This window comes from Perognathus longimembris, chromosome 1, assembly GCF_023159225.1.
Source record: "Perognathus longimembris pacificus isolate PPM17 chromosome 1, ASM2315922v1, whole genome shotgun sequence".
Lineage (NCBI taxonomy): Eukaryota > Metazoa > Chordata > Mammalia > Rodentia > Heteromyidae > Perognathus > Perognathus longimembris.
In genome coordinates, this window is record NC_063161.1 from 142,904,517 (window position 1) to 143,048,695 (window position 144,179).

The 144,179-nt window shown below is 38.7% G+C and overlaps 3 protein-coding genes and 1 non-coding gene across 6 annotated transcripts; 3 read left to right on the forward strand and 1 right to left on the reverse strand.

Moving 5' to 3' along the window:
* The first annotated feature begins 5,862 nt into the window (after positions 1–5,862).
* Dnajc25 (DnaJ heat shock protein family (Hsp40) member C25) lies at positions 5,863–24,387 on the forward strand. Of its 2 annotated transcripts, XR_007209939.1 has the most exons (5): positions 5,863–6,273; positions 18,632–18,784; positions 19,924–20,394; positions 23,128–23,381; positions 23,460–24,387. XR_007209939.1 is itself a non-coding variant. In XM_048339083.1 (4 exons), the coding sequence occupies exons 1-4, from the start codon at positions 5,944–5,946 to the stop codon at positions 23,248–23,250; spliced, it is 1,077 nt and encodes a 358-aa protein (XP_048195040.1). In that variant the 5' UTR covers positions 5,863–5,943; the 3' UTR covers positions 23,251–24,387. The 2 variants fall into 2 exon arrangements, 1 of the variants encoding a protein (XP_048195040.1); XM_048339083.1 differs by having other exon boundaries at positions 23,128–24,387.
* A 4,994-nt stretch (positions 24,388–29,381) lies between these two features.
* Positions 29,382–35,530, forward strand: Gng10 (G protein subunit gamma 10). Of its 2 annotated transcripts, none has more exons than XM_048339098.1 (3): positions 29,382–29,539; positions 33,545–33,671; positions 35,134–35,530. In XM_048339098.1, the coding sequence occupies exons 1-2, from the start codon at positions 29,459–29,461 to the stop codon at positions 33,668–33,670; spliced, it is 207 nt and encodes a 68-aa protein (XP_048195055.1). In that variant the 5' UTR covers positions 29,382–29,458; the 3' UTR covers position 33,671; positions 35,134–35,530. The 2 variants fall into 2 exon arrangements, with proteins under 2 accessions (XP_048195055.1, XP_048195062.1); XM_048339105.1 differs by having other exon boundaries at positions 35,137–35,530.
* A 5,325-nt stretch (positions 35,531–40,855) lies between these two features.
* Positions 40,856–115,118, reverse strand: Shoc1 (shortage in chiasmata 1). Its single transcript, XM_048348405.1, has 28 exons — positions 114,933–115,118; positions 108,478–108,586; positions 105,581–105,668; positions 97,201–97,382; positions 94,447–94,612; positions 94,180–94,282; positions 91,338–91,497; positions 88,691–88,792; positions 86,389–86,497; positions 84,848–84,942; positions 80,840–81,082; positions 77,523–77,783; positions 76,266–76,424; positions 71,988–72,113; positions 70,682–70,858; positions 65,097–65,201; positions 61,706–61,884; positions 59,128–59,200; positions 57,066–57,135; positions 55,631–55,806; positions 54,909–55,026; positions 54,164–54,275; positions 52,257–52,378; positions 47,549–47,642; positions 45,244–45,375; positions 44,583–44,732; positions 42,932–43,877; positions 40,856–40,999 (listed from the first exon to the last, which is right to left on the reverse strand). Exons 1-28 carry the CDS (start codon positions 115,116–115,118, stop codon positions 40,899–40,901), a joined length of 4,644 nt encoding a protein of 1,547 aa, XP_048204362.1. The 3' UTR covers positions 40,856–40,898.
* LOC125341089 lies at positions 84,184–84,290 on the forward strand. Its single transcript, XR_007208874.1, has one exon. It is a non-coding gene; the product is annotated as a U6 spliceosomal RNA (small nuclear RNA).
* Positions 115,119–144,179: the final 29,061 nt, after the last annotated feature.

Here is a 144,179-nt window from a genome sequence, read left to right on the forward strand (position 1 = left end):
AACACATCCAGGAAATCCTCCAAAAGGGGAAAAATCTGTTCTTTATAAGAGTGTGGTGACTGGCCCTAGCTCCCAGGAGAAAACCCTAATGGAGGATTTTCACATCATGTTCCACATATGACCAACGTGGATCTGGATGAAATCTGGGCCTATATATATATTCTTTTTAAACCCAGTAAATTAAATATATGCTATGTAAAAACTGAACTACAGAACTTGAGGGTGGGGATGGGATGGGGAAAGATGAGGGAGAAGGATGGAAGGAGTAAGCATTGATCAAGAAGCATTGTATTTATAACCTGACTTCTGGAATTGAAACTCCTTTGGGTGACTTCTTTTTTTTTATTAATTAAATTTTATTGACAAGGTGTTGTGCAAAGGGGGTACAGTTACATAATAGGGTAGTGAGTACATTTCTTGTGATATCTGTTACACCCTCATTTTCCCTCACCTACCCTCCTCCTCCTCCTCCTTCTCCCCCTCCCCCTCCCCCTCCCCTCCGCCTCCCCCTCCCCCCCCCCCCTCCTCCTCCTCTTCTTTTTTGCCAGTCCTGGGGCCTGAGCTCAGAGCCTGAGCACTGTCCTTGGCTTCTTTTTGCTCAAGGCTAGCACTCTGCCACGTAAGCCACAGTGCCACTTCCTGCTCTTTCTATATATGTGGTGCTGAGGAATCGAACCCAGGGCTTCATGTATACAAGGCAAGCACTCTACCACTAGGCCATATTCCCAGCCCCTACACACACAACTTTCTAGAATGATCACATACTTTGGTCATTCTGGGTGAAATGACAGTTTATCACCATGATCAGAGTTTGTATGACTGGTAGTCCAATTTAGTTCAGACTTAATTACTCCCTGGCAAATGCCTTCATCTTCCTCCATTACTCACCCCTTGACCTGACCATAACCCTGAATAAAACCAGCTGCCATAATCTTCCCCATGAGCAGCTGGGAAAAACTCATGTAATTAGACTCTACTCCAAAGGACATAGGGGCACAAGTCAATATTGCTCAGCAGTCCCAAAGATTCTCCTACATATTTGCTGAGTCTTAACAATTTATACATCCACTGTTGGTCTCAAGCCTCCTTCATTTTAGAAAGAAAAAGGAAGAATGGAGAATGTAACTGTGTTATACAGTAAAGCCTCTTCCACAATCCCTTACTAGAAAAATTATTCTTAAAAGATTTCTAAATGTTGAACGAATCAATGTGTTTGGATATCCCATCAAAGTTAATTTTGGATAAAACAGAGCCTCAGAAATAGAAATGGCTAAAAGAATGTAGGAGTTGACAAGTCCAGGTAGGTCATAGGTATTGCAAGTGGACTTTGAAAACTAATGGAACCTGGAAGTAGGAGTTGAGCTAGTTTTAATCAGGTCACTGAAGGGCAGAAGAGCTACTGTAAGACACAATCTCAAACCCTGATTTAGAACTCTAGATTGGCATGGTTTAGCTAACATATAGGGTCAGAATGAACCACTTTGTTTTTGGTCTTCTTTTGAATCATTACCATTAAGGTACAAGAGAATTCAGTGGAAGTGAGTGTTTACTTCCTGAGTACTTAAACAGTGCTGATCTATTATAGGCATCGACCATCAGACTTTGTAAAAATGTATCTCAATTTCATTTTCTTTTTTTTTCTTTTTTTTTTTTTTTTGCCAGTCCTGGGCTTTTGGACTCAGGGCCTGATCACTATCCCTGGCTTCTTTTTTGCTCAAGGATAGCACTCTGCCACTTGAGCCACAGCGCCACTTCTGGCCGTTTTCTATATATGTGGTTCTGGGGAACCGAACCCAGGGCTTCATGTATATGAGGCAAGCACTCTTGCCACCAGGCCATGTTCCCAGCCCCTTTAAATACTTTTTTTTTTTTTCCTTTTTTTTTGGCCAGTCCTGGGGCTTGGACTCAGGGCCTGAGCACTGTCCCTGGCTTCTCTTTGCTCAAGGCTAGCACTCTGCCACTTGAGCCACAGCGCCACTTCTGGCCATTTTCTGTATATGTGGTGCTGGGGAATTGAACCCAGGGCCTCATGTATATGAGGCAAGCACTCTTGCCACTAGGCCATATCCCCAGCCCCCCTTTAAATACTTTTAATATAGTATCTTTTATATTTAAATTTTATATGTATTGCTTGGGGGGTGTACTGGGACTTGAATTCAAAGCCTCATGCTTGTTTGAATCTTTTGGTCAAGACTGGTGCTGTTACCACATGTCCACTCCTGACATTTTGCTAGTTAGAGGTAAGAGTTTCACAAACATTTCTGATCAGGCTGGCTTCAAACCAACCAAGATCTTCAGATCTCAGCTTCCAGAGCAGCTAAGATTACAAGCATGAGCCTACAGTGCCCAGCAGTTTATATAATCCTTTATATTAAAAACACTAATATTTGGACATGTTTTTCTATACCCCCAATTTTTCTTCAATTAGTGTGACTTTTAATATACACTTTTAAATTTCATATAATTAGTTTCTAAAGATTCTGGCATTTTTCAACTTAAAAAGCCTCTCTAGTATTAAAATTTTCGTTAAGGAGTCACATCTTTTTAAGGTTTAGGTTTTGTTTTGTTTTGGCGGGATTCAGAGCAGGGGCAAAGACAGACTTATGTGGTCAGCACTCCTGGCTCAGTTAAGCTTAGGAGGTTTTTGTCTACAAACATCTCTCCATCCTTTAAAACTATCAAGTTGACATAGTATGTTCAAGTTCCAAGTTGAAATATTATGTTCAGCCAGAAATTCCTCTCCACCCTCACTCTGACAGGGGTGGGCATTAAAGCTTTTTTTTTTCTTTTCCTTTTTATTGGTGCAACTAATCATATGGATTATTTCATCATAGGAAAGCTATAACCATTCTGAACTGTAGAAGGGCCAGAAGACATCTGCCACATAGTATGCAAAGGTGGGTGGCACCCTCTGGTGGGCCATTTGCAAACCAGCATGCTCTCTGACAGCAGCATTGGGACCTGTTTAGATCCATGTAAACAGGAGATTCAGGACCTAGGATATCAATCCATTAGAAGCAGCTAATGTGACCTGGGCAGTATTTCTGCTATGGAAATAAAAGAAGAGTAGGAGAGTAAGGAGGTGGGTTTCTTCTCAGAAGTGACTGATTGGGCTAAGAAGGAAAAGGCAGTGGATGTGAGAAAAACTGGAGCTAATACAGGAAGTAGGATGGAGTTTAGGAGATGTAAAGGAGTGTGATATTAATGTGTTTTGTTTGTTCTTGACAGTTGTGGGGTTTGAACCCAGGGCCTGGGCACTGTCCCTGAGCTTTTGTGCTCAAGGCTAGCACTCTACTATTTTGGGCCACAGAGCCAGTTCTGGTTTTCTGGTTGTTAATTTGAGATGAGTCTCATGGATTTTCCTGCCAGGCTGGCTTCAAACTGTGATTCCTAGAACTCAGTGTCCTGAGTAGCTAGGATTACAGTCATGAGCCACTAACACCTGGATATTAATTTTTTTTTCTAGGTCACTTCTGGCCTTGAACTTGCAGTTCTTTTGCTTTTAGCTTTCCCAGTGTTGAGATTACAGGAATGACACACAACACCTAGTTCTTAACTCCTAGATATTAACTCCTTGAACTGGGAACATAGCTCATAGTAGCGTTTTTGCTTCAAAAACAGAAGGCCCAGGGTTCCATACCAAGTAATGCATATTAATTCCTTTGTTTTGAAATAGGTTCTTATCCTGTAGCCCAGTCTGGTCTCAAACTCATCATCCTCTTACTGTGGCTTTACAAGTCTTGGAATTGCAGGTATATACCACTATACCTGGCTCAAGATATTAACTCTTAATAAAAGCAGGCCTATATTGAGAAGGGAGAGACATATCCATATGAGGTTAGTCATGAAATTGGTGTTATTACAACACCATAAATCACCTTCTTTATATTAGTAGACCACTGGAATAGGAATCTACCTGCAGCAAGATAGGAAAATTCATATATGTAATAAAAAAGTTTAAGGGCAAGGGCAATGTTGACTTTTGACTTAGACTTAGCTTTTTTTTTTTGGTAATGAGGTGGGCATGTTGGCTCATGCCTGTAGTATTAGCTACTGAAGAGAATGAGATATGAGGATCAAGGTTCAAAGCTAGTAGAAGCAGGCAAGTCCTTGAGACTTTTATCTTCCATTAACCAGCAAAGAGCTGGAAAGTGGAGCTAAGACTCAAGTGATAGAGCGCCAGCCAAGCACCCAGACCAAGTTCAAGACCCTGTGTTAGTACAAAACAAGTAAACACAAAATCCATGTAATGTTACTTTAAAATATATGTGCATTGAAACATTTATTTTTTGGGCTGGGAATATGGCCTAGTGGTAAAGTGCTCTCCTTGTATACATGAAGTCCTGGGTTCAATTCCGCAGCACCACATACATAGAAAAAAGCCAGAAGTGGCGCTGTGGCTCATGAGGTAGAATGCTAGCCTTGAGCAAAAAAAAGAAGCCAAGGACAGTGCTCAGGCCCTGAGTCCAAGGTCCAGGACTGGCAACAAAAACAAAAGGAAACATATATTTTTCTACTTAGAAATGAAGGGTTTTATTTCTGTGACTACCTGAAATACACAAGTTATTGTAAATCTGCAAATGTAACTATTAGTAAGTTGACTGTTCCATTTTGGAATAACTATGTTTGGCTAATTTTGAATTAACATCTAATGAAATAAAGCTTATAGAAGTCTCACGTCAGTGTTGATGCTAGAAATGTTAATTGCAACATATGAGATTCCAACAGTTTATCAAAACTTAGAAATGCTGTTCAGACTAACCCCTGTATACTAGAATGCTAAATACAATTGTGATTAAATTGCTAATCACACGTTATTTCCATATAGTCACATGCAATTCCTACAGTGTACATGCCCTGAATATTTGTTGTTTATCTAAAATTCAAGAGTGTTCTTTCTCTCTCTCTCTCTCTCTCTCTCTCTCTCTCTCTCTCTCTCTCTCTCTCTCTCTCTCTCTCTCTTCCTTCCTTCCTCCCTCCTTCCCTCCCTCCCCCTGTTTTCTAGTATTCTCCTCCCAGGAGACATTGGTCAGATCTAGAGTAATTTTTGTCAGGATTGGGGTGGTGCTGCTGCTGATAATCTAACACGATGAGGGTAGGAATGCTGCTAAACATAAGGAACAGGGCAGCTCCTTGAGTAGAGTTACTTGCTTCAAAATGTTGATGTGTGGGAAGGCTGAGAAATCCTCAATAATGTGAAGGCGGAGCCTTTCAAGGTTTCTGGTAAAAATCGCATACAATTTCGGAAGCTCGCGTTGTGTTCTGGGTCAATAAAGAAGGCGTCCGGCGCTGGAGACTTGGCTTTAAAATCCGTATCCACTAGCTACTCAGGAGGCTGAGATCTGAGGACCACGAATCAAAGCCAGACCGGACAGGAAGGTCCACGAGACTCATCTCCGATGAACTTCCAAAAAGCCGGAAGTGGAGCTGTGGCTCCAGTGGTAGAACCCTAGCTTTGGGCACAAAAGCCCAAGGGACAGTGCCCGGCCTTGAGTGCAAGTCCCAGGACTGGTATACACACACACACACACACACACACACACACACACACACACCCTATGCATTTCTTCTTGATGCTAATGGGGTGCAACAAAGTGTGAGACAACCAGAGTACCTTCTGCAGCGGTGGCCATGATGTACAAAAGCCTGCGCGTGACCTTGCTGTGGGACGAGAAGGCGCTCGGTTCCCGTGGAGCTGCTCAAGGAAGAAAGCCTAACACAGCCTTCCACAACCCAACCGGAAGTGGTTCTGCGGCCACGGCGTCCTTGTCCCCTAGCAACGCGTCGCGGAGGAAGTGGTTGCTGCAGCGGCGCCGAGTGCGCCTGCGCGGAGGCGGCGCCGCCTGCTGACGTGGAGCGAAAGCCCGGGTGGCAAGAGACCGGCGCGCTGTGTGGAGTGCGGGAACCGCTGGGGTGTCGTGACCGCGAGCGAGCCAGGCCGGGATGGCAGCGCCGCTCGCTCGGCACCGGGGAGCCGGGGCTGCGGGCCAGCACCGGCTGGTGCTGCTTTGGATGCTGTTGCTGGTGCCGCTGCTGGCGCGGCCCGCGGCGGCCCTGGTGGAGGGGCTGTACTGCGGCGCGCGGGACTGCTACGAGGTGCTGGGCGTGAGCCGCTCGGCCACCAAGGCCGAGATCGCGCGGGCCTACCGCCAGCTGGCCCGGCGCTACCACCCCGACCGCTACCGGCCCGAGCCCGGCGACGAGGGCCCCGGGCGGGCGCCGCCCAGCGCCGAGGCTTTCCTGCTGGTAGCGACCGCCTACGAGACTCTCAAGGTGAGGCTTGCTGGCTGCGGGGAGAGCGGGGTCGAGGCGCTTCCGGTCCCCGGCCCACTAGGCCAGGGCCTCGGCGACCTGGGTAGCTGTCACCTCGACCTTTTAGGAAGCTCGCGTTTTATCCCCACCTGGCCCGGTGAAAGAGCCGTCGGCTTCAAGTCTAGCTAGGATGGGAAGTGAGAACCGCCCTAGGCCTTGGGGTTACTGGCAGTCCCCTCCTCGTTTTTGACAGCCATGGTTAATGTGTATAGTTTGAGCATTTTCTGGATTCGTGCAAACATGCTCTTTGACTGAGAAAGCAAGAATAGACCTTCAAAACCTGAGCGACACAGTGGTTATGCCAGTTTGATTTAACAGACATGTGACTTCTAAGCATGGTATTAATGGTGACATTTTCATTGGGTTTAAAGAACTAGAAAAACATTCGACAGGAGCAGTAAACAAACCAGTCAGACAGCAGGATGTTTGACTCTTGGCTCCGAATCCCCCTGAGTGACCTTGGGTAGCAGTTTCTTCACATAGGCACAATGAAGGCCATGGTAATCTCACAGGGTTGTGGGGCTTTAATGGTAAGTGTGAGCCCCCTATGTAGGACATAGACACAGATCCTTAATGTCGTGGGGGTAAAACACTGAGAGTTTCTGATAGGAAATATTATGTCAGATATTTGTTTAGTTATTTGACAAAGAATGGGGACGGGAATTTAGCTTGCTTCTAGCACAGCAAAAACCATATAAGAAATCATCAAGTGGAAGCCATATTTGATGGATGTATTACTGCTTCAAAAGCCCTGTCATGCTATTACAACAACTATTATAGTAGTAGTTACATATATATTTTTAGTCTCTCACCCCTCTAGGCAATGTTTTCCATGTTGCTGTATAGTCTGCTTTCAATAACTACTTTGAGTGAATCTAATATATACATTATATGTTATGTTTCACCTAGACGCTATAATTTGACTATGAATTGTTTACATTAGTTTTACAGAACTGGAAATACTGTTCACATGCTGTCCAGAGCAGCTTGGGTAATTCAGAGTCATAAAATGGATGTGCTTAAATTCTCAATGTTGTTAGAGAGATGTAATTTTTATTGGCAGTTCACTGAGGTATAGGTAGGAAGCTGGGAAAGTCTTGATGCTGGAGATTACTTGCCCACTATTTAGGATAAAGTGTGATGACAGATTAAGAAAGAAGGAGAAACAGCTCACTCTTCAGGGCAGCCCAACATGGGAAAGCCAGTTGGCTTTTTTTTTTTTTTTTTGCAGAAGAGCTTGTGGTGCTCACAGCCAACTTGATAATGTGCCAAAGTTCTGTTGGTATATAAAGGAGCGAGCTAGCTAGCTCTGCCCAGATGGAGAATTTCCAGAGGAAAGAGCCGTAGAATTGCCTTCTGCTGGGTTTGGTGAGGCTAGAGGTGGATAGCTTTTGGTGAATGGGAAGCATTTTGGCAAGCTCTTTCAAAATAACTGTCAGAGTTAGGATACAGAAATAGTGACATGACAGATAAATTCTTACTGGGTGAGGCCCCAGAACTATTTTCTTGAAGAGATGATTTGGGGGGACGAATCTGGTGGCTCTATATTGGCTCCCTCTAAAAGTTTCAACCCTGAAAAGTTTGGGACTAAGTTGTCAGCTAATAAAAAGCTAAAAGTAATCTTTCTACACAAGAACAAGGATTTTTTGGGGGGAGGGGTGCTGGTATTGGGGTTTGAACTGGGAGAGACTTGTGCTCTTGGAGCTGGTGCTCTACCATTGAGCCACGCCTCCAGTCCAGCTTAAATTTTTTTTGATAGTTAATTGGAGCTAGAGTCTCTTGGACTTTGCTGAGGCTGGTTTTTTTTTTTTTTTTTTTTTTTTTTGGGCCAGTCCTGGGCCTTGGACTCAGGGCCTGAGCACTGTCCCTGGCTTCTTCCCGCTCAAGGCTAGCACTCTGCCACTTGAGCCACAGCGCCGCTTCTGGCCGTTTTCTGTATATGTGGTGCTGGGGAATCGAACCTAGGGCCTCGTGTATCCGAGGCAGGCACTCTTGCCACTAGGCTATATCCCCAGCCCTGCTGAGGCTGGTTTTGAATTACTGTCCTCAGATCTCAGCCTCCTCTAGCTCAGATCATGGGCATGAGCCACCAGCATCCAGAAGGAACTCTTAGCCAGTAAAACTAGTATGTCCAGTAAAGGTAATACTTTCACTTGACTTTGACAGGATGTTTGTGGTGGCCACAGATACCTTTAAACGGAACTAGAAACAGTCATACTGATGGAGTATTCTACAGTTATGCAATACAAAAGAGGATGGAAGTTTTCTGTGAGAGAAAGGGTGTGTGGAAGTAGTCTGGTCCTTTGAGAATCAGAACCAACAGAATTCTGAAAACTATTTAAGAATTTACAGAGATGAACATAGATTCAGCTTTCAAATGGAGCACCTCCAGGATCTATTTCCTCATTTTCTTGCCTTTACCTGGAATAAAGACAAGGACTTTGCTGTGTGGGGGATTAAAAAGGTATTGAAGACAAACAAGCAGCCTGATTATAATTTTGCAGTAACGGAGAATGTCACATCTGTGAAGACTGAATGAATGGGGCCATTCCATTTGGAGGGCCTTCTGTCTTCCATAGTATCCCATTGAGGCAAAGGGATGATGACATCTGCTTTGCTTATATTGAACCCTCAGGCTGGAAGAAGGCTGTGAGGGGTAAGAAATCGAGGTGGACTTTGCTAAAAACTAGCCAGGTAGAATAGTGAGAGAAGGCTCCAGTGGCTCCACAATAAAAATGGCAGGCAGAAGTCTAGCTCTGGATGTTGATAAAGCACAACCAAAATGGAAACTATGTGTGAGACAAAACATACTGAGGTTGTTTTGGGTCAAATAAGGATCCCTTTGAGCAGGAGGATTTGGGGGTTGTTTTGATGGAGATTATTAAGAAAGTATACTAACAAGAATTAAGTGTAGTTGACAAGACAAAAAGACACACTAGGTAGTTGCTGATTTAGCAACAAAAGATTCAGCCTGTGTCTGGAGAGTAAGAAAAAGTAGGATGAATAATACGGAAGTTGAAAATACTGGTCAAGTGCTCCCACCAAGTCATGCCTAGTTCACAGTCCCAAGTAATTTGCAATTCCAGATCTCAGCAAGGCAACATTAATTATGATTTATACTGCTGTGTAAGTTAGGACCATGCAGTAATATTTCACTTATTTGACTACTGGAAACTGAGGGAAATCATGGACTTTGGAGGTAAATAGACTATCTTGCTATGTCAAAATTGGGTTTGCTGAAGTGGAACACTCTAGTCCCACTCTTAATGTGGCTATAGCACTTATCACTGTACTGTAAATGTTGAGAAGCCCCTCCCCAGTAAACCATGTTTCTCATTGTGGGGTGAATATCCATAGCGCCCAACACAGTGTCTGGCACATCACATAGTAAATATCATTTAATTGAACTCACATATGAAGACAGACTCAGAATGGAATTTCTATTCAGAAATTAAGTATCTGGCATTTTGACATTATGTGCAGCCTACTTTTCAAGAGTGGCATAGATATATAAATTGCATAGTTATGAATGATAAATTCCTATGTAAGAGAAAATTATACTTCTGCTTTTAATGTTCTCGGGAGGTTTTTTTTTTAGTTGAGAACAATTGCCATTTCCTAATGTAGATAATAAAAGAAATGTCAGAAAAACAAGCAGATGTAGAAATGGAGAAGATGCACTTTGGAAAAACTGACTGGTAGAAAATAGGAAAGTAGTAGAAATTGACGGCATTTTGCAAGGTCACAGGTGAACATCAAACAGATTTTAGGAATATTGATGGCATGAGAGTGGATATGGTGGGAGGATGCAGAAGGAGAGCCTACTCCAGCCTTGCCTTTAAGGGAAGTATCACAAAAACACCGCCCTTTCTTTTTATTAGTCTGATTGCAGTGGGTGGTAGGGCTTAACATAAAGGGAATATTGAGCCTCTTGCCTTTTTGCTGTTGTGAATTCCCCTAGCCAGCCCTGACATAGGTGCTGCAGAAGAAACCATGGCAGTGGAATAGGCACAGCTCCTGGCTAAGCTTTTAATATAACAAGGGAGACAAATACTTATTGTTTGGTTATTTATTTAGATTATAACAATATGTGTGGATTATACTGCAACACAGAGAGGAGACAATTATTTCTCCTTGGTCGATTAGAGAATATTTGAGCTGGATTTGGAAAAATTGACAATGTTGAGGTTTTTGGTGTGTTTTTTTTTGCAGGGTGGGGGCGGGTTGTGACACTAGGGTTTGAATTTAGGGCCTTTGGCTTGCTAGGCAGATGCTTTATCACTGAAACCACAGCTCCTCCAGGAAAGGGACGTTTCTAAGGGAAGGAAAACCTAGTCAGCAGAAACAAGAGTGTTTAAGTTTGTTTCAGAAAAGAGATATAATTTGGGAGGTGTGGTGATGAATGAGTATTTTATTCACCTCCACCAAAGATACTTTTACATTTATTCCAAGAACTCTCTATTTTGGGAAAAAATTCACTATACTTATTAGTGTTTTTATTCTAGTCACCCAAATTTTAATCAGGCATTCATAATAATTGGGAAGAGTTGGCCCTCTGTGTTCATAGGTCCTCCATTCACAGATGTAACAGCTACAGATGGAAAATACTTATTACACTCTCAGATAGTATTAAGTAATCTGCCAGTGAGTTAGGGTTACCTAGGGTAATATAGGCATAGGTTATATCCAAATAGATTGAGAGTGTGTGTGTGTGTGTGTGTGTGTGTGTGTGTGTGTGTGTGTGTATGTATTAGTATTGGAGCTTGAACTCAGGGCCTAGGTGCTATCCCTTAGCTTTTTCACTCAAGGCTGCTGTTCTACCACTTGAGAGCCACTGTTTCACTTCCAGCTTTTTGATGGTTAATTGGAGATAAGAGTCTTGGATTTATCTGACTTGGCTGGCTTCAAACCATGATCCTCAGGTCTCAGCCTCCTTGAGTAGCTAGGATTATAGGCATAGGAACTAGTGCCCTGCCTGAAATACAGCTTTTATGTAAGAAACTTAAGCATTTTAGGATTTTGGTATCTGCAGTGTCCTAGAACTAATCCCCATGAATACTGGACAACCACATTCATGAAAATATTATGTAAATTTCTATTACAGTTATGGTGCTGAAAAACAGCCATATTAAGTACATGGATAGATTATTGTCTACAAATAAAGCCGTTGTTTCAAATGCCTATTCTGGATATGACTCTCTGGGTTTAGTTGGAAGGAATGTCGAGTTTGATAATGATTTTTCCCAAGGGTCCAAAAGGTGTAGTAGTACCTGGATTTTCTGTTTGGAACCCTTAGTTTCACCCATTATTCCCTACTATATCTTAATTGTGGTGCTGTGATTCTGACCTTATGATGTTACCAGCAACCAATTAGTGTTCTTGATCAACCTGAAAACTATTATGTTGATACAATTTTAGCAAGGAACTGAACAGTTGACAGATACCGCCATCTCACCTTACTCCATACTGGAGAATAAACCAGGGCCTCACACATACTAGACAAGTGCTGTGCTGCCACTGAGCTACATCTCTAGCATCTAATATTTTAATTTACCTCATGCAGATTTGTTATGGGTAAATGGAACATTCTGAGGCATAACAAGAGTTCAGACCTTTTTTTTTTACACTTGGTTTTTTTTTTGGTTTTTGTGTTGTTGGCCAGTCCTGGGGCTTGAACTCAGGGCCTGAGCACTGTCCCTGGCTTCTTTTTGCTTAAGGCTAGCACTCTGCCACTTGAGCCACAGCGCCACTTCTGGCGGTTTTCTATATATGTGGTGCTGGGGAATCAGAACCCAGGGCTTTATGTATGTGAGGCAAGCACTCTTGCCACTAGGCCATATTCCCAGCCAGACATTTTTTTTTTTTAATGCCAGTACTGGGACTTGAATTTAGGGCCTGGGTGCTGTCCCTATGCCTTTTGACTCAGGCTACTTCTATTTGAGCCTCAGCTCCATTTCTACCTTTTTGGTAGTTAATTGGGATTTTCTATCCAGGCCAGCTTTGAACCTCTATCCTAAGATCCCAGCTTCCTAAGTAGGTTGGATTAAAAGTGTGAGCCACTGGTGCCTGGCTATAAAGATCTTTATTTGCCATGTTTTCACAGATATGCCACTTCTAGATTGAAAGCCTGTGGGATTTGTGAGAGGGAAACTATTTTAGCAAAACATAGTTTCAGATTAGATGATCAATGACTTATTAAGCTCTGTTTTGGAGTTTGAACTTTATGTTTTGAATAGTTAAGACTAGTCTTAAAGTGGAAAAGTGATAGACTTGTTTCTTCCAGAATCTCAGAGCAATTAAAAGTTAGGAAGGATAAAATGGTATGTTCTTGACAGCTCATTTCCCTGGTTTTGAGAATCTCATCGCTTCTCACTTGTAACTTGAGTATCTCTTGGTTGTTTCTGTTTCTAATTCCTCACTTCATTTTGTTTGTTTAAAAGCTATACTTAGGATTTCTTCTTCACTATTCACTATATAACTTCCTCATCTCCATTTCATTCCAACTATCATGAGACTAATATGTATACTAGTCTAGGTACTGAAACCATTCTTGTGAACAGATGAACAGTAGCACTTTGATCTCAGGATTTGTCAGTTGCTTCTTATTTCTTCTTCCTCCTGTCAGTTGCTTATTTCTTCTTCCTCCTGGAACATTTTTTTTTTTTTTTGCTAGTCCTGGTGCTTGAACTCAGGGGCCTGAGCACTGTTATTGCCTTCTTTTTGCTCAAGGCTAGCACTCTACCACTTGAGCCACAGCGCTACTTCCAGCTTTTTCTATATATGTGGTGCTGAGGAATTGAACCCAGGGCTTCATGTATATGAGGTGAAGATTTTACCACTAGGCCATATTCCCAGCCCCCTGGAACATTTTTTATATTAATGTCTTCAAGGCCTCCTGCTTTAATTTCCTTAATGTAGTTTTCTATTTTTCTATCCATAGCTATTCCTTTCCCTTTTCCTTTCTCTTTTTCCTTTCCCTTTCCCTTTCCCTTCTCTTCCCCTTTTTCTTTCTCTTTCTCTTCCTTTTTCCTTTTGTCATCCCTTCCCCCTCTTCTCTTTTTTGTTTTCTTCCTTCCCTTTCCTTCCTTCCCCTTCCCCCTTTCCTTTCCTTTTTCTGTGTCATTATTTCCTGATTAAAAAATGCCAATGTTTTTTGTTTTGTTTTGTTTTGTTTTGGCCAGTCCTGGGCCTTGGACTCAGGGCCTGAGCATCATCCCTGGCTTCTTCCCGTTCAAGGCTAGCACTCTGCCACCTGAGCCACAGCGCCCCTTCTGGCCGTTTTCCATATATGTGGCACTGGGGAATAGAACCGAGAGCTTCATGTGTAGGAGGCAAGCACTCTTGCCACTAGGCCATATTCCCAGCCCTATTTTTTTTTTTTGAAAAATTAAGTGATCAAATAGATAATGATGCAATTAACCAAAACACGAGGAACCGATTTAGTTTTTTGAGCATGTTGAACTGCAGATGTTTTATGTTATATTTAGAAACTGTTTAGTTTGTAGTTGAAAGGAGGAGGCAGGAAGAATAACTTTGTTACTAGTGTATAGGTGATAATCCAAACCCAAACCCTGAAAGTTGTTGAGACTCCCATGTAGAACAAGAAGGTAGCTTCACTAGTAACTGGTGGGCAGAGAATAAGAAAGGAAATAGAATGGGTATATGTATGGCCTGGAAAAAAGTAAGAAAAGAAGCATTTGTGTGTGTGTGTGTGTGTGTGTGTGTGTGTGTGTGTATGTATTTAAAATATGACTAAATTTTCATTTATTATTTGATTCCTGGCCTTAACTATCCAAAAATGGTTTCTGAATTCTCTGTAATAGAAAATTTTTATGTAAAAATTGCTGTAAATTCATACTATTGCAACTTATACTTTTGAGATCAGACAGTGCATTGCTCCTTCATGGGCAAGAGTATGGTGCTCCTTCAACTGGGGAGGGGTCATTTTCCTAAGAGAAGGAAAGGGTTCAGTGCTGTCTTTGCTTGTGGGTCTCCTCTTGTTCACTTTTGATCTAGATTTTGGTGGTTTGTTCCAGTCCTCCTGCATATGCCCAAGAGGATTGGGAGTGGATGGATACCAGCAGAAGCACCATTTATTCCTGTAGACATTAGAGTCAAGGAATTAATTTCCCTGCTTGTCAAGGCTCAGGACAGAGAGGAGGAAGAAACAAGTATAAAGGTTTTGATTTTGGCAAGAAGTTGGAACTCCTCACCCTGGGACCTTAAGATCCACACTATTGCTGAAAGAGAAAGTACTACCTTATTGAAAGGTAAGATATTAAGCTGTTTTAAGGTTTAAGATATTTTAGCCACATTAGTGTATTTCCGTAAGCTATGAATTTAAGCAGTTATTTTTGCCAAGCTGAAGTTTTTGTGACATAATCACATCCCCATCCACCTTGTTGGTGAGCTGGATACCAATGTGACTGGAGAGATGTGTATAGTGAGGCAAAATCATTACAAATTCCACTCATTTTTGAAATGACATTTACTTGATGCCAAGCACTGTGTTCAGGCCCTGGATATAATACAGAGATTAATAAATCACCTTATCTACCTTTAGAAACCTATACTCAAGGAAAAGCAAAAAGAAAACCAAAAAATCCTTATGGTTACAATGTGATAAGTGCTATAATAAATAGGTACTAAGTGTAATAAAAGTGTTCCAAAAGCAGGGGGCAGAGTTAAGTGGTAAAAGCACTTGCCCAGCATGCACAAGGCCAAGGGTTCCATCCGCACGGCCACAGAAGTCTGTCTGAGGCAGAAACATTTGTATTGTTTAGGAGATCTTGAAGTTAGAAGAAAGGAAGGTTGGCTTCAAGTTAGAAAGAATCATATGTTCAGAGATGAGAAAGCTCATAGTGGGAACACACACCAAATGCCAGAAATTGCTCTTGATGCTAGTGCAGTAAAAGCAGGGAGAGTGGTAAGTGGTAGTGCTAGGAAGGTATGTAGTGCCAGCAGTACAGACCTTTGTACATGCCAAGGGGAAAATTTAACTTTGGTTATGCAGAAGCCATGGAGATTAAAACACACACACACACACACACACACACACACACACACACACACACACACACGTCAGGCTACCTTAATTCTAAGATTAGTAGGAGAAAAAAAATACATGGTGTAATAAAAATATACCTTAAACTTTCTGATTGGGTCAAAAATGAAAGGTGGTCCTTCTTCTTCTTTTTTTTTTTTTTTGGCTAATATTCTTGTATTCTAAACCCTATAGGTTACTAAAAATAGGATTTTAACCTAAAGCTGTTGAGCACTCCTTTTACTACATTGTGCCAACGTTGAATACATTCTAATTTGCACGTATGCTTTAGCCTTCATGCTTAGTTTCTTCAGTTTGGAGAGAAAACTGTAAGTCTTACAGTGAAAATTCAGTAAATTGAATATATGCTATAATAACAATGAACTAACCAACTTCCTAGTCTCTAATGATGACCAAATCAGGATCACAAATTTATGGTGATCCCAGGAAAGGAAATCATCCTGAGAAGAGCTAGATGTCTTGTGATATTTAGTGTTTAGGTGTGCTTGAGAACTTTCTAAGGGGCTCTGGAGAGATCCCACAGGTTCTTCTGACAGTGGAGAGGCCAGGTACATGGGATAGATTTTGAAGTTGTTGGTATTAGAGCCCCTTAGAGGACTTCACGGCTTGGTGAAGTCACAAATCTGGCAACAGTGAGAAGATGGTGACCCTAGAGGAAGATCTGGGTGAAATACGCTTCCTATGGCTAGCCATTGGACATATGGCCCCTACTTCCAGGTATCCATGACACCTAAAGCTCTTGATGTATTCTTCACTTGGAGGAGCACAGCCAATCATGCTAGACTGAGACCTTTGAATGAAGTGATGTTGGGTTGTAGTTATCTGATTTCAGTGTGGCATTTGGTTTTAGAAAATTACATTACTTCCCCTGCAATCCCATCTACTCAGGTTGAAATCTTGAGGATATTGGTTCATAGCCAGTTCTACTTCTAAAAGATAATCAGCAGAAAGCTAGGCTAGAAGTGTGGCTCAAGTGGTAGAATGTCAACCAAGGAAGCAAGCTGAAGTGTGAGGCCATGAGTTCATATCTCAGTACTAGGACAAAAAATTACATATAATCTAGTTGGAATAAGAAGAATCATATTTGAAGAATCGTGTAGTTCAAAAGGCATATGCCAAGATTGAAAGGATCAAAGATTTCAGGCCCAAAGCAGAACATTTGTATAAAGTTAAGCCCCCCAAGGAGAAAGAGAGTGGGGAATGGAAAAATATTGGAAGAATGCCTGAATACTAAACATGAGAAATTTGAAGAGGCATGGCTTTAGTCCTCAGGACTCTGTGGCACCTTGGTAAAGACTTCCCCTTTTAGATGAAATGATAAGACAATTTAAGGAAGAGCAGTGGGTTGACAGTTGGAGGGTTGGAATGTATAGCAATGGCCACAGATTCTGACAAGAGAACTACAAGGAGTGGGCTTGACAGTAATCAGCCTGAGCTCCTTTTCCCTTGTGATGGGCAGTCCTTACACTGGTCTTCTGTAAAATAATCTGTACATACATTTATATGTAAACAACCAGTCACCTAATTTCATATACTAGAGAGAAGTAAAAAAGTCTTAATCTAGTGAACCTAGGATAACTTTTTACTGACCCCTCACTTAAGTTCAGAATTCTTTACTAGAATATATATGGTGGTTAAACACAGGGAAGATTTCTATTGTTAGTAAATTTCTTATTTTGAACTTAGGATAGAGGACACAGGAGGCCCTCAGACCCCCCAGAGCATCTGTCTAGAGTAGCAGGCTACTAGGTTAGCATTTGAATTGTCTTTAGCTCTACTTTATAACGACTAAGTAGTTGGACCTAGAAGGAAATCCTCTAAAGAAGATGTTGTTTCTGTAATGGTTTTGATTGCACTTGTTTATCGAGGGGACGGATTTGTTTTGGTCTTTTAACAATTTTGTGAAATTAAGCAAGCTGAAAAAACAAGTTTAGAACATATTTTAATAGATTTTCAATCTTGGTTGCTTAGTGAGACATTTGCACTTATTCCTGTTAGAAATTGATTAGAATTAGGAAAATCTTAAGAACTATTTTATTTGTGAACATTCCAAGCAGCATTTCAGAATGCTGTAATTCTTTCTACAGAATTGATATGAGTAAGATGAGTTTCTTCATTTATTAACTGGGTTATGGCACTGTATTATAATGGTTAAGTACTATATGTTTGTAACATGTTTTTGTACAATATATGTCATTCGGTGTACAAAACAACCATGTAAACATGTTAGGGCAGGTAGTAATTACCTGTGTTGTACTTGTACAGGGACTTGAACTCAGGACTTCATGTTTGTTTGGTTCACAGTTGGCATTCTACTGCTTGAGCCATACCTCCAGTCTGGCATTTTTGCTCGATAACCAGAGATGAAGTCTCAAAGACTTTTTCTGCCCCCAAACAGCCAGCTATTTTTGAACCATGATTCGTTGGGTCTTAGTGCTCCCCTCCCCCAGTAGCTAGTATTGCAGGCATGAGCTACTGGCACCTTGCTAGTATTACCTATTTTTGCAAAGCCAGGATGAGGCTCAGAGATGCGTACTATTTTGCCCAAAATGACCAAGCTAGACTTTGATCATTGTACTAATATCTTAATGTTTCTTCTTTTTTTTTTTTTGCCAGTCCTGGGGCTTGAACTCAGGGCCTGAGCACTGTCCCTGACTTCTTTTTGCTCAAGGCTAGCACTCTACCACTTGAGCCATAGCGCCACTTCTGGCTTTTTCTATATATGTGGTGCTGAGGAATCGAACCTAGGGCTTCATGTATATGAGGCAAGCACTCTACCACTAGGCCATATTCCCAGCCCCTCATCATTTCTTTTAAGATAAGCCTGATTTCATCTACTTTTTGCTAGCTAATCATTGCTTTCAACAAATTTTCTATACAAGGCTGGAACCTGATTTAGAGGATGGATATATATATATGTATATATATACACAAATATATATATAATACATAAAATAAACAGTTATTAAGGCTATTGGCATGTTCTTAAATTGAAGGAACATGTGCAATTCTTACTAGCACTGGAGTACTAGCTAAAAATGCATGGTTAATGGTTAAAGTCTTCTAGGAAGATTAATACTCAAGAATTATTAAAGTCCTAGTAACAAGCTTATCTTTGAAGAAGAGTATTGGGAAATTTTTTTATTGTGACAGTTATAATTCTTTTAGTCCAAATAATCTTTATAATTAGGAGATTTTAGATTTGACAACAAATTCTATACTGAGGACATTTAATGACGTCTTGTCATTTTTCAGGATGAAGAAACACGGAAAGATTATGACTACATGCTGGATCATCCAGAAGAATATTACAGCCATTACTATCACTACTATAGCAGGCGCTTAGCCCCTAAAGTGGATGTTAGGATAGTAATTTTGGTCAGTGTGTGTGCTATTTCTATGTTTCAGGTATGTATTTCCATGTGTATACATGCACACTATTGCCTATGGTACATATTAAAGCTACACAAGTATGTTTTTGTTTATTTGTTTTGTTTTTGTTGCCAGTCCTGGGGCATGGACTCAGGGCCTGAGCACTGTCCCTCGCTTCTTTTTGCTCAAGGCTAGCACTCTACCTCTTGAGCCATAGTGCCACTTCTGGCCTTTTTTCTATGTATGTGGTGCTGAGGAATTGAACCCAGGACTTTATGTATATGAGGCAAGCACTTTACCACTAGGCCATATTCCCAGCCCCACAAGTATGTTTTTGTAGCATTCTGTGTTCATTTAAGATTAGAAAGATATCCACTTGTCCTAGCAGCTAGCTGGCAGTATTAGCATACTTGTCAGTGAGAAATCTAAGAAATGGATGACTATTATTGCATAGCTATTTCTGTCTTTTCTCAGGAACCCTCTATGGTGTCTATCCCATGACCACCAGGTGACGTCATTTACTTTTGAAAAACTTTTCAGTGATATCTCATAAACTTAAGAAAAGGAAGAACTCCTTAATATGGCAAATCCTGGCTCTTATCCACTAATGCAAGTAATACTACCCTTGTAATGATTACTGCATGCACTGAAAGGTGCTGCTTAGGGTGAAAACCACTGGGATAGATTAGAAAATGTACAGGAATTTTTATGTGATTTTAAAATACCACAGTACCCTAACTTTAGCCTGCACACAAGTCAAGAGAACACTCATGTAGGCTGAAATTAAGGTTCTGTGGTATTTTAAAACTACCACATAGTTTTTGCCATTGAATTCTTCCTCTTGTAAGTAGGTTATAGTTTAAGTGGGAGTAGAGACTATCTTTTACTACTAAAGTAAAATCTTTGAGATTTGTTATTATTATTTTCTTTTTTGTTGTTTTTCTTGAGATCTGATCTTGCAGCTTAGCCTGAGCTGACCTTCAGTTCTCCATCCTCTTTTATCAGACTCTTGAGGGCCTAGACCACAGTAGTGCTCTACTGGGCCTAGCCAGGTTTCTTTTTTAAAATCTGTGGGTTTCTTGGGTGCTGGCATTTTATAGAGTCTCTGTGGTTCTTTTAGCTTAAGTGAATTTTGGTACTAAAAGTGGTCCATTTTTCTTTGTTTAATATTCTAGTACTTCAGCTGGTGGAATAGCTACAATAAAGCAATCAGCTACCTAGCCACAGTGCCCAAGTACCGCATCCAGGCAACAGAGATCGCCAAGCAGCAGGGACTGCTCAGAAAAGCCAAAGAAAAAGGCAGAAACAAGAAATCCAAAGAGGAAGTTCGTGACGAGGAGGAGAACATCATAAAGAACATTATAAAAAGTAAAATTGATATAAAAGGAGGCTACCAGAAACCTCAAATACGAGATCTGCTGCTGTTCCAAATCCTTTTAGCTCCCCTTCACCTGTGCTCCTACATGGCCTGGTATTGCCGGTGGATCTATAATTTTAACATCAAAGGCAAAGAATATGGGGAGGAAGAGAGACTATACATCATTCGTAAGTCTATGAAAATGTCACAATCCCAGTTTGATAGTCTAGAAGACCATCAGAAAGAAACTTTCCTTAAACGGGAGCTCTGGATAAAGGAGAATTATGAGGTGAGTATTCAATCTGCCGGATGTTATTATGATGAGACAGTGGGTTTCTAGCCTGTAATTCGTCTTAAAATTCTCTGATTCAACTAATTCCTAGTGTCATTTGTTGCGTGGAACAGTGGAAAGAGTGGGACAATGTTTGTTTTTGCAAGGGTGCTCCAACAAACTTTAAGTTGTGCTCAATAAAAGTTACTCTGTCCCAAGTTTGCTTCTAGTGATGAAAACCTAGCCACAGAGACTGATTAAAAAGAGGGCAGAGGAAGGGAGAGAGTAAGAGATGGAGTACTTTTGAAGAAACTATTTCAAAATAATAAGCACAGAATTTTCTGTATAATAACTTCTATATCTAGGAAGTTTTACTTTACTTTTAAATTTAATTGACTTTCTGCAATGCCTTTAAACTTGGAGCATTTTATTAAATGCTTCATTTTATAACTGTCAACTGTAGAAATTATTTTGAGATGATTAAGTTATCCACAGTATTAAAGGGACTTACAGTCTCATTGTGATAATGCTGTTTCAGGTTCTCGAACATATTAAGTATAAGAATTAGCATATTAAATACAAGAAGAAAACATACTGAAAGCTTAAAAAATTTGAAAGATGATTTTTTTTTTCTTTTGGTGCGGGTATAGGGGCTTGAACTTGAGGAGGTAACACTTTCATTTGCTCAGCTTGTTTGCTCATGGCTGGTGCTCTATCATTTGAGCCAAGGTTCAAGTCTGGTATTTTGCTAGTTAATTAGAGATGGAGTTTCACTGACATTTCTGCCCAAGCTAGCTTCAAACAAGATTCTCATGGTCTCAGTCTCCTGAGTGGCTAGGATTACAGCCATGAGCCGCTGGTGTATGGCTTTAAAATTTTTTTCATAGTCACTTCTTTATATATAATGTCCTAGGGCTGGGAATATGGCCTAGTGGAAAGAGTGCTTGCCTCCTACACATTCGATTCCCCAGCACCACATGTATGGAAAACGGCCAGAAGGAGCGCTGTGGCTCAGGTGGCAGAGTGCTAGCCTTGAGCGGGAAGAAGCCGGGGATGGTGTTCAGGCCCTGAGTCCAAGGCCCAGGACTGGCAAAAAAAAACAAAACAAAACAGAAAAACAACATATATAATGTCCTACATAGATTTTATTGAAAGTAGAATTTTGATCTAAGGTATATTTAAGTATACTAGCTTATAAATTGTTTTGCTAAACAAATATATTCATCCTGTTCATAAATAATGTAAATATGGATAGTTATATATCATTTAGCTCTTGAACTATTTGCAAAGTTTTCTTCTTTAAAACTACATTATAGATTGCTGTATGGGGATAAATTATCATGTATGAGATGATCAATTATATGAATTACCATATTCTGCATGAGCCATTACTTCCTAATGTGTGTAAGTAATAGATCTTTATAACAGATGATGTTAGGGGCTGGGGATATGGCCTAGTGGCAAGAGTGCTTGCCTCGTATACATGAAGCCCTGGGTTCAATTCCCCAGCACCACATATATAGAAAACAGCCAGAAGTGGCGCTGTGGCTCAAGTGGCAGAGTGCTAGCCTTGAGCAAAAGGAAGCCAGGGACAGTGCTCAGGCCCTGAGTTCAAGGCCCAGGACTGGCAAAACAAAACAAAACAAAAAAAAAAACAGATGATGTTGCTATGAGATTGGCTATGATAGCTTTCCCATTTAGCTTCAGTTAGCAACCACCAAAAGTTACAGAAATATTGGTGTTCTTTGTTTTTGACCTGTATAATTTATATAACCTTTGGAGACTTATTTTTAAAACTTTTTTTTTTTCTTTTTTGAGCTAGTCCTAGTGGTGTCCACACTTGTAATCTCAGCTACTCAGGAGGTAAAGACAGGAGAATTAAGGGCTGGGAATATGGCCTAGTGGTAAAATGCTCACCTCCTATACATGAAGCCCTGGGTTTGATTCCTCACCACCACATATATAGAAAAAGCCAGAAGTGGTGCTGTGGCTCAAGTGGTAGAGTGCTAGCCTTGAGCAAAAAGAAGCCAGGGACGGTGTTCAGGCCCTGAGTTCAAGCCCCAGGACTGGCAAAAAAAAAAAAAAAAAAAAAAGACAGGAGAATTGAGAGTTTGAGACCAACCCAGCTGGGGTTTGAAAAACTCTTTCACAAAAGGACTGGTAGTTTGACTCAAGTGGTAGAGCTTTGTCTAGCATGTTGGAGACTCTGGGTTCATTCCCCAGTATTGAAAAAGGAAAAGCCAACAGTTATGTATATTTTTATTGTTATTATAGACATGATATACAGAGGGGTTACCATTTCATAAGTCAGGTAATGAGTACTTTTCTTTTAGAGCCAGGCACAAGTGGCTTAGGCCTCTAATCCTAAGCCACTCAAGAGGTTGAGACCTGGAACATTGTAGTTTGAAAATAGCCTGGACAGAAATGTCTTCAGAAACACCGGCTCCAAAATAACTAGATAGAGGCATGACTCAAGTGATAGAGCATCAGCCAGAAAGCCAGAAGCAAGCAATGTGAGCAAGTATGAGGCTCAGAGTTCAAACCCTGATACTGTTTTTTGTCTTTGCTTTTTAAAAAGATAGATATTGATTCACTTTGGTGGCAGATGTATATATTTAAGGTCAGTTTGTCTCTAGATTTGTTGGAAACTTTTACCTAATGCTGTATTTTGAAAAGTATAAAAATGCCATGAAACTAATGGCAGAGGTGTCTCTGCATCGTAAAGCCGTTTACTGTTACTTAAACTTTCAGGTCTACAAACAAGAACAAGAGGAAGAATTAAAGAAAAAATTGGCAAATGACCCTCGATGGAAGAGATACCGGAGATGGATGAAGAATGAGGGCCCTGGGCGGCTCACATTTGTGGATGACTAAAGACGGCCAGAAGCCAAAGGCCAGCATCTGCTCACCTTCATTGTGATGTGCTTCCCATAACAAATGTACCAGCTGTTTCTCAGCAGTAACCGAAATTTGCCAAATACTTGATTAAACAGAATAATGTAGAAGTGTCAACCTTCCCTTCCAACTGTTTCTCAGCAGTAAAAGAAATTTGCCAAATATTTTGATTAAACAGAATAATGTAGACGTTTCAGCCTTCCCTTCAAACTTTATACCTAAGACATTTATGAAGCTCAATTTTTATAATCTCGTTGTGAATTTGTTAAAAGATTTGACATGAGAATTTATTAGTTGCCATTAAAAATTTTATATGTTTAGTTACAATTTTTGACATGAAAATTTCTTAGATACCATTTAAACATTTTGTGTCTTAAGTGTTTGTTCTTTAATACGAGTGTTTCCTTATTGGTCATACATTTTTCTGCTTTAATGGCCTCTATATTTTCACAAAATGGAAGGAAACAATAGCAGCATTTAACTATATTATCGTGTCTTTCTGGACACATTTCTTTAGTAGAATTTTTCAACACTCATGTTGTCTTCCTAAGTCATTATAGGATTGAGTATATTCAAAACAACCTCTCAAGGAGAGTCTTTTGCTAGGACTCCTGCTGTCTCACCGCCCCATAATCTCAGCACTCGTGCTAAGATCCGAGGCTCTCCACGAGAGTAGTCTACCCTCTGTCCTTGTAGGATGATCTCATTACAGTCTCATTTATAGGACTAAACTGTATGTGCAAAATTTCTGCAGAAGGGAACCTATAAAAAACAATCTTTTGCACCATAGGATTGGTCTTTTTTTTTTTTTTTTAAATCCTCTCACAAGAACAGAAAAAATATACTGGGAAGTTGTTCATATAAAGTTCTTAAGTGGTGAAAATTCCATTGTACATGAGAGCATTTACATGCATTTAAACTAGAAAGAAAATATGCATGTCTGTGTGCTGTTCTCTCACCCACTGAAATATATAAATGTTTTTATACCTGTGGAAAAGCAAATGAAACATTTTGACTGAATCACACATGGTACGGCACCTGAGTATTAATAATCCGTCATGGTAGTGAATCAGTATTCCTACTGTTCCATCTTAATAAAATGGTTGCAATATGTCATGTTTTGTTGGTATGCCATTTTAGATATTAAAATATTGCCTTTATATTACATAATTTTAAAAGATTAGTGTAGCTTAGTGGATACGCAGGCTCTGTTTCTAGAGTATATTCTAGATATTGCAAACCTGTAATCCAGTTATGTAATAGAAAAGACTTGTGGTAAGGCCAAAAATGGCTGGACCCTAGATGAAACAAATGAAGGCAAGTGGGGCTAGGGGCATGGTTCAGCAGTGGCGCACTTGCCTAGCAAGTGTGAGGCCCTGAGTTCAAACCCCAGTAACTGTCAAGGAATAAAAATGAACAGGCTCAGCTCAAGTATGTGATCTCCACAGAGTTCAGTCCTTGCTACTTTTAACCAGACCCGAGGCCAGTTATTTAACTTGTGAGTGACAACTTCCACTGCCTCAGTTATAAAATAGTGGTAGAATTTGACTGGATTATTGTTAGAGTCCTTTTTTCTTTTTTACTATTCTAAAATCCTGAAGTATTATAATTTCTAATTTTTTTTTTTAGGCGAAATGTATTACACATCCATTCTTTGTTGTGGTTGGTTGTGGGGCCTGGGCGCTGCCCCTGAGCTTTTTTTGCTCAAGGCTAGTGCTTTACCACTTTGAGTCACAGTGCCACTTCTGATTTTCTGGTGGTTAATTGGAGATAAGAGTCTCATGGACTTTCCTGCCTGGGCTGAATTTTGTAGTAGCTTGTCCAGCTAGTATCTAGGCCTGTCTCCCTTCTAACTGGACAGGAATGTACAGGTTTGAACTGCGATCCTCAAATCCTAGCCTCCTGTGGAGCTAGGATGACGGATGTGAGCCACCAGTGCCCAGCTGCATCTAGTCTTTTTTTAGGATTCTGTTTTTTAGGTAAAAATGTCTGTTTCCAACCTCAAAATGCCCAATTTAATTTTTTTTAATTATTATAAAAGTAATGCACAGAGGGGTTACAGTTATATAAGTCAGGTGATAACTACTTTTTTTAAAATTGTTCTTTGATGAATAGTTTTATAGCATCTGTGAATGGACTGACTTGTCACAGTGTTTGTCACTTGGTATTTTTATTGGCATTCTCTAGGTCCCCAAACAAAACCCCAAGCCTCTCCATTTTGGAAACATCTAGAGAAGAATCTTGGGTAGAGAACCCCAGGACTCCACCGGGTGTTGGGGCTCCTCCAGGAAATGTTTCTTGTGCTTCCTTGTAGAGCTGTCATCACTTCCTTTGCCATCAGTTCTCGTGGGTTGATAGTGTCACTGCACTGCCCCCTTCATGACCTGTCTGTCCCTGTAATTGAGATCTCCAGAAGTTACCCTTAGGGGTTACATTCTTACCAGATGTCAAGGACAACACATCCCACTACTAACTTTTCTGCAGTGGTTTTATTTCCTAATGAATCTAGTTCTATAGATTATGGGTTGCACTTTCATAACACCTATTAGATATCCTGCTTGGAACTCCCCCCATGCCCCCTTTGGATACAAGTATTAGGGCTTGAACTCATGGCCTTGTGTGTTTGTTCAGCTTTTATACACATGGTTGGAACTCTACCACTTGACCCATACCTCAAAATTAGGCATTTTGCTGTTCCATTGGAAACTCAGATTTATTTTCCCTGGCTGTCTTTGAACCAGATACTCCAGGTCTCAGCCAGGATTATAGGCATGAACCACCCACCAGTGCTCTGCCCTGTCTAGAATCTTAAGCTGTAAAATTGGTATATAATATTTTTTAAAATGTTACATTAAAAATAGTTAGTTAGAGATTTAACTGTTTTAGAGCTATTGAATTTTTCTAGACAATCATAACTTGTTCCCTTTCAGATCTGTGTGTATGAGAGAGACTAAAGGAACATTGAACTATTTTGTTTAAGTGGGAGCCAGTTGCTGTGCTATACACAACTAGTATTATGAACCAGACTCTTGGCTACTCACTAAAAGTTCTATAGAAATTAGGGCAAAAGCTCTATAAAAATTAGGAAGAAATGATTTTCTAAGACATTGGTATGAATAAGTGGTAGCTATTGTGTGACAATAAGTCAAACAATGACTGTCAAGTTCTAATTGTGATCGAGACAGACATGTTATTATAGCCAACTAGTTGTGTATTTAAAGTATAGTTAATCTTACTAGCAAAATGTGATACTCCACATTTAAATATGGGATAAGGCTACATCTAATAGCCTATTAGCCTAATTTTCTGATTTTCTTTTTTTTTTTTTTTTTTGGCCAGTCCTGGGCCTTGGACTCAGGGCCTGAGCACTGTCCCTGGCTTCTTCCCGCTCAAGGCTAGCACTCTGCCACTTGAGCCACAGCGCCACTTCTGGCCGTTTTCTGTATATGTGGTGCTGGGGAATCAAACCTAGGGCCTCGTGTATCCGAGGCAGGCACTCTTGCCACTAGGCTATATCCCCAGCCCCGTAATTTTCTGATTTTCATATCTGTAAGATGATGGGATCTTTTTGGATAATCAGAACTATAACCTAAGTCACACAGGTTTCTTAAAGTAAGACCCCACATAATTAATTGTAAGCCTTAATAACTTAGATGAGTTAACAGGATAAGGTACCTGTTGAGGTACAATTCGATTCCTGGCTTTTACAGATGCTTTATCATAAAAGGATGTTGGATTTTTATCAAAGGTTAGATAATCATGTCACTCCTGTTCTTGATTCTGTATATACTGTTTTAGTTTTATTGATTTATATATATATATAGAACCAATCTTGCATGCTCAGGATAAAACCAATTTACGGTATAATTATTTTTTTTATTATTTGTTGAATTTGGTTACGGAGTATTTTTTCAAGACTTTTGCATTTATGTTTATCAATGAGATTTGCCTATAATTCCTTCTGTGTATGTGTGTCTGTCTTGTTTTGGAATGAGTATAATACTGGCTTTGTAGAATGAGTTTAGGAGGGATCCCTCCCTTTTTATGTCATGAAAAGTTTGAGGAATACTGGTGTTCTTTAGGTCTTGTAGAATTCAGCTGTGAATCCCTTGGGTCTTGAGATTTTCTTTGTTGGGAGATTTTTTATTGCTGTTTTAATCGCAGCACTTGCTTATGGATCAGTATAAATAGCTTACATGCTTTTGGGCTCAATTTTGGTAGGTTGAGGTTATCTAGGAATGCATCCATTTCTGCTAGGTTTTCCAGTTTGTTTGGGTAAAGGTTTTCAAAGTATTTCCTCATAATGTTCTGCGTTTCTCTTGTATTTATTGTGATTCCCCCTTTGTGAGCTTTGATTTTACTTGGATGATTTGTATTTGTTTTTGTTTTTGTTTTTGTTTTTTTTTAACAGATTGGCTAAAGGTAGTTTTAAATACTTCCTCTGTTTAAATCTTCCCCTTTTCCCCTTTCAGTAGCAGTATCCTAATCTTCCTTTGGGACCTCACTCCATATACTCTCTTCTCCTAGTCAGATGTTTGAGTGTCTTAGTTTGGAGTTCCCAAAGAAACAGTCACTACAATGGAGGTTTCCTCATGCCAGAAGTTTACTAGGGCATGTCCTTAAAATCTGCACTTGAAGGTTAGCTCAGGAAGTGGTCAATGGCAGAGCAAAGAGCTGACCTGTGATACAGTTGTTATAAAGATCTCAGATGGGGGCTGAGGATGGAGCTGTGAAGAGCATACTTGCCCACTACTCGCAGAAGCAAAAAACAAAGCCCCAAACTAACAAGAAACACCCTCCAGATGAGCCCAGCTGGAGCTCCAGAAGCAGTTCTTGAGATCAGGGGTTGGGGTTCCACTGTGTGTGTGTGTGTGTGTGTACACGCATTTAGCAGATGAGACATTTATTGAGAATCATCAGCTGCCACCACTCTCAGCAGTCCTGAGGAAGAATTTGGGGGTGTCCCTTAGCACCTTCTAGGGGTGGGGCTGGTGGAAGCCCTCATCTTGTTCTTGACCAGAGCAGCTAATCTGAGCACTGCAACACATCCTTCCTTTTGAGTAGTGATTGGTTCAGGCTGCTCTCTGATCTCAGCCAGTGAGGTCCATTCTGGGGAGTTTTGCAGGAGCCGTTAGGCAGGACAATGAGAGCGCAGGACTTTACTTCCTGAGAGTTCAGCTACCGCTGAAGGGGAGGAGGCCAGTGCTCACCTTGCAGAACAAGGAGAGGTAGAATAAGCGTGAAGCTCTTGTTTAGGTAGGTTGAGCCACTTGGTTAAGGACCCCTTGCACTTCTAAGCTACACAGGGCCAGTAGCTGACCTTTTTGCACTAAAGTGGGTTCTAACGAGATCATTGACAAAATTGAAAGTCATGGTTTAGTGAAAAATCTCCCAAATTCTACATGTAATAATGGGCCCATTTTTTTTGGCGGGGGGCGGGGGAGGAGAAGAAGAGGTTTGCTACAGGGTCTTGTTATGTGGCTCAGGCTAGCCTGGACTTAGTCTCCAGCTCACTTTCCCAAGTGCTAGAATTGTAGGGATGAGCTACCGTTCTACCCACATGATGGCAGTTTTGTAAAGTGAATGCAAGAAGGAGGCCAGGCGGGGGTTAGGTAACCACACTCCTCCATCAACACCAAAGCAAAGCCAGTGCAGGAGAATAGAGACCATGGTCGTGGTTAGGTGGAGATGGGGTGAGTGGCTGGGCTTCTTACCCGACCGGGAAAAAGGTTGGTAAGCTAACTTGGAACTATTTCGTGGGAAGCCTACCAGTTATCCTTCACTTCGCTCAGGACACGGTCTGTTGGCTCCTTTCAGGAGGCCGCAGGCGCCGGGAGGCAGTTCTCAGCTTCAGCGGGATGCACGCTTCGCTCCGGGCTCTGGTTGGTCCTCGGAGCCCCAGCTTCGCGGTGCCAACAGGCGCCACTTTGCCCGCCCAGCCACGGGTCCCTGTCTCGGTCCCGGGCACAGATGCCGACGTCACCTAGCTTTAGCTTTCGGGAGGAGCTGGGAGCACGGCTAGCGTGCTCAGGACCCCTGACTGCCCACGGCCGCGGGACGGGAGAGGGGCGTGGCCATAGGGGCGGAGTCGGGGCGTGGCCATAGGGGCGGCGCCCGGCTGCTCGCACCGCCCGGCTCCATCGCCCTCGGATACCCCACCGCCCTCGGGTACCCCACAGCCGCCGCCATGTCCTCCGGGGCCAGCGTCAGCGCCCTGCAGCGCCTGGTGGAGCAACTCAAGCTGGAGGCCGGCGTGGAGCGGATCAAGGTGAGCCCTCCCGGAGGCGCGCGCCCCGCGGTACGGCGGAGGCAGGGGCTCGCGGTCCGCGGAGGCCGGAGGCCGGAGGCTGGGCCGGCGGAAATGGCTGCTGACCCAGGCCCAAGCGGCGCCGGGGGCCGCGGAGCTGAACTCTGGCTCCGGGGAGGCCCGGCCTGGTCGTGGGCCTGACGTCCCCACGCCGCGCTGGTCGTTACCGCTGGGCAAAGCCTCCGACCGGGCCGGGGAGGCGGGCGACTCGCGGGAGGCCGGGACTCGGCTGGTGCGAGAGGATGGAGTCCGCAGATGGGGAAGCTGCCGGGTGGACCGCGCGCGCGCGGCGACGGGGGAAAGGCCGGGAGGAGAGGGGGAAGAGAATGGGCGCCCGGGGTTCTGGCGCTGAGCCCGGGTGGAGGGCAGAGGAATTTGGGGGAAGCGGGTTCTTTGGGTGTGTGGGCCTAGACATCAGGACGCGTTTGCTCACGAGGCTGAAAGGTGTCATTAAAACCTACGGGTGTGAAAAGAGTGGGACAGGAAGAGGGGAGCCCGGAATGCGGGGCCAGCAGCGTCCGGTGAAAATAGATGGCGAGAGAAGAAGTCAGAGGAAAGGAAGGATGGGTTTAAAAATCGTGACCTTAGTCACCATGTCAGTAGGTTCGATGTTTAGGTCGTTGGCGAAAGGGGTCTGTTGTGCAAGAGGGTTTGGCAACCACACATCCCTGTGTAATTGTGTGTGTAGCACCCTGTAAGGGTCAACATCCCCAATATCTGCCCTCAGTAGTTCCTGCCCAGCCTACCTGGTGCTCTTCTAGAAGACAATAAACAAATTAACCAATCTATGAAATGATAGCAAGTGAAGTTAAGGGACAGTTGGGAATGCAAAATTTTCCGTGATGGGTAACCAGAGACTCTGGATTTTAAGAGGGTAGGAAGATTTTTTTGTTAAAAACTAGTTATAAAGAAAGAACTTTAAACATAGAAAACGAAAAGTTTGGTAGTGGAGAGGAAGGGAAGGAATAGAGAAGTCGGAGGAGATGGGGATCTGTGGGGTCTAGGCTGGATTGAACAGGAACCTTTGGAGTCAGGAAGAAGGGAGGAAAGACAGATGTTTTTGGATATGGACTAACAGATGTGTATGACTTTTATTTGTGAAAATAGAGGCCAGGTTTTCTTGTAGGACAAAAGAAGGAGACTAGTGTATGTCTGGGAGGGTGCAGTGTTTGAGAATAGAGTGGGCGCCAAGCAGGCACATCTGTAGACACCCTGTGACTCTGAGGACCCTTTGGCTGCTAGTGATTCTTCGCCCCCCCCCCCCCCCCCCCCCCGCCCAGCCCTTTAACAGCATTTGACTACCTAGGAGTCTGAAGGTGATGATGGTTGGGTGATGATGGTTGATCCAAAAGGTGAATGAGCAGGGGAGTGTACCAAAAAGTGGGGCCAGATGCCAGGAGGCTGAACCTAGGCTGTACAGTGAAGATGATGGGAGGACCAAAAGAGAGATCAAAGAGCAAGAGAATACAGGAGGCACATGGATGAGTTGGAGCCATTGAGATCAGGGAGTAGTACCATAGTCAGATTAAGTTTCCACCCTCTTAATACCACACAATGGGAATTAAGTTTCAACACATGAACCTCTGGGGGGGCATATTCAAACTACATGTGCCCATAGCAGCAGTTACATTTATTTGGAGGCTTGCAGAACACAAATAGTCATATTCGAAGAACATTTTTCTGCAGTATGCATTTGCATTTTAAGAAAAATGCAATCTGAAGAAAGAAACCTCCAAGTAAGAATGTGCAAGCACAACAGCCAGGTGCTGCTGGCTCCTCAGGAGGCTGAGACCTGAAGATCACAGTTTGTTTTTTGTTTTTGCCAGTCCTTGGGCCTTGGACTCAAGGCCTGAGCACTGTCCCTGGCTTCTTTTTGCTCAAGGCTAGCACTCTTGCCACTTGAGCCACAGTGCCACTTCTGGCCATTTTCTGTATATGTGGTGCTGGGGAATTGAACCCAGGGCTTCATGTATACGAGGCAAGCACTCTTTGCCAGTAGGCCATATTCCCAGCCCCTGAAGATCACGGTTTGAAGCCAGCCCAGGTAGAAAAAAACCAAGAGACTCCATCTCCAAAATAACCAGCTGGATTTCTCATGCATCTGCACTCAGATGTTGGCTTCGTTGGTGTCTGTATGATTTAGATACCCTTCTCATTCACTGTCTTGAAGTTGGTAGATGGGACTGGCTGGTTCTCTTTCATGTTTCTACCTCTGGGGGGGCTAGGTTGAGCTCATTCAAGGCGGCAGTGCGTTGCTGCAGGCTTGCAACTTGGCCCTTATTTGTGTACATTTTATTGGTCAAATAAGGCCACTTGGGAAGAACTAGAAGATCTTGTGATCGTGTTTTTGCTATTTCCTACCAATGTACAGCAAATTATGTGTTAGCAGTAGTCTTAAGAGTGTTACCTGGGTTATGTGGCACATCAAACCAAGGAAATGGTGTTACTAAATATGTTTCACAGATGAGAAAACAGGTACAGGGAAGTTGAGTAACTTGCTCAAGGTCATATGGGTAGTAACAGGGCTGAATTTGGGTCCAGGCAAGCCAGTCAGTTCTAGACACTACATCTAATTTTTTTTTTTTTTTGTTTTCAGTGCTGGGCATGGGATCCAGGGTCTTATATTCACTGGGTACTTCATTACTGAGCTATACCTCACATTCTTTTTATTTTTTTTGTTGGTCCTGCGACTTGAACTCAGGGCCTGGGCCGCTGTCTCTGAGCCTCTTTGTGCTCAAGACTAGCACTCTTCTACTTGAGCCAGAGCACCACTTCCAGCTTTTTCTGAGCCTCACAGACTTTCCTGGACCACTTGGCCTCAAACTGCAGTCCTCAGATGTTATCCTGTTGAGTAGCTAGGATTCCAGTGAGCCACTGGCTCCCTGATCCAGACCGTTCTTTTTTTTTTTTGGCCAGTCCTGGGCCTTGGACTCAGGGCCTGAGCACTGTCCCTGGCTTCTTTTTGCTCAAGGCTACCACTCTGCCACTTGAGCCACAGCGCCACTTCTGGCCATTTTCTGTATATGTGGTGCTGAGGAATTGAACCCAGGGCCTCATGTATACAAGGCAAGCACTCTTGCTACTAGGTCATATCCCCAGCCCTCTCCAGCCCCTTTTAAACATCTTTTTTTTTTTTTTTTTTGCCAGTCCTGGGCCTTGGACTCAGGGCCTATGCACTATCCCTGGCTTCTTTTTGCTCAAGGCTAGCACTCTACCACTTGAGCCACAGCGCCCCTTCTGGCCGTTTTCTATATATGTGGTGCTGGGGAATTGAATCCAGGGCTTCATGTATACAAGGCAAGCACTCTTGCCACTAGGCCATATCCCCAGCCCCTGACCGTTCTTAATACGTTACACTACATCAAAAACATGGTGGAAGAACTTTATCCCTGTTGGGAGCAGGCTTAAGATTTTAGCTTTAAAAACATTAAAGCAGTCCGTTCTTACGGTAACTTGGATATATAATTGACTGCTATATATATTTGCATAGGGAACAAAGGACTGTGCTATTCTTTTTTGTGGCTGAGGTACTACCAAACTCAGGGCCTCATACTTGCTAAGCAGATAATCTACCACCGAGCCATGCCTTCAGCAAAACTAGGGTTCTGAATGGATCAGAGATACAGCATTTCCTCTATTGTTGACGTTACATTTAAAGTTCTAGGTGAATTTCCTTTGGCATATGACACGTGGTTACTGTATATGATTTTGGTACACTGGGGGGAAAAAAGATACAGCATTTCCTTACCTTTGTCCAATAAAACTAAAGCATGGCTCTTCTGACGTGAATCACAGAAATGATAGCCTTTCTTCTTTGGACTCCTTTTGTTGGAATCAGCCAAAAAAGAGCCTTGGAAGTTGTGTAGCTTATGATCTTTATCAGATTGTCCGATCACTTTCAGGGTGTCAGCTGACTCCTGGCTAGATCTGGCTGTAAGCAGCATGTCATGTTGTGCTTTGTTTCAGGTCTCCCAGGCAGCCGCAGAACTTCAGCAGTACTGCATACAGAATGCCTGCAAGGATGCCCTGCTGGTGGGCGTTCCCGCAGGAAGCAACCCCTTCCGGGAACCCAGGTCCTGTGCTTTATTTTAAAGTGAGTGATGCCACATCATGCCATCTTGGGACTCGTGCAGTGTCACAGGGCTTCTCAAAGGATTTGGGCAACTGAGGATTTTTGCGTATCTGCTATTCTTGGGAGAATTAAAATAAGACCAGCAAAATGCACAACTTTCCCCAAAGGGTGACTGGAGTCTGTAGTTGCCTTGCCTGTAGACTGTGCCTCATTAGGGAAGCTAATTACCTTTGGTTTTGGATCCTTACATATGTGAGCTCTTAAATGGAGTTGATGGATAGGAACTTCTTGCCCTTGATTCCCCATTCTGCCCTTATACCTTTCCAGCCTTGTGACTAGCTATTTTTTCACTTGACTTGCACTTCTTGGGTCTAGGACTCCCTAGAGAGTACATACTGTGTCTACCATAAGCTTCCTCAAAGGATCTCAAAATATATCTCTGTGTTTTAATGGAAGAAAAAAATGCAATGGTTTCAGAAAAGTAACAATTGGTAACTGCAATGAAATAGCTCTCCAGTGGTCTACTAGAAGTTTGAGTGTAATGTTTATGCAGTAAATGATTTTAGGTCCTTTTTCACATACTTGGAAAAGGAAATTATTTACATTTAAAAGAGGAAGTAATTCTACTTTCAGAAACAATTGTGCCTATTACTGCAAAGTATTTAAGGTATTAAAATAGTTTAGCCAGGCACTGGTGGTTCATGCCCATAAATCATGGCTACTCGGGAGACTGAGATCTGAGGACCATGATTCAGAGCCAGCCCTGATAGACAAATCTACAAGATTCTTATTTCCAACTAACCAGCAAAAAGCCAGAATTAGAGGTGTGGTTCAAGTGGTAAAGCACCAGCTGTGTTCAAGACCTAGTACTAGTACCAGAAAAATAAAAATAGAAGTCTTATGTTGTCACAGCTTTTTTTGGTTAGCTGTGGGGCTTAAACTCAGAGCCCGGGTGCCATCCCTAAGCTTTTTTGCTCAAGGCTAGCACTCCCCCACTTTGAGCCACAGTGCCACTCCCAATTTTTCTGGTGGTTAATTGGAGTTAAGAGTCTCACAAGCTGGGAATATGGCCTAGTGGCAAGCGTGCTAGCCTTGTATACATGAAGCCCTGGGTTCGATTCCCCAGCACCACATATACAGAAAAAGGCCAAGAGTGGTGCTGTGGCTCAAGTGGTAGAGTGCTAGCCTTGAGCAAAGAGAAGCCAGGGACAGTGCTCAGGCCCTGAGTCGAAGCCCCAGGACTGGCAAAAAAAAAAAAAAAAAAAAGTTTCACAGACTTTCTTGCCTGGGCTGGCTTTGAACCTCAGTCTTCAGATCTCAGCCTCCTGAGTAGCTAGGAATATAGGTGTGAGCCACCAGCGTCCAGTGCTTCCAGCATTTCACAGAGCTCTTCTACTGTTCATCCATTAGTTTTAGATGTTTTATTGTATTAACCTGCTACTTTTATATACTCTTGTAAAATCTAATTAAATTCTCTTTTCAGTAGAAAAGAAGTTCGCTGAGGAATGCCTTCAAGTACAAAGTGACGAATGCCTCCAAGTCTCAAGAAAACACTTTTCTCTAGCCAAATGACTATTAGATCTATTTCACATCTTTTCTGTGGCCTGGTTGTATAGGCAGATTTACACAGAAATGAACGATTTTCTACTCAACTAAGGTAACTGAGTGAAGGAGTACAGTTCTAAATAATAATGACCTAGTTCTTTTGCTGAAGTGATTTTGTATTAAGACAGCCACCCTAGCCACCAAGTATACCAAAATACACCTCTTTCATAAGAATTTCTGGTTTTGCTATATCTGGACTATTATGTATGTTTTATTTACTGGATGTTTACATTTAGGAAGGAAAACATTTTTGTTTATTAAAACAATTGAGTATTTGTAACGTGTTCCTAAGACTTTTATACTAGATACAGTTACTAGATAAAGTATAAAATTAAGAGGAATAAATAGGCTTTACTAACCAAAAGATGTCTTTTTTCCTTTACATGAAAAGCTTTTCTTTTTTTTTGGCCAGTCCTGGGCCTTGGACTCAGGGCCTGAGCACTGTCCCTGGCTTCTCTTTGCCCAAGGCTAGCACTCTACCACTTGAGCCACAGCGCCACTCTTGGCCGTTTTCTGTATATGTGGTGCTGGGGAATTGAACCCAGGGCTTCATGTATACGAGGCAAGCACTCTTGCCACTAGGCCATATTCCCAGCCCAAGATTTTCATTTTTAAATGAGAATGTAATTTGTTTTAAACACTAAACTTGGGAAATGTATCTCAGTAAACTTGAAATTATTAATGTTAATGATGTGTATTAGTTTCCCCACCTTGTATATGAAGCAGATTTGTCCTTTTTCTTAAGTTCTTATACTTTACAGTTGTGGTTGTACCTTAAAAAAAAAACTTATTTTGTCTTTAAAAATGCTTAAATTGTTACCTACAAACAGAACTTTTCAAATGGTTAAAAACAAAGTAATGTGAAAATAATACAACCAAAGGAATTCTTCATGTCACAAGGGTTTTACTTGGAAGATGTGCCTTTCATTTAGTTTGGGGATACTTTTAGAAGAAGACTTTCTGTAATAATCTTTGAAGAGCTTGGAAATAAAATTTGTCTAATTCATCATTTTCTCTGACAGTAATATTTTGTATCTAATTTGCATTTTAAGGTCACATGGATTTTCATTTGCTTGTGAATTTGAGTGGTGGAAGTAGGAGGTGAAGTTTTGGTATTTAAGTCCTTGTAGAACTTTATGATTGTCCTGAAATGTAGGTATATGGTCTCAGTTACTGGCCATTATTTGCACTTTGAAATAAGTGGAAATACCTTTGAGCATAGATGCTATTACAGCAAAGAAAACAGGAGCTATTAGATGAGATCTCTTACTTCTAAGCCACTAAATTTCTAGGTCTATCTAAGTGATTTGCATGCTTTGCATCTGCTTATAATTCATATATCCTTTCTTCTAACCCCTGTTTGTCCTTCAGATCTGTTTTGTCTTCTTTGAAATGTGACACTATCAGTTGTCCTTTCTCTGTTTTTCAATTACCTGTTCATTATTTAAATATGCTTCATTCTTCATCTTTATTACAAGCCCAGTTCAATATTTCCATTAAAAATGAAATTGCTCCATCTCGGGCTTGAAGTTTCATGTACATACGATCCTATCTCTGGTCTCCTTGCTACTGTGATTGGAGGGTCATGGTTTTTCCCTGGGAAAAAGTTCACAGGACCACAGCTCAACTGAGATCCTATTTGAAAAAATTAAAAAAGAAGACATGGTAAGACACTTTTTTTTTTTTTTTTTTTTTTTTTGCCAGTCCTGGGTCTTGGACTCAGGGCCTGAACACTGTCCCTGGCTTCTTTTTGCTCAAGGCTAGCACTCTGCTACTTGAGCTACAGTACCACTTCTGGCCATTTTCCATATGTGTGGTGCTGGGGAATCGAACCGAGAGCTTCATGTGTAGGAGGCAAGCACTCTTGCCACTAGGCCATATTCCCAGCCCCTGGTAAGACACTCTTAACTAGCCAGAATGAGGCTCTGAGTTAAAACCCCAGAACGGGGAAAAAAAAATTCTCTTAATTCTACCTTCTCCTTTGACAAAAATTGGATGAGATCAATCGTTCAGGGACCTAACTCCTTGCTCTCGAACGTAAATGTGTGCAATATAAACAAATCCAGTTCAGTACTGTACCACAACAAAACAGCACCTGGTCAAGCTAGTTCTTTAAGAAAATTTAGGGGCTGGGAATGTGGCTTAGTGGTAAAATGCTTGCCTAACATCCACAAAGCCCTGGGTTCGATTCCTTAGCACCACATAAATAGAAAAGGCTGGAACTGGTGCTGTGGCTTAAAAGAATACAAGCCTTGTGCAAAAAGAAGCCAGGGACAGTGCTCAGGTCCTGAGTCCAAGCCACAGGACTGGCACAAAAATAAATTTTTTTTTTCCCTTATGGGGTCTAGTACATGCCAGAAAGTTTGCTCTTACTCTCCCCCATTTTTCTACCATCTTGCCTTTTTGACATTAAGCTTTGCTGACCTAAGGTGATTCAGGCACAAAACCAGATATAAAAGCAATCGTCTTGTGTAGACTTAAACCATTTCTCCCAATTGGGTATGGCCTAATCCTTACAAAGCTTCCTTTACATAACTCAGTGTTTTCTTTTTAATTAGCATACATTAGTTGTATTTCATTCCGCCATTCCCATATATGTAAACAATATTTCCCTATCAACCTTACCCCTTGCCTCTGCTATTTTAATCAAACCCTGAATAGAAAATAGAAAAATTAAGATAAACCTAAAACAATAGAGACTATAATCTCTCACCATATGTGAAATATATTTTACTCTGTCTTTCCTTTTTTTCTTTCTGTCCTGCAAAAGTGCCAGAAAAAAACTGTTTAAACTCCTTGCCTCCTTTATCTTGAGTTTATTTTGACCAGGCTTTGCCCCACTCCTCTAAACCTTGCTCTTACCAAGATCAGCAGTGATTTGCGCATGGGTAAACCCACTGCTTATCTGTCAGTAGCATCCGCACTGTTGATTATTCTCTTCTTCTGGAGATATCTTCACTTGGTTTCTCCTGGGTTTTCTCTTACTGTGTTCTGATTCTAATATCCCAGGGTTTACTCCTTGAGCTTTTTTTTTTTTTTTTTTAAATCTATGTTTACTACTGCTTGGCCATGTTATCCAATTTCATACTTTTCAATATTACCTATGCTTACTAACCTGCAAATTGATACTATTTATACATCCCATTGAATTTGAGGCTTATGTAATCCAAATACCTATTTATTCACTGTCTCCAGTAAGCCTGGTAGGTTTCCCAGAAATAACTACTAAATCAGCTCTTCAACTTGGCTCAAATTATGCTCCTCTCATAGTATTTCTCATATTTGTACAATATCACAATGACAATATCACTCTTCTAATGTTTCAAGCCAAAAACTTATCGAGTTCTCCAATCAGCTACACCTTCAAAATAAATACCTGAACAAAGAATAACTTTTATAATTATTATAATCTCAACTCTCATTGTTAAACGTTTAGGATTTATCTGTCCATATATTTTTCATGCTAAAACCAAAGTCAACCTAAAAAGCCATTAGTGAATGACTAACTATCATCATGGCATGACACATTAAGTAGTTGCTTACGGATACACATAAGTATAGTCAGAGTGCTATAACGACACATGCATTCTTAAAACTCATCAAAATCCTGAAAAACAATGGTGTGTATGAAACATGGGGTTAGGGATTTGACACTCAACAATTTCAGAAGTAAAAAGGAACCAGGCTGGGTACCAGTGGTTCACACCCATAATCCTAACTACTTGGTAGGCTAAGGTGTGAGGGTCAAGGTTCAAAGCCAGCCTAAGCAAGAAAGCCTATAAGACTTTTAGTTCCAATTAAACAAAAAACCAGAAATGAATTTATGGCTCAAATAGAGTAGAGTGACATCCTTGAGCAAAAAAGCTCAGGGACGGTGTTCCTGAGTTGAAGTCCCAGGACAAAAAAGAAAAAAAAAAAAGGCTAGGAAGCTAATCAAAGTGGTAGTGCATGCACACAAACACACATTATTCAAGGAAAACAACTGTAATACACATAGTTCTTTATTGTGAAAAGGCTGGAATTTGCTTATGGTCCTATAGCCTTACTCTCCCACTGATTAGCCTTCCTAGCTGGCTATGACAGTATAATCCTTTGTGCTTGATGGAAAGAACTAGTGAACTAGAGGAGTAAGAGAACAGAGGGAAATTGGGACAGAAATGGGAGGAGGAGAGGGTAGAGAACGGAGGGCACAGGGCCACATTTTAACTTGTGAGTTGTGAGGTAGTGGGTAAAGGATTAGCTAGTCAGAAAGTGAAAACACCATATATGGCATTGAGCCGTTACATGAGGTGTGGTGTGCATGTGTTGTGTATTTTTATCTGGTTCACTTCTTTGGGTACAATTTTTGGGTTTTAGTGTGTACTGTGAACAAATTCAAGCGTCAGAAAATGTGAAACTAGTTAGGCACTGGTGGCTCACACTTGTAATCCTAGCTACTCAGGAAGTTGAAATCTGAGGATCACAGTTCAAAGCCAGCCCAGGCAGAAAAGTCTGTGAGACTCTGATCTCCAATTAACCACTCCCAAACCGGGAATGGAGCTGTGGCTCAAACTGGTAGAGCAGAGCACTAGCCTTGAACGTAAGAGCTCAGGGATGGTGTCCAAGCCCTGAGTTCAGGCCCATGACTGACAAAAAAGAGAAAATGCTAAGTTCATGTATTTCGAATTGTTTCATAATGATGTATCTACCATTTTGGAACAGATCTGAATTTCCAAAGATCTCTCTTCTCCTTTCTTTCTTTCTTTTTTTTTTTTTAAAGAAAAATAATGAGGGACTGGGAATGTGGCCTAGTGGTAGAATGCTTGCCTAGCATGCATGAAGCCCTGGGTTCCATTCCTCAGTACCACATACACAGAAAAAGCTGGAAGTGGTGCTGTGGCTCAAGTGGCAGAGTGCTAGCCTTGAGCCAAAAGAAGCCAGGGACAGTGCTCAGGCCCTGAGTCCAAGCCCCAAGACTGGCAATAATAATAATAATAATAATAATAATAATAATAATAATAATAATAATATAATTTGGGTTGCAAACATTTCCTCTTAGTTATTTGTTTCTAAATTTCATCCAGGGAAGACAAAACTTAAAAGGGAAGTTTTCCAAGCCTAATTTTGTCCTAGTTTTTGGTCTTAGATGGCTGACTATGGAAGTGTAATCATGGGAGAGAGATAGGCTATGATGTGGATTCACTAGAAAGCTTGTGATATTTAGGCAATTCTGGAATATATTTTGGATATTATAATTATTATGTGAATTGGCAACCAGAAAATTTTACTTACAAAATGCAAGCCATAAAAATAATATATAATATGAAAAATCAGTAAAGAAACACTAAGAACCATTAAGAATAATGGCATTTTAAAATATATAGACAGGGCTGGGAATATGGCCTAGTGGCAAGAGCATTTGCCTCCTATACATGAGGTCCTGGGTTCGATTCCTCAGCACCACATATACAGAAAATGGCCAGAAGTGGCGCTGTGGCTCAAGTGGCAGAGTGCTAGCCTTGAGCAGAAAAGAAGCCAGAGACAGTGCTCAGGCCCTGAGTTCACGGCCTAGGACTGGCCAAAAAAAAATAAAAATAAAATATATAGGCAAATCTAAATAATTTTGCTACTAGATTATGCAGTGTAATCTGTTCATTCCCTCTCTCAAAAAAACCTCAGCCGGGTTTGTCCATCACTTCTTCCAGGAACTTTTTCATACATTAGGCGTCGTGTTTTCAGTTGTGGTGACTGTGAGAACATTGAGCCTGGTCAAAGAGAAAAAAGAAAACCATCTGACTGCATAGAATAGTAAAGTGTAGTCATTTTTTCCAAAATATGAGTAGATTCTATCTCTGTTACCAATTTATATTGTTAACATTTCCAAACTAGGATAAAAAATTAAAAAATAATATTTTGTATATAAATGCACCGCTACCCACTGGTACAGTACTAAAAGTGAGTATGCACACACTTTGTGTAACTAGTAAAAATCTCCCTGGACTTCAATTTCTTTTCCAGTGAAATTACACTATATCATCTCTAAAGTGTTCCCTGGTTCCTTTTTTTTTGGGGGGGGGGGGGAGATTGGTTGTGGGGCTTGAACTAAGGGCCTGGGCACTGTCCCTGAGCTCTTTTGCTCAAGGCTAGCACACCACCACTTAGAGCCACCAGTGCCACTTCTGGTTTTCTGGTGGTTAATTGGAGATAGAATCTCATGGACTTTTCTGTCCAGGCTGGGTTTGGTTGGACCATGATCCTCAGATCTCAGCCTCCTGAGTAGCTAGGATTACAGGTATGAGCCACCAATGTTTGGGAAGCGATCAGGGTTTCCTAGTTCTTGAAGGTTTCCACCTGATCCTGCTAAACTTAATATAAGAAGCTCACCATGACTCACCCTCAAGCAAATACATATTTTGTCTGTACTTTCTTAAATGTCCTGAGAATGTATGCAATTCTATTAATTGGTTTTATTTTTCTTTTCTTAGTTTCCTGTTCCTATTCTTTTTACTATGACTGTCTTCTCATGAACATATAGGCTCTAGTGTTAGGGAGATCATATTCATTGGGAATAAAATTTATTAGAGGAGCTATGTGCTTAGAAATCAATGTGTAAATTCATGTGAGGAAAAGCAATCTTTACCTCAAACTAAAAAACATGTTTACACGCACAAGTAATCACAGGGAATTTATTTACTCATTTATATTTTTGGTAGTAGTAGGGTTTAAACTCAGTGCCTCACACTTGCTGTGCAGGTAGGTACTCTACTGTCTGAGCAAGGCCCAGTCCTGAGTGTGGGGGCTGTTAATAAGAAAGGGACTCTTGTCCCTTTCTGTGAGGCTGCGAGAGAGCTGGGTTAGGTACCTGGAGTTTGGTAAATGTTTAACAAGCATTTCACAAAGTAGGATTGCCAAATAGGGAAAAACCTAATTTGTAGTGACTACCAGTTTCTCTGGCTGATTTCAATCTACCAGCATGAGAGAACTCAGTTCTTTTCTGCATATCAGATCACTTAGCCAAGTCTAAAATTTCTAAAAATATTAATTTTTTTCTATATCTGACAGCTTTCCCATAAATTACTTTTTTTGTACTTAGTAATTCCCATTCATTAATCATGTATTCTATTGTATATATTATTTATGGATATCCATATAGTTATCCATGTATTGTTGTTTTATCTTAGTGATCCATATATTTTATTTTTAACTTCTTTTAGTTATTTTTAACATTGAACTATGTTAACTTTTTAACATCGAACACTTAGTTCATTTAAAGCTGAAGCACTTTGACATATTTTCTTTGTATTTACTTTTTTAGGTCCAAAAGTTCTGATTTTTCTCTTTGACCCAGAAGTTTCTGGAGAATTTTAAGTGTTATATTAAAATTTTGTTATAATTTGGAGACAGTTCTATGTTTCCTTCTTTTTTGTCAGTTGTGGGGCTTGAACTCAGGACCTGGGCTGTCCCTGAACTTTTCACTCAAGGTTAGAGCTCTACCACTTTGAGCCACAACTTCACTTCAGGTTTTCTGGTGGTTAATTGGAGATAGAAGTCTCATGGACTTTCCTGCCCAAGATGGTTTCAAACTGTGATAATCAGATCTCAGCCTCCTGAATAGGTAGGATTACAGGGGCGAGCCACTGGTGTCTGGCTTTGGTTCTGTTTTAAGTTGAAATAGTTACCTAAACTATTATTGTTACCTGCTAATGGTTCTTGGTATCCTGAATTAGATGAAGATTCAAGGTGCCTTTTCTGTCCTGAACATTTTCCAGGTCTTTGGTACATAGTAAGGCTGTTGAATTCTTTCTGGGCTGCATTAGAATCAGAAGCACTGAATACATCCACACTGGGAATAGATGGTAATTGCCTCCACAAAATCTTTTTGGTCCCAACATTTGAACTTCCACATGTGAAACTTTCCAATTCATCCGAGAGAGACTTCTGCTGATTAGTAAATAAATTATCTTTTTCAGAGTACCATTTGTCATAGGTAGTGTCTGCTCCATATGTCAAGTTGAATGAGTGATTTTGTTTCTTACATACATTTTTCTTAAAGTTCCCATGAAGAAGAGATTGAGAGTCCTCTATTGAAAACATAGAGGCAGCTACTTCTTTTGCTTCTGGTGGACCCTTTTTCTGATAATTTATAAAATTAGGGGTAGTTCTCCTCTGAGTATCAATTGGTACGATTTTGGTTTCACGATGTGTTAGGCCCAAAGAAAAGATATCTGATCCAGGATCATTCTGATTTGGAAAGGAGTTACAAACTGCTCTCTTTGATGTTGTATTAATTAGAAAAGTATTGCTTTGTACAACACTGGGGCTACAACTGGAGCCTTTCAAATTCCGGGTTGGAGCGTAAGATGTCAGAGATGGTAAAATACCTGGGGTTTTTCTTAGTTCCATGAAACAAGAGTTGTAATCTGAAGGGGCATTTGTGTCTTCCTTCACTGTCTCTTCTGCTTCTGAGTATGAGCAATAGTCATTATTATGCTCTTTAATGGCAGAGTGTGAAGAGCCAGAAGCTGAACGCTGAGAAATAAAGGTACTAGTCCCAATCCTCTCTTCCCGAGGTGATAAACTTTGAGGTGATTTTGTTATGGAAGAAGAATTAATCTTGAATAAAGAGGTGATGCTACAAAAATGCTACAAATAAAAAGAAGATAATTGATATCATATAATACAAACATCAACCTAGTGGGTAATAATGTTTATTATACAGAAAGCATGTCACTCAGATAATGATGCTTATCTATATGGAAAGAAGGCAAAGTCCATCCATAGATATTATATTGAACTGTGAATTAGGACCATAAAATAATCAGGTTCTGTTAAAGGAAAAACACTATTGTTTGCATCTATTTCCTAACCATTTCTAGTAGAATTTAGTTTTTTTCTTTTTTTTGTTTCTATGTTATTACATTAATTTATTTTGATTTTTTTTTTTTGATGTTTGAAAGCAGAGCCTCCCACTTGCTAGCCAGGCATACTGCCCCAACTTGAGCCACACCTTAGCAAATCATGGAAATTGTGACAAACTTTACTTTTTTGAGTAGTTTTAGGTTTACAGCAAATATAACAAAATTTCCTTGAGAGGAGTTTAAAAATTGCCAGTAAGGCTAATATTCTTTTTATCGCTCTAAGAAAGGACTTCGGGACTTCAGAAGAGGCAATGCAGTGCAAACGTGAACAGGGCACAGAACCATTTATGGACACAATATTGTTTCAAAATGATTTCTTGGCTACGAAGTCCAAAATAAAGTTGTTTATCTTAATTTTTGAAACTCCTATAGAAAAACATACTTAAATTGGAAATGGGAAAGAATGTTAAGAACATGGATCTTAACTAACCTTTACCACTTTTTCTGGAACGTTGGGTAGAAGTTCCTGGAGTTGACCTGGGGCTGCTGATAACAGCCACTGCAGTGAAGGCACTTTATTTAACATGAGCTGAGCCACCAACGGGTTAATGCATGGGAAATCAAGTAAGTACATTTCTTCCTAGAAAACATTTTGAGGAATAATCAGCCAGCAGTCTTTCAAAAAAGACCCATTTACGCTAAAATGTTTGTCATTGAACCTACCACTTAATTAGGGGCACCTGGAAAAATACACTACCAAGAAGGAAATTAGCCGGCCAGTGTCTCACAGTCTAGCTATTCGAGAGGCAGCGATCAGATCAGGAGGATTATGTTCAAGGTTAGCCCATGCACACAGTCACCAACACACTCAAGCAACTGGGCATGGTGGTGAACACCTGGAATCCCAACCACATGAGAGGCACAAGTCTAAGGACCGAAGTCCAACACCAGCTCCAGACAAAAATGTGATATCCTTCCTGAAAAGTAACTAAAAGAAGAAGGTTGGGGCATTGCTCAGGTTGTGGAGTACCTGCCTATAAGGTTTGAGTTTGGACCCCAGTACCAACAGAGGAAAGAAAGAGAAATTAATATATATGTATTCTTATTTGCTTTTTAAATACCTAATTTATACATTAAAAAAAAACCCAAACCTTAGATGGCAAAACTTCAAGCCATGATTTATCCAGCCATTCACAAGGATCTCTTTTTGAGTTCATTAAATTGTGGTCAGCAATTTGACGAATTATTGATGCAGTCTTTTCTCCTCCTGGAGTAATTACAAGCTAAAAAAATATATTTTTATATGTTAGACTATAGGAAATATCAGAAAGCAAAATTAGCATTCAAAAATTTTGAAATTAAGAGAAAAATTTAAAACAATTATTTAAAAAATACTGCTAGATTTTCATAAGTAGTTCTTAGTAACTAATACAACAAAATCAGCAAGATGATAGTAAGTTAGAAATAGTGAAGTTGGCTTATTGTTGTTCTTGTCTAAGGCCTTGAAAACAGGGCCTGGAGACTGTTCCTGAGGTTTTTTTTGTTGTTGTTGTTGAAGGTTGGCACTCTACCACTTGAACCACATTCTACTCCCAGCTTTTGAGTGAACAAGTGGAGTCTCACAATCTTTCCTGCCCAGGCTGGCTTTGAACCATGATACTCAGGTCACAACCTCCTGAGTATCTAGAGTTATATGCAGAGTACAGAAAGAGTACAGAAAGGTTGATTTGTTAGGAAGGTGCTTTAAAACTCAAAGCAGAGGCACCAGAGGCCTAAGTTGAGAAAAATGGTGGGAAGTAGGAAAGACATTGCAGAATTAAAAAGAGGACTTCACTAACTGCAGCCCCCTCTATGTTGCTTTTATAATAACAACAGGTTTTCTTAGTAAAAGGACTTCACTATTCATTACTGACTGTACTAGAATAGTGATGCTACAAAATAAGCTGAGTAGGATGAGGAATGAGATATTTTGAGGCTATTCATGTGGAGATTTCTATCTGAGTGCTAGAATATCAGTACAGATCTTCAGAAGCATTGGTAAAATATTTAAGAATTCTACTCAGTAAGGCTGGCTGTGGGATTGGCTGAGTTTTCTTTTTTTTGTACTGAGTTTCAAGCATGCTAGGCAGGTGCTCCTACAGCTTAAGCCATGCCTCTAGCTGATGGCTGAGTTATTCTTTTGTACTGATGCAGTGCTTAAACTCAGGGCCTAGGTACTGCTGCTGGGCTTCTTGATGCTCAAGGCTAGTGCTCTCTCACTTGAGCCACAGCTCTACTTCCAGCTTTTTCTGAATAGTTTATTGGAGATAAGAGTCTCAAAGGGGCTTGGAATATGGCCCAGTAGTAGAGTGCTTGCCTCGTATACATGAAGCCCTGGGTTCGATTCCCCAGCACCACATATACAGAAAATGGCCAGAAGTGGCAGAGTGCTAGCCTTGAGCAAAAAGAAGCCAGGGACAGTGCTCAGGCCCTGAGTTCAAGGCCCAGTACTGGCAAAAAAAAAAAGTCTCACGGACTTTCTTGCCTAGGTTGGCTTTGAACTGCAATCCTCAGATCTCAGCTTTCTGAGTAGCTAGGATTACAGGTGTGAGCCACCAGTGGCAGCCAATGACAAGTTCTTTGAGGGAAGAATGTAAAGCGATAACAGATGAATGCTGGGTCCTAAACTTGTACAAATTGTAAATTTCAGAATAGAACACTGAAAAAAATTGTTAAGTAAAAGAATGAGTAGATTAGTGTATATTGCTCTACTCACAATACTTCTAGTGACAATTGAACACTGAGTGTATCTTCATAAGGAACATTTTCATGAAGGGATATTTGTTCCTTCATATGGCATTTAAAAAAATGTTAACACAAAGGTGTCAACATTCAACAAATCAGTTTATAAGTAGAATAAATCTTGATTGATATCAGCTTTTCATCATTCTCATTCATCCCTCCCAACCCAACCTTCCTCTCAATTTTCCTATTTCAAGCAGTTTTCACTTTGCCTATTTGGTGCCTTTTTTCACTGGGCACATGAGTTGATGTGTGTGTATGTGTGTGTCTTTTTTTTTTTCAGTGCCAGTCCTGGGGCTTGAACTCATGGCTTGCACACTGTCCTTGAGCTTATTTTGTTCAAGGTTAGCACCCTACCACTTGAGCCTCAGAGTGCCACTTCTGGCTTTACTGGAGATAAGAGTCTCACAGACTTTTCTGCCCAGGCTGGCTTTGAGTGTGGTCCTCAGATCTCAGCCTTCTGAGTAGCTAGGTGTGAGCCACCAGGGTCCTGCTCACTTCTAGCCTTTTTTGGAGATAAGAGTCTCACAGACTTTCCTGCCCAGGCTGGCATCAAACCATAATCCTCAGATCTCAGTCTCCAGAGTAGATAGGATTACAGGCAGGAGCTACCAACACCTAGTTAATTCTGGTCTGTGAAAAATGTTTATAAACAAACATATAGGAAAATAATACCTTTACATCCAGTTCTTCAGATTTAAGGCCAGAGGAAACCAAAGCTGCATAAATCAATGCTAGGTGATGAAGTGTCTTTTCTGTAAGATGATACCTAGGAAAAATTTTATTACTACGCTTATACTCATTTGCAATATGGTTGTATTTATTAGGAATTCACTTTGTTTTCCACATTTCATAATGGCTAAGATGATATAAGTATGGGCAGACTGATGCTTTTTTGTCCACACTGCACTCTTTTGAAAAAACATACTTACTTCCATTCTTTAAAAGTGCTCTTAACTACAGGATATTGAGGATGTATTGGGGGATGAAGGGTAAGGGGGAAAATTTAGCCCACCCCTTTATTAGCCCTAGAGATGACTATGATCAAAACCTAGCCAACTAGAATACTTCATCTTCCTAGTAACAGTAGTAACTTCAGATATAAACATACAACTAGAGCCAGTATACCTAGAGTATTCCTTGTGTCTTCCCGTAAGAACCATTTTGAAGAAGTACTCTTTCTCTTTCTAGGGCTATTAAGCAGGTCAGATGAGAATGTTTGACTGTACCCTATGCATTACTGGCGTGTTACTGAGAAGTTCAAGGGAAAACATTCTTGGATCTAGGACCACAAACAACAAATCAGGATAATGGATCTCTTAACTTTTTGGCTATTCTTTCTTTTGGGTTGAATTCTTTATCAAGAAAGTTTCCCATAAGAGCAATAAGTTGGTAAAAGTGGCTCACTGTGCTTGAAAAAACAATATGGATCTTGTTAAATATTTGTTTTCCTTCTTAGAGGTTGAAACTTTGACCAGTGCTAAGTACACGGTGCCTACATAACATTCTTTAATAACCTTGGGCCCTTTGTTTCTAATAACCTTACATGCTGGACAGAAGTTTGTAAGTATAATCCGTTTGCTGCTGAGAAACTTAAGTACTATTTTGTGATGTAGGAGAGAAGCTTCCTCTTTCCTCGGTTTGCACCATAAGATTCTCTTGTTAATTCTGAATTATAACCTTATACTGTAATAAATCATATCCATAAACACAAGGATGTGATGAGTCTTCCTAGCAGACCATCAAACCAAGTGGTGCTCTCATGGACTACTGACATCCTTTCTCAGTGATGAATGGCCTAACCTACTGAGAAAATTCAGTTTCTTCTGTATTTTAAATTTCCCCATCCGATCAGTTCATTAATACACTTCATAAATATAACAATCATCTAAGAACATAGAACAGAATCTGAAAATAAGTGTTTTAGAGCATTACCATGAGTGAATTTTGACCCTTTGTATCCTTAGTATAACAAAGCTATTTCAGAATATCACATTATTTTTTCAATAAAAAATCTGGGTAAAACTAAGTTTAAAACTCTTCTTATTCTCCCGTATATTTTAATTATTCCACCAGGATTATAGGTAGATAGTACTGTAAAAACAACATTAGAAAATTCCCAAATCAGTTATTTATTTAAAATACTTCTAAGTTCTTGATAAAGCTTTAAAATGCTCTATAAGCAGTGCCAACCTTAAAATATCTTATGGTCCTTATGCATCTTCCAAGTGAAAAATTAGACTTCAATTATTTTTGCTTTTACTTCTAACAGAAAGGAAAACTATCCTAAATGATTTGCTGGATGTTACTATTAACAGAAAAAAATGAGTAGGAACCGAAATGTTTACTCTTAAAAGATTCCAATGTACACTTATCCCTACATGATAATAATTATGTACAGAGTATGGTACATAGTAAAAACATGGAGTCAAACAAGAAGGTAAAGGAAACAAAGCACACAGGTAATGCCTAAGATATTGATATCTTCTCTAATAACTAAATTTAAAAATATACAAAAATCTTAAATTATGAATTTATGTGGTGTACCTTGTGTAGGTAGTACAACAGGAATAAAAAAATGAGTAAGCCTAGTTTGCAACTTGGCAAGGAAGATGCATTCATTCAGCTAAGGAATATTTATAAAGCATCTATCATATTAAAGCAGTGTGCTCTATGATATAAACATAGTGCAAAAAGATAATACAAATAATAGCAAAGATGAGGGGAAAATCGAGACTTAAGTGTTTCAAAGGATAGAGAGGAATATCTGTGGAAAAGTTGAATAAAAAAGGTATTTGGGGGGGCTGGGGATATGGCCTAGTGGCAAGAGTGCCTGCCTCGGATACATGAGGCCCTGGGTTCGATTCCCCAGCACCACATATACAGAAAATGGCCAGAAGTGGCGCTGTGGCTCAAGTGGCAGAGTGCTAGCCTTGAGCAAAAAGAAGCCAGGGACAGTATTCAGGCCCTGAGTCCAAGCCCCAGGACTGGCCAAAAAAAAAAAAAAGGTATTTGGGAATGGGTGCTGAAAATAAGCACAATTTCACCAGATGATTTAGTTTAAGGAAACAGAAAACATGTAAGAAGAAAGAAATTAGGAGCAAAAGTAGAAGTGGGAGAGAAGAATGTTGGCCAATCACTGGTCAAACCTTTTGATTGAAATGGAAAGCAGTGAAAAGTAAAACTGAAAATACAGGTTGGGAATATATTCTGATGCCTGAATGTTAGAATGAGTCATTAGTATATATACAGTAGATCATAAGGAACTCTGTAAAGGCTCTTGTTTTTGTCCATCATAGAGCTTGAACTCAGGGGCTGGGGCACTGTCTTTGAGTTCTTTTGCTCTAGGCTAGCACTCTATCACTTGAACCACAGCTCCACTTCTGGTTTTAGGGTGATTAATTGAAGATAAGTCTCAAGGACGTTTCTGCCCCGGCTGACTTCAAACCTTGATCCTCATATCTCCTGAGTAGCTAGGATTTCAGGTGTGAGCCATCAGCTCCTGGCTTGTAAAAGCTTTTTTATAACAGCGAAACAACCAGAGCGTGGTTTTATAAATATCACGGCTTGTAAATTGAAAAGCAAGAAGACTGGCAATATGCTTTAACAGTCCTTATAAATTGAGAATCTGAACTAAGATACTGCTGGTATACATGGAGAGAGGATATAGATGGAAGAGAAAGTCCAGTGGTTGAATCCAACGATAAATTATTTTCTAGCCTAGGTGAAGAAAAGAGGCAATGCCAAAAATAGTTATGGGGTAAGCAGGTGGAGCTACAAGTGTGTAAAGCATACAAAATAAGAATGACTTCATATTTGAATATGTAAAGTTTGATACTAGAATATCAAGGTGAACATGTTTAATATAAAAGTAGAGGTGCCTGCTGGAAATCTCAGAGAGATTTCAGCTGTAAAATTAGATGTAATAATTATACGCAGAGGGATAATGACTAAAGCCATAGGAATAGATCAAATGTACAATGATTAGAATAAGAGAAGGAAGAAACATAATACTTATTTAGAGACTGGGAAAAAGAAAAACAAAGTCAGAAGAAGCAATTAGCAATATAGAAGAGTAAAAAACACTCAAGTATCATGGAACTGAAGAGTTTTGAAAAAGAAAGCACTGACAATAATGTTAAACACTTGAGAGCAGTGAAAGATAAAAGTGTTGTTGGAGAAGATCATGACAAAGTTACAAATGACCTTTCAGAGAAAAGATCAGTCAGAGGTAAGGAAAAAAGCCAAACTGGCAGAGAAGATAAGGAGAAGGTGGAAGAAACCAATGAATCATGTTTAATAGTATGGGAACGGAGAAACATATAATGATAAACTGAACTGGTGTCTTGATTTTTAAAATAAGATGGAGTTAAGAAAATTAATTCTTAGCTGAGCACATTAATGAGAGAAAGCATTAGAAGCTATTTATTTGATATATTTTATAAGGTTTTACAAGGAAGTGATTTAAGAATGATTTATATTATAGCAGATAAATCCAGAATTAAAGTAATAAAACAAGTCAATAATTCTTAAAAGCAATAAAGATGAGAGAAGGGAGTAATATGTACAATATATCCACAGGAGCCTGTGTCATCTCCAAAGTTCTTACTTGATTTTCTATGATCATGCCACCCTCTTGCGAATCCCTATTAAAACAAACTAGATCAACAAGCAATGGGTAAAAAAGGGGAGATTGTGTTTAGAAGAAAGAGAGGAAGAGAACAACCAAGACTCACAAGGGGGACAGGACTGCTGAAAAGTATGGCGATATGGAACACTGACAGAGGGAGTGGTTTTCAAGTCTAGCCCTGGTTCCCCAGTGTGGGGAGGGAATCAAAGCCTCTATGAGGCAGCTAGGCAGCCTTAGCTAGCAACAGACTGGCAGACCTACCTGAGGGACAAGCCTGTACCTCCCAATGCCTTAAACCCAGTACAGGATTTGATAGGGCAGAAACTCCCCACACATGACAGGCCAGCTTCAGACAAGACAATCTTTTATTCCTCATGTCTACAAGAACTGTGATGAAGTGCCATCTTGAGAGAGGGTCTTGTTTTGAGACTGAGCCTACTTTGGGACATTAAAACAAGGAATAACAGCAGCTCACGATATCTTGGGACACCTAGCCACTGTGCTTGGAGCACAGATTGTCACAAAAGGTGATATGTAAATGATATAATGAAATACATTAAGAAAATGAGAAAGGGTTAAGACAAAGCAACATAGTACAGACGAATTTGATCAAATCAATGTATATGTGTAAATCTCATGTGAATCTCCTTTGTACATTTCATAAGTTAAGAAAATATCCTCCCCCCTAAAAAAGAAAGAGAATTGATAACAAGAAATACGAGCATGACTTTGGATTAAAAAACCTTTACCTACCCTGAATTTAAGGTTCCCTTGTTATATAATATGATCCAACAATCACTGTACTGGAATGATAATGCCATCAACCGCATAATGATGTTGTCTGATGCTCTCTCATAATTCAGTTCTTGGAGGTCCTATCACAAAATAAAGAAAATGAAAAAAGGTTAAGTGTTGTTATAAAACTATTACTAGTGCTCACACCTTAGTCCTAGCTACTCAGGAGGCTGAGATCTGAGGATCATGGTTGGAAGCCAGTCAGGGCAAAAAAGTCCATGAGACTTTAATCACAAAAGAAGCCAGAAGTGGCACTGTGGATCAAGTGGTAGAGTGCTAACATTGAGCAAAAGAAGCTCAGGCATAGCACCCAGGCCCTGAGTTCAAGCCCCATGACCAGCCCACACAAACCCATGGAACAACCTGAACTGTATGTTTTACCCAAGGGACATGAGAAAGCAGCAGTAAATGAACTTCCTAAGAATACCTATATGATGGTTTAGGAAAACCAATACTGGGATTCAAATTCAAGGCCTTGTAACTGCTAGGTACATGGTCTATCACTTTAGCTATACCTCCAACTCTCCATTATAATTTTACATTGTTAACTTTGCTCATCAAATCATTCCATACCATAAACCTAGTTCCTCATCCCCACTTTTAACCCTATTAAATTATTTGCAATTGCTACTCCAATCAGGCAAACACATGAGATTCAACCAAAAATTTATATAATTTCCAAATTATGTGTGCTTTTTAATGAGAATCTCTCTTTAAAAACAAAGTTACATAGGGCTGGGAATATGGCTTAGCGGTAGAGTGCTTGCCTTGTATGCATGAAACCTTGGGTTCAATTCCTCAGTACCACATAAACAGAAAAAGCTGGAAGTGATGCTGTGGCTCAAGAGGTAGAATGCTAGCCTTTGGCAAAAAGAAGCCAGGGACAGTGCTCAGGCCCTGAGTCCAAGCCCCAGGACTGGCAAAAAGAAAAGAAAAGAAAAGAAAAGAACACCAACAAAAAACAAAGTTACTTAGACATAACAGAAGAATTTATGGATTACTAATCATTAATTAATAGAGTACCCTGTTGTACGAAAGACAGTGGCTCTGTGTGTGTGTGTGTGTGTGTGTGTGTGTGTGTGTGTTTTTCTATGTGGTGCTGGGGATCACTGCCTCGCATTGGATGCTCTACCACAGAGTGGGATTTACTTTTTAGCTTTTTTTTTTTTTTGCCAGTCCTGGGCCTTGAACTCAAGGCCTGAGCACTGCCCTAGCTTCTTTTAGCTCAAGGCTAGCACTCCGCCACTTGAACCACAGGGTCACTTCTGGCTTTTTCTATATATGTGGTGCTGAGGAATTGAACCCTAGGATTCATGTATGGGAGGCAAGTACTTTACCACTAGGCCATATTTCCAGCTCGTGGGATTTATTTTTTAAAGCTTCCTTCATTGTAATTATTCTACAAATGTGGTTAAAAGTAGGTCAATAAAGCTAGCCACCAGAGCCTCAGGCCTGTAATACTAGCTCCTTAGGTGACAGATCTGAGAATCACAGTTCAAAGCTAGCCCAGGCAGAAAAATCCCTGTGAGACTCACTGCCAATCAACAACTCAAAAACCAGAAGTAGCGCTCTGTCTCAAGTGGTGGTGTGCTAGTCTTGAGCACAAAGAGGTTCAGGGACATGGCCAAGGCCCTGAGCTCAAGCCCCACAACTGACCAAAAAACAAAAAAAACCCCAAAAGGATCTTCTTAAAAAAGGATCTTGTCTTCCTAAAAGGTCTTAAAAATTATAAGACATCAAAGAAGTTTGGTAATAGTCATTTTTCAGTTAATTTTAACAAATTACTTAGCGAATAAACAAATTACATAGCTGTATGTATCTAAATGTATTTGAGGTTGTATTTTTTTTTTTTTTACTGAATTTACCTGTAAGATTACAGCAGTGTGCTCATCGATTGTTACTACCACATAATACTCTGTACTTCCAAAGAGTTTCAGTGACTCACTGCAGCATCTTTCCACTAGTGTGATACTATAGCTGTAAAACACAGGATTCTTGGGTGAGAAAAAAAATAAAATGGGTAAAAAAAAATCTTCAAGGACTGTTTTACTATCCTCCTGCTTATTAAATTACTTGAATTACTGAATCTTCTTTAATGTATTAATTTACTGTTATAAAATTTAAGAAAGAAACTCTGACTTATTCAGACTTATTCTGTACATTAGTTTAGATGTTTGTAGCCTTAGGTATTGTCAAGGCTAGTGCTCTACCATTAACTTGGTATTTATTCTAGCTCTTAAGAAATAATTTGTGAAATCAAAACATTGAAAGCCTAAAACATTCCCCATTTGTCATAGTTTTCTTTATTTTTTCCTAAAACTTGACCTGAGGGAAGATACTGAGGTTGAACCTATGGCCTGACATATACTAAGCTCACTTTTATAATCCAAATCTATGCTCCTAGCCTTTTGCCTATGTTTTAACTACTTTTTATAAGCTCATAGAAGTATAAATGAATACAATTTTCACATGATATAATTCCAGATAGAAAGCAGAGATACAATGCTACATGCAATAATATATAACATACAATAACATATAATGCTATATACAATAATACATCCTGCTAACACACATACATTTACTGAAGTTATAAAATAAGTAACTTACTTAGATTCTAGCAGTTGAAGTATTTCTGGAGTATTAAGAAGTCCTTCGGTTGCAAAAAACACATATGGAATCTGAATTCCCAAAATAAAACCACCAAATCTATCCAGCACAGTACTTCCTAGATAAGAGAAAATTTACATTTCCTTTTCTTTTGTCAGTCATGGGGCTTGAACTCAGGGTCTGGGTGCTGTCCCTGAGCTTTTTCACTCAAGGCTAGCACTCTACAACCACAGAGGCACTTCTAGTTTTCTGCTGGTTAACTGGAGATAAGAGTCTCATGGAGGGGGTGGGGATATGGCCTAGTGGCAAGAGTGCCTGCCTCATATACATGAGGCCCTGGGTTCAATTCCCCAGCACCACATATACAGAAAATGGCCAGAAGGGGTGCTGTGACTCAAGTGGCAGAGTGCTAGCCTTGAGCAAAAAGAAGCCAGGGACAGGCCCTGAGTTCAAGCCCCAGGACTGGCCCCCCCCCCCAAAAAAAAAAGAGTCTCATGGACTTTCCTGCCTGTGTTGGCTTCAAATGGCCACCTTCAGATCTCAGCCTTCTGAGAAGCTAGGATTACAGGAGTGAGCCACCAGTGTCCAGCTCCTTTTTTTTTTTTTAATACCCCTGTCCCCCTACCCCCTTCTTAATAAAAGTAAGAAATCTATAAAGGAAGGATTTTCTTTCTATAGATGATAAACAGAAAGCAGAAAAGGATTTTGAATTGTCTCCTTACTTGCTAAGACTGTGTCTGGAAGAATCACTTTAAAGGCCACAAAGGGAATGTTCAATGTTTCACAATGCGTCTTCCAACAAGAATGTCCTGCATGATTGTATTCCACAACAAATGAGAAGCTGCTCCAGGGGAAATCTGCTCTGATATTTTGATTATTTACAATTACACAGGAATTCCTATTGAAAATAAAAGCCAAGAAATGGAATTTTATTTGAACCTATTATTAGAAATAACTTCTAAGTGAAATAAGACAAAATAAAGATATTTTAAATACTACATTTATTATTAAACTAGCAAATGGTTTCCAAAAAAAGAGCAAGAAGTGAAAACAATGCTGACAGCCAGGAACATGCTAACACCTAGCTGCTCAGAAAGCTGAGACCTGGAGGATTAGAGTTACAAGCCAGCAGTAAAGCAGAGTCCCTGACTCCATCTCTCATTAACCAGCAAAGCCAGTTTTGGGGTGTGGGCAAATGACAAGCAAGCGAGGTGAGCAGGAGTGCAAGGCCCTAAGTTCAAATCTCAGTACCAACAAAACAAAACAAAACAAAACAAAAAGACCAAACACCGCCCCCCACCACCAAAAAAAAAAAAAATCAAACAGAAAAAAAAAGGGCTGGTTAAAGAAGGTTAAAGATGTGTGTGTGTGTGTGTGTGTGTGTGTGTGTGTGTGTGCCTGCCTGCGCACATGTGCACGTAATTGAACTCAGGGCCTGGCCACTGTTTCTCAGCACTTTTGCTCAAGGCTAGTGCTCTACCACTTGCGCCACAGCTTCACTTCCAGCTTCGCTGATGCTTACTTGGTGATAAGAGTCTCATCAACTTTTCTGCTCAGGCTGGCTTTGAACTTTAATCCTTAGATCTCAGCCTCCTGAGTAGCTAGGACTATATGCGTGAGCTACTAGCACCTGGCTAGAAGATTAAAGTTTAAATAAATACTTCTGTTCCAACAAAACTTATGATGAGAATTTGAGAATATTAAATAAGATTGAACTGAATTTCTGGACAATTATAGTGTACATAGCAGTGGTTAAAGTTTTCTAAGTAAGCTATTTTTCAAGAAGAGAGAGAGAAAAACGATTAATTCCATTTTTTTTCTTTGTTTGCTTTTTGGTGCTCTACCAATTTAAAAATTAAGACCCCAAAACTTTCTTCCTGGGAAGGGTTTGAAATATTATCTAGATGGCAAACTCTTGAGTAGCTAGAATTAGAGGTGTAAGTCACCAGCATCCAATTAATTTCAGCTTTTATTAAGTTTCTTAAATTCCAGGAGGAATTCTCCTCTCATATTTCAGGAATCAAACCTAAAGAATCACACCTACTAGGCACTCTACCACTAGCTAATAACCCCAGCCCAAACACTAGGATTAAAACAGTAATTTCCCACTGTGGAAATGGTATTTTTCCTCCCCATAGTAAGGTAATACATTTTTACCTGTTCAAAACCCCTGTAGATTCCAGAAAGTCTTTTTTTCCATTTAAATGGAAAGTAGTCAATGTTAAACCTGTTGGGATAAAAAGAACTTTTACAACAAGATCTTTTTCCAGTCTTCTTTTCAGTGTATCATATATTTCACTCCCATAAAAATGAACTTAAGATCTGTGAACAAAGAAATTGTTTAAAATATAATTTGCTACTTTATGTTTGTAAACCTAGTATACCAGAAAGTTTATGCTATAAGCAATATTTCTAGTGTTATTTGTATACATTAAAAGGAAAATCTGAATTTCTTATGTGAAGTAAAATTGGTCCCAAACATAATTTAAAGTAAATCTTTTTCTTCCATTTTTTTTCTTTTTCTTTTAAGTTGGTACTGGGGCTTGAACTAGGGTCCTTGAGCTCTTGCTCAGCTTTTTTGCTCACAACTAGCACTCTACCAACTTGAATGATACCAAGTTCCTAAAGTAAACATTCCAAACTCATGGACTGTACAGTTAATCTTTACTAACCATAGGAAATTTTCATTTTTTATCTAGACAAAAAATTAGGTACATAATTAAATTTGCAGGGGAATGCATTTCAATGTGACACATACTTTTTTTTTCATTACACAAGAAGTGAAAGATTTATTGGGCACCATCTGTTTCTTAGATTCCTTCCTGCTTCCTAATTATAATTCAATTTCTATCTTACTATTTAATCAAAATATAATAAATTTTAAGAAACTCTTAGCCTTACTTTCTGGCTATTCTTTTAGTAGATATACTTATTTAGGAATAGTGAACACAGCTGGGTGCCAGGAGCTCAGCCCTGTAATCCTATCTACTCAGGAGGCTGAGATGTGAGAATCTGCATTCCAAACCACTCTGGCTAGGGAAGTCTATGACTCTAATCTTCAATTAATGGCCAAAAATCCAGAAGTGGAGCTATGGCTCAGTGGCAGAACACCAGCCTTGAGCAAAATGCTAAGGGTATAGCTCCTAGAGCCCGAGTTCACCCAGTACTGGGGGTGGTGGTGGTGGTGGTGGAGGGCAGCTAAACCAAATTCAAATTAATTCTACCCTCTATTAGTGTTCTTCAATAAACTATGAAGTTCACAAAGGTGTCATATAATAATGACAGAGTAATCGCTAATAATTATAAGAACTTTACCTGACATGATAGCTTTGGTAACAGTAAGAAATGAATAGTATTTCTCTCTACAATTCATAGTCATATTGTTTAAAACCTACTTTTTTATAGTAGGGAAGAAACTAGATGTTCCTTAAGAAGTAATGGAAATTAAAAAGCGTAATTTCTCTCAGCTCCCTAAGTAGCTGTAAAAGTGAGTTAATAACATTTACTCAGAGTTGTTATAAGCAACCAGTATAATTTAGCAACTAGTAAGCAAGTGATAAAGGTGTCAATTATTAATAATAACAAATACATATAAGTACATTACAGTATTTATATTGTAGTTTTTTAGTCTAGATTTATATAACAACTTATAGCGCTTCCCCCTCCCCATCCTGTCTATTTGTTCTTTTTTTTTTTCATGCTTTGCTGTTGTTTTTTGGCCAGTCCTGGGCCTTGGACTCAGGGCCTGAGCACCATCCCTGGCTTCTTCCCGCTCTGCCACCTGAGCCACAGCGCCCCTTCTGGCCGTTTTCCATATATGTGGTGCTGGGGATCGAGAGCCTCATGTGTAGGAGGCAAGCACTCTTGCCACTAGGCCATATTCCCAGCCCTGCTGTTTTTTTAATTTAAAAAATAATGGCTTCTTTTGCCAGTCTTGGGGCTTGACCTCAGAGCCTTAGCTCTCTGTGCTCAAGGCTAGCACTGTACCACTTGAGCCACAGTGCCATTTCTAGCTTTTTTTGTTTATGTGGTACTGAGGAATCGAACTCAGGGCTCATGCATGCTAAGTAAGCATTCTACCACTAAGCCATATTCCTAGCCCTTGCCAAAAAGGATGAATTCTATGGGATGTTAAATTTCAAAAGCTGGTTAGGTCAAACTTTTTTTTAAGCGTTCAATTATCTGTTATCAAATGAAGAATAATTGAAAAGCTTTTTACCTTCTACTTTGTTAAGGATTTTAGTGAGCAAATGTTTTTCGTTGTCTGAGTCCATTCTTATTATAATCAGCACCTAGTCAAAAATAACAATTTCATATATATCTGAATGACTATCCTTTTTCACAGTTTTATTACAGTGATAAAATAACAAACTGCACTAATCACATGGAATGAATAACAATAACATTACAAGTTTCTGAGAGTAGCAGTCCGTAACCTCAAGTAGGCAGGAGGCTGAGGGAGTAGGATCTTAAGCTTAAAGGTAACCAAGGATAAATAGCAAAGCCTTGTCCTTAAAAAAACCAAAACAAAAAAGAAAACAAAAAAAAACCCAAACAACAGATTACAAATGTAAACATTTGTATTGCAAAAAATGGCAGTGCTGTAAGTGCTGGTGGCTCACGCCTATAATCCTAGCTACTCAAGAGGGTGAGATCCGGGCTGGGAATATGGCCTAGTGGCAAGAGTGCTCGTCTTGGGCTGGGAATATGGCCTAGTGGCAAGAGTGCTTGACTTGGTATACGTGAAGCCCTTGGGTTTGATTCCCCAGCATCAAATATATAGAAAACGGCCAGAAGTGGCGCTGTGGCTCAAGTGGCAGAGTGCTGGCCTTGAGCAAAAAGAAGCCAGGGACAGCGCTCAGGCCCTGAGTTCAAGCCCAGGACTGGCCAAAAAAACAAAACAAAGAGTGCTCGTCTCGTATACATGAAGCCCTGGGTTCGATTCCCCAGCACCACATATATAGAAAATGGCCAGAAGTGGCGCTGTGGCTCAAGTGGTAGAGTGCTAGCCTTGAGCAAAGAGAAGCCAGGGACAGTGCTCAGGCCCTGAGTCCCAAGCCCTAGGACTGGCAAAAAAAAAAAAAGAGGGTGAGATCTGAGGATCCCAGCTCAAAGCCAGCCCAGGCAGGAAAGTTCAGGAGAATCTTTTTTTTTTTTTTTTTTTTTGCCAGTCCTGGGCCTTGGACTCAGGGCCTGAGCACTGACCCTGGCTTCTTTTTGCTCAAGGCTAGCACTCTGCCACTTGAGCCACAGCGCCACTTCTGGCTGTTTTCTATATATGTGGTGCTGGGGAATCAAACCCAAGGGCTTCACGTATACCAAGTCAAGCACTCTTGCCACTAGGCCATATTCCCAGCCCCTCAGGAGACTCTTATCTTTAATTACCTACCACCAGAGTTCAAGCTCTATCACATACACCAAAAAAATAAATAAATAAATAAATAAATTCTGGCAATATCAAACACCCATAAGAAAAGTATTTTGGGGGTAGGATATTAACATTTCTCAAGGATTCCCACATATATTACTATCAAGACATAATATTTCTTGATGCCTATTCTTTAAATTAAATTTTATTGACAAGGTGTTGTGCAAAGGGGGTACAGTTACATAATAAAGCAGTGAATAAATTTCTAGTTATATTTTACACCCTCATTTTTCTTTCCCTTCCCTAGATCAGGTAGGCATATATGCAATATCCAGCGTACCAAAATGATATACAGTAACCACGTAGGGTATGCCATAGGAAATTCATCTAGAACTTTAAACATAACGTCAACAGTAGAATACTACTGTGTCCTTCTCTTGGAGTTGTTTTTGCTTATCCTCATCTTATATGATCATGTGTACATAGCTGTTGAGCTATTGTGATCTACTGATAAGTTTATTCTAGACCTTTTTATGTTTAGTAGTTGTTTGGTTTTTAGATACATAATGTAAAGTCACTGACCCAAACATGTGGAAATACCATTTGAAAAGAAGTTTGTTGTTTTGCAGACCTGGTCTCTACTGCCCTCCTCCCTCCCTAATTGATGCCTACTTTGCTCTTGCTAAATTTAACCCAGAAAAATGTGAATTTGTTGTAGAAAAGGAAATGATCTGTTGCTCTATTTTTTTTTTAACTTACTATTAGAGTTTCTTTCTCTGGAGCAGGAGCAGATAATCAGTTTCAATTGAAAATTTCTCACTAGTTTATTTTGGTGACTTAAGAAAGTTATTCAAGAAATTATGAAGTTGAGGATAAAGATAAAAGTAGAACTGAGACAACAACAACAACAAAACCCATACATTTTTATCTAGATTTAGTGAAACTAAATGAAATGCTTTACGGCTTGGTAAAATTTTTAAAAAGATTTTTGTCTTAAATTTTCAATGATATTTTCATCAACGTCATACCAGGTAAGTAAATAATTTCCAATTAAATCAAAACATAAACAATAATGTCAGATGAAAATCTTGTTCAATATATAAAAATAAATCACTGTATTTCCATTATTATACATGGTCATATATAGCATATTGTATATATGCTCATGTTCAGACAAAACTTTTGGCTATTGGGAGAGTTGAGCCACAAAAAATTGTTTATAATTAAAAAGTATTTTAAAATTCAAGACATGAGTAATGGTGTTAGTCATTTTCTTTGGGTCTCAGTGTTGCGTTACTTAAGAAAACTGTCAAGGGGCTAAACAATATAGAGTATTTCAGAGTTTCAAAGTTAAGTGAAAAAAAATTCAAGTTACATCGAAGTCATATTTCAACTGATTACTTTAAGCTGCTTGGTTCTAATACTTAACCTTAATTTGCTGTTCACGTTGCATCCACATTAGTATTTGATTTTTCAATTCTTGTAACTTATGGTTTGTTTCAGGCTTTTTATATTTAATAAACTGTATAATCTTCAGCTTTCTCCAAATATCATCCAAATAGGAGCCTAAAATATTTTTGTAGACATCTTTTGCATTTGTCAAATATCCTGTTAAAGCAAAATGACCAACAAAATTCTTTTTGTTCTTTAAAAACTATATAGTAACTAAACTGAGAAGAAAAATAGTGACAGCTAATTGTATTTGGATTTTGATCTGAGATATTGACTAATAAGAACTCTTTAAGATTTCATATTTATGTTTTTTTTAAAATTTTGCCAGTCCTGGGGCTTGAACTCAGGGTCTGAGCACTGTCCCTGGCTTCTTTTTGCTCAAGGCTAGCACTCTACCACTTGAGCCATAGTGCTACTTCTGGCATTTTCTCTTTATGTGGTGCTGAGGAATTGAACCAAGGACTTCATGCATGCTAGGCAAGCACTCTACCTCTAAGTCACATTCCTAGCCCCCATATTTATGTTTTAAACTAGTACACATACATAAAAATTGGAGGAACAAGGGGATGTGGGGAGAGGGAAAGAGAATGTTGGAGGAAAAATGTCAAAATACATTATGTTTGTACATAAAGATGACATCATGGGCTGGGAATGTGGCTTAGTGGTAGAGTGCCTGCCCTGCATGTATGAAGCCCTGGGTTTGATTCCTCAGTACCACATACACAGAGAAAGCCGGAAGTGGCGCTGTGGCTCAAGTGGTAAAACGGTAGGAGCCTTGAGCAAAAGAAGCTCAAGGACAGTGCTCAGGCCCTGAGCTCAAGTCCCAGGACTGGAAAATAAATAAATATATAACTAAAACTTTAGGAATAAAGATGACATCATAAAGAGAGCTGTTAAACAATAGAAGGTAAAGGGGGATGGGGAAAGAGACCAATTGGGCTAATCTGACTAAAATATATTCTTTAAAAAATGGCATGGTGTATTTATATCATTATATATTTTATACTATGATGTATCCTTTGTACAATTAGGGTTGGGTTTTTTTTTTTTGCCAGTCGTGGGCCTTGGACTCGGCCTGAGCACTGTCCCTGGCTTCTTTTTCCTCAAGGCTAGCACTCTACCACTTGAGTCACAGCGCCACTTCTGGCTTTTTCTATATATGTGGTGCTGAGGAATCGAACCCAGGGCTTCATGTATACGAGGCAAGCACTCTACCACTAAGCCATATTCCTAGTCTCCTTTGTACAATGAATATACATTAAAAAGAGACAGGACAGTACAACAGGTTGTTGGGAGTGGAGGCTGTTATGAGTGGGAGAAGGGATGGGCAATGGAGAGGGTAAATATGATTGAAGTACTTTATATACATGTATGAAAAAATACCACCGAAGGCTGCTGAAATTGTTTAAGAAGGTGAGAAGGGGATGAGGGCCTAATACAAATGGGAGCAGCGAGGTGAACTTGATCACAGTACATTTTATGCATATATGGAAATGTTACAATAAAACTCTCATACAACTAATATTAATAAAAATATTTAAGAAACAAATATGATGTATACTTATGCATATTCATTTTACTTTTTTGGAAGAGTACTGAGGATTGAACTCAGCCTCACACTTCGTAGGCACTACTGGTGGCACTCCATCATCCCTTTTTGATTAGGTTACTTTTGAGATAAGGTATCTTTTTATATCTGGGTTACCCTGAATTGTGATCCTTCTGTTTGTGAGTTTCTTTCAAGCAATATTGCATACATATTATTTCTCTATGAAGTACCGGGCATACTATATTTAGCCAGATTATATATCTAGTCATAACTAGGTTATAACAACCTTTAGAACACCCAACATGGTAGTTTTCCTTTATTCTTTGATTAAACCAGAAGAATGCTGATACTGGAACAGGCTGTATTGGCTCCATCCCCCACAAGTAAGGAGTGGGAGCTACAGCCCTAGTTAATATACCTATTATAAGTAAAATGCACTAGTATTTGTGTCATGTTTTCATTATACTTCTCAGCTTCTGTTAAAGTACAAACAGATAGATTATTAATATATAATGTTAAAGCAGAATATAAAAATCTAGACTGAGTTTCCAGTGCTATAGAGGGAGTATAATTGTGACTTACTTCAGCTCAGTGCTTATCAAAACTTTACAATATGGAAATAATATTTCCATCTGGGTCATAGAGAACCTCATGAGAACATGACTGGATCCATGTCAAAAATTAATAATTATGTTGGAAGTAGGTTCTAGAAAGTCTTAAGTTAAAAACATGATCATATAGGTATGTCATTGCTAAACCTATAAAAGTCCACCAATAAGGGATCTAAAGCTGTAATACATTAGAGATTTTGTAATAAACATTACCAATATGACCCAAATAGTTTTTCATTAATTTTTGTGCTGGTACTAGGACTGGAATTCAGGGCCTGGGAGCTATCCCTGAGCTTTTTTGCCCAAGACTAGTGCTCTGTCACTTGAGCCAGAGCTCTACTTGTTTTTTGGTAGTTAATTGAAGATGGAAGTCTCACAGACTTTCCTTCCTAGGCTGGTTTCAAACCACAATCCTCAGAGGCCTAGGATTACAGTGAACCACTGGCACCCAGCTGTTTTTTCTTTCCCCTAGATGGTTATGGGACTTGAGTTCAGTGCCATGCTCTGGGTAGGCTGGCTGTCTACCACGTAAGTCATTCCACCAAACACTTTTTGTTTTAGTTATTTTTGTAACAAGGTCTTCAGAGAAAATTCTGAACAGCTGACTTGGATTGCTCCTATTTATGCTTCCTGCATAGCTGGGATGACATTTGTGTCCAATGTGCAGCTACCAGTTGAGATGACTAGCCTTAACTACAAACTGCCTGATCTCCGCCTCCTGAGAATCTGGCATTATGGTGTACAGCACCACATCTATAATTTAGTGATATTTTATCTAGAAAAGGTTTAAAACTATAAATATCCAATGAGGACCTAAAACATGGCAAAATGGCAAATCTTACATTAAAACATAGGGCATGATAATGACTATACAAGCAAATCTGTATAAAGGTGTTGAATCTATAAGAGTCAGAATCCTAAACTTGTTAAGGACAATTTTTTCTAATGATCATAATCAAATACACACACACACACACACACACACACACACACACACACACAGAGTTCATGCTGGGATGCGGCTCAGAGGTAGCCCTAGATTCAATCACCAGCATTTTGAAAAAGAAAGAATTCCATTTATAATTATGTCAAAATATTCATGTGTTTAGTAGGTAGAAGTAAAAGAAGGATATATAATTTCTTAATAGGTGTATCTTTTTCAGAAGTTATTTCAGATGAAATATAGAAACAAAATTTCCTGTACCTACCCAATGCTGTGTCCAAGTTGCATGTTAAAAGGACATCTCTAATTGTCACCAAAAGGTGTAAGACAGCAGCATACTTGTAGGTTGTTTCTCTTTCAGAATTTGTACCTATAGAGACAAAAACATATTGTAAAACATACCAGAATTTTAAAGTATATATAAGAATCTGCTTAATAATAGCTACCATTTATTATTGAGTGCTTATTATATGCCAGAATATATTTAAGCTAGTTATCTCACTGAATACATAACAACAACCCTATTAGGGAGATTTATTGTCATATTTTATGGAAAAGGAAATTGTCTTAGTGAGGTTAAAAAACTATCCATGGTCAGTTAGGAAATAAATGGTGGGCCTGGCACTGGAACCGAGTCAGCTAGCCTTTCAATTCATCCCCTGTTGCTTCAAGTAATGTTCAATTGTTTCTATTATTGTTGCAAAAATAGATAAATGATTTCCTAGGTATAAAACAAGAAGAAAATTAAATAACTTGCCAATTGGCTCAAAGGTGGAGGATCCTAACATGGAGGACATTGGGAATAAGTAGTTCAAATATATGAACAAAAGAAATATTCACGTAAACAAACCAATTACCCAATTGTGTTCATGTAGCTCTATGTGTGTATATGTGTACATGTATACATATATGTACTCAGGGCCTGGGCATGCTCCCCTATCTTTTTCTGCTCTAGGCTGGTACTCTGCTATTTGAGCCACAGCTCTACTTCTGGCCTTATGATGATAATTAGGGATAAAGGTTATAGACTTTCCTTCCCAGGCTTGCTTCAAACTGCAATCCTCAGATTTTGGCCTCTTTAGTAGCTAAGACGACAGGTATAAGCCCCTAGCACCCAGCTTCCTATAGTTTTTTTTTTTTTTTTTAAAGATGATTGGTCTCTTCTTCATATAAAAGTGTAACCAAAAGACAGGATACTAGGCTCCATTCGTTCCAATTTATCCAGAGCAGCTCTAATTCCTTCTGTTTTATATGTTGGGATCTCATTAAATAATTACTTGCAGACTGTTCTGATAAAACATTTTCCAAATTGTTGCTCTAATGGATTAAGATAAAAGGGGAATATGTAGTTGTGATTGGGAATTAAGCAAAGGGAATGCCAATAATAGGTAGTATATCAACACTTAGAAGTACAAGTCAATTACAGTCTGGAAAGGCTGGACACAGGTTAAAAAAACAGACACCCTTATTTGGTGAGCTGGAAGTATAAAAATTGCTTTAAAAATGGAGTACAAATTAGGTAACTAGTGGGAAATGGTGTCTGGCTTCTTCTAGGTTTGTTATAAGAGATTTAACTTTAGCTTGATTTTGTGGCCAATGAAAGAATATTAAGTAAAGCAATTATATCATGTTCAAGATTAAGGCAATAAATGCTCCATCTGGACACCCAGACCCATGTTCCTATCTTGTCCTCCATAAATACTTATGCTTATATATTTTATTACAATCATCACTCTGCTCAATGATGTTTAAATGTGTTTGAAACAATGCATGCTAACCTAATTTAAAACTTGAGAATTATGGGACTCAAAGCTATATTCAGAATTCTAGCATATGCCTCAAATGGCAGGGACTTGCCAAGCAATCATGAGGGTCAGAGTTCAATCTCTAGTACCAGACATACAAAAACTATACTCTGAATTTTCATTTGTTTGCTTTAATTTTTTTGTGGAAGTAAACAGGGCATGATTGCCACACTGTAATCCCAGCACTTAGGTGATGGAGGCAGAAAAATCTTGAATTCAATGATAGCCTGTGCTACGTCAAGAGACCTTATCTCAAAAGGCAAACCACCACCATTCCTGGCCAGTCCGGGACTATAATGGGAATAAATTTCCTGCCCTGCCCTGCCGTATGGGAACCCACCTCCCCTAAGACTTTTGCTTATCTCAGAGACCTGGATGCAGCCCCTCACCTTGTGGGACGTAGACACCAGTCCGGGACCTAAAAGCGTGCCAGTCTGGGAGTTGAGATGGGAACAATCTCCTGCACTGCCCTGTGGCAGCTTGCCCTCTCCACAGAGCCCACACTTTATTCCAATTCAGGACTCAGGTGGGGACAACCTTCCATTAAAGCATAGTGGGAATCTGCCTTCCTCCCATACTCCCAAGGCTCAAAAGGGTGTTGGACTATTGCTCTTGGCCCTTCTGGAATTAGATGTTAGTCCAGGGGATCTCCTCACTATGACTAGCAGAAATCTGCCTACCCCCAACAGAGAACCAGACCAGGACAAAACACTGCTGTGTACCACATAATAGGGATCTGCCACTGGGCCAAAACCTAGGCCAGGACACCAGACTACCCTGCATACCACAGAACCTTACCAACTGACTAGGGCATTCTACACTATTTGCGCCACCCAGAGTGTGACAAAACATGACAAACAAGAGAGACTTGACAATTAGGACTACATCAAAATAAACATCTTCTGCACAGCTAAGGACATAGTTAGTAAACTAGAAAGACAGCCAACAGACTGGGAGAAGATCTTTGCCAGCAATATATAAAACGGAGACCTGGGGCTGGGGATATAGCCTAGTGGCAAGAGTGCCTGCCTCGGATACACGAGGCCCTAGGTTCGATTCCCCAGCACCACATATACAGAAAACGGCCAGAAGCGGCGCTGTGGCTAAAGTGGCAGAGTGCTAGCCTTGAGCGGGAAGAAGCCAGGGACAGTGCTCAGGCCCTGAGTCCAAGGCCCAGGACTGGCCAAAAAAAAAACAAAAACAAAAACAAAAAAAACGGAGACCTAATATCCAATATATAAAAAGAGCTCAAGCAACTAGCCCCTCCCAAACAGAATAAACCAGTCACTAAATGGGCAAGGGAACTAAGGAGCAACTTCTCAGAAGAAGAGGTAAGAATGGCAAAGAAACACATGAAGAAATGCTCATCATTCCTGGCTATAAAGAAAATGCAAATCAAAACAATTCTGAGATTCTATCTCTCCCCTGTTAGATAGGCCAACATTGTGAATTCAAACAATAATGAATGTTGGCAGGGATGTGATGAAAAAGGAACCCTATTGTACTGTTGGTGGGAATATAAACTAGTACAACCACTCTGGACAGCATTCTGGAGGCTCCTCAAAAAACTAAACATAGACCTTCCCTATGGCCAAACCATATCACTCCTGGGCATCTACCATAAAACATCATGAGCATTCATATGATAAAGACATCTGTACATCCATGTTCATTGCCACATTATTCACAATAGCCAAGACACGGTAACAGCCCAGATGCCCTACAATAGATGCGTAGATAAAAAAAAATGTGATACCCATACACAATGGAATTTTATACAGTCATTAAAAAGAATAAAAAAATGTCATTTGCAGGGAAATGGATGGAACTAGAATAAATTAGGTTAAGTGAGGTAAGCCAAGCTCAGAGAGGCAAAGGGCACATGTTCTCTCTGACATACAGAAATTAGATCTAGGGCTGGGAATATGGCCTAGTGGCAGGAGTGCTTGCCTCATACATGTGAAGCTCTAGGTTCAATTCCTCAGTACCACATATATAGAAAAGGCCAGAAGTGGCACTGTGGCTCAGGTGGTAGAGTGCTAGCCTTGAGCAAAAAGAAGCCAGAGACACTGCACAGGCCCTGAGTTCAAGCCCCAGGACTGGCAAAAGAAACAACAACAACAAAAAAAAGAAATTAGATCTAAAATTCACTGGGATATGATAAATTATACAGGATTCTAGATATTCACACACAGTTAGACCAAAAGAGGATATTCTTAGGAGAGAAACACAAAGGTGCAATGCCTGCCTCTTCATATTTATATAAAATAATATATATGTCAAAATGAACTCCAAGATACAGAAACAAGAGACTTAAAATTTTTCTTTTAGTTTTTATTTTTTGATGAGTCTGTCTTCTTTACCTTATGTATGGTGTATTAAAGTGTATGTCTTCCAGACAGTTGGAGGGGAGGGTATAGAACTTGAGGGAAAAAGGCTGAAAAAGTGCAACTCACTGGACATTGATAAAAGTGAAATATACAACATGTGGGTGGAGATGGGAAGGGAGGGACTAGGAGAGAATGAGGGAACAGAAGACACTGTATGAAAGGAAATGTACTCATTACCCAAAGGTAATGGTAATCTCTCTGTACATCACGTCTATAATAACAATAAAGTAAATTAATAATAAAAAAGCAAAACAAATATTTTTCTGTGGAAGTCTTGTCATTTTTTTATAAAGACTACTGTGTGGACAATTACAGTCTCTCTAGCATAATCATTACCACAATGCCAGTGTAGATCCAAAGTGTAGATCTTGATTCTTTAATTAGTGTTTATGGTGCTATGTACTTGTGTGGTTCACAGATATTTTAAGTAGTAAACCATGAGTTAAAACCCTCCTGTCCTATTATAAATTTATTTCAGTAATACTAGTATGGCTTAAGGGTTTTGGAATCTAACATGCTGCCCCCCCCAAAAAAAAACACAACTGGATACTCTATTTGAAAATCTGTCTATCTATCTTATCTGATTCTCTTGGAGTCTTTCATGTTGTGCTTAATTTGTTTTTTAAGCTACCTCAGTATCCCTGGACTCTTTTTAAAAAATATGTAAGGCATCTAAATTTAATGAATTTATTTATTTTTTGATAGAACTTAGAGCCTCATGCTTGCTAGGCTTGCCTTTTCTACTTGACACACTCCCAATCCTTTTTTGTTTTACTTATTTTTCCAGATAGGCTCTTGCTTTCTTATCCTGGGTCTGGCTCAGGTCACAGTCCTCTGGAACTGTGCCTTCTGAGTAGTGGTTCAGAACCACTATGTCTGACCAAAGTTTAATAAATTTAGAAAACTGACTTTTAAAAGAAATCAAGTAGGTTTCAGGTCATATGTAGTAAGGACACTGTACCTTGTGTCTTCCACTGAATACTATTATAAACACAAGATAGAATACATAGGACAGAATCTGATGACTCAAAGATAAATAATAGTAGATGGGCTTAGCATTTCTTGGCCTGGACTATAGTTAATCCAAACCCCTGAAATGTACATACATATTAGTGTGGGAACAGAAAAAAGTCTAACAGAAGTCATTAATCCATGGTCAGAGACGAAGGAAAGGGGTCTCCCATATATAAGAGAGGGTAGGAAAATGTCCTTGTTGCTTTATTTTGATGTCTTTTTCCATTCTCTCTAATCCATCTGAGAATGTTAAGGTCAGTAATGAGACAATGATAATTAATGACTGTTAGTTAGGAGATGACTAAACCCCTATTTAGTGTCTTTTTTTTGCCAGTACCATGTTTGAATTTGAAAGAGACCAATTGGTTCAGATGTTAATAATAATAGTTTCTCACTATGAATATATCATAGATGCCAATTAGAATCTTTACTGAGAAGTGATGCCAGATGGTACTTCCTGTCTTTTTTTCCTTACTTAACTGATCTTCCAGTCTCTGGGAATGGGTATTATAAGCTAAATTAAGCTAAGCCTCCATCCACATGTCATTTTTGCATAGTCTATTTTACATTTTTATATTTGATACAATAATCTATACATTAATATATTCTTTTTAAGAATTGCAAGTTTGATATGTACTCACCGTGAGGAATGGCATCACTTATTATTTTTTCTTGTTCTTTTAAGAAGAACCTTGTTTGGTCAAAAAGAACAGTGGCAAATTTCCAGTTAGCAGCAGGAAAAGGACAAAGAGACACAAGATTTTTAAAGATGGGAGCAGCTGCTGATTCTAAGAGACAGTAGGCTTGGCACTGAGTATCTGAAAAAATATAAGTAAAAAAATCAAAGTTTTTTTTACAAGTAAGGATGATGTGTTCTTTTTGATAGATCAACTAAATATGTTATTTTGTGGAAGCCTAGACTTTTATTCAAACTATTTTATGAACTAAAAATTACAAGGAAAGACTTATTTCAGGATACTTTACTGTAGGATTGTTAAAAACAAACAAAAATTCTCATTTAGAGTTTGGTTATCTTATTTATTCAAAAGGATTTAATCAGTCACTAATTTAATATGGCAAATACAAAGGACCTTATGAAGATGATCACATATTAGTTTTGTTTCCCTCTTCTATTATTAGTTTATAAACTTAAAGCTCAAAAGCTCAACTTGTAATGATGAGAAACTGCTTCTAGTTTTCAACTAATGATATTAAAAGATTTCCATTATCATCTAGATATCATAAATAAATTAAATGGATGAAAAGATATTTGAGAACTAATTACATTTCTTTACTGGTTTTATTAGTGAGCACGACATGCTGTGATTTAGGAGTCAAAAATAATTCTTTTTTACAGAGAACAAAAAATGTAATAGAATGAACAGCAGCTTATTTAGGTCACCCTGATTGAGGGAAGAAAATGAAGAGATTAGTCTTTAGTACCTCATTTTCCAGACAAGAAAGAAGGGTCTGAGGAGCTGCAGTTTTTCTGATGAATGTAGGTAATTAAAGTAATTTTAATGAAAATATAAATAACAATCAGAGTATTAGATGAAGGCAATAAGAAATGGCTGAGACAGTGTATAGGGCATTCCAGGTCTGGAAATAACTTGAAATTAGAAGTGGAATGAAGTTTAGAAAATTACACGAAATAGGATATCCAAGAAAGAACTTTTTCTTTTTTTTTTTTTGCCAGTCCTGGGCCTTGAACTCAGGGCCTGAGCACTGTCCCTGGCTTTCTTTTGCTCAAGGCTAGCACTCTGCCACTTGAGTCACAGTGCCACTTCTGGGCGTTTTCTATATATGTGGTGCTGGGGAATCGAACCCAGGGCTTCATGTATACAAGGCAAGCTCTCTTGCCACTAGGCAATATTCCCAGCCCCAAGAAATAATTTTAGAATTAAGTAAATGTGAATTTACTTTACATTTGAAGAGGATGCTGCATACCTGATGCTTGAATTTCAATGACATTATCTGCTACCGTTTCTTCATTTATGTTGAGAGTTTTATTAGTAGAAACAATCGGACTTGGTTTCTGAAGAGTCAAAGAACATTCTTCTTTATGGTGAAATTCTGACAAAAACATTAATATGCATTGTTCAGAAGAAACTTCAATGGTACTATAATGATTTCTTCTAAAATACAATCTAAGTTATTGGATATCTTCATGGGAATACACTAGTATTTAACTGAACAAACAACCCAGATGAATGCAATAACATTACAGGTAGGAATGTAAATGACAAAAATGGAAAGGACTGGCATCACATGAGAATTTCAATTAAGCCTCCATTTCCTCATCTGTAAACTATGGACAACTCTGTCTACTTTAAATATTGTTACAAGGATGAGACACCAAGTCCTGTTCTTGACACATTCTACCTCTTGTCTCTGCCACTTTCCACACACATTTCCTTTTGTCGCAGTCCTCTCTTCTGCTCTAAGCCTTCCCTGTCTGACTCCATCTTTTCTCAGCTAGGCAAAATTTTACTATTCACAGCTTAAGTCTTATGTAACTGCCCAGTTGCTAGGCCAAGCAGTGCCCTCCCATTTATTTCCTCAGTCTATGTGCACAGTACTGAAGTTATCTAACTGCTTCCCTGCCCTACTTTTTATCATACCATCAGCTTCTCAAGGTCAAGCAACAGCATCATATTATCTCTATTATGCCCTTTTTAGTGCCTGGGACAGAATGACCAATAAATGCTAATTTTCTTTCTTCTTTTGTAGGAATTACAGAGGACAGACAGATATAGATATATAAATAATGTATATTGAATAAATAGTAATGCCTTCCATCAACAGTATGATGACAAGACAATTTCAGATGTACATTGCCCTCTTAAGATATTTAATATATGAGCTTTAAATGCATGATTAGAAGCAAAATAATGGAGCCACACATGGTGGCATATGCTTGTAAGCCTAGCACTCAGAAAATTAAATCAGGAAGATCAAGAATTCAAGACAGCCAGGGCTACAAAGAAAAAGGGCCTTCAAAAGTGCAATTATAGTTCGATTCCTCAGCATCATATACATAGAAAAAGCCGGAAGTGGCACTGTGGCTCAAGTGGTAGAGTGCTAGCCTTGAGCAAAAAGAAGCCAGGGACAGTGCTCAGGCCCTGAGTTCAAGCCCCAGGACTGGCAAAAAAACAAAACAAAACGTGCAATTATAGTCTATCCTAAACTAGATTAATTGTGTTATTATTTTCAAGAAATGCTGCCAACTAATTATAAGTAATTTAAATACAGTCAAGTAATAACTCTTTACTGAGATTTGTAAGGGGCCTAGTAAGTTATTGTGGGGCACACCTGGAAGTCAACTAGCTGGCCCCGCCTGTTTCTCAGTCTTGGGGCCACGTGTGGCTAAGATGGCGGTGCCTAACAACAACGCCAAGCTGCTACTAGTGTCTTTGGTTATAACCCGGAGGCGGTTCTGTGTGCTGTGACACCCCGGCTCTTCTGCCTTTGATGGACAGCTCATGCCTCCCCTTCCTGCTGATTTTAGACCTGATTGGTTCCTGTGCCTTATATTAGTGGCACGTACTTCCCCAACGAACGAGATCTCGAGATCTTGCGCTGACTTGACTCCCAGGCAGTCTGATTGTCCTCCGGGTGAGGGAGGGCTGGGTGCGGGTGGCCAGCCGACCCTTTCCTTTCTTGGCTCATCAGGGTTGGGGCGTGCCTTCCCCCGTCTCTCCCTCGGGTAGGGGGAGCGCGGGGGAGGGGAGGGAGGGGGGGGCTAAAAACCCTGACAAGTTATAGCATTTTTTGTCCCTGAATTAACTGTTCAATAAGACAAGAAATAAAATAAGACTTTTAATACTAGTAAGTGTTAAGTCAAATGGGCTTGCTATCTAAGACCATAGTTAAGCAGAGTTATTTATCTAGTCCCTAGGGTATACTGGTCTGGGAGAGGAGAGTGTTCCCTGTTGGGAAAAGAATATCCTTTCCTTCAGGAAGTTCACTCCTATAAGTTTATAGTCAATCTCTCTTCCCTTCCTCTTCCTTCTTGTCCTTTTCTTCCACCTCTTCCTTCTCTATCTCTTCCTCCTCTCCCCCACTTCCTTCTCCTTTTTCTTCTTCTTCCTCTTTCTCTTCATCCTCTCCTCCCCCTCCTACTTTTATCTCTTCCTCTCTCTCTCTCTTAACACAGGACCTCATGCTTCATGCTTGCTAGGCAGGTACTCTATCACTTGACTAGTTGAATCACACCCCCAGGCCTTTTTGTTTTTCATGCAGACTTTCACATCTTTCCTTAGATTAGCCTGTACTGTGATCCTCCTATTTCCATCTGCTTGGATGTCAGGTTCACACCATCATACCCAGCTTATTGGTTGAGATGAGACCTTCACTAAATTTTTAATCAGGCTAGGCTTAATCCATGATCCTCCTGATCTCTGCCTCATTGCAGGCATAACCCATCATGCATAACACTAAGTAAGGAAACAGGAATACAGAAACTCTTCTAACATTCCTTTGTTTAAGAAATTAATCTTTCTTTCTTTCCTTCCTTTTTCTAAACAAAAATACTTGAAATCTTTTTGTCCTTTCTTGATGTTTTTCCTCATTTAATGTTGCTCAGATAGCCAATACTTGCCAGTATCAAATTAGGGCAACCAGAAAAGGATGTCACTGTTAATTTTGGAGTAAATTATTTTTAAAACTAAATATGAATAAAATCTAGAAACATTAATGCATCTGAAAATAATTCTTTAAGATAATGTGTAAGATAATTCTTTTTAGTTTGAAATTATGCAGAAATTATACTTGAAGTTAGGAGCAAATATTGGTCAGAATGATCTCATTACACAGAAAACTGTCATCCAGTAACCGAGTTTTAAGAAATGTTATATGTATGTGTGTGTGCACACATAGATATGCATATGTACTCACACATACAAAGGATCACACAATTCTAAAATCTTTAAATGCTATTTTACACTTTCACAACTGTTTGTTGTGGAAAAATACACAGCAAAGTAATTTAAGTTTTAAGTAGGTCTATAAAACTTTTGTCCCTCCTTTTTGAAAAGTATGTATAAAACTTCTATGACACTGATGTGTCCATAAATAGTACATAGGACAGCAACACGTGTGTTCTAAGTCACATATTTTTTAGTTAATTTGATCAGAGAAATGTATGTCAAAATTATCCTAAATGCCTACTTTTTATTCAAACCAGAATTAGCTTGACTTAATACATTGTTTTTTCCTATACTGAGATTTAAACTCAGAGCCCTGCTTGCTTGTTGCCTGGCTTGCCTGTTAGCTGATGCTGTACTACTTGAGCCACAGCTTGACTTTTTGGTGGTTATTTTGGAGATAGTCTCACAGACTGTGTTTTTTTTTTTTTTTTTTTTTGTGCCAGATCTGACTTTGAACCATGATCCTCCATATCTCAGCATCTTTAGTAGCTAAGATTATAGGTGTGAGCCACTAGTGCCTACATACTACTACTACTACTACTTGATGGTGGTTAGAAGCAAGAAATTAAGACATTTACAACTCAAACAATATTTTGGAGAACACTATAAAAAATTTTGGGGAACACTAGAATGAGCAATAAGCAATTAAATGGGCAAAGAAAGTCCTTAAATACACATTAAAATATAAAATACTGAGAGAGGATTCTTTTGGCTACCAGAGGGAAAAAAGAATGGCAGAATGAACAACAAAAGTTAGAAATACTATAAATTCAGCTGGACACTAGTGGCTTATACTTGTAATCCTAGTTACTCAAGAGACTTAAAAACTGAAGACTGCAGTTTGAAACTAGCTCAGTCAGAAGACTGCTAGAGTCTATCTCCAAAATAACCAGAAAAAAGCAGCAGTGAAGGCATGGCTCAAGTGGTAGAGCACCAGTGTAGAGAGAGTCCTTTTGTTCAAATCCCATGTAGTGCAAGCTTGTGTCCATGCATGCGTATGCATACGCACATACATGCACACAGATACTACTAAATCATGAAATTCATATGATGAAGCTAAAGAAAGTGTTTTATAAATAGTGACTTTTGTTACAATTTAAAACACAGTTTAAAACTTTTTGAAAGCATAATTATGTGTAATTCTGTATCTATTCATGTCCATCTAGAGTACCATGAATCAACGGCATTTTTCCTTGACTATTTTATCTTAAAAAGCTTTATTTCTTTGCCTTTTATAATTTATGCATTTACTCTTTGAGTCTAGTATACACATGCTGAAGTATTACTAAATACCCACCATCTTTTTTGTCATCGTCTGTGTCTTCAGTCTTTGAGTTAGAAGTATTATATTTATTTCTCAGCATAATAAAGTTGCTCAAAAGGTCCAAATCATTCTCCAATTTTTTATTATGCTCAAAAGATGTTTTCTTAATTTTTGAAGATGATTCAGTAGGTGGTACAACAAAGTTGCTCAAAAGGTCCAAATCATTCTGCTGTGTTTTCCCCTGCTCAAAAGATGTTTTCTTAATTTTTACAGAAGATGATTCAGTAGGTGGTACAGTAAAGTTGCTTGAAAGATCCAAATCGTGCTCCATTTTTTTATCATGTTCAAAAGATGTTTTCTTAATTTTTGAAAAGGAAGATGATTCAGTAGGTGGTACAACAAAGTTGGTCAAAAGGTCCAAATCATTCTCCTGTTGTTGTTCATGTTCAAAATGTTCAAAAGATGTTTTCTTAATTTTTGCAGAAGATGATTCAGTAAGTGGTACAATAAAGTTGCTTGAAAGAACCAAATCATTCTCCAATTTTTTATCCTGTTCAAAAGATGTTTTCTTAATTTTTGAAAAGGAAGATGATTCAGAAGGTGGTACAACAATGTTGCTCAAAAGGTCCAAATCATTCTCCTGTTGTTGATCATGTTCAAAAGACGTTTTCTTAATTTTTGAAGATGATTCAGTAGATGGTACAATAAAGTTGCTTGAAATGTCCAAATCATTCTCCTGTTCAAAAGATGTTTTCTTAATTTTTGCAGAAGAAGATGATTCAGTAGGTGATACAATAAAGTTGCTTGAGATGTCCAAATCTTTCTCCTGTGTTTTATCCTGCTCAAAAGATGTTTTCTTAATTTTTTCAGAAGATGATTCGGTAGATGATACCACAAAACTGCCTAAAGGGCCTAAATCATTCTCCTGTGTATTATCCTGCTCAAAAGATGTTTTCTTAATTTTTGAAGAGGAAGATGATTCAGTAGGTGGTACAACAAAGTTGCTCAAAAGGTCCAAATCACTCTCCTGTGTTTTATCCTGCTCAAAAGATGTTTTCTTAATTTTAACAGAAGAAGAAGATTCAGTAGGTGGTACAACGAAGTTGCTTAAAAGGTCCAAATCATTCTCCGATGTTTCATCTGGCTCAAAAGATGTTTTCTTAACTTTCGAAGAGGAAGATGATTCAGTAGGTGGTACAACAAAGTTGCTTAAAAGGTTCAAATCATTCGCCTGTGTTTTATCCTGCTCAAAAGATGTTTTCTTAACTTTTGAAGAGGAAAATGGTTCATTGAAAGGTAGTGTACAGTCAAGTTCAATGTTATCTTTCTTTTCTTTTTTTTTGATTATTCTTCCAGCTAGTTCTTGATTGTTTTTTAGATTTTCTTCTCTTTTTTGTCTTTTAGCAGAGCCCCATTCTTCAGACACATGCAGATCTGGTACTTCATTTGGTGAAGATAGACTCTTTTGTGGAAATGCTGTGTGATAATTATTAGATTTCTTATTATTAATATGTATGGTAGGTGAGGAATGACATTTATCTTCTAGCCATGCTGAAAACAAAATAAAAAAAATACTCAAATGTTTACCATTACTAAATGAGCACTCTATCAAGACATTAGAATGACATTTAGTTGTAGTTTCTAATCAACAATTGGATCTACACTTGTGCTATATGGGAATTCAATCAACAGAGAAGCCATATTTTGAGAGGTTGAACTGGGGGTCTTTATTATAATGACAATAATTTCAAAGACCTACAACCCAGATTGTCACTTATATATAGCTTTTAAAGGCAAAAACCAAATAACCAGTGTGAGAGAATAAATTTAACAAAAGTGTTACAGAGCAAATTATCCAGGGGAACAATCAGGGGCAATCTGGACCCAATTACCTAGGGGAAGCAGATTTTCATGGAGCTTAACAACTTATGATATATCTGCAATCCAATGAATGTCCTCTATCACCTCTAAAGTTCTCAGAAAGTTCCCATCTTCTATTAACTTTTATTAAGATGCCAAGATAGTATTACTTAGGCCCAGGATCCTTATTTCCCTAGTTGATGATTTCTTATTTGGAAAATCAATTTTTTGTCTAAATAAACTTATTATTTTTGTGCTAGTCCTGGTGCTTAAACACAGGGCCTGGGCACTGTTACTGAACTATTTTGCTCAAGGCTAACACTCTACCACTTTAAGCCATAGCATCACTTCTGGTTTTTGAATGCTTAATTGGAGATAAAAGTCTCACAGGGACTTTTCTGCCTGGGTTGGCTTCAAATGTGATCCTCAGATCTCAGCCTCCGGAGTAGCAAGGATCACAGGTGTGGCAAAGGACTGTATCCAAAATATTTAAAGAACTCTTGGGCTGGGGATGTGGCCTAGTGGCAAGAGTGCTTGCCTCCCATACATGAAGCCCTGGGTTCAGTTCCCCAGCACCACATATACAGAAAATGGCCAGAAGTGGCGCTGTGGCTCAAGTGGCAGAGTGCTAACTTTGAGCAAAAAGAAGCCAGGGACAGTGCTCAGGCCCTGAGTCCAAAAGCCCCAGAACTGGCAAAAAAAAAAAAGTCAAAATATTTAAAGAACTTTTAGGCCAGGATATTTAAAAATCAACCCAACTGAAATTTGGCAAAAGATTTAAACAACATTTCATATGAGATATATCTATTCTACAACACAGACAAATCTTGAAAACATGCTGAATGAAAGAAGCCCCAGTCACAAAAGGCAACAGGTTACCTGTACATGATTCCCACTTACTGCGTATGCTCAGAAAAGACACATCTATAGAGACAGAGAACAGTTTGTTAGTTCCATAGCTTGGCAAAATAGGGAGTGACTTCTTTCTTTCTTTCTTTTTTTGCCAGTCATAGGGATTGAACTCAGGGCCTGACCACTGTCCTTAGCTTCCTTTTGCTCAAGGCTAACACTCTACCACTTGAGCCACAGTGTGCCACTTCTGGCTTTTTCTGTGTATGTGGTGCTGAGGAATTGAACCCAGGGCTTCATGCATGCTAGGCAGGCACTCAACCGCTAAAACACATACTCAGCCCCAGGAATGACTTCTAATAGACATGGAATTTCTTTTGGGAGTGATAAGTGTTTTAAAATGGTCTGTGGAGATGACTGTACAAGTCTATGATTATACTAAAACATATTAAATGGTTTAAAGTTAAAAAAAGGATGATACATGAATTATATCCCAATAAAACTGTTATTTTTAAAAAGAAGATGTAAATGGCCAAAGAGCATGTAAAAAGGTGCTCATTGCCACCAGTCATTAGGGAAATACAAAATAAAACCACAATGAAGTATACAACATAAACAGTAGATATAGCCTCTCAGTGTTGACAAAGATACAGAGTAATGGAAACTCTTACACACTGCTAGTGGGAATGTACAATGGTGAAATCACTTAGGAAATAAGTTAATAGACTTAAAAAATTAAACATACACCCAACATAAGAATTAACAATTTTATTTCTAGATATTTACTCCAGAGACATGACATGATAACATGCCCACAAGACTTGTATGGGTATTTTATTCACAATAATTAAAAAACTGGGGAATATCTGGGGAGGTGATGAACTTACCTGTGATTAAAAAAAATCCTCAGCAACCAAAAGGAATGAACTAGTGATATCAGTACCATAGATAAATCTGAAATTGGGAGTAGAGAATCCAGGAACAAAAGAGCCCATACTATACGATTTTATAAATTCTACAACAAGGGAAACTAACATAACAGACATAGCCCGGTAGAAAAGGGTGAGGGGTAAAACATTTTATAATGTCTCTGAGCTTTGATTTTGCTCTACTCCTTGAGCCACAGCAATACTTCCAGCTTTTTTTCCTTTTGGTTGTAGTTTTACTGGAGATAAGAGTTTCATGGATTTCCTGCCCAGGCTGGCTTCCACATAATCCTCAGAACTCTGCTTCCTAAATTGCTAGGATTATAGGCATGAGTCACTGGCACCCAGCAACAAAGAAGGTTTTATTTATTTATTTATTTTTTTTGCCAGTCCTGGGCCTTGGACTCAGGGCCTGAGCACTGTCCCTGGCTTCTTCCCGCTCAAGGCTAGCACTCTGCCACGTGAGCCACAGCGCCGCTTCTGGCCATTTTTTCTGTATATGTGGTGCTGGGGAATCGAACCTAGGGCCTCGTGTATCTGAGGCAGGCACTCTTGCCACTAGGCTATATCCCCAGCCCAACAAAGAAGGTTTTGAGAGATACTTGATATTATTGAATGCCAAAGTTTAGTTGCTAGGTAAAACACAAAATATTGTTTGTGCTGATATAAATAGAACCTGAACTAACAATTAAGTATTTACATAAAAATCACTTTAATAGAAAATCACTAGAAATTTATGAACTGACACTAGGATTCTAGTACAGACTAGGATATTAGAATTAGCTAGTCAAACTTGCTTATTTTTCTAGAAATGGAACCCAGAGAAGCCAAAAGTCCTAATTTCTGAATATCCAGAGGTATATCGAATGCTAGAATTTAGTTATATTTTTCTAACCACTGAGAAGAAATCCAATACCTAAAATTTCTTCATTAAAATATTCACACAAATTATACTTAGTGTTATGTACTTACATTCTAATGGAAGTCCTTTTTTAGGCAAGTTTATTTCCATTTTCGTTTCACTAGAAGATGGACTGTCATGGTGCAAATATAGATTCAGATGTTGCAAAGTTTCTGTCATTACTGGATTTAGTCCTACTTGTTTCCACCATGCTGCCTTTACAGGACTAATCACAAGCCTTTCTTCTTTGATACAAAAGATTTTTCTCAGCTCTGTAACTGAATATTGACTGTTGGGCTTACCAATGCTTGGCCCTTAAAAATAAACAACCAACAAACAGGAACAATGTACAGCACAGATGGAATGAAAACACAATGAACAGAAGTACATTGGCCTTTCCTAACGAAATGCATTTTCACACATTAGACAAATAAAGACACTTGACGTTGTATCTAGTATTTCATTTTTAAGATGCTAACATTTGTAAAAGTCTACGTTATTTTAATAGTAGAAGTCACCTAAACAATTTATTTAAATATTTGGAAACATTCAGAAGCTGAAATTTGTACTTATTAAATAGCGGAAGGAACCATATTTTATTAGGTCATTATTTATTTAATTACTAAGCTAAATTTTATAACATTTTGAAAAATACAAGAGTTAAGTCAAAAACTCTAATTCAGGGCTGGGAATATGGCTTAGCGGTAGAGTGCTTGCCTAGCATGCATGAAGCCCTGGGTTCGATTCCTCAGCACCACATAATCAGAAAAAGCCAGAAGTGGCGCTGTGGCTCAAGTGGTAGAATGCTAGCCTTGAGCAAAAAGAAGCCAGGGACAGTGTGCTCAGACCCTGAGTCCAAGCCCAGGACTGGCAAAAAAAACCCCCCCAAAACAAAAAACAAACCCTCTAATTCATTATACTAAGCCTAAACAAGACTTTATTTGTTCAGATATTATGGTGACTAACATCTTGGATATTATAGTACAGAGCTCACTGCTTCATTTCTCTTTAGCCTAACTAGGAAAATGATAACCCATGAAAGAAATGAAGTAACATAGCACTTACTATTACTATTTGTATCCTCAAAATCAGGATAATAAATTTTAAAATCTTAATTTTATTGTATTTACTTAATTTATTGTTTGTTGTGGGCCTTGAACTCAGAGCCTGAGTGTTGTCCTTATGCTTTTATGCTTTTATGCTCAGGGCTAGCACTCTACCACTTTGAACCACTGGCAGCTTTCTGGTGGTTAACTGGAGATAAAGAGTCTCATGGTCTTTCCTGTTCAGGTTGGCTTCAAACCATGATCCTCAGACCTCAGTCTGCTGACGAGCTAGGATTACAGGAGTGAGCCACCATTGCCTAGCAAAATTCTAATTTTAGGATGAGGCTTTTATGATAGTAATAATAAAAAAAATGAAAAACTGACCATATCAATACTAGCATTAATAGTAATTACTAGTTACCAAAAAATCTGACACTATGTTAAGTGCTTTATATGCACTATTAAGCAATCCCTAAAATAATCATAGGAGAGGGCTGGGGATATGGCCTAGTAGCAAGAGTGCCTGCCTCATATACATGAGGCCCTGGGTTCGATTCCCCAGCACCACATATACAGAAAACGGCCAGAAGTGGCGCTGTGGCTCAAGTGGCAGAGTGCTAGCCTTGAGCAAAAAGAAGCCAGGGACAGTGCTCAGGCCCAGAGTCCAAGCCCAGGACTGGCCAAAAAATAAAAAAAATAAAAAAAAATAATAATCATAGGAGACAATTATTTCACTAGCTTTGATGAAGTATAATTGATATATAACAAACAACAAATCTTTTTTATTTTTTAAATGGCAAATATTTAGAGTAAAAGTTTAGGCTTTATGTATACACTATGGATTTGTTTCTGCAGTCAAGAACAATGAACACATACATAACACTCCAGTTTCCTTGTGCATCCATGTACCATCTTTCTAACCCTCTCCATTCCCCACTCCTTTCCAATGTTTCATGTCCTACCATTGTAGATTAAACTGGAAATATCCTACTACCGTAGATTTAAAAATTTCCAGAGTTTTGTGTTGAAAGATAAGAAGGATGAGTGAGATGGAACAAACATCTGATCTAGACGGAGGTAACAGAGGAAATAAGAAAGAGACCACCTTTGCAAAGAAGTGAAGGCTGACAGCTTTCATCTCTGTTTTTCTGTACTAGATTCTGAATAATTTCTTTGAAATTTTTTGCAAAATGCCTAATGTACTGCTAAATTTCCCAACAAGCTTTTGATTTGATTGTTTTAGATTTATATTTTGGAGAATTTACACGGTTACTTTGTAATTTTTCTTGGTTATTTCTTTTGTTCCTTGTTCGTACTTCTTTTCTCTTTTCCATCCACTTTCCATGTTTTTGATTTAAACAACATATTGGATTATGTGTCTGATAATTCCAATATATAATCTCCATGCAGGGTCTGCTGTTTCTGCTTGATCTCACTGATGAAGCCTATTTGGTGCCTTTTGTTAGCTCTTTTGTACTTTGGGGAAGTTCTTTGCAGCACAGACTGCAGTATATTCATCCAGAAAGAATGTATTTTCCCCTAGAGAGACCTGCTTGGGTGGGGGAAGGGCATTGTCAACTTGAGACACTTTAAATTAAATCATCACCTGTTTTTCAAATTATATGTGTAGTTTGAATTCAGACAACAATGTAGCATGATGGCTGGTTTCTGATTAATAATACTTAAGGGGAAATATTTTTCTTCTCCTTCAGCACTAGAAATTTACTTAAGAGTCTCCTATGTGGTAGCTTACTTTTGTCTGCCATTGTTTTCCTTTGTTATGCTTATTTATTTCCTGGAATACAAATTTGAAATGCATAAAAGAGAAAAACTGAGTGATTTTTGTAACCATTATTTCTTCTGCCTTTGTTTCAATAGTACAGGTTTTTTGTTTTGTTTTGTTTTGTTTTGTTTTTTGGTCTCCCAGTGTTATGTAAGGATCTCATAGCAGACACTCTCCATATATTTCTTGACTCTATGCTCCATGAAGACATCAAAACAGAAGCTCAGGGCTGGGGATATAGCCTAGTGGCAAGAGTGCCTGCCTCGGATACACGAGGCCCTAGGTTCGATTCCCCAGCACCACATATACAGAAAACGGCCAGAAGCGGCGCTGTGGCTCAAGTGGCAGAGTGCTAGCCTTGAGCGGGAAGAAGCCAGGGACAGTGCTCAGGCCCTGAGTCCAAGGCCCAGGACTGGCCAAAAAAAAAAACAAAAAAACAGAAGCTCAAAGTGTTCAGGGTTTAGCATAAATCATAGAAGTGAAAGATAATTGGGTGTTTTCTTGGGTTCCTGTTTTCACTTCGGTTTTGGCCTCCAAATGCAACTAAAAATTGTGTGTGTGTGTGTGTGTGTGTGTGTGTGTGTGTGTGTTCACTTTGGCAGCACATATACTAAAATTGGAATGATACAGAGAAGATTAGCATGGCCCCTGTGCAAAGATGACAAGCAAATTCGTGAAGCGTTCCATATTTAAAAAAACTTTTTTGTTTTGTTTTTACTACCAATTCAGACTTGAAAATAAAAATTACTCTAATGGGAATGTTTAATGTATTACTTGTATTTCTTTTCTTTTTTCTTTTTTTTTTTTTGCCAGTCCTGGAGCTTGGACTCAGGGCCTGAGCACTGTCCCTGGCTTCTTTTTGCTCAAGGCTAGCACTCTGCCACTTGAGCCACAGAACCACTTCTGGCCTTTTCTATATATGTGGTGCTAAGGAATCGAACCCAGGGCTTCATGTATACAAGGCGAGCACTCTTGCCACTAGGCCATATTCCCAGCCCTTACTTGTATTTCTTTTTCTCTTCTTCCTATGTATATATTTTTTCCCAACAAAATGAACAAGATCAAAATTTTATCATGTATTCCTGTGTTGAACATAATAAGCCTCTGACAGATATCTGGATATTTTAGCATAGTGCTTAGTTATGTAGTTTAAGTGTTAAGAATTTGTCAAAGAAAAATATCACACATTTCTGTACACTGTATGCTTTTATCTATGCTTTCTATTTACCACTCAAAAGCAATCACTCTACCTGTAAGCAAAAATGAGATCAGAGAGCTTCTGCAGATTTCTAATTGCCACGACATAGAGTATTTGTTAACTGTTTCTTTAACAATACGTGAAGTACTGAAAAAAGAAAAAAATAAAGTTTAATTTATTAACAATAGCCTTTTATGCAAGAGCATTTTTTAATGAAAATATTTTGTACTTTTTACACTCATATGCAAGTGAAAAAATAATTTATAAATGTATAAACTGAAGTAGAGCTCTACAGACCAAATTTCAAATATTTATTTATTACTTCCCTAGGAAGGCCTGATCATTGATAAATCCCTTTATTATTTAATTAGAAAAAGGTAACTGAATATAAAAAGTTTAAGGTATATTCCTTACTATCTTTACTTTGAATTGTTTCAACACTTTCTTTTAGTTTTATAATTGAGGAAGAAGTCTTTTTTTGGCAGTACTGGGTTTGCATTCAGGATCTTGGGCTTGGTAGATGGGCACTCTACAACTTGAACCATGTCCCCAACCTTAGATACATTTTTTTATATGGGGATTTTTAAGTTTTAAGTCACAAGCCAAATGCAAGTGATTTATGTCTTGCTAGTGAATGAAGCAGTAATGAGACAGTGTTCAGTTGTTTCAAATGGCTCTGGAACTATTAACTAATTAAAAAGTGCTTTTTTGTTCTGATTGTCAAATCATAGCATGTTTAATAAGACTTGTTTCATATGAGTTATAACAACAGATATTTGAGAAAAACAATACTCTATTATATTTACATTTACTTTTAATATTAAACTGAAATTCAAGATTATGCTAATTTCTGTGACTGTTCATAATTGCTAATTTTCCTTATCAGGTGTATTAGGGTAACAAGAGTGTAAAATAAGCCAATAAGGACAGTATAAGTCCTGCAAAGAAATGTCTTTCATGTTATCTAAGGGATTAAAAGTATTTAAACAAATTATATGTAGTTTCCATACCTTTCCCATGCTATTTTTAGAGCTCCTACATTACATAAAAAAATCCTAGTCCATGGTAGCATAGTATACCACAAGTGCAAATAATTCTTAAACAGAAAATGTAGACATGGTTGGGACCTCTGATGCTGAGTTCCCTCATTTTATAGTTTAACACACAGAACATTATGAATGCCTATGTAGCCAAGTTCTAGGTCCTTGACTCCAGTTGTCCCCAGTCATCCAACAGCATTCTCCTCTGGAAGATGCACCCATCATAATTAAGAACTTAAAGTTAGGGCACGGTTCTTGTAGTTATAGAGTAATTCATTAGGGACTTGAAGATTTCTCTGTAACTATACTGAAGGTATATCTTATTTTAGAACACAAAAAATTCAGTTTTATAGTGGGGGAAAGAGAACTGTATTGATTATGATCCTAGTTCTATAACTAGATGAGGGAGAGGAAGGAGTGGTTTTACCTCACATGAATTATCTTAAGGGTCTTGTACTTGCCTAGCAAGTACAATAACATTTCAGTTATACCTCCAAATGTTTAGATATAATCTTTACTTACATTTTACAACACAGACATACTCTTTACTTACAGATTACAAATAGGAGAAAATGAAAATGTCTGAAGTTCTGTACATAACAAATTCATTGAAGACTGTTGGCTTATTGTGTTTAGGCTAGACAGTGGTATTTCCAATTCTCCTGAAATATATGAAAATTTAAAAGTATGCATACATGTATACAGATATAAAATAAAATTAAGAACACTTCATAAGCAATTATTATATGTGATCCTTTTATCAAATAAAATCTTTTAATGAAAAGAAATATGCAGAGCTGGGCACCAATGACTTATGCTTGAAAGTCTAGGCCCTCAAGAGGCTGAGATCCAGATGCTGAGGTGTGAATCTAGTCTGAGCAGAAAAGTCCACTAGACTCCATCATCAAAATAATGGGCAAAAAAAAAGCAGGGATGGATGCATAAATCAGGTAGTAGTGTGCTTGCCTAAAAAGTACAAGGCTTTGAATTCAGTACCTAGTACCTCCAAGAGAAATTTGGGTTATTTGAGATACAAAGTAAGTCTTACACTTCCATCTGTATAAGGAATTAAAGATTGCTGTATCTTGACCACAGAAATTATGATTTAAAAAAATTACAATGAGGGCTGGGGATATGGCCTAGTGGCAAGAGTGCCTGCTTCATATACATGAGGCCCTGGGTTTGATTCCCCAGCACCACATATACAGAAAATGGCCAGAAGTGGTGCTGTGGCTCAAGTGGCAGAGTGCTAGCCTTGAGCAAAAAGAAGCCAGGGACAGTGCTCAGGCCCTGAGTCCAAGCCCCAGGACTGGCCAAAACAAACAAACAAAAAATTACAATGATAGCTAAAATTTACTGCATTTCTTATGTCAGGTAAAGGCTAAGAGCTTTATGTGAATAATGGTTTTAATTCTGACACCTTTGTTAACATAGAAGAGATAGTACTATTTTTCTTTAATAGTAAATATTATTACTGTTAACTAAATAGTATTATTTTCACATTAATGAGTCTAGACTAGATAACTTAGCACAGAAATACAAATTTATAGGATGAACTTGAAAAATGGATCATCATTTATTGAGAAATAGGGTCATTTCACTACTTTAATAAATAAGACAGTACATTTCTGAATAGTTGATTAATGTGACCCACTAAAAATGTAACTGAACAATAGTATCATCAACTATATAGTCAAGCAAAAACAATTTAGCATTATACTGGAATGAAAGCTGACTCTGAGGTTTCAAGTTAAGATAATAATAAAGCAGAGATACAGCAGAGGATGATAGGATTGCTCTGAGAGATTAAAAAACTTTACAGAAGGGTAACAAAGATCAGCATGATTACTAATGCTGAGATAAAATATAAAATTTTATTGACTGAGCTATATTTTAGGATTCCTATTTTAAATAATGTTATTTACTCTACTTTTCCAGTCTTTGTAACTCTCTTCTATATATTATTCACTTAAAAAAATCTATTGTGGGGGCTGGGGATATAGCCTAGTGGCAAGAGTGCCTGCCTCGGATACATGGGCCCTAGGTTCGATTCCCCAGCACCACATATACAGAAAACGGCCAGAAGCGGCGCTGTGGCTCAAGTGGCAGAGTGCTAGCCTTGAGCGGGAAGAAGCCAGGGACAGTGCTCAGGCCCTGAGTCCAAGGCCCAGGACTGGCCAAAAAAAAAAAAAAAATCTATTGTGGGATTTGAACTCAGGGCCTGAGTACTGTCCCTGAGGTTTTGTACCACACCACTTTCAGCCACAGTTCCACTTCTGGTTTCCTGGTGGTTAACTGGAGATAAGAATTTTACCGCTGGCCTCTGGTGGTTCATACTTGTAACCCTAGCTACTCAGGAGGCTGTGATCTGAGGATTGTGGCTGAAAGCCAGCCCATGCAGGAAAGTCCTTGAGACTGTTATTTCCAATTATGCACCAGAAAACCCAGAAGTGGTAGATCACTAGCCTTGAGCAAAATAGCCCAGGGATAGCACCCAGGCCCTGAGTTCAAGCCCTATGACTGACCCCCCCCCACCCAAAAAAAAAGGATTCCCACAAACTTTCCTGCCCTGGCTGGCTTTGAATGGGAATCTTCAGACCTCAGCCTCTTGAGTTACTAGGATTACAGACACGAGCCACCAACACTCAGCTATATTATTTACTTTTGATGGTGGTAAGATTCTGATAGGGCAAATACAAAGAGCAGATAAAAAAGAAAAAATAACTAGGATTATAATAATCAAACTTAAAACAGGAAAATGGATTCCACAGTCGACTATAAATGTGAACGTACTGTACTTCTGCGTCATATATAAGTTTCCCTGGTAAGCAAAATAGTTTATTCACAATTGCTACCTGGTTCACTGTGCTCTGGTTCACTCTGACTTTGAATAGTCAATATCTGTGTGGAACTGCATTTTGTATCTTCAGCATCAACTCCATGCTTGGTAGTGAGATCTGAAAGAAAAATGGAAAAACTACCACCAACAAAAGCACCATTAAATTAATTTTTTGTAACATTGTTCAGTGGCTTTTTCCTTTAAAGTACCCCTGCTGCTTTACATTTTCCTTTTAGAACAAAGTGGAGATTTAGACTCCTATTTAGACTCCTAACGAAATTCTGACTTAATAGGCTAATAACTATTCCCCACCCACCCCTGTGTATACTTCCTTTCTCCATCTCCAACAGTCAACCAAAAGTATAAAAGGAGGCATAATGATTAGAATAATAATGTATTATACAATTGAAATTCTCTGAGAGTAGACTGTCAGTACTCTCACTATACATAAAAAAGCTTACTTTGTGAAGTGATGGATATGTTAATTAGCTTGCTTATGGTAACCATTTCACTATAACATATCAAAATATCATGCTCTCTACCAGATGTGTAACATTTTGTATAAGATTTCTTTCTTGAAATTTCCTTACAAAGTATAAAACAAGACAGAAAAGGAGAAATTGAGAAATGAAAACAAATGGGATGAGCTTATAATTAAATAATGAAGGAAAAACAACCCAATTTAGCCTTGCCCAATAAAAATGGGCAAAGGATTTTAGCAGACATTTCTTCAGAGAAGAGATACAAATGGCCAATATGAATATGAAAAGGTTCTCAACATCATTGGCCAATGGGAAATGCAAATCAAAAACACAGTAAGAGACCATTTCACACTCACTAGAATGGTTATCAAAAAGTCAGATAATAAGTTTGGGTGAAGACATAGGTAATTAGAACTCTCATATATTGCTGCTGGGAATGAAAGATTATGCAGCCACACTGGAAAGCATTCTGGTAATTCCTTTAAAAAATTAAATATGAAGTTACTATATGACCTAGTAATTCCACTCCTAGGCAAATACCTAAGAAACATATATGTACAAATCCTTCACATAAATGTCTTTATCAAGATTTATAGTAACTAAAAGGTAAAAAAACCCAAAACTCCATCAGTAGATATATGGATAAACAAAACTGTATTCATAACCTGACATGAAAATGAAACCTCTTTGTGCAATTACTTAAAAATGATTTTTAAAAATGCTTAGTGAAAGACGCCAATCATCTAAAGACCATATATTCCAATTCTCAAAATGGACTAATCTACATATAATTTTATTTATCATGACTATTGGAAATAAGAAAGGAGCTATTGTTTGAGATATCCTTGTAATAAGTAATTTCACTGGTGTACAAAGCAAGTGTTTTTAAAAATTTTAAATTATTGTTGTCACAGCCCAAAGGTACCTGGAACACTGCCACTTCTCTAGTCTTTTAATAGTTTGCATAACTTTCCTTGTTAGGAATTTTCTATGCTACTCAATGTGTTCTTCTTAATACAACATGTGACAAGTTAAGGATGGGAATTTGACAATAAAATTAAATCTAGTTAAGTCTATAGTCTGTTGGTGGCAACTAATCCTGTTCTCAGTGGGAATCACAGACTCCCTACCAGATGAGCCATGAACCTCCAGTTCCTTGGGCTTTACTATTCTTATAAATTCCATTCAAGATTATCAGAGTTATATAACATTTCTGATGGTATGGCTCAGATGGTAGCACATCAATCTTGAGCAAAAAAAACGAGCACGGTGAGAGGTCCCGAGTTCAAGTCTCAGTACCGTACAACATTTGGACTCAAAATTTCATTAAAAATAACCCATAAGGGGGAGATGGAGTGTGATAGATGGGGTGAGATTAATCAGATACAGTGTAAACATGTGGAGATGTAACAGTGAACTGTCCTCCATATAATTAATATAAGCTAATAAAAATAACTCATTAATGTTTATTAAAACTGGATTGAAATTATATAAATTCTTCATTTATGACTTTTACAGGCATCTGATTCTATAAGTCTTTACTCTGAGTGCCTTAACTGTGAGTAGCTCCAGAGTTAAACTAACACCAGTACAGAAGTTGATAATGTATCCATTGTACTTAAGAAAACTTTACACAAAATCAAGCTGGCCATAAGTGTTTTAGTTTTGCTTATAGAATTATTTTGAAAAATTTGGATTAATTTCAGAGAAGTTTTAAGTCTAAAAGTAATGACAAAGTTGGGATGTTGCTTTGATAGCTAGCTATTTCTAGGTATGCGCCTAACTTGCTTGAAATCCTGCACTAGGAATCCAGCACTAGGAAAAAAAAGAATGACAATGCAAAGTCATACTGATAATAATTCTGAGAGAGCAGCAGTGGACTTGGACTGAGATGCTTTTCTCCTGAATAAAGTTCTTCCAATTTAATTAAAAAACTAATTCTGAGATTGCAACATGTAACCTGTAGAATGCTTTTTTGCTTTTTAGTAGGTCACAGGGCTTGAACTCAGGACCTAGGCATTGTCCCTGAGCTCTTTTGCACAAGGCTAGTGCTCTACCTCTTGGAGCCACAGCACCATGTCCTGTAGAACATTTTTATAAAATACTTTACAGAAATTTTAATAAGAACCAGGATAATAAATATGAAGTGATTTTTAAACAAATACATTTTAAAATTCTCACCTCCTTTCAAAAGTTTTTCACCATCACCTATATAATTGATTACTTTTGGCATTATATTCAATGATTCTCTTGGTTCTGAAGATGATGGAGTATCCTTTTTTTGTCTGAGACTAGTAGATATTAAGGATTCACAGTCAGAAGGAAAAGCTGATGCTGATGGCTGAAATAATAAAATTAAAAGAAGTTTAAAGGGAGATTTTCCAAGTAAATTTTTTTTTTGGTCAGTCATGGGGCTTGAACTCTGGGCTTGGGTGCTGTCCCTGCTTTTCAGCTCAAGGTTAGCACTCTAACATTTGAGTCACAGCAATACTTCCAGTCTTTCTGGTGGTTAATCGGAGATAAGAGTCTCATGGACTTTCCTGCCCATGATCCTCAGATCTCAGCCTCCTGAGTAGCTAGGATTACAGGTGTGAGCCACCAGCACTCAGCTTCAAGTAAATATTTTTTAATTCAAGAACACTGAATTTTACAATAAACACATACTCAATTTTTTAAAGTGTTATACATACTTTAAAAAACTATAAATGTAACAACTAAAAATAGACTATATTATAAACAATGTCCTGAGTAACATCTTCTATAGTCACTTATTATCTAAGTATGAAATCCCTAGATGTAGAAGAATCTCCTTTTTGGCTAATAACAAAAGTTTAGGATTCTAAATTAAAAACAATCCCTGCCAGGCGATGGTGGCTCATGCCTGTAACCCAAGCTACTCAGGAGGCTGAAATTTGAAGACTGCAGTTCAAAGCCAGCCTGGGAAGGAAAGTTCATGAGACTCTTATCTCCAGTGAACCACCAGAAAACCAGAGTGGCTCAAAGTGGTAGAGTGGCTAGCCTTGAGCTAAATGAACTCAGGGATGGTGCTCAGGCCCTGAGTTCCGGAGGGAGGGAAAGAAAGAAGAAAAGAAAGAAGGAAAGGGGCTGGGAATATGGCTTAGTGGTAGAGTGCTTGCCTTACATATATGAAGCCCTGGGTTCAATTCCTCGGCAGCACATACATAGAAAAAAGCCAGAAGCGGCCTGTGGCTCAAGTGGTAGAGTGCTAGCCCTGAGCAAAAAGAAGCCAGGGACAGTGATCAGGCCCTGAGTCCAAGCCCCAGGACTGGCAAAAAAGAAAAAAAAAGAAGAAAAAAAAAAAAAAAGAAAGAAGGAAGGAAGGGAGGGAGGGAGGGAATCCCTGCAGAAAATGAGAGATGATAAATGAGAAGAAATGAAAAGACATGATGGAATAGAATTAATTTCTACCCCGATGGAATACACTTTTCTTTCATTTTGATAGAACTGGAACATAAGCAAGGAACAAGTGACATTGATTAGATGCACCACTCTAAGAATTAACTGGAGAGGAGGAAAGACAACTGGAGGAAAGACACCAACAGGTGGGTTAATATTTTGACTATCTTGTTACAATTTTAACTGAAAACCCTTCATTTCTTTCTTTTTTTTTTTTTTTTTGCCAGTCCTGGGGCTTGGACTCAGGGCCTGAGCACTGTCCCTGGCTTCCTTTTGCTCAAGGCTAGCACTCTGCCACTTGAGCCACAGCGCCATTTCTGGCCATTTTCTGTATATGTGGTGCTGGGGAATCGAACCCAGGGCCTCGTGTATACGAGGCAGGCACTCTTGCCATTAGGCCATATCCCCAGCCCTCATTTCTTTTTAATTAATTAATTAGTTTACTGGTTCTGCAGCTTGAACTCAAGGCCTTGTGCTTTTGCTCATTCATGACTGGTGCTCATCCTCTTAAGCAACACTTCTAGCCTGGCTCTTGGTTAGTTAATTGGAAATAAGAGTCTCTCTGACTTTTTGAACTTCCATTCACAGATCTCAGAGTCATGAGGAGGCAGGATTCCAGGTGTAAGCCTGAAAGGAAGGCATGAGGCAAGGAAACACTTTAAATGTCTTAAGAGATTACATGTATGTCTTTGGAATATATTAAGAAAATATAAACATTTTGAATTGTCATAAAAATCCAAGTAATTTAGTAAATGCATCTAATGTATTATGGTCTAAAATTTCAAGTTTGTTTAGCTGTGATTTATAGTTCCAACTACTAAAACTTTTATATATTAACATCACAATAATAAATTTATGAGAAGGGCTATCTTCAGAAGTTTGACCTTTAATATGCAAAGATGCTATCACCCTTATTAGACATTGGCAGTATCTGAAATGCAGTCACGGACAAATTAGTCTCTCAAGGAGATCATGTACTATTTAATTTAAATATAACTCACAAATCAGCATTTCTAGTTCTAGCTTCCAATTTTTAAATTAGACATAATTACTTAATTTCCTACACCAGACAGCTTGATTAGGATTACTGCCAGAGGTCTTGAAATTCTCTATACTTGAGATGCATATCAGAGCAATTATACCATAATGTATTTGGGTAGGAACCAGACTTCAACCTTTCTGAACTCTCCAAGTAATTCCAATATAGAGCTAAGGCTGAGAACTTCTATTTCAGAGTGAATATGGCTCCTTAATTGATGCCCATCCAATAGATTATCAGGTTATTTTAATATGGTAATTTTAAACAGTCAACATAGATGACTAAAATTTATTTTAAAAAGCATGCTTTTTTACTTCTGTAAAAATAATGAGCCAGGCACTGGTGGCTCACAAATGTAATCCTAGCTACTCAGGAGGCTGAGATCTGAGGATCGTGGTTCAAAGTCAGCCCTGGGAGGAAAGTCTGTGAGATTCTCACTTCCAATTAACTACCTGAAAACCAGAAGTGGTGTGTGGCTCAAGTGGTACTAGCCTTGAACTGAAGAGCTCAGGACAAGCCCCAGGACTAAAAACAAAAACAAAAAATACTGAAAGAAAATGTTCTTACCTCACGTAAACCTACTAATTTTTTCTGACAAAAGTTTTCTTTATTCATATAAAATTCTTCTTTTGCAAAACCTTCCAGATCTTCTTGAAAAGAAAAACATTCCCTTGAAACAAAAAAGAAACAACATCTTTATTGCTTACTAACAGTAAATTATATAACAAATATAGCAAATAAAAACACATGATGATAAAAATGTAAGTTGAGATAATGCAGCTATAAAATACTGATAACATCTAAAATCACTTACAGCATTAGGAAATTACATACCTAAACAAATTAGCTTCTTTAGAGCTCTGGTCTTTGAAATCTAAAAGGAGGCCTTTTACCATAAATAGTTTTGGTCTACTTGGAAGAGTATTTAAAGTTGGTAGTTTACTTTTATCAGTCACCAAATCATTTACAAAACTGATTTTATCATCTTCAATAAGTAAATCTGAAAAGAAGAAATAAAAATCTAAAAGTTATTCAAAAGGATCTAGTTACAATCTCATGAACTAATAGCTTCCTATGACACACTAAAGAAGCTAGTAAATCAATTCTATGTCTACGGAGGGTTTACCTGGAAATGTTAAAGATAAAGATGGTTTTGTCCCTATTACCCATTCTGCAAATATTTCCTTCTCCTCCTTTTTTTTTTGCCAGTCCTGGGGCTTGAACTCAGAGCCTGGGCACTGTCCCTGAGCTTCTTTTGCTCAAGGCTAGTATTGTACCATTTGAGCCACAGCACCACTTCAAACTTTTTCTGTTTATATGGTACTGAGGATGCTAACCCAGGGCTTCATGCATGCTAGGTAAGCACTCTACCACTAAGCCACATCCCTGGCCCCATACTGCAAATATTAATAAAGTCACATTAGCAGTAAAATGAGTAATAGTTCATATTGCCATTTTTACTTTCTTCTTCCAAACATAGGCCCTCCAGCTTTCTTTCTAACCTACCTTCACATTCTGCTGTTACTAAGGAATACATGGGTACATATGTCAATCATGAGGTCTTGTATTCCAACTTCTTTTTGTCCCCATACTGGGGACTCAACTACCCTTTTTTCATGGAGCCACTTGAGGGCAGCATCTCACCACAGTCACATGTTCTTTGTACTAGTCCAAAAGGCTGTTTCAACAAGGGTACTGCTTCCTTATATTCTTATGGTTGGTTATACAGCATTCCTTGGAATTATTACCACCACTACTATGTGTGTTCCACACATATAGAAGAGTGTTAATTTTTCACATGGAACAAAATTTAAGCTAACTATAAAAAGCAGAAAAGAGGCCCACTGATAGGAAAGACATTTTTGTCTTTCTAAAAAAACCCAAATTACCTAAATGAAAACAAGAGTTCAAAAACATCTGTGACATAATTTATTATTAATGATTTTCTAACATTAAAAAAACCCTTATTGGGGCTAGGAATATGGCCTAGTGGCAAGAGTGCTTGCCTCCTACACATGAGGCTCTTGATTCGATTCCCAGCACGACATATATGGAAAACGGCCAGAAGGGGCGTTGTGGCTCAGGTGGCAGAGTGCTAGCCTTGAGCGGGAAGAAGCCAGGGATGGTGCTCAGGCCCTGAGTCCAAGGCCCAGGACTGGCAAAAAAACCCCAAAAACCCTTATTGGTCTAAAGGTATGGATCAAGTGGTAAAGCACTAGCGTTGAGTGAAAAAGCCAAATAAGAGTTCAATGCCTTGAGTTCATGCCCCAGTGCTTGGGGAAAAAAATTGAAAAAGACCAACATATCTATAAATCTGGCAGTAACCAATATAGCCAAGTAAACAAATAAATGAGATTGCTAAGTTTATGAAGTGTCATCTAATGATAGAAAACTACTTTGGAAATATAGGACATGGACAATTCATATATACTTGGGAAATTCAAGCATATTTTCGTTTAGTGTATACTTGATTCCAGCCAATGGTGGCTTTTAGTTTGCTACATTAATAATAACAGCTATGTATAGTATCTTACTTTTACAAATATTCTTTTATGAATATACACATAATTTTATATACATATATGTTATTTTAACCCCCTCATTTGGAAAGAAGGTAGAATAATAAGTTAAGAAAAAAAAATTTAAGACAAATTTCTTCCCCTCCCCAAATTTCTAATGACAACTTTTCCCAAATTGTGTCACTTTGTAAGAGTAGATTTGGAGTGAAAATTAAAATCTGATTTCAAATTCAGCCTTCTCTTTCTGCTGTATCATCTTCTCCAGTTTAGGTTTTCATCTCTTTCTTCAAACTATAAGAAGGACTCATCTCTATGAGTACATGTTTATTTGTCAATCCTAGTTTGCATACATTGTTTATGTAAATGAAAAATAACAATAAATTAATCAGATTATTTTTGATACTCAAGCTACAGTGTTTCTTAAATGATAGGAGTTAACTATATGAGATCCTTAAATTTGAGTAATCAAGATAGAAAATACGTAAAAGGAAGTTAAACTCTTAGCAAGTCTTACATAATTTGAATAATGCTGCAATCTCTAGTGAAGAGATTTGGAATAGCTTGGATGAAATGTTATTTCAGTTGCTATTAACAGTAAATTTTCAAAAATTAGGTGCATTTCTTGATCTAACTGCAACTACTCCATCTCTACTTAGCACTTTGATTTTACATAAATTAGATATAATTGAACATCTTTTCGATATTTTGAAAAATAATATCTAACCCCCAATTTCAGAATCTAGTAATTTAATGTTACACTAGATTCCTATATCATGAGCTCTGAACCTACAATACCAGAGTCATATAGTGATATGTTGTAGGTACATTATGATCAAATATTTGTAGGTTATTTTGAATCTCAGCAAACAAACAGCAAAACAATACCCAATTTATAAAATGTATTATGAAAATGAAAGAAGAAAAATTTACTTGGCAAAACTTACTCATAGTTCTATAATAGTTATCTTTGATCAGAACTTACACATTGAATTAAACAAAAATCTCACTGACATGAGAAAATTAATATTAGGAAGAGATTTCATAGCAATTGCAGTAACAAATGCCATACCTCGGTTCTGTGATTGAAGTGCTGGATAGTTTTCTAAACTTTCAATAGATGTAAAGACTGCACTGTTATCCTTGAGGGTATGTAAGATGTCTTCTATGTTTGTTGGAGAGTTTGGGTTTGAACTTGGAACAATCTCTTCAAATACACCATTAATCGGATTCACTATTCCTGTAATTGTTTGCCTATGACATTATAAAGTTACTGTATAAAAATTACTGATTTTATTGATATCCTATTTTAAAACATTTTATTAATAAATAGTACATATTCATTATAGGAATATTATCAAATTCCAATAAACACAAAGAAAAGTCACCCAGGCCACAACACTACATTCTAAAGTTATATGAATTACTCAATTTTTAAAAATATTTTAAATGGAAATACAGAGTATTCATGTACCTAGTGGCCTATAATCTGTTAATTTCTGGTAAACAATGAAGCATGGGCACACTGACACGTCATCAATGTACACTGACTTCATTTTTGAATGAAGAATCCCATTGTATCAGTGGTATATTTGAATTTTACATGTCCTGTAAAGGCCCATGTGTTAAAGGTCTGAGCCCCAGAATGGTGCTATTGGGAGGCAATAGAAACTTAAGGGATGAGGTTTCAGCCCGGCACTAGTGGGTCATGCCTGCCTGTAATCCCAGCTACTCAGGAGGCTGAGATCTGAGGACTGAGGTTTGAAGCCAGCCTAGGCAGAAAGTCCTATTCAAAAAAGCTGCAAGTGATGCTATGGCTCAATTTTTTAACACCAAGAGGCTCAGGGACAGTAAGCAGACCCTAAGTTCAAGCTCCAGGACCAGTAGGGAGGGAGGGAGGAGAGGTGGGGAAGCTTACTATGAGGTGTTCAGGTTGTTGGGAACACACCCTTAAAGGACATGGGGGGGGGGGGGAGATCTTGGCACTTTTCTCCTCCTCTTAAACTTCCAGACCATGAGGTAAGCAATTTTGTTTTCCCATAATATGCTTCTCCCATGACATGCTACCTTACTACAGACTCAAAAGCAGTAGGGCCAATTGATCATGGGCTGCTGAACCTCCAAAACTATGAGCCAAAACTTTTCTATTTATTTATTTATTTCTTGTTCTGAGGAATGGTGGTATAATCTGAACTGAAGGCCTTGTGTTTGGTAGGCAGGTGCACTATCACTTGAGCCATACCTCCAGCTAAAACTTTCCTTCTTTCTGAATATATTTTTCTCAAGTATTTTGTTGAAGTTAAAGTTGATTAACATAATCAACAAATCATCATGTATTTAGTTCCTCATTAAGTGGAATTTAAGTTTGTTTTAACTGTTTGCTATGACGAGCAATAATGCAAGAGACACCTTGGTAAACTTACCAAATAATTTCCTCAAAATACACTTCCTAAAAAATAAAAAATAATGAAGTAAAAGACATAGTTTTTTAGTGTTGCCACTCATCAACAAACTGCTCTTGCCCTATATTCAATGTCTGCTCCTCAAAATATCCCAATTTTCATATTCTGTTCTCAAATCTGAGAAGCTGATCTCTACAAACCAGTCAAGCTTTTGTGCCCAATGGCTTCTAGTTCTATTCAGCCATCAGGGTGCTCTGGCAGGCAATCAGAGATGAGAAAGCCAGGTTCGAACAGTATTCCTTCCAAATCCTTCCCTGCTGGGCCAGTTTGTGATTGTTTTTGGCTCTTTTAACTATGCCCATATCTGTTTTCTTTTTCATTTTTTATTGTATAGGTGGTGAACAAGGGGATTATAGTTACATAAGTAAGGTAATGAGTACATTTCTTTTTAAATACTACAACTATAGCATTTTAGGATTAATCTTTTTGCCCACTATATATGATCATTGTTAGCTAATAGGTAACATGACCTAATCAAATATATTTTATAAATGCTAATGTCCTTTTTCTAAAGATCTGAAGTTCTTACTTGCCCTTTTGTGTCTTCATGCAAGTTTTAGAGACTGAAAATGCTTATGGTTAGAGAAATATAATCAGCTTTCTGGTTAAAAAAAAATACTACAACCCTCATTTTCTCCCACTTACCATCCCTACTCTCTTTCCCCTGTATCTGTTTTCCAGTTGATACAGGCATAGCTGACATTGTCTACATCATTAGGATATTGGCATTATAAAGAGATCTTCCAATAGAAATGAAACAAAATAAAATAAGTAAATAACAATGCCAGTGGTAAAAAAAGAAATGCTATGAATGAAATAAGACAAGTCACATAGACATCAAATAACTTCCAGAGTGTTGATAAGAGAATATATTTTAGAGACTGTAGTTAGGAAAGGGCCAATGAAGGGTTGATAGATACTTCTGCAACTATCTGAATAATGGTAGGGAATGAGCCATACAAAGATATAAAGAGGAAAACAATGTTGGCATATTCCAAGCAAAACTGAAGAGTCAGAGTGACTGGAACAGAGTAAAGTCAGACAGATAGGCAGAGATCAAATCAGTTTGGACTGTGTAAGCCTTGGTTAGAATTTTAGATTTTATTCTATGTTCAGTAAAACACAATTGGTGGTTTATAATAAGAGGTATTTCATAATTGGACTTATAATTTAAAAAATAACAGGCTAACTCAAAGAAAAGAGGTTGGAAGTATAGCTCAAGTGGTAGAGCATCAGCTGAACAAGCAAGGTGTGCAAACACAAGCCTTAATTTCAAACACAGTACTGAAAGAGAGGGAGAGAGGGAAACAAAGTGGGAGCGAGAAAGGAAAGGAATAGTTCTGTGACTCTGGGGTTATGTAAAACCTTCTTATATATGCCATTAAAAGTGAAAATCACTAAAGGAAAAATATAAAATTTGGACTATATCAAAGCTAAAACATGTTGGGTTTCAAAGGAGACTCAAGAAAGTGAAAAGACAATCTATAAGAGAGAATACTTTCAAACCATATACCTCATAATTGATTTGTATCTGGAATATATAAAGAAAATAAGACAAGTAACACAGTTAAATAAACAATCAAAAGGGTTTGATAGGGGCTGGGGATATGGCCTAGTGGCAAGAGTGCCTGCCTCATGTACATGAGGCCCTGGGTTCGATTCCCCAGCACCACATATACAGAAAATGGCCAGAAGTGGCGCTGTGGCTCAAGTGGCAGAGTGCTAAAAAAGAAGCCAGGGACAGTGCTCAGGCCCTGAGTCCAAGCCCCAGGACTGGCCAAAAAAACAAAAGCAAAAGGGTTTGATAGACATTTCTCCAAGGATACATCAATAGCCAAGAATCATTTGAAAATATGCTCAAAATGACTAGTTATCAGGGAGCAGCAAATCAAAACTTCAATGAGTGCTAAGGCACTGGTGGCTCATGCCTATAATCCCAGCTACTTAGGAGGCTAAGATGTCATGGTGAATATTCAAACCTAGCCAAGGAAGGAACATCTCAGCCACTCTATCTCTGATCAACCAACAAAAAGCTAGAAGTTGGAGGGCAGCTGAAGTTGTAAAGTACTAGACTTGAGCACAAAAGCTCAGGGAGAATGCTCAGGCCTTGAATTTAAGCCCTAGGACCAGCACATGCACACAAAAAAATCGTACAATGAGATAAACCAGCCACCCACTTGGATGGCTACAATAATAAATAATGGGAAGTGGTGTTGTGGCTCAAGTAGTAGAGCACTAGCCTTGAGCTGAAGAGCTCAGGGACAGAACTCAGGCCAAGAGTTTAAGCCCCATGACCGACCCAAAAATAAAAAAATAATAAGATTTGTCCTATATGAAAAAAATAAACAATGATAAGTCCTGGCAAAGATATGAATGGAACCTTTTTTACACTGGTAGTAAAACATAAATAGTGTAGCTCCTTGGGAAACATGGCAGTTCATATAGAGTTCCTGTGTGACCCAGAAATTCCAATCCTAGAGAACTGTTTATACAAAAACTTGTGCACAAATCACTCACAGTAACATTACACAGAGTAGCAAAAGTAGAAACATCTATCAATTCACAGATAAATAAAATGTATATATGCATAGAATTGACTACTATTTAGCACTAAAAGAAGTGAAGTAATGATATGTATGACAACATGGTGAACCTTGAAAATAGGATGAGTGCAAGAAGCCAAATATGATCACATATTGTATTATTTCATTTATATGAAATATTCAAAACAGACCAATCTATCTATACAGATTAGTGTTTTGTCTGAAAGGTGATGGAGAGTGACTGCTTTTAGGTACACGATTTCCTTTTGTGTTGATGAAAGTACTGTAGCAATGGTTGTATAACTCATGCATATACTAAAAATCATTGAATTATAAATAAGTGACTTGTATTAATGTAAATTACACCTCAATGAAAGTAACATAAAAGACCTAAACAACATAAAGCAATATAGGATTTGAAACCAGACAAGCCAGGGTGGAAGCCACTGACTATAAAAATCTTGATAAGTGATTAATATTTCTGAGTCTTTTTTTTTTTTTTTTTTTTGCCAGTCCTGGGCCTTGGACTCAGGGCCTGAGCACTGTCCCTGGCTTCTTCCCGCTCAAGGCTAGCACTCTGCCACTTGAGCCACAGCGCCGCTTCTGGCCGTTTTCTGTATATGTGGTGCTGGGGAATTGAACCTAGGGCCTCGTGTATCTGAGGCAGGCACTCTTGCCACTAGGCCATATCCCCAGCCCCAATATTTCTGAGTCTTAAGTTTCTCATATACACTGTTCGGATATATGTTAGTTATCTTTCCATTACCATAACAAATACATGAGATAATTTATAAAGACAACAGGTTTATTTTGGCTCATAATTTTAGAGTTTTTAGTCCAGAGTCAGTAGGTCCTGTTGCTTTGGGACTGTGATAGTACATTATGGTAGAATCACACTAAATGCTCATCTCATGGCTGAGAAGGAGGGGTGGGGTAGGAAGGGACTGAGGTTCCTTTAAGGACCAATCCCCCAGTGACCTAAAGACCTCTCCTAGACCCAACCTTTTAAAGACTCTACCACTTCTGAACAGAATCATCCCGAGTCAAAAGGATAGCATAATAATATTTACCTCAAAGAGGTGTTCTGAGGAGTACAGGAAATAATTATATGTGCACTGTCCTATAATCAACTGGATTTATCAAAATGCAGTAAGACAAAGAAAAAGAAAGTACTATTACACATTCTTCATGCTTGGTTTGGCCATACTTGCTTAGAAGCTAGGAAGCTTATTGTGATTATCTTTGAACTTTTTGTATTTTGTCTTTGCCTTATCCTGCTATTTTTTTTATTTTTTTGGCCAGTTGTGGGCCTTGGACTCAAGTCCTGAGCACTATCCTGGCTTCTTTTTGCTCAAGGATAGCACTCTGCCACTTGAGCCACAGTGCCACTTCCAGTTTTTTTCCATATGTGGTGCTGGGGAATCGAACCCAGGGCTTCATGTATATGAGTCAAGCACTCTTGCCACTAGGCCATATTCCCAGCCCCTTATTCTGCTATTTCTATATACAATTTTTGTTGGCACTGTTCAATACAGCTATAGAAACCAGCCATTACATCCACATTCCAGTATCAGAAAAAGCAATGGAAGAGGAAAACATGTTCTATTTAAGAACATTTCTCAGAAACGGTATAAGCTTTTGTTGCTTATATGTCATTGGAAAGAACTTAGTCATATGATTATGGTCTGGCTGCAAGGACACTGAGAAATGTAAATTTGATTCTGAGAGATGCTAAAGATCCACCTTATTTGCCAAAAGACTGCATCTGACATTGCAAAATGATGAGGTCCTTCTATATTTCATATACGAGTCTTCTGTTTCAATCAAACTAGCCTTATCTACACAATGCCTTCGTTCCCACTTTGAACATGCCTTTCAACATGTTTTTTCTCTGCTCCAAAAATCTTTTTCTCCAAGTTGAATTTCCTTTCAACACCCAGCCCTGGTTCAATTTCTACTTCTTTGTGAAGCTGATCTCTCCTACTTATGAATGCATAGCACCAAAGACCATTTTGCATAATGTTATTTATAAAGATAGTCCTTAGACCAGCAGCACTAGTAATGCCTAGGAGCAGACTACAAATGCAAAATCTCAGGTCCCAACATCCACTGACTGAATCAGATCTTCATTTTAATAAGGTCCTCAGGTGATTTATACATAAAGTTTGAGAAGCACTTATCCATCATCATTATTCTATAAAGGAAGTACGTCAGAGGTAAAGTGACTAGTAAAATAGCACTTAACTTTTTTCAGTCAAGACTTGAAACCCTCCTCTCTTAATGATACAGAGCTCTTTCATTACACTTTTGTGCTTCTTTACTGATAACTGAGAAGTTTATTTGCATATACTTTTATGTCTTATGTTAATAACATTCTTACATTGTTAATTTTTTCTATGATCATACATTATCTTATTAACCTAACTTAAATTCCTTGATGATAGAAATAGTATTCTGGACTTCACTGTACCCAGAGTCTAGACATTTCGTTTTTTGTGTGTTTTTTTTTTGTTTGTTTGTTTTTGCCAGTCCTGGGGCTTGAACTGAGGGCCTGAGCACTGTCCCTGACTTCTTTTTGCTCAAGGCTAGCACTCTGCCACTTGAGCTACAGCACCACTTCTGGCAGTTTCCTATATATGTGGTGCTGGGGAATCAAACCCAGGGCTTTGTGTATACGAGGCAAACTCTCTTGCCACTAGGCCATATTCCAAGCCCCATTTCGTTTTGTTTTTTTTTTATTAAACTTTTTTCTTTATTGTCAAAGTGTGGTACAGAGGGGTTACAGATTCATATGTAAGGCAGTGAGTACATTTCTTGTTCAATTTGTTACTTCCTCCCTCATTTTTCCTCCCCCTCCCCCTCCCCCTTTCCATCTCTCCCCAAGAGTTGTGCAGTTGATTTAGACCAAATGGTTTTGTAAGTATTGCTTTTGGAATGGTTTGTCTTTTTGTCCTTTGTCTCTCAATTTTGAAATTCCCTTTCCCTTCCCCAGTTCTAATACCCATACAAACAGTATCCAGGGTATTTGGATGAGATATAGTGGTAGCTAGCAGGGATACAACCACAGGAAGGAGATACAAGAGAAATAAAACTAAACAAAACAATCAAACAAACAGGCAAGAAAAAAAAACCCAAAAAAATACAGAAGGTATGGTTTCACATGGCATGTTGATAATAATTACAACAGTGGTATAACTCTTGTTTCTGTAACGTGGAGTTCATTTCACTTGGCATCATCTTATGTGATCATATGGGTGTAGCTATTGGGGTTTTTGATCTTCCACCATGACTAGCCTAATCATGTACTAGCTATTCCCTAGGAGGGACACCATAGAGTTTATGTTTCTTTGGGTCTGGGTCACTTCACTTAATATGATTTTTTTCCCAAGTCTTTCCATTTCCTTACGAATGGGGCAGTAGATATTTAGTTTTGTTTTTGTTTTTAATTTCTTGTATGTGTGAGCGTGTGCGTGCACACATGCGCACACCAGTCCCACAGCTTGAATTTGGCATCTGTGCACAGTCTCTGAGGGTTTTTGTTTTTTTTGCTCAAAACTTGTGCTGTAACACTTGAGCTATACTTCCACTTCTGACTTTTTGGTGGTTAATTGGAGATAAGAGTCTCACAGTATGATACTGTAACCTCTCTGTACGTCAGTTTGAAAATAAAAATTTGAGAAAAAAAAAAAAAAGAGTCTCACAGACTTTCCTGCCTGGACTGGCTTAGTCTTCTGAGTAGTTAGGATTACAGGCATGAGCCACCAGCTGCCAGCGCATATTTAGTTTTTGTATTTCTTTTAATTGCAACTAAGGAAAACTTAAAAAGTATTAAAATTTAAAATGGTGAATAATAATAAAAACTTTCCAGGATCTGATTTGCATCCTGAATGAAGTAAAGCACTAGAACAAATCATTGTCATTACACTAAAAATCTCTAATTAATTTCTATATGAATAACATATAAGTGGTCAGATCTTCTTCCTCTTATTATATGTTCTATGTGCCTATTTATGTAAGTGTACTTTTTGCAACTATGTTTGTAAAACCTAAATAGCTTCAAGTCTGTGTTTCATAGTATAGCAAAAAAACCCCCTAATCTTAATATAAAAGTCTATAGGTACTTTCCACAGAAGGTTTACTTATTGATTAAAAGCATAATATATTTGTCTCATCTCTGAATGGCTTCTGCAACACAAAGACGAATTAAAATATGATTAATAAATGAAGGATAAAAAACCTTTTGTACTACTATTTTAAAGATAATAAAAATAAGTTTAATTAAAAAAAAGAAAATGTAATTAGTCTCTCTTCTGATTCAATCTGGGATTTTTTTTTCAGATAAAATTTGTGCTGAGATAAAGGACAGAAACTTTCCAATTTCAGGCATCTGATGACCTTACTGTTTATCTTCTAAGTATAAAAGGAAATTGAGATTAAGAACACGTACTGCTCAACGAAATCTTCTGCACAGAAATCTGCTTTCCATTCATCCAATATTGAGTCATCTGTCATTCCCTGAACTGGAACCTCAGTGACTGAAAAAAAGCATAGTAAACATTAACTTTAAAAATTTACTTTTATACTTAATATAAGCAACTAAGGGCTGAAAATGTGGCTTAGGGGTAGAGTGCTTGCCTAGCATGCATGAAACCCTGGGTTCGATTCCTCAGTACCACCTAAACAGAAAAAGCAGGAAGTGGTGCTGTGGCTTAAGTGGTAGAGCTCTAGCCTTGAGCAAAAAGAAGCTCAGGGACAGTGCCCAGGCCCTGAGTTCAAGCCCCTGTATTGGCAAAAAACAAAAAAAGAAACTAAATATTCACCTTTTACATTATGTTAGATTTGTTCATAACTGCAATTTTACCTAACATGATACTCAATTTTAAATATTTAAGTAATAATTTTCATAATTATAACCTGCCTTTACCAAACTTCAATCACAGTCAGAACAGTATCACTTGAACTTACCATCCTTATATATACAAGCAATTTTTTGTTGTTGTTGTTGGTTGTGGAGCTTGAACCCTGGCTCGGGGCGCTGTCCCTGAGCTCTTCAGTTCAAGGCTACTGCTCTACCACTCTGAGCCACAGCATCACTTCCAGTTAATTTTCTGGTGGTTTATTGGAGAAAAGAGTCACAAACTTTCTTGCCCAGGCTGGCTTTGAACTATGATCCTCAGATCTCAGCTTCCTGAGTAGCTAGGATTATAGGTGTGAGCCACCAGCGCCCAGCACAAGTTCTTTTTTTTTTTTTTTTTTTTTTTTGCTGATCCAGTACTATCACCTCAGATAGTCCTGTTCAAGAGCTTTTTGGTATACTTATAAGGCCTTCATTAGCTATTCCAGCTCATTCTCATGTATTACCCTTGAAGGTACATATTATTGTTACTAGCATTCTGGTACTTTATTTAAATTTTTATCTATCTGTAACTTGTTTCCAAGTTAGATCCTAGGTTTCTTAAGGAAAGATATCACATCCTGTACTAGTTTCAGAATATACAGCCAAGTGTTCCACAACCACTAGCTAGAGTCAGAGTATTATACTATCGTTTTTACTCCTTACTAATTTTGTTAGTTTAAATGAATCAATTAACATCTAAGTCTGTGCTTCATTGAAAAAATATGAGAGTTTTGTGGTTAAGAGACAGGTTCTAGCCAGGCAGACACTGGTAGTTCCTGCCTGTAATCCTCGCTACTCAGGAGGCTGAGATCTGAGGATTGTGGTTCAAAGCCAACTTGGGGAATGAAAGTCCATGAGACTCTTATCTCCAATTAACAACTTAAAAACCAGAAGTAGAGTTGTGGCTCAAAGTGGAAGAATGCTAGTCTTGAGCAAAAGAGCTCAGGAACAGCGCCTAGTGCCTGAGTTCAAGCCCCATGACTGACAACAAAAACAAGAATACAGGTTCTATAGGAAGGCAAGAATGGAAAAAGGAAAAAAGGTGAATACTTTTGAAAGATATAGCAAGTATTTATGAGTATACTATAAAAAACTTCAACAGAAGCTGCTTATCAATAGGGAGATGGGGCAGAAAGAGAAAAAGGCTCTTTGATGGGTCCTGGATTCTGACTCAGAGTCTTATGATTCCTAAACAGGGACACTACCATGTGAACCACATGCCCTTTTTGCTTTGATTATTTTGGGATAGGGTCTGACTTTTTCTGTGGGCTGGCCTGGGCCACCATCCTCCTATTTATGCTTCCCACTGTGGCTGAGATGACAGGTATATGTACATACATTATACTTCAGCTTTTTCTCTTTAACTTTTTTCCCAGGCTAGCCTCAAACCATAATCCTCTTGTTTTGAGTCCTAAGAAACTAGGACAATGAAATGAGCCACCATGTCTAATAAATGGTTTTATTGCTATGTTCTCCTTACCAGTCTGAAAAAAATCACTGAAGACAGGGACTACATCTACATCTTGTTAGTCTCTATAACATGTTTTGTGCATAATATATACCAATTAAGTATTATTAACTGACTTGACTCCTCCAAGGAGGCTACCTCTTTCCTTGATACAATAACAAGTGATCTTATAGAAATACACTTAAAAGTAATTTAATACTTAGTGTATCATTAAAACTAAAGGTAATCCTGAGACAAGAAAAGTCTTATGATAAAACAAGTGTTTATTATGTTAGCATTTTAAGACTTCATCAACTTTATCTTTCATATGTTACTTCATATATGGTATGCTTCCCAGTTCCTTACTTAGTCATCTAATTCTTTAATTAAAAATATCAACTTGTAATATGTCAGCTTAAGTGTCTATCAAAATGGATACAAATACGGTGTATGTACACAATGGAGTGCTATTCATCCATAGTTATTTTATGGTTGAATAATTGGAAATCACAAGTCAGATGGAGAAAGAGAAATATTGTATGTTGTCTCTCATATGCAGAATGTAGACCTAAAAATAACAGTAGTGTAAAATGGAGGAGGATACTGTTTAGGGGTAGGAACTAGCATGAAAGTGAATGAAAGAAGAGAATAAAGTGGGTGGGGGGTAAATATGACTGAGGTATCTAAATACATGTAAGAAAATAGAATAATTAAAACTGCTTTTAAAAGGAGGCAAACAGGGATGAGAAAGAGTAAAAGGGATGAATTTGGCCAGAGTACATTATATGCACGTATGGAAATATTACAATGAAACCCCTTTGTACAATTAACATATACTAATAAAAAAGAGAATATCAACTTGAAAACTTCTTGATATTCTGATACGAATAAATGCAATGAGCTTTTAATGAATGAAATATTGCATTTTCTCAATTTACCGTGCTAAATTCTGAAATAGTTCTTTAAATATATTTTTGAGAAATAAAAAAACAAAACATACCTTTTGTCCATGGTCTCCTATAATCGTCATCAATATTGTTTCCATCTTGACATAAAAATGAAGGATTTTGAAGAAATAAACCTCTGCAGAACTTCTTTCTAACTGCATCCTATATATGAAGATTAGAAAAACTTTTAACATGAATTCTCATTTGGCTCTGTCTTGACTTTCCAATAAGTTCCATTACTCTTAACTGTTCTCTCTAAATACACTATCCCTCCTCTGCCCCTCACCTTTAGCATTCAGTAGTCACTCCTTATCAACACTACAACCCACACAGTAATCCTCTGCAACAGCCCTGCTATTTTCCAGCTAACTAAAGCCTACTCATCTTCCAACATCTTACGCAATAGCTCCTCTATAAAAGCCTTTACCTGTGACTCTTAACTTCCCATATAATTTATTATTCTACATATTCAGACAATGATAGTTTCTTGCATTATTTTCCAAGAGTTTTATATTTGCTGAAGGTTATAACTTATTAAATAAGTGCTAGACATGGTGGCATATACCTATAATCCCAGCACTGGGAGGCTGAGGCAGGAGGATTAAAAATTTGAAGCTACACGCAATGAGTAACAGGCCAGCCTGGATGATAAAGATCTTGTCTCAAAAACAAAACAAACGAGAAACATAAGAGGTTATTATTGCTGAGAATAAATGGTAATAATTTTTTCACATAAAGTATTGACATATGCATGCTGTTAGTCATTACTTCACCTCTGACCATAATTAAGGCATTTTGAGAAAATATTTGAGGAGGCAAAGATCGCTATATCTTGATAATCAAACCATTTTCTTTCCCTTATTAAGCTGATCTAATCTTGTAAGGTGTTCATTTGATAATAGCTTTACTTATATAAGTGGTTCTTAATACTACATTCAAATTGTACATGGTCCTGCATATTTTGCAAGATTTACCACTACTTAGTATCATATTTATGTTATAACAAGAGGTGTAGCAAATTAGCCAGAAACTAAGATACCAAAAGCTAGGATAAAAGTTTGGGGATGTTTGAACATCCTTTTTTTATTTTTCTGTGCCTGTATTGGGAATTGAACTGACAGCCTTGAACTTGCTTGGCCTTTTCATTCAAAGTCAACCCTACCATTAGAGCAGTGATTCCAGTTCCAGCTTTTTACTGGTTAAGTGGAGATGAGTCTCATGGATTTGTCTGCTAGGACTGGCTATGGACTGAGATCTTCAGATGTCAGCCTCCTGAGTAGCTATGATTATTGGAACATCTATTTACTTACTACTTTTGTAAGTAATCGCTATATTCATAAGTATGTTAAGATGACTTCTGATTCCCTACAAGCATTGTAAGAAGTGTGTGTGTGTGTGTGTGTGTGTGTGTGTGTGTGTGTGTGTGTGTTGGTCCTGGGGCCTCAACTCAGGGCCTGGGCATTGAGCTTTTTTCTCAAGCCTAGCACTCTACTGCTTGAGCCACAGCTCTTTCAGATTTTTTGTTAATTAATTGGGAGATCAGCATCTCACAGACTTTCCTTCCAAGGCTGGTTTTGAGCTGCAATCCTCAGACCTCAGCTTCCTGAGTATTTAGGATTATAAGTGTGAACTGCCAATGCCCTGCTCCAATATGAATATTTTCTAACTTTACATTTACTTCCATCAGTTGTGAGGGAATAATAAGATCTGAAGATGTCTGTATACCTTTCTTATTTTCAGTAAATGAAACAGAGTTCTAGTTCATTTGAATAATTTTGTTTATCCTGGTAGGTGATATAATAAAAATGAAAATTTAACCTCTCAATTAAGAGCATAAGGACAATGAACCAATATATGACAACAACAATGAACTAATATATGACAATTATCATACATTTCTTAACTGGACTTGAATCTTATTTCCAACATTAATACAAATTATTTAACTTGTTTGGACATTAATTTCCTAATCTTCAAAACTGAAAAATCTGTAGAATAATATTGGACTAGTTACAATGACTAAATCCACTGGGAAAGCAAAGCACCTGTCCCATCAAAGGAGGTCAATACATGTCATTTATTGTTATAACAAACTTACTACTTAGGAGGCTGAGATTGGGAGGATCATGTTTGGAGGTAAGTCCAGGCTTATGTATGTGAGACCCTTTCTCAACCAATATCTGGGTGCTGTGGTACCTGTTTGTAATTTCAGCTACAATGGGAAGTGAATAATATAAGGGAGCCTGGCACTGGGAGGATCATGGTTCCATGCCAGCTAGAGAGTTAAAAAAAAGTCTGTAAGACTCCTTCTCAATGAAAGAAACTGGATATGGTGGCACATTCTTGTTATCCTACTTATGGCAGGAAGTAAAAACTAAGAGAATTGTGGTCCAGGTGTGCATGGGGGAGAAAGCAACACACTTTCACAAAAATAACCTGTGTAAAAATGGCCGGAGGTATGGTTTATCAATAGAGCACTAGCAAGCATGAAGTCCTGAATTCTAACACAAGTACGGCTAAAAAACACCCCAGCAAAACACTTTGGTGTATGCCTGTCATCTCCAGCAGCACAAGGAAGCTCATGTAGGAGGACTGCATCCCAGGCTAGCCCAGGCATAAAGCAAGACCAAACTTCAATAAAGAAAAAAAACCAATGCTACTGGTAATGGGAGCTAGCAGGATGGTTCAAGTCACACAGCACCTGCAGAGCAAGCAGGAAGTCCTGTAATCCTCAGCACAACCTCCTCCCCTCCCCCCCACAAAATATAGCTAAGATTACTCTTTTTTGCTTGCTTGTTTTATTTTTATTTTTTAAGAACAGAGTCTTGTTATATGTACCCAGGCCTCAAATGTGCAATTTTCTTGTCTTAACCTCTCAAGTGGTGGGTTTATATTTGCGCACCATCAAGCTTGGCTCTCCAAACCCTTTCACGAAAGATCACTTTAGAGAGTTAATAAAGATATCTCAACTTGCTAAGAGTTTCATTTTTTTCCCCTTCTCATAGCTTCAGATTCATGTTTCGTTTTCTAATTATGTTCACTGTAAAATTTCCTTCCAAGAATAGACTTTTAGGGTATAATACAAATGCTAAGTTATTTGAAATGAACCCAAAGCAAAAATTAACCTAGGAATTGCTAGAAACTGCCATGTACTAAATGTAGATAAAAACATTTTGAATTCTTAGTAAACAGATAGTAAGCCAGCAACACTCTACCTCACGCAAATAATCCATGGCATAATATTTGAATGCTGAAAACATAGCTTCTTTCTTTCAAAGCTGTACAAATGTTAACATCTGAAAATATATAAATTAAATGCTGTTAGAATACCAAGATTTTCTGCCAAGAGCAGAATAGAAAATCTTTTTTAACCACAAAAATTTTGGTTCACCCATTTTAAAAGGTTCTAAATGATTCATACAGTAACACTTATTATTGTGATTTTAAATCTTATAATAAAATTGCATTATTTTTTCATATTGTTTAATCCTTATAGCTGTTGATTTCATCTAATTATTTTGTTGCAAAAAAGGCTAAATCTCAGAGTGGCAAAGTGGTTTTTCTCGTGATACTGTTTCTCAAGTGGACATGAAATCAAATAATCAAGGACAGAACACTGTGTTATAGAAATAAGAATAGGATTTGGAAAATTATTTCCCTTCTCTTACTTAGAAGGTAAAAGTACAATAGTTAGAATTCACTAATAGCTAAGTTATTTGTAATAAATCAACTATAGTATGATAAAGCAACGAGGCAACAGAGACTCAACAAATCCACCTAAGAAAGCCTTGAGAATTGTGAGTTAAACCAGGAAGGTTCCCATTTATGTGAGAAACCTAAGAATAACAGCTCAGAAATTACTCTAGGATAGTATGCAATTTTTAAAATAGTTCTTAGTATTTTGATCATTTAAAACATCTTGCGGGGGGGGGGGGGGAGGGACGCTGGGAATATGGCCTAGTGGCAAGAGTGCTTGCCTTGTATATATGAAACCCTGGGTTCGATTCCCCAGCACCACATGTATAGAAAACAGCCAGAAGTGATGCTGTGGCTCAAGTGGCAGAGTGCTAGCCTTGAGCAAAAAGAAGCCAGAGACAGTGTTCAGGCCCTGAGTCCAAGGCCCAGGACTGGCAAAAAAAAAAAAAAAAAAAAAAAAAAAAAGATAAGTTTGCCTCATATAAAACATCTTGCTGGGAAAGGTGGCATATACCTGCAACACAAGCACAGGAGGTACAATTATGAAGATATCAACTTTGAGGCTTACTTGAATTAATACTTAGTGAGTTTCAGGCTAGCCTTAGCTACCTAGAAATACTCTGTCTCAAAAAAGAAAAGAAAAGAAAAGAAAAGGTGGGAGGGAGGGGAACAGAGGGATGAGGAGGGGAGGGGATTAGAATATGCTGGGCACTAATGACTAATGCCAAGTCTTAGCTACTCAGGAGGTTGAGATCTTTGAAGCCAGCAGATACAGAAAAGTCCTTGGCAGTCCATCTCCAAAATAGCAAAAAACCGGCTGAAAGCATGGCTCAAGTAATAAGACCAGCAGCTAAGCAAGCATGAGGCTCAAAGCTCAACCCCTTGTACCCATAAAAATAAAACAGTTTGGGGAGCTGTAATGTAGCTCAATCAATGCTTACTCAGTATGTTCAAGGCCCTGGGTTTCCAATTCCAGCACCACAAACATAAATAAATAAAGCTTTTGGGAATCCAAATGTAGGACAGAAGTTCCCATACAAAAATTTGTCAATAGGATTTTCTTTATCCAGGCGCCAGTGGCTCACGCCTATAATCTTAGCTACTCTGGGGTTTGAACTCAAGGCCCAGGCACTTGAGTGCTCAAGACTAGCACTCCACTATTTGAGTCACAGCACTACTTCCAACCTTTTGGTGGATGATTTTCCTGCCAGGTTAGCTTCAAACTTCATCCTCAAATGGTAGAGCACTAGCCTTTTGTAAAAAAGCTCAGGAACACTGCCTAAGCCCTTGAGTTCAATCCCCAGGACCAGCACCAAAAGAAAAAAAGAAAAGAAAAAGAAAGTTACCTGTGTATGTCTTGAGGTCAATCATTGAAATTCATGCCAAATTGGTATTATCCGCACTATTACATACCTTATTAGAATTTCATCTGTGAATTTCACTAACGTACACAGATATAAACCCATATTTTATTTTTTTTTGCCAGTCCTGGGGCTTGAACTCAGGGCCTGAGCACTGTCTCTGGCTTCTTTCTGCTCAAGAAAGCGCCACTTCTGGCTTTTTCTATATATGTGGTGCTGAGGACTCAAACCCAGGGCTTCATGTGTGTGAGGCAAGCACTTTACCACTAGGCCATATTCTCAGCCCTAAATTCAACTTACAGTAGTAGGCTGATGAGAAGAAAGACAAATAGACATTAGTTCTATAATCAAAGACATGAAGAAGACAAGCAAAATCATGGTCAGCAAAAAGTACTTATAATCAACTTTTTTTGATGCACTAGGGCTTGAACTTAGGACCTGAGCTTTTCACTGAAGGTTGGGATTGTACCACTAAAGCCACATCTACTTCCAGATTTTTTTTTTAATTTACTTTTTTGCTGGAGTTAAGATGGCTTACACTTGTAATTCTAGCTGCTCAGTGTGCTCAGGCCAGAGGATCACGGTTTGAAGCCAGCCCCAGGCAGGAAAATCTGTAATACTCTGACCTCCAATTAGCCACCCCCAAACTGGAAGTGGAGCTGTGGTTCAAAGAAGTAGAGTCCTAGCCTTGAGCACAAAAACTCAGGGACAGTGCCTAGGCCCTGAGTTCAAGCCTAGCGACTGACAAAAAAAGGATCAAGGACTTTTTGTCTGGGCTGACTGCATATTGCAAACCTCAGCTCTCAGCTCCTGAATGGCTAGGATAATAGGTGTGAGCCACAGCCAGTGGGCAGTAATCAACTTTTGAGTCACAGTAATTTCCTATTTTTTTTCTTTACCTGTTTGCCAACTTTATTTACCCCTTCAATTATTCCTTCTTATTCTCCTCCCACTCTCTTCTGAGGATGTAATTAATTGCTTATTTCTAAAGAGTTTCTCTTGGGCTACCTCCTGGCCAAGTCCTTTGATGACCTAATGGAAATGCACAGCAAGAACCAGGTCATTTAGGACCATGCAGGGCTCAGCCATCTCCCAACATCCTAGGGGATCTGTTTTTTTCTCCTTCCTTCTTCCCTATCTACACAAGAAACATATTTTAGCAATGTAAAACTGCAGAGGAATTGAGTGTTATTTATTTCCTCATGTTGTAGAATCAGGGGACGGCATCCCATCGGCCTTCTCTGTGACCTCCCCGCTACCATCCTCGCCTAAGGCCGGTGGACTCTGGTTCCTTGGTCTTGTCCCCACCCGGCCTACAGGCCAGGCCTCACAAGAAAAGACTCCCGAGATGTCCAAGCTACTTTCTTTAGCCCTTTCCCCATCTTTTCTCACTCTCAGTTGGAAGACACCTTCCCTCCTCTTCTCTCACCAAGATCTCAGGGATTTTTTACCTGAGGTAAAATCTTCCGGCCGGCTTTGTAGTCATTGGCATCCAACGCCGAAGATGGTGGGGAGGGAAAAGCATGGAGAGAAAAGGTTCCCGCCCACTGAACACGTGACTGCAGATGCAGAGCGCTCCCACTGGCCAGCACAGGCCCCCGACATGTGACCTTGGTTGCAGCACTCCGCGCTCCCATTGGCTAGTCCCGGCTGGCCCATTGGATTTCTGGGACGTCAGTTAGCGCGTACTCACAGCATGGCGCAGTTGGCCGCGCAGGTCCCGGGACCTCGAGCGAAAAAGCTCACAGGAAATGCAGTGATGGCGGCGGGTCCGAAAGAGTCAAGGGATCAGAATTAAGAAGCCCCAGGAGTCTGGGTTTCTTTGTAGCAGCAGCTTCCATAATATTAGATAGTCCTTGCCATAGGTCGCAGGACACTGCGGGAGGCTTAAGGCCGAGGTAGCACTGAGAGGATTTAGTAATTGTAAGGATTCAAGGAACGTAAAAGGGAGGAGGGGAACGTGTAGGCGCCCGGCCAGGTGGTTATGCTTTCATGGCGAAACAGCGTTCGTTCCAGGAAAGCTGAAAAGATAACAGGGACACAGGGATTTTATACTTTGACAGCCACCCCCTCACACCTTCTTATCTAAGAGTCACTAGACTTGGTGGGGAAGAACTGCCCTTATCTCTCTCTCCTCTTTCCTAGGACACAGCTTGGTTTTGAATTCTTGCATGAGTCTGAAGGAAGTAGCGTAAATCTATTTATTTTACTAACACATGGCTCTCTTTCTGGTTCATTACTGAAATATTGATTGTGAAACACCTTAGTCACCTATTTCATTCTGTTTTGTACACATTTACGCAATTTGCTTCAGTAATAAGAATTTAACATTTGTAGCCATCACACACACACACACACACACACACATACACACACACACACACACCTGGCATTGAGGTACATTATTTTGTGTTCTTATATGTTGTATTTCAACCAGTGTTAAATAATTTTAATTATGCTTACACTCACTGTAACTAGTAAAACAGTCCAAAGATAGGTTTAGAAAAATCAATATCCACTCCCACCCTGACTCCCAATATTAATAAACTGCATCCTATCTTTTCATGCCTTGCATGTTTGTGTAGATCTGTATAGTTAGGCACACACAAAGTTGGTTGGCCAATTATCTAAAAATGGATGATAGTTGGGCGCTGGTGGCTCACCCCTGCAATCTTAGCTACTGAGGAGGCTGAGATCTGAGGATCATGTTTCAAAGCCAGCCTGGGCAGAAAAGCCCACGAGACTCATCTCCAATTAACCATCAGAAAACCAGAAGTGGTGCTGTTGCACCACTGTTCAAAGTAGTAGAGTGCTAACCTTGAACAAAAGAGCTCAAGGATAGGGCCCAGGCTCCAAGTTCAAGCTCCAGAACTGACAACAAAAATGGATAACTCTCTTCAGTAAGCAGTGCATCATAAAAAAAACCTTCCTACTCAGGATATACCAATGTCAGTGATTTTCTGTTTTTAAACAGCTAACTGATACTATTTTATGGTAAGCATATGTCATAATTTATCCAAATATCATACTGCGAATGGACTAGCAGATTGTTGCCATGTTCTTTCCTTAAAAAACAATAGTCATGGGCTGGGAATATGCCCTAGTGGTAGAGTGCTTGCCTCACATAAATGAAGACCTGGGTTCGATTTCTCAGCACCACATATATAGAAAAGGCCAAAGGTGGTGCTGTGGCTCAAGTGGTGGAGTGCTATCCTTGAGAAAAAAAAAAAAAAAGAAGAAGCCAGGGACAGTGCTCAGGCCCTGAGTCCAAGCCCAAGGACTGACAAAAAGGAAAAATAGTAGTCACAATAAGTCTCATATATATCTTTAATAATTTTTATAGCACAGATATTTGTTTTTACTTATTGGCTCAAGTTGTAAAAACATTTTCAATATAATAGTAACAGTTTACATTCCAAAATATGTAGCAGTATTAATAAAATTAACAATGTCAGGGCTGGGAATATGGCCTAGTGGCAAGAGTGTTTGCCTCATATACATGAAGCCCTGGGTTCGATTCCTCAGCACTCCATATATACAAAAAGGCCAGAAGTGGCACTGTGGCTCAAGTGGCAGAGTGCTAGCCTTGAGCAAAAAGAACCCAGGGTCAGTGCTCAGGCCCTGAGTCCAAACCCCAGGACTGGCAAAAAACAAAACAATGTCAGCAAGTATCATCTTCTAGATTCCAAGTCTGGCTTATTTCACTTAATGTGATGATCTCCAGTTCCATCTATGGTTTTGAAAATAACATCATTTCATTTCATATGACTGAATGACAGTCTATTTTGTATACATAGCTTGGCTCTCATGAATAGTGATGCATTTTATGCACTTTTCTATATGAGCTTATATCTCACCATTTGAACTTAGTTGTACCAAGTGATGTGGATTATTTAATCTCTTCTCTTTTGTAGAAACATTGTAACCTGATTACACACAGTATTGAATACTTCGTACTTCAGAAATTTTTGCCAATCGCATACATAAAATACACTCTCATTTTAATATTAATTTATCTGATTACCACTAAGATGAAACACTGAGATTAAATCTCATCACTGAGATGTTTAAGTAATTTGGATATTTTTCTATGAATTTCCTAATCACATATGCATAGAAATGTAAGCGTATATATGTGTGTGTGTATGACATATTTGTGTGTGTGTGAAGGAGAAATAAAGGGAGAGAGGGAAAGAGGAGAGGAGAGGGGAGGGAAGGGAAGGATAAAAAGAAGGGAGAAAACAATTTTTTTGTTGGGTAGATTGTCTTTCTGGAAATCTGGACTGTGAGTATGTTAGTTAAAGTCAGGTTTGATGGGCTACAGGGGCGTATAGTGAAAGGGGTACAGCACCTGCAAGCCTAGTAAGGACAGGGCCATGAGTTCAAACCTCACTATAAAATTCAAACTTGATTGATATTGAAAAAGAATATGAAATTACTTTGTCATATGAAAGCCAGAGGTAAGTAGCTCACGACTGATACGGCAGTTCTGTCCTCAGGTACTTATCTTCCTTCTAGCCCATTGCCCCAATATTTCTGTTGTGGTCTTAAGTGGCAGTATTCGTAGGCAGATAGCAAGATGGAGGAAAGGATGAGCGAGAGGCTAAAGGACCTGTGTCTTTTTGTTGTAATTTAAATTTGTGAAATATAATGTTCAAATAGAAAAGTGTGTGAGAAGCATCACTGTTAATAAGCTTATATACACACAATATTGTTCAGTTATAATGAAAAATGAAACTTATTTTCAGGGAAATGGAGGGAACTGAACATCATCAGATTAAGTAAAATATGGCAGACTCAGACAAATGTCATGTATTTTATCTCATTTTTGGCATCTATGCCTTAAAAACAGGACATGAAGGTAAAGGGGAGACTGTTTGAGGATAAGCAACTATCAGGAGGAAGATAGAGGGAATACGATCAAAGTATGTTATACATATATGCCCAAATGAAACTCATTAAAAATTGTAAAAAGTGGGGCAAGAGAAGACAAGAAAGAGTAATAAAGAGGGTGAATGTTATTAAAGTACATAATAGATGTGTATGGAAATAGCACAGCAAAACCCCTTTGTATATTTAATATACACCAATAAAAAGTGAGACAAACAAGTTGGATAAGAAATGCACTCCCTGCCTTATGTATGAAACTGTAACCCCTCTGTACTTCACTTTAACAATAAAGAAATAAGAAAAAGTAAGACAATATAGATTTATAAGTATATATGTATATATTTTAAAGAAATAGCCATAGAACTTACACTCCCATGAAGAATTAGAACACTACAATAAATTCAGAAGCTCTGCATTTCCTTTTCTAATCACAAGTCTCTCTAAAGGAAGTAAGTCTCTCTTGAGACCTAGCGATTACTATAATCTTGAGCTTATAGTAATCATTACTTTGCCTTTCTTGAAAGAGTTCCACCCAAGTATACACTGCTAAATGACATAGTTTGCCTACTTTTGAATCTTTGCATTATGTGTTATTTTGGTTCTTGCTTCTTTTATTCAGTGGATAAATGTGCATGTGAGTGTGAGTGTGTGTATGCATGCGTAATCAGTTTCATTGCTGAATGATATTCCATTTATATAAATAATATCTCTTATTTGTACATTCCACGGTTGCTGGATATTATAATTTTGATCTTAAATGTTCCTATGTATTAAAGACCTGGTCCCCAGCTCTGGGCACTATTGTCTTATGCTCTCCAAATAGCCAGAATGATGGTCACACACCACTGTGTCCAACTCTCTATTTGTTGAGATAAGGTCTCAGAGACCTTTTACCTAGGCTAGACTCAAACCAAAATCCTTCTGATTTCAGCCTCCTAAGTAGCTAGGATTGCAGGAATTAGCCACCATATACAGCTAACTATTCTCTTTTAAGTTGATTATTTCAGATATTTGTTATTGTAATAGAAAACCGACAAATCCAGTTGACCTTTGGATTATTACAATTATTGGTGATTACAGGAAATACTGCTATCAATATCCTTGTACATAAATATGTTTTTCTAGGATATGAATTTTGAAACATTTCTAGCTTAGTGAATATGTACCTGAACCATTTCCCATTGTAGCTGAAATGACAGGCATGTACCACCATGCCTAGAGTTTTGTTGTTGTTTTGTGTTTTTTTTCTTGTTTTTCTCTTTTTTTCCTGAGGCTTGAACTCAGAGCCTAGGCTCTATCTCTGAGTGTTTGTGCTCAAGGGTAAGTACTGTGTCACTTGAGCCACAGCTCCACTTCTGGCTTTTGGGTAGGTAATTGGAGATAAAAGAGTCTCATGGCCTTTCTTGCTCAGGCTGGATTCAAACAACAGTCCTCAAACTTCAGCCTCCTGAGTAGCTAGGATTATAGGAATGAGCCACCAGCACCCAGCAGGCCTAGGTTTTTGTTGGTTGAAGTTATCTTGCACATATTTCCAGACTAGCCTTGAACTGTGTTCCTCCCAATCACAGCCTCCCAAGTAACTAGGATTATAGGTGGCATGAGTCATCAGCACACACACACACACACACACACACACACGTATATATATATATATATATATATACATATATATGTATCTGAGCTTATCACGTTTTTTTCAATTCTCTCACCTTCATCCTAAAATCAGAAATATTTAGCACATAACAACTATTCATTGTGGAAGGAACCCTGATCCCTTGAACATTTCTCAGTCTCCTATTCCCAAGTCTTTGCACCTCCCATTTTATTTTTGTGCTCTAATCGTATGTTGGAAACTTTATTTATTCTATAAAACTTGGTTCAAATGCTTCCTCTTCCCACTGATGATATGATAAGAATGGTTGTTACTGTTTGTTATTTTTATGGTTTTTGTCAGTATTCCACTCTGTGCAGCTTTCTTGCTTTGCATTATAATTGCTTTGCTTATGTCTGCCTTGTTCACTAGATTGCAATCTTTTGGAGATTGTGGCCATGACATGTCTTAATTATCTTTAGGCTTTATCCAGAGCAAGCACTCAAATGAATATTTCATTCACTTCTTAAAATCTGTCACGTGAGCTGGCACTGATGGCTCACACTGGTAATCCTTGCTACTAAGGAGGCTGAGAGCTGAGGACTGAAGTTTGAAGCCAGCCCAGGCAGGAAAGTCTGTGAGACTCCCATCTCCAATTAACCACCAAAAAGCCAGGAGTAGACCTGTGGCTCAAGTGAAAGAGTACTAACCTTGAGGGGAAAAAAAGCTAAGGACAGTGTGCAGGCCCTGGGTTCCATCCCCAGGACAGGCACACATACAAAAAAATTTCCTGTCACTCAGTCATTTTGAAATAACAAATAATTCTTTTTTTTTTTTTTTTGCCAGTCCTGGGGCTTGGACTCAGGTCCTGAGCACTGTCCCTGGATTCTTTTTGCTCAAGGCTAGCACTCTGCCACTTGAGCCACAGCGCCACTTCTGGCTGTTTTCTGTATATGTGGTGCTGGGGAATTGAACCCAGGGCTTCATGTATACGAGGTAAGCTAAGCACTCTTTGCCACTAGGTCATATCCCCAGCCCCCAAACAATTCTTTTTTGAGTTTATTTTAAATGTAGGTCTTCAGTGTGTTTTACAGGGACACTGATGAGTATGAAGATTACACATATGCATATATTGGCACTAAAATGACCATGACTTGAATATAGCAGATAATCAGCTTGAGATAGAATGGCAGATGAGCTAAAACCAGACCATGCAGAAAATCTGGATATATGGAATGAAAATACTATTGTGCAAAAAGTGTTGCATAAGTGTGGGTGCTAATTTATAGGTGTGGCTGCAATACTATCTTTTTTAGCATTCATTCTTACAGAGTTGTTTTGCATCAACAGATTGAGAAGAAGCATCCAGCAGAACATACTCTAATTAAATGACATACTTACTGTGGGAAGAGAGCTGTGTTTCTCTCAGCATGGAAAGAAACATTTACAAGAATAGAAGGGAAACCTAACATTTCAAGACAGCACAGTGGTGAATACCTTATTTCCAGTATTTTTGTGAAGCAGAGGCAGGAGGATAGTGAATTTGAGGACAGCCCGAGCCAAGTTAGTGAGATTCTGTCTCAACAGAAAGGGGGAGGGATAGCTGGGGGGATGGCTGAAGTGGACATGGTAAGTGCACTTACCTACCATGCTCAAGGCCATGGTTCAATTCCAGGGGGGGAAATCCCCTAACATTTTATATTAATGTAGTTTACCTTTTTTTTTTCAAATGCAGAAAGTAAATGTTATAGCTTTTTTATAGTATTTGTCTAGGTAAAACTTTTACTTTATCTCATGTGTTTGGCTCCCTCTCTCTATTTTTTATCATAAGGTTTATTAGTATCTGTATTTTATTATAAGTCATTAACAGCTCACATGACATTGGATCTTCCACACACGGTTTTAAACATTACATAAGCTAAGATTCTGACCAGGATAAAAACTTTACTCGTGCTTTGACTTGACGATGCAACCCAGAAGAGCCTAGTGGCTAGAATAGTGAAAATTGGATCCGTGTTTCCTTGGGACAAAAGACTAACTCTACACTTAAACATTTCCCTAGAAGTCGCCATATTGTATATAGTCCAGAGAAGTTAAGTGATTTGGCCCAAATTACACAAGCAGAGCCAGCACTCAAGTGTTCTTTTGGTGGGGGAAGGAAGTGTTGACAAAGGGTCTCACAATGTAGGCCAGGCTTATCTGGAACTCTCTTCAGGCTAGCCTGTAGCCTCTTGAGCGTTGATAGATGATGGAAACTCAGCTAGCCATTTTACAAGAGTTCTGCTACGCTCCTACCCCTATGGCACCTCTCTGAGAGAATTATCTGTCTCAAAACATCAATAGTGCCAAAGTTAAGGGAACTTGGTCTGATCCAAACTTCCCATGCTCTTCTGGCCACATATATACAAAAGCCACCTCATTTTCTGCAGGTGATTCCATATCCTACTTGAATGAGAAATTGTCTTTGTTCACTTTCCTTTTCTCAAAAAGTCTGTGTGGTCTCCTTTGGCATTTTTCATACTTTCTTCTTTCTCTGGATAACAATTTATTTTCCTCTTAATTAACTATATTAATAATTATGTTCTACCTTATTCCTTCAGTCATTTATACTATCAATACAAATGCATTCTGATGAATCAGGCAGAGTACATTCCCCTGGGAATCATTACCTCACTCCCTTCCACCAAAAAAAAAAAAAAAAAAACCTCAAAATTTAGTTCATAAGTTTTCTTCTCATGTACATCTTCATTTTCTCCCATAGACATTAATGACTTTTCACTCTGTGTCTAAAAGTGCTTTATTATATTCTAAAATACTTTCCAAAATTCTTTATTTGAGTCATCTGCTTCCTTAAGCTTTTTATATTCACTATAACGCTATTATCTCTCGCCATGAGTACTGTAATTCATCTCTACTGCTCTGCTAGCCTCTATCTATTCTATATAGTGCTGTAGAATTGACATTGTATCAACTACTTTTATCAAAATCTTTTAGTAGTTAACTAATGTCTATACATAATAGCTATATGTTATGCATCATCAATTTGAAAGGTACTAAGATTGATACTTGACTTAAATTAGTATTTACATGTCACTTAAAAAAGAGGTTTAGAGGGATTAAAGAGGTTTATTCAAAAGTATATATCTAGGAAGTGAAGATCCAGACTTCAAGCTTGTCAGTCTTATACCAGTCGATATATTTTATACAACTCTTCATTCCTAAAGAGTCAAGTTAAATTCCTCAACTTTTCTTTCAGAATGTTTTGTGAGTGTTGCTTCATAGTTTTTCTAGATACTGCTGACCTATACCCAACTGTTTTTCTCTATATATGCTTTGCTTTCTTTCTTCTATTTGCTTCCCCATGTATAGCTCCTCCTTGTCATACACATCTATAGGTTCAAGACCTACCTCTTCCAATCCCCAGCTCAGTTTTCCCAGCTGAATTCCATGCTCTCTCTTTTTTTCTTTCTAATAGACCTGTCCTCACTTTAAAATGTATTCATGTTTCCTTTCCTCTACTCTTTCCTTTTGTACAGCAGCAAATTTGTTATGTGATAGTAACATTTTTGTATAGTTCTTTACAGGTATTCTCTCTTATATGTTAAGAATCTGGCTAGCAAAGAGTATAAGCTCAGTAAAATTTGTCCATTTGGTTCTCATCTACATGACAATGCTCTAAAATATTATACTTTACTAATGGATAAGGAAACTGAATGATATCTCAGAATGACTTAAGATCCAACCTGAAAATTCGGTCTCCAGTTGAGATTCTTTCTACTATACTGTCTATGGCTTTAGTTTTGCTCCCTTTCCCATAAGTCTCATCTCACACTTTTATCTAAGTTGACATTCAGTAAGTGTTAAACCAATAAGTAAGTATATATTAAGAACATATTATTTCAGGCTAAGAATCATGAGGGATTTATTGGTCATTAAAAATAAGAGTATGCTAAGATATGACTCATCTTCATACAAAGTATTTCTTGTTCATTTAGGCAGAAAACAAACACTCCTATTCTACTAAACTATCATATACAATATTATATTAAGATCTTACGTTATCCACTTAAGAACATACCTTTAGCAATTTTTATGTGATTTAAAATAGGTCATGAAATTGTTATCTATTTCTTGTTTTCCAATTTTATGTACTGAAATTTTATTTTCCTTGCTATTTCTACTTTTAAGGATATGTTTAGAAAAGCCACCACCATCCCAAAGACTGTATAAATATTCAAATTTATTTTCTTCTGGTTTTATTATACTATTATTTACATTCAGAACCTCTGGAATTATGTGTGTGTGCACACGTGTGTATATGTATATATGTTTAACTGTTCATGTATGTGTGTAAGGTACAAAGTAAATTTATAATTTAATGTATTTCTTAAGATAGTGATTTTTTTCTGATTTGGGGTAATATCTTTATTATACTCCCATATGCTAAACTCATATCATATGTACATTTGTGTATACGACTAGATTTTAAATTGTTACCTCTCAGTGTTTTTAATCTTGAGCTAACATCACTTTTTTGGTTTGGCAAAATAATTCATCAGTCTTCTTGGCTACTCACTAAGATTTATTCTTAAAAGTGAACATGAGAAATTTTGTCACTAAGCAAGTAAGCAAATGCCTGTAATCTCAGCACTATGGAGGGACTTAAGGAGATGGTGAGTTCAAGGCCAACCTGGGACACAAGTTAAGTTTAAGGCCAGCCTGGGCTATATAACAAGACTCTGCTCAAAAACAGACAAACAAATAAAAACTTTACATCAAGACTTTAAATCAGATAAATTCTTTTAACATTGTTTTTGTTTTTGAAAATTAAGATATTTGCATTCTAGGTAAATATTAAAATCAGCATGTCAGATTCTACCACAAAAGGCCATATGGATGGAACTAGAGGCCATTATGGTAACTGAAATAAGCCATGTACAAAAAGCAAATACCGGGGCTGGGGATATAGCCTAGTGCCTGCCTTGGATACACGAGGCCCTAGGTTCGATTCCCCAGCACCACATATACAGAAAACGGCCAGAAGCGGCGCTATGGCTCAAGAGGCAGAGTGCTAGCCTTGAGCGGGAAGAAGCCAGGGACAGTGCTCAGGCCCTGAGTCCAAGGCCCAGGACTGGCCAAAAAAAAAAAACAAAAAAAACCCAAAAAAACCCAAAAAGCAAATACCACATGTTATCACTCAAATGTGGAAGGCTTGAGTTTATTTTCATTGTTGTTTGCTTAATTTAGGGCTTCATTCTTGATTGGCGTTTTTGCTCATAGTGATATTCTACAACTTGAGCCACACCTCCACTTCTAGCTTTTTGTTTTTGTTTTTCATTATCAACCTTCACCTAATGTGATGAATAATCATGACATTAACATTTAGTGTAATTTTTGATATAGTTAAATTTAGGTCTATTATTTATTGTACATTTTCTATCTTTTTTGTTCCTTTGTTCCCATTTCCTTTGGGTTATTTGAGTAATTTCACTGGAACACAGTCATGATCATTTATTTATGTATTATCTATAGCTACTTTTGAGCTATGATGGTAGACTTGAATAGCTGCAAGAGACCATATGTCCGACAAACTTAAAAATGCTTACTGTGTGATCCTTAACGGGAAGTTTGTTAATTGCCTATCCAGTGTATTTAAAATAAAATAGGATCTCACTTCCAGACTGGCAATGTGAACATCCATAATTGCTGAATATTTTTTTAAAACACTTAAAGTTCCTAGAAATTGTGCTAAGGACTACAATAAGTAAAGAAGTCATGCATTCAGTAAAATTGACTAAATATTGGCAAAAGAGCAGGAATCTGACATGCTTGAATGGACTGTATGATCATGAGGGACAGGGTCTACGTCCCTTCCTTTTTGGGGTGTGTGTGTGTGTGTGTGTGTGTGTGTGTGTGTGTAGAGAGAGAGAGAGAGAGACAGAGACAGAGACAGGCAGACAGACAGAGATCTCACCATGTAGCCTAGCCTGGCCTTCTGCCTCGGTCTCCCAAGTACTGGGATTATAGATACATGCCATCATGCCCAGCTCTCCCTTCCTTTCAAATCTAAGTAGGTGTATTTGCTTCAACCAATTCAGTATGAAAGGCTGGGAATATGGCCTAGTGGTAAAGCGCTCACCTTGCATACATGAAGCCCTGGGTTCGATTCCTCAGCACCACATATATAGAACAAAGCCGGAAGTGGCGCTGTGGCTCAAGTGGCGGAGTGCTAGCCTTGAGCAAAAAGAAGCCAGGGACAGTGCTCAGGCCCTGAGTCCACGCCCCAGGACTGGCAACAAAACCAAAACCAAACCAATTCAGTATGAAAGAAATGATGTTAAGGGATGTTCAAAAGCCTTCTTAGAGCCCTGAGTCATGTAGGAAGTTTTGACTGTCTTAAACAAGCTGTGAGAAGTCAAAGTACATAACAGACTGAATGTAGATGCTCCAGCCTGTAATCCTCATTTTTAAATCATCCTAGTTGAAGTATCAGACATGTGCATGAGTCTTCAGATTTTTTCCAACTTGGCTACTTTTGTTTAGTAAAGAGGTTCCTTAGTGAGTGATGTTAAGGATTGGCTGGATTGCTCCTTCCCTTTAAAATTAGTCAGACTCAGGAACTGGCCAACGATGTGGCTGCCTATGTTCCTATAGTCCACAAGTTAAGAATCATTTTAAAAATAATTTTGTGCCGGTCCTGGGGCTTGGACTCATAGCCTGGGCACTATTCCTGAAATTTCATACTCAAGGCTAGTACTTTACCACTTGAACCACAACTTCTGGTATTTCTGGTAGTTAATTGGAGATAAGAGTCTCCCAGACTTTCCTGCCCAGACTGGCTTTGAACTGCAATCCTCAGATCTCAGCCTCCTGAGCAGCTATGACTACAAGCATGACCTACTAATCCTGCTGTTGTTTTTTTTTTTTTTTACATTTTTAAATGATAACTGCAAGTAGTTTCTGCAAGTACCTATATAATGTTCTTGACTCTATCTCTTGGCCTGCAAAATCTAAAATATTACTATATGGCTCTTTACAATATAGTCCTCCAAATACAACAGAGATGGAAGAAAATAAAAGGTCATAGCAGAGGGTTATCTAGAAATTACAGACAGATAGAAATGAGAAAAAATTGTCATGATGTCCAATAATCTACAGTTCTACATTTCTTTTTGTAAGTTTACATATCTCAAAGAAAGTTATATTCTTCTTGCTCCTTGAGAAAACATTCGTGCCAGATGTGGTGACATCCCTGTAAATCCCAGCACTCAAGTAGCTAAGGCAAGAGGATCACTGTATCTTAGTAGTTGGAGACTAGTTTAGGGAGAATAAGAAACTCTATCTCAGAAAGCAAGGGGAAACGATTTCATATTATAATGTTTTTAAAATATAATTCTTATGTTGTTGAATTATGTAATAATTTTAGGATTCTGGAGCTGGAAGGCCTGGCAGAATTACAGAGTTCAACTCATTTTCCATACTGAAGGAGGCTAGGCTAAAACAACATGGCTACTTACCTAAAGTCAAAGGCCTCATGAATTGACTTCAAGGCAAAGAGTGGGAAATGACATCAAAGCACCAATCGTACAGACAAGCTCTAAGGCTTCTTATATCCAAGTACCATATTGCAAGTACCATAGGACCAAGGATGACATTTGAGTTTACTACTTTGTCAGTACTTTGTAGCATTAAGGTGACTGTATTCTCCATGAAACACTGTCCAGGTGTAGCTAGTGAGGGTAAGAATGGGCACTAAATTGTTAAACTGTGTATTTACTGTCTCTAATTGTCCCTACCAAAGTCAGCCATCTTTAAAGTCATCCGAGAGCAACTTTCTTCAGTTTCTCAAACCTTTTCAAGAACAAGCTATTTTCCCATGTTATCTTCTGTTTCTGTTTCCACTTACATTTTCTTTTTGTTTTAAAAATATTTTCCTTTCTACTTTTATTCCTTGTCTTCCTTCCTCTCTTTGCCTTCATATTCATGCTACTTCTTTTCTGTGAAGAAGGATGAGTTGCTTCTAAGTGGTAGCAAACTTGGGAGTAAGGACAAAGACAGTCCCAGGAAATAAAACTGCAGTTAGAAGGGGATAGATGTCTAAAAATCTAGGGAGAGCACTGAAAAATAGAATTTTTTTTAAGCACTAATTTGCCAGCACATATCATGATGCCTTGGGAAGTTGAGAAGACTTTCACCAAAAAGCCCTGAGAACGTTCCCCACCCACTAAATGCAACACTCTTGCTCCTTACGAATGACTTTGAAATTATTCAATTTATAAGTGAACAATTGAACAGGCTGATAAGGAAAAACAAAGAACACAATGATTTCCCCATCTTTAGGTGGCCTGCTACTGATTTCTTATGATTACAGACTTTCACTAAATTCACGTGTGAGGGACTTTAAGAGACACCATCATATGTTGTTACTATGACCTTTTTTGAGGGGAGGGGGTTATATTGAGGTTTCAACTCAAGGCCTTGTGCTTGCTACTCTGGTACACCTTCATCTCTGATACAGCTTTTCTCTTTTTGATGGTTGTTTCTAGGCTAGGCTCTTGCTTCCTACTTAGGTATATACCTGGACTGTGATCCGCCTACTTTAGGCTTCCCATTATTGCTAGGATCAGTGGTGCATGCCACTGCATTCAAGTTTTTTCTATCAAGATGGGAGTCTCACAGGTCATGGGCTTTTCTGGCCAGGCTAGCCTGAACCAAGAGTCTCCCCATCTCAGCTTCTATGTAACTTTGGATGACAGCACATGCCACTGTACTGAGCTGCGGATTGGGAAGAGATCTCTTTCTTACCTTCCCGATCTTTGCTTCCACGGTAGTTGGGATTATATGTGTGAGTCTCCCTGCTTGGCTTATCCTATTTTCTTAGTCAACTAATTTTGAAATGTTTGCCAGAACCTTCTTGGAATGGTGTCAACAGTATTTTTCTCTATTTACTGTTAAAATATAAATAAACATTTTTGACTTGCTAAAATGTAATCTTTGGCACTCTTCTTACCACATTGATATGAAGCCAGAATTTGGGGATTATGATATTAAAAGATGACTTTAACCTGCTGCCTAAAACTAGCACTTGAGCATGAAAGAAGCAAGTTAATACTCACCTGGAGCTAACAAGGACAGAGGGGAGCTGCCCTAGTCAAAACAGGTGGATTGTCAAGTTAATCATATAAAGCATCATGCTGTGTGAACGTATTTAGGATTTCCCAAGTGAAGCAGAAAGGATGCTGGATCCTTCTCTGCATCTGCCTTCTTACTTTTCTTCCTGTATCCTCAGGATTCCCTAATGTCTCCTTTAGTATCCTCACACATGGTGTGTGTGTGTGTGTGTGTGTGTGTGTGTGTGTGTGTGTGTGTGTGTGTGAGCACGCGCGCTGGTACTGGGACTTGACCTCAGGGTTTGGGCATTGTCTCTTAGCTTTTCTTTGTCAGCACTGGTGCTTTACCACTTGAGCCACACCTCTGCTTACAGATTTTTGGTGGTCAATAGGTGATAAGAGTCTCACAGAACTTCCTGCCCTCTAGTCTGGTTTCAAGCCTCGATCCTTAGATGCCAGCCTTCTGAGTAGCCTGAGCCACCAGCACCCAGCTTTTTTTCTCATTCTTACCCACTAGAATGTGAGCTAAATTTAACATGAAAATTAAAGTAGCTTCACACGTTCCTGAACACCAGCTGCTCTCCATAGTTGGCAGCAAAATAAGTACAGTTTTAGGGGGACTCCAAAGTGGCTAACAGTAGGACTGCTGGCTACATAGCATGTGTACAAACATCTGTATTTCCTTTTTACTTTAGAAAGGAGTGCTATACCCCCTTTCTAGTATGTAGAGACAATAATATTGGAAGGTTAACTAGAAAATGAATGGGATGTATACAGGGTGGCTTGTAAATCAACAGACTTCTTGGGGGCTGTGTGGCAGTCACAGGGCTTCTTCCATCCCCACAAGCAAATAGAGAACAAGTCTGGCTTATTCACTAAATTTTTTCTGTCTGTCCTGAAGGCCTGGAATGCACACACCGTGCATATGACAAGACATAACCATGCATATGACAAGACATAAACTATGTCTTCACAGGGTAAGCCAAGAGATAAACCCTTAATGACTCGTCTAGTACCCATCAGGGCTTCAGGAAAAGATCAGCAGCAGACAGGTCAGTGGGATGGCAAATGGAGGAAAGAACACACTTTCAAGTCACTTTTAGAGACTAACATTTGCAGTGAGAAAGAGCTTGTGTTTACCTACAAGTTAGAAATACCTATCCCTAAGTTCCTGCATAAATGAGATCTGGGAACAGCCTTCAATTAGTGTCTCCAAATCTGTGTCAGTCTCACAAACTCATTGTCAGAAGAAAGAGACAACACTGTTTTGAGATATACTATAAAGTAACAGTAAGGATTTTTGAATGACCAGCACTTACATGGACTTTACTAGGAATCATGAGCTGTTCTGATCACCTTTCTGTGTTATCTGTCCTGAGTCTGTGTCCTGATTCTGTCACCTTATTGCTATGTGATCATTAAGAAGATGGTTCTTAAACTTCTCTAATACTACATTTCTTCACCTGTGAAACACTGTTAGGGTTGTTGTGGAAGCAGATCAGATCAAGTATATATAAGTCCCAGTTGGGTTCTGACACTTAATTGACCTTTCCTCATGTGCTGGACACTAAACACAGGTAATTGGTGTCTGGTGATCACTGTCATTCTGGCAATACATGATACAGGCCAGGATGCTCCTTTGAATGATCATGGGGAACCTCTTTTTGCCTGTGGGATAATAGTTCTCATATGCACACATGATATGGAAAACAATCCTTCTCAAATAGCAACTTTCTCTGAAAATATGAGGCAACCTAAAAGCTGATTTTGCTGGATGCTTGAATTAACTAAAAGCAGGGTGAAGCCTAGGCAGCCCAGACTCTCCCCATTGCATCTGTACCCTTTGTTCTGAGCCCTTCTCTTGGACAGGCTTTTATCAGTCACCTTCAGGAAGATGTACCATTGATAGTCATAATGAGGCAAAGGGTGAAACTGCCCTAAGGAGAGAACAGCCAAAAGCTCAGGATGGACTACCTGCTAGCGTCAGTGACTGAAGCAATAACAACTTCCAGAAACAATGGCTGTCAGTGATCAGGTCATACTTGTAACTGGGAATGCTTAAATCCTTATGCATATTTCTCACTCCTGCCCCAATTCTCCATATTTAACTGGAGGTAAGTATCTGTACCCTGAAGACAGCTGCAGATTAACTGAAATGCTATTTTCCCATGGCTGCCACTTATTAAGTCTTTCTCTGCCTTCACCATTGTCCATTTGGCACATAGGGGAAAGGAGTTAGTCCTGACATGTTTGGGTGTGGGGGTCTAAAAACCTGATTTCAAAAATAAAAGGAAGCCAGAGACTGGTGGCTCATGACTATGCTCCTACCTACTTAAAAAGCTGAGAGCTGAGGATCAAGACTTGAATACTTGAGACAAATCTGTGAGATTCTTACCGCCAATTTGCCAGAAAAAAAGCCAGAACTGGAGAGGTAGCACAAATGGTAGAGTGTCAGTTTTGAATGAAAAAGCCACATGAGGCACATCAGGCCCCCAGTTCAAGCCCCAGTAATGACCCAAAAATAAATTAAAGAAATAGATGGAAAGCTATGTGGAAAGCAAATCAAAAGATCTTCTGCCTCTAACTGGAGTCATGAGGCATTTATGGAAGCAGGATTGATGCATGATTCTAGCTGCTGCCTAGAAATGAGACTGGAGAATTTTGATCACCCCAGCCCTTTAACCTCAGATATGACCACTATACTGTTTTTGTTTTTGTTTTTTTTTTTTGGCCAGTCCTGGGGCTTGGACTCAGGGCCTGAGCACTGTCCCTGGCTTCTTTTTTTTTTTTTTTTTTGGCCAGTCCTGGGCCTTGAACTCAGGGCCTGAGCACTGTCCCTGGCTTCTTTTTGCTCAAGGCTAGCACTCTGCCACTTGAGACACAGCGCCACTTCTGGCCGTTTTCTGTATATGTGGTGCTGGGGAATCGAACTCAGGGCCTCATGTATACAAGGCAAGCACTCTTGCCACTAGGCCATATCCCCAGCCCCCGTGACCACTATACTGTACCTAGAGGTTCCACATGCACAGCAGGAGGTCATCCAACTCCTGTGTTTTGCACATTTCTGTTCTCTTTAGGCATTATTTTATTCATCCTCCATCAGTTTCTCCTCCTCCACCTGTTTCTTCTTAATATTCAGCAACACAGGTAAGGTCCCAGTTTTTTCTGCTTTACTTAGAACACCCTTCCAGAGCTATAATAACCTAAAAGGCAATTCCCAAGATAGTCAATAGATTTTTTTTTTTTTGCATTTTCAGTTTCTGAGTTTGGATTGACTAACATTACTAATAAATACTTCTACTTAATCAAAAAATAAATATGTTGCAGTACACAGTCCTGCTCAGCCCCCCTTGAGAAACTTACAAAGATGCTGTATACAGGGATACTAGGAAGACTTAAGATGCAAGATAATACATATCCACTCTGGTGTGTTACCATATTCCTGGTCCTTTCAATTTAGCCAGCTCACAGAGACTACATCAAAGCCAACCACTAGTGTCAGTTCTCAGTCCTGGTATTTGCCTCTGATTCTTGACATTTTTGTATGATTCCCCTTTCCTATATCCATAAGGATATGGTTATCCTAAGTTCACAGCTCTCAAAAGCCCCCAGTTTTCTGTGGTTTTGAGAAAGTCTTTCAGTGTTACCTCTAGGTGACTAATCTTAAGATATCAGTAATATAAATCAACAGACTTTCCACCCATGATCTGGGTTATATATAATCAAGGTAACAGCTATCTGACATATTGAGATAGTGAGGGCTGCTTAGACTACTTTTTCCAGGTCAGTAGTATGGCATCAGTAGCTTCTAATGATACTGTCTCTATAGACAGGAAGAAGAAAAGTCAGATGCTAAAGTAGCTTCTTAACATTTATAGCAGAGACATTGGGCTTAAAAGCAGAATTGCAAGACTTTGGCTATTTGAAAGAATATATTTTTAAGTTCAAAAGCTTGGTCATACAAAATCGAGAATTAAACTCCAAATATAAAACTTAGATCATAATGATCAGAGTCTACAAGAATATAGAATTATATAAGAGCAATTTTCTTTGCCAAGGGGAAGTAAAATATCTAGCACTTGATACAGGAGAATTGATAAGAGAATTAGAATGAACATGAAAGAACTTTGTCACTCCGGTCAGTTGTTATCCTTTATACTCTTCAACTTAAATCTCAAGAAGGATATGAAAGAAATGCATTGTCTGTTTTGCTGAGGCTTAGGAGGTATGGCAGATCAGAAGATCCATCATCACACTCCCCAGAATATCTCAGGTAGATGGCAGTTTCTAGGGAAGCCTTGGCTCTGGAAGGGCAGGTGTTTACGTGGAAGTTTCTTTGGTACACTCCTGCATGTTGTGGAGAACTTTTGAAAGTTCCCATGCCAAAGAATGGTAATTTCTTTTTTTTTTTAAGGTAATATAATTATCACATGATTCAGCAATTTCACTCCTAGGTACTACTGTTAAGGCTGAGAAAATAATGCTCCAAATTGGAGCTCTCCTAAATAACATTCCTTCTTGAACTTCTTGTGTCTCCTACTTCTCTTTTTCCTTCTCCATGACAAACCACAGAGACCAGACTTTCTCTTCCACAAGACAGGACATGGAAACTAGAATGACTTTCTCCAAAACAAGCCATAAAGCCCATAAATATATGCTAATCTTCCCTACTTCACTGTTTTGGAGCTGACAATAAAGAAATTCTCTCACCTACTTTTTCTGATAGTAGGCATAAAACCCTATTTCAGAAAGGGCCCTGCCCCATACCTATAAGGTAGGAGTACTTTATAGCTAAGAAAAATCTGGACAGGTAGGCCTTGCTGGGTTAGCATGTTTGCTCAAGGCTAGTGCTCTATCTCTTAAGGTACAGCTCCGGTTTCAGCTTTTTGGTGGTTAATTAGAGATAAAAGTCTCATGGTCTCTTTCCTGGCCAGGCTGGCTTCAAACCTCAATCCTCAGATCCTAGCTTCCTGAGTAGCTAGGATTACAGGTGTTGAGCCACTGGCACCTGGCAGATTATGTTTTTTGTCCAATTACATTTTTATCTGATCAGGATTCATTGAACCTAAATGTAAAAATTCATGGCTCCCTGGGTCTTTGAGTTTTCAATTTGAATACTCTCATGCTGCGCCAAACTATGAGCAAATGAATTTTTAACTTATATTTGATATAAAGGTGACCCTTTATAAAAGGCAGAAAGAGGACCTTTCTTTCCCTATAGTTTATACTGGAAAGAATGGAGAGTAAGTATGTATTTGTACTCCCCTGATCATGAATGCATTTTTCACAACAGCCAAAAGATAGAAACAACATAAATTTCCATCAGTGGATGAATGGATAAACAAAAGGCGGCATGTCCATACAATGGAATATTACTTCGCCATGAAACAATGGAATTCTTATTAACACAATAGTGGGTATAGACTTACAAAACATTATATAAATGAAATGATCCAGGTGAAAAAAGGATGGATGCTAAATTTTTCATAAGAAATATTTAGAACAGCCAAATTCACAAAGGAATGAGAGAATGGTTACGAAAGGCCACAGGAAGGGAAGATGGGGAATTATTGTTTAATAGGTAGTGTACTGTTTTCTTTCTATTGCTTGCCTTTAGCCCCAAGGTAAGCAGTTTTGCTCCAGTCTTGTGGCCAGGATTCAGTGTCTCAAGGTGCCTTAGCTATGGACCATGGGTTGAAAACTCTGAAACCATGGATACACAGAGCTCACAAAAAGAAAGAGACAGTGGCTATCAAGAGAAATGTATGAATCCAGATGCCTACTCCATTGATAGTTGAATACTTCTTCAAGAGGAACTGAACCTTCTATTCAAGAGGAAGTTTCTGTGTGCCTACAAGGCATGGCTTTCACAACATGGGCTCTGGCAACATAACCGCAATCCAGGACAGACGTAAATCAATTCAAGGTAGCAAAGATTGATTTATTTCTAGGAAAGTGAAAGCAAAATCACATGGAGAAATGATGTTTCGTTTCTCAACACTGGCTAGGATTTGTCGAAACAAAAAGTAATAAAACCCCATGTTGCTAAGAGTTATCTCAGAAATTGTAGTGGGAGGGTAATGCTTGAACACTGACCAGAGTTTAGAATCTCCCATTTCTGAAAGTTTCCTCCACAGATATTTTGAGCCCAGGGTAGGAGCTAAAGGTTGTTGCAGTGTTTTTTGGAGTAGTATGAGTTCAAGTAGTCAGGTCCCCTGGCAGAGATCTGGTTAAGTAAATATGCTTTTATCTGTACAAAGGCATGATGAGGACACTTTGCACTTGCCAGTATGGAATAAGCTGTACTATGTGTGAATGGAAGGAGAAAGGTGACTCCACATGCTGATCTGTCAAAGAACAAATGGATAATCTGGACCTTGTCAAAATTAGAAGGGTTTGCTCTAAAGAATCTCTACAAAGTGGATGAAAACACAAGTCATAGAGTGGGAGAAAGTATCTTGTACTTAGGGTATATAAGAGCTCTCTACATTCAATAGTAAAAAATTGTTCATTAGGAGAATAGAAGAGATATGGGTGGTAAATAGACAGTAAAATATGTCCAGCGTTCTTGAGTCATAAGAGAAATGTGTGTTAAAGCTATGCTCAGTGCCAGGTGATGTGGCACATGCCTGTAGTTCTAGCACTTGGGAAGAATCTCTAAAGCCTGAAGAAAGACTGATTTGTTTAAGAAATGTCCCTCACATGTCTGTTCTGCACCAGACACTGGGTATTTAAGAGTAAGCAGAAGAAAGCCCTGACTTCCACTAGGTAGTTATACATTTTCAGTGACAGGCAGAAGAAATGTGGGTATGGAGCTTTATGATAATAAAGCTGCAGGACATTTAAGGGTAAAGGGAGCATTGTAAAGTTTCCCAGAGGCAAAGGATGATTATCTAGTGAGTAATGACAGATTAGCAGCAGATAGAGTATTGATGTCAGTGGGGATCAGAAAACAGTACTGAAGGTGCTGATAAAAAATAATCACCTGTGTAGAATTTCTTACCAAGATTACGATTCATTCATAAGGGGAAAGAGAGGCTTTCAGACAAAAAAGTAGTATTTATTAGCCATAGAACTTCATTAAAATGTACCTTATCCAGGAAAAAAAGAGAGAATGAATACCATACTCTAACCCCCAAATAGATAGTTACTAGGCACTGTCTCATGTCTGCAATCCTAGCAACTGAGGAGGCTGAAATCTAAGGATCACAGTTTCATCTCTAACCAGAAAAAAGCTGGAACTGCAGGTGTGGCTCAAGCAGTATGAGTGTCAGCATTGAGTGAAAAAGCTAAGCAAGAGCATGAGGCCCTGAGTTCAAGACCCAGTATGGGCACATATCATATCATTTACTATATCATTTTAAAGTAAATATAGGTATATTAGTAATAAAATAGATAAGTATATCAGTAAGTTTAACTATTTCCTGTAGCATAAAAGAAAATTTCTGAGGTCAAATTATAGTTAAAAAATAACAATTAGAAGATGAGGCTGGTATTCAATATATCACTAAAGCATCATAAGATCTTGTATTTGGGCTAGAAGTATAATAAACACATTGAATTAATATAGACTTTTAAAAGAAAAAATATGTAACTCATGACATAAATAAAAACTTATGTCTAGAAATATCCATAGTAATTACATAATTCATTGAGGGGGTTAAAGCAGATACCAGGAATTTTATCAGGTGGCTCACCCTATAATCTTATCTACTCAGGAGGCTAAGATCTGAGAATCAAGGCTCAAAACTAGTCCAAGAGAAGGAACATCCATGAAAATCTTAACTCTAATTAACCACCCAAAAGCTGGAAGTGGGGCTATGGTTCTAGTGGTAGAGCACAAGTCTGTAGCATAAAAGCTCAGGAACAGTGCCCAATCCTTGAGTTTAAGCCCTAGGATGGACATACATACATACATACATAAATAAGTGACTTAGTATTTGAGGTGAACCTACATTTCAGAGCACTACAAATGCTCATTAGCCAAAAGAGCATTGGATGCACCAAGTGTATTATTAAATGATGTGTGCTTATCTCTCAGATGCCAAGCATTCACGGAAGTATTATCTGGCAATTGCAGATCTGCAGTTAAGGATTGTGAGGAGAGACATGGAAATCAATGCTAAGTAGAAGTAGCACTTAGTCTAATTACTTCTGCACTGTGCCTGGCCCAAGGCTGATTGTGGAATGTCATACATCATCACATAGACGTGATCTTTGCCACAAAGGATTCTCCATCCCTGCCCCTCCTTCTCTCCTTCTCTCCCTCTCTCATGTCTTCCTTTCTTTCCAAATATGTCCTCCTTGCACTTACAGAGATGCTTTCATCTATGTGTACCAAACTACTCCAACTACCACATTCAAGTTTAGGGAAAAACACCAACATCAGGAGCTGGGGTGAATTTTTTTTTTTTTTTTTTGTCTTGGGGTTTGAACTCTGGGCCTGGCCCTGTTTCTGAGCTCTTCAATTCAAGGCTAGCACCCTACCACTTGAGCCACAGCACCACTTCTGGTTTTCTGGGGTTAGTTGGGAATAAAAGTCTCCCAGACTTTCCTTCCCTAGGCTGGCTTTGAACTCTGATCCTCAGATCTCATCAGGCTCCTGAGTAGCTAGGATTATAGGCATCAACCACTGGCACCTGGTTGGGGTGAATTTTTATCAGACTCTAAAATGAGCAGTTCACATGAGCATTGTATCTGCTTGAGTAACCTCCTCTCCTACACCTAACTTGCTTGATTTTGTTTCTATGAGTAATCCTAAATATGGCTGTTTGAAATGTTCCCCCTTTTTCATATGAGCTCTTTGAAGGAGGGGTAGTAAGGGCCACAGGTACAGTTGTATAAGTTGGACTATGAAAGGGGCTTAAGTCAGGGCAGAAATCTAGCACTTACTCTGCTCACTGAGACATGAGGGTAGGGGTCCAAAAGATAGGCACCATTTTCCCATCCCCATAAAAGTACTGTATATTCCAGGACTTAGGTCCATATTCTCTGAGAGTGATGCTCTGGTGGGGAATTTGCAATCCACCGTGGGAACACACTGCTGAGAGGAACAGGCTTCACAAGGTCAAGTAAAGAGGAGACATCACCATTCACAAGGGATGCCTTTCTTTGAAACAGATAGTGCTAGCTTTTTTCTGGATATACACTTGAAGACCCTGAAAATTTTCTAGCTAGGGAGACAAACTTCATAATGGTGTCTCCTATTTTCTTCCCAATTGCTTCTCACATTGTTCTTATTATCTCCCTAGTAAATATAACTCCTAAATGAAAATATATGTTCTTGATCCTCACTGATACTTTCCTAAGCAAAGTTTTTTATCTTTTCAGAAAGTTACAACTAGATTTAAACATTAAGAATTTAAGGAGCTGGGCATCAGTGGCTCATGCCTGTAATCCTAATTTCTCAGGATGCTGAGATCTAAGGATTGCAGCTGAAAGTCCGAGACCCTTATCTCCAATTAAACCAGAAAAGGCAAGATGTGGTGCTGTGGCTCAAGTGGTAGAGTGCTAGCTTTGAGCAAAAGGAGCTCAAGGACAGCTCCCAGGCCCAGAGTTCAAGCCTTAGGACTGGCAAAAAAAGAAAAAAAATTAAGGAGATAACACACTGAAATGCTGGTTTCCTAAGACATTGTTGCCCCCTGAAAAACCTTCCTGGAAAAAGAAACTGTTTGGGTCTTTACTCTCTGCTGTTCTTTAATAAGTCTGTATGTCCCTCTGCATTTTCTTTTCTTGATCTGTACAATAAGTAGATTGGACCCTTCTGTTAGGTCATGATTATACTCAATTGTAGTTTTGGTTTTAGCTCTATGCCTGCTTTTCAGTACATCTTTGTCTCTCTGGGCTTTTTTTAAATCTTGATTTGTACAATAAGAAGATTGGACCATTGTGGTAGGTCATGATTATATCCAATTGGCTTCCAGAGGTAGGAAGTATAAAATGTGTTTAACAGTAACATAAGTCCTTTGCAGCCCCTATCTAGGAGCAGGAAGATATAGTCGGAAGAAATCATAACTGAGCCACCAGGGCAAAATGCTCTGTGAGCCTCTGCCTATTTAGTTCATGCTGAGGTTATCAAGGACATAATTTGGCCCTGGCATACCAAACTAACTACACTGACTTCACCTATAGTTTCTTCTTTTGTTTATTAAACCCTGTCAATCCTCCCACCTGTCCATAAGCATGCAGGATGCTGCAGTAGGAAAAAAAAAACAATGAAACAAACATCTGGAACTTTTTTAGTCTTGGTTCTAACCCTTATTAACTATATGACTGATTCACAGTTTCCTCATCTGTAAAGTGGAGAGAATAATGCTGGCATTGCTGTGAGGATTAAATGAGATTCCACATAAAAACATGTAGTGTGAGACCTGGATGATTATGTTAATTTCCTTTTCTCTCCTCTGCCCTCCCTTGTTCCTAGTGTGCCAGTTGATACCGGCATATGGCACTAAAAGTTATTACAATTTTTCCCTCTCAAGTGGATGGACTAGGCTGTGGCTTGAAAAATTTCAACCCAGAATTTTTCTATTATGGCTTTCATCTGAAGAAATGTCTTGTTAGAATAACAAACAAACAAAAAAAAGATTTCCTTTCCTTTCTCCCTGAAGTAGTGGTGCTCCCTGCCCCCTTCCCCCCTGTCACATTGGATATGACAGTGATCTTACAGATCCACTCAAATGACATTGAAAAGTCCTCCTCCATTTCAGTGCTCTCCGACATACTGATTGTCTCCTCCAATCTCTAAGAGTTCTCTTTTAATGTATAGTTTGCAGCAACCTATCCCTATTAGTATTAAAAAAAAAGGAAGGTAATAAAATGATTAACAATAATGCTCGTACTAGCTTTGGGACATTCTGGACCGTAGTCAACTTCTCCACTTCCTCATCTAAAAGTGTCCCCAACTCCTTAATCTTCCTGTTTAATCTTTACAAGTTTGTGAAGATGGATGGAATATTCAGGGAGCTGAGGATATGACTCCATAGTAGAAGACTTACCTGACATGCACAAGGCCTCAGGCTTGATTCTTCAACACCTGCCCAAATAACTTAAATGAGACAGTATATAGAAAATGACTAAAGCATGGTAAGTTCTCATAAGTATCTATTACTAAGAATCATAACAATTATCTCTTCTTCACATGATAAGTGGAGATGTTCTAGAAAAAAAAACAGAATGATCCTGTTGATTACAGTAGAATAAGGTAGGTGGAAAGGAATGAGAATCTAGGACTTGAACAACCCTTTTCAGAGATATGATTTCCCTACTTCCTGATCCTAGCAATGAAGAAGTAAAGCATAGATAGCATATGGATGGTAGGACTAGTCAATGTGAAGAGAAGCATACTGCCTATTAATCTCCTGCCTGGTTATATAAAAAGTTCAGGCCTCTATTCCTGCCAGACGGGATCCCAGAGCATAATACGATCAGAAAGGATGTGAATTCCTAATCTTCAGTCATCTTTTTCCACTGTTAGCTTGATGGCCAGAACCCACCCATTCCCTATAATGTATACCTCATGGCATTAACCTCAGTCTGCTATTGTGAACATGACATGTATCAGTGACCAATTAGATCTATTAAGACTTAGGGCATCTGACTGAGAGAAGTTTCTTGGAGGCAAAAAGCAAAATAGCTGACCTCTTATAAATCCTGAAGATAAAAGTCAGTGTGTAAGTGGTTTAGGATTTAGCTTTTTAGACCAGAGGAAAGAGGAAGAATTTGAACATATCAAGGTAACTTTGTATAATGAAACACTTTAGTGCAATTAATACACTCTAAAAAAATTGTATGATAGGAAAGTAACAGTCTCAGATGATAATATGGGCAGCAGGAGGGGAGGGCTTATGAAAAAGGTGAGTGAGGATGAATAGGATCAGTAGAGCTTAACTGCATATATGGAAATAGAACAATGAAACCTGTTGAAATTATTTTAAGCAGGGGGAGGCAGCTGGAAGAGAGTGACAGAAGGTGTTTGTTGATCAGGATACATTATTTACATGTGTGGAAATGTCACACACGTAAAATCCCTTTGTACAACTAATATATGCTAACACTTTTTTTTTTGCTAGTCCGGGGGCTTGAACTCAGGTCCTGAGCACTGTCCCTGGCTTCTCTTTGCTCAAGGCTAGCACTCTACCACTTGGACCACAGCTCCACTTCCGGCTTTTTCTGTTTATGTGGTGATAAGGAATCGAACCCAGGGCTTCATGCATGCTAGCCAAGCAATCTACCGCTAAGCCACATTCCCAGTCCCTGCTAACACACTTTTAAAGATAATTTTTTTGTAACAGCAATGAAGGACTGAGACCTAAGGTAGTCTCTAATACTTTAAATTTTTTCTCTGCAAATTATTCAATGAAACCATTTTGTAAGAAGAGGGAAGGTGAGACACAAAAGGAATGGTGAAAAGTTGGAAATAACTGCACTGGGGAAAAGAAGAAAGAGACTAGAGAGATGCCTTTTGTAAGGCTGAGATGTCTTCAGTGAGTCCTGAAGTCATTTGGTTTTGGTGGTAAAGACCCAGGTCCTCAAGGAGCACAGCAAGGAATCTGTTGGCAAATATTTCTGACTTTTGGGTTACTCTTCCATGCCCAAAAGGGGGAAAAAAGGAAAAGAAAAGAAAAGCAAGAATCTGAATGAGTTAGGATTACTGAGGCTTCTTGGTAATCAGAGCATGCGATCACTGCCCACTCCTGATCCTTTTCAACTGGCTGGACCAGCTGGAGTTCTATAAGGTCTTAATGGAGTCAGGGAGTTGTGTAACCTTGTCAGAATCTAGGTGGATACCCACAAGACAGCTCCCTAAAATGACTCAGGCAATCTGAATAATTAAGGGTGTCCTTGAGTTTCTGCACTTGAAGAAGTACATAGAATGAGAGATCATTAAAGGCTGGATGCATTGGGAAAAGTCCCCTTGAAGGAAGAAGTGGTTCACACATTCTACTACCTCTAAAGTTATCTTCTTAATTTCCCTTCTTGCTCACTCCTAACCACCCAAGCCATGATAATAAGAGATCTCTTCTTCCTACCATAACTGACCCAGGTTCCCATCCTGGGGCACTGCTTCCCCTGTTCCTTTGTCCATATTCTATTAACCATAGGCCCAAGTAAGGTAAACATCCTTCTTATACCTACACTTTCTAGTAAAGATGTTTTCCTCCATCAAATTTCAGGTCATGTCACGTGCTAGTGGCTTACTCCTGTAAAATCTGGCTACTCAGAAGGGTGAGATCTGAGGATCCCCGTTCAAAGCCAGCCTACACAGTAAAGTCCATGATAATCTTATCTCCAATAAACTACCCAGAAAAATCCAGGAGTGGAGCTGGGGCTTAGCTCCAGCCTTGAGCAATAAAAGCTCAGGGACAGCACCTAGCAATGAGTTCAAGCCCCAGGATTGGCATAGACACACACACAAAATTTCTGGTTGCGGTTATATCACAGCTTCCCTCCTTGACTCTGACTACCCACTCACTGGTTTGTCCCCCACATTTCCTTCCCTGTCCCTGACTCACTTCTAGTCTCACAACCACCAAAAGCAATCACAATGGCCAGACAAATGATCTTGTCTAACAATTCCTGATCTTCTCAATACTTGATCTCTGTGTAATAGTACTCATCCCTATTCGCAGACAAATCTTGAATCTTATATAGATTAATGCACAGAACTCTGCCTCTAGAAGCTTAAGATTTACTATCCTAGCTTCTGCTTACAACCTTCCATTTCTCTCATCTTACTTTTTGTAGATCTGATCATTAATATAGTGTGTGTGTGCGTGTGTGCGTGCGTGCGTTTGCATGCTGATACTGTGGCTTGAATTCAGCACCTAGGCACTATCCCTTAGCTTTTTCTCCTCAAGGCTGGCACTTGAGCCACAGCTCCTCTTCCTTCTGTGTCCCAACTTCCATCTTCCTACAAAACATTTAATACCTTATTAATACCTTAATTAAAAATTATGAAAGAAAAATTGCCTTAAATTTCCGTTCTTCATTTTCAGTTCACAGAAATTACCTTGATCTACTCAAATCCTTTCCTCCTTTCTTTGGTCTAAAGTTAATCTAAAGTTATAGCTACTTGTGAATTGTACCCTTGCCTACCTCCTCTGGGTCTGCCTTCAGTTTTATATCTAAAATAGTTCCAGGAGCATTCAGTTGGAAAATCAGCCTTTTTGGTAAATGTAAGTAAGTTTTATTTCTAACACCCTAGGTCAAAGATTAAGTTTTAATGATATCAACAGTAATCTGGTAAGCATAGAGAAACAGAAGCTTATATTTAACTAGCATTTTAAATTTAAAAATTAGTTCTAAATAGTTGAAATTCTTTTACATTTATCTAAAAATTATATTTATTGCATTCATTTCCCTGAAAACTATTGTCAGTCTTTTTTTATTTTCTTTAGATGTTTTCTGTCAAAATCTCACATCACCTATTGTTCCTTCCTTTTTCAATGTGAGTTTGTGCTTGTTTGGAGATAGGCTTTAAAAAAATGATTGATATGTTCTATATTGCTTTCTTTGTGAAGATTATATGCATAGCATAAGGAAGCTAGCTCTAACTATATTTTCCTAAGAATAAGAACTTGGTGTTGCAGCATGAAAACAAGGTAGAAAAATGTGCAGTTTGTTGGGCCATGCCAGTGCAAAAGTGAAATAGGCAAATAGGAAGTTTGAAGCTACAAGGGGGATGATCAGTACTGGAGCATCCAACTTTTTTCAGAGTGCCAGCTTTCTTACTGTGCTCCATCTAAGGTTTGTAGCTAAGCATTATCTAGGATGGAAGTATACTTGGGTGTTTCTTTTCATTAAGTTTTCAACAGAGTCTTTAAATTATGAGCATATCCATTCATTTAGAGATTTATGTAATGTTGAAAGACAGTAGTGTTATAACTGAATCTCATCTCAATGCCTGGTAGCATAATCTAGAAAATAATTCTCTAGTCTTAAAAATTGAGAGACAAGGACAGACAATGTCACTTGGGTATCTTTCTTAGAAATGACTATACTTTTGCACCATTCAGGAACCCCTTAGGGATAGGACATATATATATGTATATATATACATATATATGTATATATGTATACATGTATGTATACATGTATATATGTAT

Coding starts and splice junctions, on each gene's coding strand:
- Gng10 (XM_048339098.1), top strand. CDS start 29,459: ATGTCCTCCGGGGCCAGCGTCAGCGCCCTGCAGCGCCTGGTGGAGCAA. Junction 29,540..33,544: donor CCGGCGTGGAGCGGATCAAG/GTGAGCCCTCCC, acceptor GCTTTGTTTCAG/GTCTCCCAGGCAGCCGCAGA.
- Shoc1 (XM_048348405.1), bottom strand. CDS start 115,118: ATGGGAGCGCGGAGTGCTGCAACCAAGGTCACATGTCGGGGGCCTGTG. Junction 86,498..88,690: donor ACCAGAGCACAGTGAACCAG/GTAGCAATTGTG, acceptor CATATATTTCAG/GAGAATTGGAAATACCACTG. Junction 70,859..71,987: donor CATTGAAATTCAAGCATCAG/GTATGCAGCATC, acceptor ATATTTTTTCAG/ATACTCAGTGCCAAGCCTAC.
- Dnajc25 (XM_048339083.1), top strand. CDS start 5,944: ATGGCAGCGCCGCTCGCTCGGCACCGGGGAGCCGGGGCTGCGGGCCAG. Junction 6,274..18,631: donor CCGCCTACGAGACTCTCAAG/GTGAGGCTTGCT, acceptor GTCATTTTTCAG/GATGAAGAAACACGGAAAGA. Junction 18,785..19,923: donor GTGCTATTTCTATGTTTCAG/GTATGTATTTCC, acceptor TTAATATTCTAG/TACTTCAGCTGGTGGAATAG.